This window comes from Sesamum indicum, linkage group LG8, assembly GCF_026168435.1.
Source record: "Sesamum indicum cultivar Baizhima isolate 11 linkage group LG8, ASM2616843v1, whole genome shotgun sequence".
Classification (NCBI taxonomy): domain Eukaryota; kingdom Viridiplantae; phylum Streptophyta; class Magnoliopsida; order Lamiales; family Pedaliaceae; genus Sesamum; species Sesamum indicum.
The window spans coordinates 3,104,370-3,242,318 of NC_142664.1; the positions used below are offsets into that span (position 1 = coordinate 3,104,370).

The 137,949-nt window shown below is 35.2% G+C and overlaps 17 protein-coding genes, 4 non-coding genes and 1 pseudogene across 28 annotated transcripts; 11 read left to right on the plus strand and 11 right to left on the minus strand.

Moving 5' to 3' along the window:
- Window positions 1-1,243: 1,243 nt before the first annotated feature.
- AUG5 (HAUS augmin-like complex subunit) lies at window positions 1,244-11,438 on the minus strand. Its single transcript, XM_088883875.1, has 10 exons — window positions 10,663-11,438; window positions 9,561-10,100; window positions 8,192-8,330; window positions 7,696-7,872; window positions 6,422-6,631; window positions 5,632-5,817; window positions 4,261-4,420; window positions 2,730-2,925; window positions 2,138-2,270; window positions 1,244-1,922 (listed from the first exon to the last, which is right to left on the minus strand). Exons 1-10 carry the CDS (start codon window positions 11,136-11,138, stop codon window positions 1,803-1,805), a joined length of 2,337 nt encoding a protein of 778 aa, XP_088740001.1. The 5' UTR covers window positions 11,139-11,438; the 3' UTR covers window positions 1,244-1,802.
- Window positions 11,439-15,252: 3,814 nt separating this feature from the next.
- Window positions 15,253-18,844, plus strand: LOC105167519 (E3 ubiquitin-protein ligase At3g02290). Of its 2 annotated transcripts, none has more exons than XM_011087286.3 (5): window positions 15,253-15,408; window positions 15,902-16,276; window positions 16,894-17,323; window positions 17,795-17,904; window positions 18,554-18,844. In XM_011087286.3, the coding sequence occupies exons 2-5, from the start codon at window positions 16,160-16,162 to the stop codon at window positions 18,578-18,580; spliced, it is 684 nt and encodes a 227-aa protein (XP_011085588.1). In that variant the 5' UTR covers window positions 15,253-15,408; window positions 15,902-16,159; the 3' UTR covers window positions 18,581-18,844. The 2 variants fall into 2 exon arrangements, with proteins under 2 accessions (XP_011085588.1, XP_088739917.1); XM_088883791.1 differs by lacking the exon at window positions 15,253-15,408 and adding an exon at window positions 15,429-15,592.
- An 802-nt stretch (window positions 18,845-19,646) lies between these two features.
- Window positions 19,647-22,431, minus strand: LOC105167521 (Thioredoxin superfamily protein). Of its 3 annotated transcripts, none has more exons than XM_011087288.3 (8): window positions 22,272-22,431; window positions 21,502-21,652; window positions 21,299-21,418; window positions 20,895-20,938; window positions 20,595-20,720; window positions 20,314-20,398; window positions 20,053-20,109; window positions 19,647-19,974 (listed from the first exon to the last, which is right to left on the minus strand). In XM_011087288.3, exons 1-8 carry the CDS (start codon window positions 22,316-22,318, stop codon window positions 19,894-19,896), a joined length of 711 nt encoding a protein of 236 aa, XP_011085590.2. In that variant the 5' UTR covers window positions 22,319-22,431; the 3' UTR covers window positions 19,647-19,893. The 3 variants fall into 3 exon arrangements, with proteins under 3 accessions (XP_011085590.2, XP_088739916.1, XP_088739915.1); XM_088883790.1 differs by having other exon boundaries at window positions 21,502-21,688; window positions 22,272-22,393; XM_088883789.1 differs by having other exon boundaries at window positions 21,502-21,664; window positions 22,272-22,392.
- A 1,472-nt stretch (window positions 22,432-23,903) lies between these two features.
- On the minus strand, window positions 23,904-34,497 carry LOC105167522 (agamous-like MADS-box protein FUL-L). Its single transcript, XM_011087289.3, has 8 exons — window positions 34,004-34,497; window positions 31,851-31,926; window positions 29,072-29,139; window positions 28,743-28,842; window positions 28,537-28,578; window positions 25,522-25,563; window positions 25,256-25,383; window positions 23,904-24,260 (listed from the first exon to the last, which is right to left on the minus strand). The coding sequence occupies exons 1-8, from the start codon at window positions 34,186-34,188 to the stop codon at window positions 24,161-24,163; spliced, it is 741 nt and encodes a 246-aa protein (XP_011085591.2). The 5' UTR covers window positions 34,189-34,497; the 3' UTR covers window positions 23,904-24,160.
- A 5,112-nt stretch (window positions 34,498-39,609) lies between these two features.
- LOC105167523 (chaperone) lies at window positions 39,610-40,276 on the minus strand. The gene is made up of 2 exons (XM_011087290.3): window positions 40,116-40,276; window positions 39,610-40,038 (listed from the first exon to the last, which is right to left on the minus strand). Exons 1-2 carry the CDS (start codon window positions 40,265-40,267, stop codon window positions 39,807-39,809), a joined length of 384 nt encoding a protein of 127 aa, XP_011085592.2. The 5' UTR covers window positions 40,268-40,276; the 3' UTR covers window positions 39,610-39,806.
- A 79-nt stretch (window positions 40,277-40,355) lies between these two features.
- On the plus strand, window positions 40,356-40,429 carry TRNAI-AAU (transfer RNA isoleucine (anticodon AAU)). Its single transcript has one exon. It is a non-coding gene; the product is annotated as a tRNA-Ile (tRNA).
- Window positions 40,430-40,507: 78 nt separating this feature from the next.
- Window positions 40,508-40,581, plus strand: TRNAI-AAU (transfer RNA isoleucine (anticodon AAU)). Its single transcript has one exon. It is a non-coding gene; the product is annotated as a tRNA-Ile (tRNA).
- A 1,925-nt stretch (window positions 40,582-42,506) lies between these two features.
- On the plus strand, window positions 42,507-42,580 carry TRNAI-AAU (transfer RNA isoleucine (anticodon AAU)). The gene has a single exon. It is a non-coding gene; the product is annotated as a tRNA-Ile (tRNA).
- Window positions 42,581-51,855: 9,275 nt separating this feature from the next.
- On the minus strand, window positions 51,856-53,298 carry LOC105167524 (transcription factor MYB62). Its single transcript, XM_011087292.3, has 3 exons — window positions 53,031-53,298; window positions 52,653-52,782; window positions 51,856-52,388 (listed from the first exon to the last, which is right to left on the minus strand). Exons 1-3 carry the CDS (start codon window positions 53,167-53,169, stop codon window positions 51,947-51,949), a joined length of 711 nt encoding a protein of 236 aa, XP_011085594.1. The 5' UTR covers window positions 53,170-53,298; the 3' UTR covers window positions 51,856-51,946.
- Window positions 53,299-59,117: 5,819 nt separating this feature from the next.
- LOC105167525 (tRNA (guanine(26)-N(2))-dimethyltransferase 2) lies at window positions 59,118-64,585 on the plus strand. 2 transcript variants are annotated; one of them, XM_088883252.1, is made up of 13 exons: window positions 59,118-59,359; window positions 59,467-59,738; window positions 60,072-60,356; window positions 60,469-60,556; window positions 60,805-60,926; window positions 61,143-61,282; window positions 61,399-61,471; window positions 62,040-62,128; window positions 62,264-62,369; window positions 63,159-63,371; window positions 63,650-63,844; window positions 64,002-64,073; window positions 64,206-64,585. In XM_088883252.1, the coding sequence occupies exons 2-13, from the start codon at window positions 59,580-59,582 to the stop codon at window positions 64,452-64,454; spliced, it is 1,791 nt and encodes a 596-aa protein (XP_088739378.1). In that variant the 5' UTR covers window positions 59,118-59,359; window positions 59,467-59,579; the 3' UTR covers window positions 64,455-64,585. The 2 variants fall into 2 exon arrangements, with proteins under 2 accessions (XP_088739378.1, XP_011085596.1); XM_011087294.3 differs by lacking the exon at window positions 64,002-64,073 and having other exon boundaries at window positions 64,212-64,585.
- Window positions 64,586-68,461: 3,876 nt separating this feature from the next.
- On the plus strand, window positions 68,462-68,533 carry TRNAD-GUC (transfer RNA aspartic acid (anticodon GUC)). Its single transcript has one exon. It is a non-coding gene; the product is annotated as a tRNA-Asp (tRNA).
- A 120-nt stretch (window positions 68,534-68,653) lies between these two features.
- Window positions 68,654-70,284, minus strand: LOC105167526 (putative UDP-arabinopyranose mutase 1). The gene is made up of 4 exons (XM_011087295.3): window positions 69,939-70,284; window positions 69,614-69,864; window positions 69,308-69,476; window positions 68,654-69,205 (listed from the first exon to the last, which is right to left on the minus strand). The coding sequence occupies exons 1-4, from the start codon at window positions 70,248-70,250 to the stop codon at window positions 68,864-68,866; spliced, it is 1,074 nt and encodes a 357-aa protein (XP_011085597.1). The 5' UTR covers window positions 70,251-70,284; the 3' UTR covers window positions 68,654-68,863.
- A 2,300-nt stretch (window positions 70,285-72,584) lies between these two features.
- On the plus strand, window positions 72,585-74,989 carry LOC105167527 (COBRA-like protein 4). The gene is made up of 6 exons (XM_011087296.3): window positions 72,585-72,802; window positions 72,887-72,966; window positions 73,338-73,794; window positions 73,936-74,083; window positions 74,156-74,433; window positions 74,622-74,989. The coding sequence occupies exons 1-6, from the start codon at window positions 72,751-72,753 to the stop codon at window positions 74,900-74,902; spliced, it is 1,296 nt and encodes a 431-aa protein (XP_011085598.1). The 5' UTR covers window positions 72,585-72,750; the 3' UTR covers window positions 74,903-74,989.
- A 449-nt stretch (window positions 74,990-75,438) lies between these two features.
- LOC105167528 (protein COBRA) lies at window positions 75,439-78,552 on the minus strand. The gene is made up of 6 exons (XM_011087297.3): window positions 78,293-78,552; window positions 77,700-77,779; window positions 77,046-77,502; window positions 76,586-76,745; window positions 76,217-76,497; window positions 75,439-76,087 (listed from the first exon to the last, which is right to left on the minus strand). Exons 1-6 carry the CDS (start codon window positions 78,381-78,383, stop codon window positions 75,795-75,797), a joined length of 1,362 nt encoding a protein of 453 aa, XP_011085599.1. The 5' UTR covers window positions 78,384-78,552; the 3' UTR covers window positions 75,439-75,794.
- Window positions 78,553-81,157: 2,605 nt separating this feature from the next.
- On the plus strand, window positions 81,158-85,101 carry LOC105167530 (uncharacterized). Its single transcript, XM_011087300.3, has 6 exons — window positions 81,158-81,520; window positions 82,039-82,420; window positions 82,769-82,965; window positions 83,824-83,956; window positions 84,213-84,366; window positions 84,730-85,101. The coding sequence occupies exons 1-6, from the start codon at window positions 81,462-81,464 to the stop codon at window positions 84,753-84,755; spliced, it is 951 nt and encodes a 316-aa protein (XP_011085602.1). The 5' UTR covers window positions 81,158-81,461; the 3' UTR covers window positions 84,756-85,101.
- Window positions 85,102-85,407: 306 nt separating this feature from the next.
- On the minus strand, window positions 85,408-87,394 carry LOC105167529 (small acidic-like protein). Of its 2 annotated transcripts, XM_011087298.3 has the most exons (7): window positions 87,212-87,385; window positions 86,942-87,063; window positions 86,802-86,854; window positions 86,592-86,655; window positions 86,339-86,381; window positions 86,143-86,190; window positions 85,408-85,790 (listed from the first exon to the last, which is right to left on the minus strand). In XM_011087298.3, the coding sequence occupies exons 1-7, from the start codon at window positions 87,302-87,304 to the stop codon at window positions 85,632-85,634; spliced, it is 582 nt and encodes a 193-aa protein (XP_011085600.1). In that variant the 5' UTR covers window positions 87,305-87,385; the 3' UTR covers window positions 85,408-85,631. The 2 variants fall into 2 exon arrangements, with proteins under 2 accessions (XP_011085600.1, XP_088740201.1); XM_088884075.1 differs by lacking the exon at window positions 86,143-86,190 and having other exon boundaries at window positions 87,212-87,394.
- Window positions 87,395-95,940: 8,546 nt separating this feature from the next.
- LOC105167599 (uncharacterized) lies at window positions 95,941-98,256 on the minus strand (annotated as a pseudogene). The gene is made up of 4 exons (XR_016066692.1): window positions 97,810-98,256; window positions 97,629-97,718; window positions 96,840-96,913; window positions 95,941-96,739 (listed from the first exon to the last, which is right to left on the minus strand). The product of XR_016066692.1 is annotated as an uncharacterized LOC105167599 (transcript).
- A 2,608-nt stretch (window positions 98,257-100,864) lies between these two features.
- Window positions 100,865-115,404, plus strand: LOC105167531 (uncharacterized). Its single transcript, XM_088883211.1, has 36 exons — window positions 100,865-101,467; window positions 101,559-101,649; window positions 101,894-101,972; window positions 102,646-102,717; window positions 102,800-102,860; window positions 102,933-103,004; window positions 104,007-104,097; window positions 104,342-104,420; window positions 105,094-105,165; window positions 105,249-105,309; window positions 105,382-105,453; window positions 105,526-105,597; window positions 106,384-106,509; window positions 106,601-106,691; window positions 106,936-107,014; window positions 107,689-107,760; window positions 107,844-107,904; window positions 107,977-108,048; window positions 108,121-108,192; window positions 108,979-109,104; window positions 109,196-109,286; window positions 109,531-109,609; window positions 110,283-110,354; window positions 110,427-110,498; window positions 110,571-110,642; window positions 110,715-110,786; window positions 111,573-111,698; window positions 111,790-111,880; window positions 112,125-112,203; window positions 112,877-112,948; window positions 113,021-113,092; window positions 113,165-113,236; window positions 114,023-114,148; window positions 114,240-114,330; window positions 114,575-114,653; window positions 115,327-115,404. The coding sequence occupies exons 1-24, from the start codon at window positions 101,096-101,098 to the stop codon at window positions 110,494-110,496; spliced, it is 2,205 nt and encodes a 734-aa protein (XP_088739337.1). The 5' UTR covers window positions 100,865-101,095; the 3' UTR covers window positions 110,497-110,498; window positions 110,571-110,642; window positions 110,715-110,786; window positions 111,573-111,698; window positions 111,790-111,880; window positions 112,125-112,203; window positions 112,877-112,948; window positions 113,021-113,092; window positions 113,165-113,236; window positions 114,023-114,148; window positions 114,240-114,330; window positions 114,575-114,653; window positions 115,327-115,404.
- Window positions 115,405-115,471: 67 nt separating this feature from the next.
- On the plus strand, window positions 115,472-123,061 carry LOC148787107 (uncharacterized). Of its 2 annotated transcripts, none has more exons than XM_088883213.1 (16): window positions 115,472-115,542; window positions 115,759-116,740; window positions 116,832-116,922; window positions 117,167-117,245; window positions 117,918-117,989; window positions 118,062-118,133; window positions 118,206-118,277; window positions 118,350-119,333; window positions 119,425-119,515; window positions 119,760-119,838; window positions 120,512-120,583; window positions 120,656-120,727; window positions 120,800-120,871; window positions 120,944-121,015; window positions 121,088-121,159; window positions 122,556-123,061. In XM_088883213.1, the coding sequence occupies exons 2-6, from the start codon at window positions 116,588-116,590 to the stop codon at window positions 118,129-118,131; spliced, it is 465 nt and encodes a 154-aa protein (XP_088739339.1). In that variant the 5' UTR covers window positions 115,472-115,542; window positions 115,759-116,587; the 3' UTR covers window positions 118,132-118,133; window positions 118,206-118,277; window positions 118,350-119,333; window positions 119,425-119,515; window positions 119,760-119,838; window positions 120,512-120,583; window positions 120,656-120,727; window positions 120,800-120,871; window positions 120,944-121,015; window positions 121,088-121,159; window positions 122,556-123,061. The 2 variants fall into 2 exon arrangements, with proteins under 2 accessions (XP_088739339.1, XP_088739338.1); XM_088883212.1 differs by lacking the exon at window positions 115,472-115,542 and adding an exon at window positions 115,615-115,686.
- A 7,033-nt stretch (window positions 123,062-130,094) lies between these two features.
- Window positions 130,095-133,347, minus strand: LOC105167603 (uncharacterized). The gene is made up of 10 exons (XM_011087375.3): window positions 133,140-133,347; window positions 132,730-132,859; window positions 132,270-132,408; window positions 131,969-132,181; window positions 131,695-131,833; window positions 131,111-131,261; window positions 130,893-131,002; window positions 130,716-130,813; window positions 130,564-130,633; window positions 130,095-130,437 (listed from the first exon to the last, which is right to left on the minus strand). Exons 1-10 carry the CDS (start codon window positions 133,230-133,232, stop codon window positions 130,348-130,350), a joined length of 1,233 nt encoding a protein of 410 aa, XP_011085677.1. The 5' UTR covers window positions 133,233-133,347; the 3' UTR covers window positions 130,095-130,347.
- A 145-nt stretch (window positions 133,348-133,492) lies between these two features.
- LOC110012450 (large ribosomal subunit protein eL39x) lies at window positions 133,493-134,074 on the plus strand. Its single transcript, XM_088883688.1, has 2 exons — window positions 133,493-133,628; window positions 133,728-134,074. Exons 1-2 carry the CDS (start codon window positions 133,626-133,628, stop codon window positions 133,878-133,880), a joined length of 156 nt encoding a protein of 51 aa, XP_088739814.1. The 5' UTR covers window positions 133,493-133,625; the 3' UTR covers window positions 133,881-134,074.
- A 724-nt stretch (window positions 134,075-134,798) lies between these two features.
- LOC105167604 (protein SPIRAL1-like 2) lies at window positions 134,799-136,672 on the minus strand. Its single transcript, XM_011087376.3, has 3 exons — window positions 136,558-136,672; window positions 135,642-135,908; window positions 134,799-135,099 (listed from the first exon to the last, which is right to left on the minus strand). The coding sequence occupies exons 1-3, from the start codon at window positions 136,648-136,650 to the stop codon at window positions 135,019-135,021; spliced, it is 441 nt and encodes a 146-aa protein (XP_011085678.2). The 5' UTR covers window positions 136,651-136,672; the 3' UTR covers window positions 134,799-135,018.
- Between the last annotated feature and the right edge of the window lie 1,277 nt (window positions 136,673-137,949).

A 137,949-nucleotide genomic window follows, 5' to 3' on the forward strand; every position in this document is an offset into this window, starting at 1 on the left:
TCAATCTGGGACTGGCAACAGAATAAGGGGGACTCTCTACTCCTTCAACGGCTTGCCAAAATCCGCAACAGGGTGGTCGCTGGTTTTAGGTCTCCGGAGGCAGCGATCAAACAGATGACAAGATGGTCTACCCCAAAGGGTCTCCAAACGTCGGTAGCTTATGAGTACTTCAGGCTGAAACTTGCGAGGAAGCCTTGGAAAGCAGCTATATGGAAGGTTTTTATCCCACCGAAGTACTCATTTATCTTGTGGCTTGGCTTGCGCGGTAGACTAGCTACAAGGGACAGATTTGGGTTCCTCCAAGAGGAGGATCTGTGCTCACTATGCATCAAAACCAAGGAATCGGCCAAGCACCTTTTCTTTGAGTGCCCGTTCAGCAACTTCGTTTGGTCATGCATTCGACACTGACTTAGTATTAACCGGACTATGTCAACCCTTCAAAGTGCGGTCAAATGGCTTAAGAAAGAGAAAACAGGTTCCTCCGTGCAGAACAAAATGCGTCACCTCGCTTTGGCATACACGGTCTACACACTTTGGAGGCATCGCAATGAAGTCATCTTTGAGGGCTCAACGCCCTGTCCCAAGGGGCGAATTAGTTTAGTCAATGTTACATTGCATAGGGTCCTTTGGACACTTTTCCTACACGGTTTGATTGTGTCTTAATCTTTAGTGTGGGCTTTGTATCTCTTCTGATATGCCCGGAATACATTGTAAATATTTTTAGATGAATGAAACTTACATTTCACCCAAAAAAAAAAAAAAAAAGACAAGGAGAATCATTATCGCCTACAACCACAACCGTGGCATCCTATGCTTTGCTTGCCTCATACTGACAAGGACAATAGACTAATGTAGGGACAGACTATAGACATCACATCTACGAATGATAATTGGGGGGTTGTCCAAAAAAAAAAAAAAAGACAAGGAGAATCATTATCGCCTACAACCACAACCGTGGCATCCTATGCTTTGCTTGCCTCATACTGACAAGGACAATAGACTAATGTAGGGACAGACTATAGACATCACATCTACGAATGATAATTGGGGGGTTGTTGAGAAATAAATCCAAGTCCTCAAACCTCCTCCGAATAACTCCTGCCTGCACATACATATATACCATAACAAAAATGGTTGGAACAGTCCCTGCTTCACAAACAGGTTTAGGACCTGCTATATATTTCCCTTAAGCAAACTAGAGACCCATGCAACCATGTAATATATGCATATGAAATACCCATAATTATTACAATTACTTCCGCCTCATCGATGATGTGGAAAATTATCATTTTCACATACCGCGACAAACTATGGTACCGAAGAATAGGATGATAATACGCACATCTAAAACTAGACACCAGATCAAGCCTCAAACAATTAACTGGGGGAAGGGGCATAGCAGAGATCCTTCCAGATACCGAGCTGGGAGGAACCATCTATACAAGAAAGAGATGTAAAGCTAATCAGCATGATTACATGGAAACTAGTACAAACAGCACAGCTCTACATGCTCCATATGCATTTCTCCCTCCATAAAATTTGCAATATGGTGGTCCATGGTATTTGCAGGTCTCACAGACGAAACTGACAGCAATATAAGCATACCCCCTTTCAGTTAGCCCAAAACTAGCAATAGCTTTAACCAGGATTCCAACTTGACTGGGATCAACACCACCAAGTTTTACAACCTAGCTTCGAATTTGATTCGGTCCAATACAAGAAATTGGCAAGCACACATTTGGGCAATACAAAAACCTCCCAGAAGCTACCTTTTACTGCCAAACATTTGTTCAGTGTACCATTTATTTATCATAAAATGCCAGAAGCTGTTTCACATGATTTTGCCACGCAGCAACATTTTCTCCATCAACGGCAACCCAATCAACGACAGTAGAGGCTGGTTGTTCCCACCATTCATCAAGCTACAGAAAAACACCAATCAGAAAAGTTTCCCAAGGGTTGGAAAATCTTTAGCGAGAACACTATGAATTAGCAACAAGGCATAAAATCCAGATGTTTAAATCGACAGCATGCTGAAGTTAGAAAATCTATGGAACATTAACATGGAACCGTTAAGTTGTAAACTATTTGCATATGTACAAGAAGAATATTATTTGAAGTCCTGCAGAGTACTCACCAAACCTCCAACGTATTTGCAGTCTTCCAGACATTTTTGTGCATTTAGAACTGCATTGCTTAGTTCAGGTAACCATTTTTCTGTAACAGTCTTCTGTTGTTCAGCTGCTACATTCAGACAGTAATTTGTTGTCCTGCAAAACAGAGAGTTGACAGAATAATAATGGAACCAATATAAAGCCATCTTAATCATAGAAACAACAAAATCAGAGTATCATGATTCCTCATCTCATGCTTCCTCAAGGAAACACAATGTAGGTAGTTACTCAGCACATGAGAAGAACCATATCATGCTTAAAAGGAAAACATTGTAAAAGGCAAATAATGTCTAAACTAGGCCCCAACTATCAGGTTCAGTGTTTTCAGACCCTAAACTTTTGCGCCCCAGGTACATGTCTATAATATAATTACACATCAAAAAGGAGATTCAGAGGTTTTGTATAAGATATTAGGCTTCAGTTTTTCCAAACCGGAAACTTTTGTGTCCCAGATAGATGTCTATAATATGATTGAGATAGTTTTGTATAAAGTATTGGAAATCTCAAAAGTAGGAATGCAAAATTACAACAGAAAAAGAAAATGATTTGGTGTACCTATCATACTCTTGCTGTGCACGATGAGCATGATTTAGCAAAGCATGACCACTCTCAACAAGATCCCTTCGTATATGAACCAAATTAATTGCCTTCGCCAAGTCTTCCAATACACAAGCCTCAGAACCACGTAGCTTTAAACAGAACTCCATGGACTCTAGGACTGATGCTAAACCGGCATCCAAACCATCTAAACCTGCCTTGCGTTGAATTAGTTCAAATGCATAACAGGGTCAGGTATATATATCAGTTGGGAATCTTGCATCCAAAAAAAACATCTCACACTAAGCAATCTGAATCCATTTCAAATATGCTCAAGAAGATTGTAGAATAACACCTAATGGAATAACACAAAAAAAAATATGATAACGCCTAATGGACTAACGGCAAATCATTTTAGTAAAAATCAAAGAACCTTTTGATTGCAAGTATCTTATGAACTTCATGACTATTATTACCATGAAAGGAATGGACTTTGAAATTAATCAAGCTTTATGTTCCTGCATTTCGAAACGTAAGACGAGGTGGTACGTAGCAATAATAACCTCTTAATATCTCTATTGTCCACATCATGCATGACATCAACAATGGCAGTAAGGACAAAAGGATATCCCCTTAGACATGGCTTTCAAAAATATGCAAACGAGGTTATACTCAGTTGCCAGTTATTAATTGTGAGTGAACTCCTTTCGTCTAATACTGGATAAGAGGTCCCTTAAAGGACACCAAAATGGTTTGGGGCTCAACATTTCATTGTGGAGATGTTGGGTTCAAAACCCATTGGGAGCATGTGTGAGTGGGTGCATTACTATGGATCACTTTCACCTATTCAAGATGCCGGGTGAAATCAACATTCATAAAAAAGGATGGCTACCTAGCATGTGATAACAAAAATACTAGGATCTAGGAACAAGTGGCTTTACCAGGGCAAAAAGAAAAAGCAAAAACAAAAAAACATAGCATTCTTAAACAAGTTTACTCTGTTTATGATTCTCAAGATGATGAACAGAAATCTGCTCAACTGATTTAACACAAGAGAAAGTTCATGGTTCGCGGGGAGGAATTCATTACTAGTATTTCAGGTTAGATCTAAATGAAAAAATTTTCCTCCCAGACTTTGTTCCTTAAAGAATTTTTTGGACTAGACCCACCAACTCTTGAGAATATTCACTGGTCCAGATAAATAGCTGAATTATATATCCAGCCCCAAGTATAATAATGATGTTGTATCAACCAAGAGCTCAGAGTATTAATCAAGCACTTGTTGGTGCATCTAGTTTCGCTTGTTCTTCAGCAATCCAGTCGTTCAATTTATCAAAGTATAAAGCATGCATGGAGGCACTGAGGAATTGTGATGAGCTTTCACTGAGAGAGTCGAAGAATGGTGATGGAGAAGCATGTGAACAAGTTATAGAGGATGCAGCTGATTCATTAGGCAGAGATAGTTGGAGAAAATGCCACAGGAAAATGATTCATGTAAACATACTATCAAGAAAATTTCCAGAGGAACTCCAGAAATAGAAAAGCTCACCAGCGGGATACTGTAGGGCAGCAGAGATGCGACATATAGAAGGAACTGCAGAAGGATCTCTTGCCCCAGCTCTAGCAGTCAGCATTGCCGCATTCCTCTCAGCAGTAGCGACTGCTTCGGGTCCTGTGGATCCATTTGCACCCATTGACTCCAGGAGTGCCTGAACAAAAGAAAGATGACGGATAAGAGAAGTGGATAGTGCAACAAGTTTATGTGTGAACCAGACTCCTGCTGCACTCTGATCAGGTATTTGTATTCATTTTAGCATGAGAGATCAATGAACAGAAACCAAAAAGGCGCTAACATAAAGATTTAAAGAAAGATGACATGGCTCGAGTAAAAAACTACTTGTGAGATAAAAAAGTCCAGTAAGCCCCAATCTAAGCGCGTGTTAATAGCACATATTGAAGTATCAAAGCAAACTCCATTTGTGGTTTAGTTGGTTACTATTATTAAATAACACATGGAGCTCATCAAATCTCCAGGTGTCTTGCTGAAAATAAGAAAAGTCAAAATTAGATTTACCACGCTCAAGACAAGAGCCTTGTGTCAAAGAATGTCCATTTAGAAAGAGTCATCAGAGCAACCAGTGCCAGCTTCAAATTTAAGCGTGGTGTTAGAATATGTGTAAGAAACTAGATCAGTATAGACGCAAAATTCAATTTATTTTCCTCAAGATCATCCAGCACATTGACATTGTAATAAACACATATTAGCCTTGGATGATCTCTTGTACAAGCACCAACTCAATTAGAATCTCACATCCACTTGCTCATTCTAATTTCTGACATTATTGACAAAGCCAACAAGTCTTAACTATTTTGGTCGGGAACGATGCTTATTGCTGTTGAAAGAATAACTTATTATCAAGGTATAATATATGCACCTATCCACCCTAAGCATGACACATACCACGGTACTGATTTGATGCTAAAGGATTTTGAAAAAACACATTATCAATATATGACAAACCGAAGTATCAAGACCCAAGTGTACAATTCAGAAATATATGGTTCGACTTTCAGAACGTACGACAAGAAATTCAAGTTCCTCGCCCAAATCCGAGATCTATAAGATAAGAAGTAGGGTAAGTTTTTGGAAGGGATTTCTGAACTCTAGTTAATGGAGATCTGACTGAGTAAGACCTCTTCCATGTCCCTGTGGTCAAGTTTTAGTAGAAAGAGAAACAACATAACTTGAAAGTCAAGGCCATTGTGTGCAGTTAAAATGGAGAAAGCAAGCGTCAAAAAAGTCAAACCAAAAAAAGTAACAAGTTTACTACTCACATCAGACAGAATATCTAAATTACAAGAATGCGACCTTGAGACAACCAATATAGCAGGAAATATGTTTTCTTATAGTGGCACAAACCTGAGGGGTTGATGGAAGCATGTAAAGGCTATTATCTGGAGTTCGATAGAAAGCTGAAACTTCCTGATCAATGAGATCTTGTGCATTGTTTGATAAGTCCACAACAACACTGCAAGCAGGAATGATTGTGCTTGATGCATACTCCCTTGCAGCTAATGGCTGCTGACTCCAGAAAGAAGCAGCATCCTACAATTATAAGGGAAAAATACAAAAATAATAGTTTACGACACAACGTACGCAGAAGCATATATGTGCAAGATTTTTCCTTTCTCCTAACTTCATATGCAAATTACTTAAAAGAGGCCAGAAACTAAATCTTAGAACTCCAAAGGATGGAACCACATTCGTAGATGCCATTATGCTGCTCTAGAAAATAATGCCTCAATAACTGAACAAAGTTATTGTGAATTCCTGAATTTGGTTTATAATCATACTATACTCGTTTATTAGATATATATATTTTTATCATTCCTGTTCTTTCAGGCAAACTTTTAATGTGGTTTTTACTGGAGAATTTTACCATATATGCATATAAAAAATGTTATACTTTTGCAGTCCTGATCTTAGTAAACAGTGACATGATACATAGTTGAATGATATGCATGGATTCCGTGCACTAAAATCCAAGTAGGCCCGTTGACAAAGCGCCAGCTTCAGATAGCCATAATAATGTCTTTTAAAATTGTTTATACTATATTTAGCTAAGGCAAGGGCTGAAAACAGATAGGTCCTTGCAAGGGTAGGATGGATGTGTGTGCCTGCGAGTGAGTGAATGAATAAGTGATCTTACCATGTTTGCCTTAAGTAACGATTTGTAGATTGCTTCCAACTCAGATCTGCGAGTATCGAACTCTTCAATCTTCTTCCACTTCTTTCTTAAAGAATTTTCAGCTTCCTTCCTCTCAGCACATAATTTGTCCAAGCGATGTACTTCTGACATCAATGTATTCAAACTAGCACGCAATCCAGCAGCCTCTCTTTCCTTAGCCCAAACCTCTAACTACCAGCATCAGAAAAATCGCGTGCCAAGAAAGGTTTTGATGTCAAATGGAGAAAAGTTATCAGTCACAATTACACAGGTCAAAATTAGCATGCAGGAAACAAGACCAATTGAAGGCCTACCCAAACAAGGATATAGATATAAACCGAACTAAATCAAAACAGACAGAGCTTTTCCCACTTATCAAGCAACATCTTAAGTTACCAGAGCAGCAACGTAATATGTTCAAGGTCTGACCAAACCCTTGCTCCTTGCTGTCCCACCCCCAACATACAACCTCAAAACTAAAAAAGACATCCCTCATGCAATCAAAATAACCAACAGAATTGCTTAGAACACAAAGAAACACAAAACTATTACATAAAATCTTATCAGTGCTAATATGGCAAGACTATCCACCTCCTAACAAGGATCCATTCAACATTAGTTTTCTTTTCTCTTTTCATTATTCTTTTCAAGATTATCAGTGACCTTAGAACCTAGTTTATTTGCCCATGTCAGCATAGGAAAGATTAAAAAGAGTTTATTGTCAATACAGACTTGGTAAGAAAGGATGGTGCACTGAACATCATGAGAAATCCCCTCAGGAATAACACTGCTCTTTTTGCTACTTTTTTCTCTTTCTATAACAATGCCACCTCTGTTATATAACCTTTTTCCTCAGGCAGTCAAGGTATACGGAGAAATTATCCTTAACCACCCATTCATTACATCTCAAAATAGGAAAATTCCAAATGATCTTTCTCTAGTATCTAAGTTTGGCAAGGGCTTAAAGTAGCAACTACAGAGCACTCTTAGGCTCTGAAATATGTTAAGCAAACAGAAAAATCAAAAAGATGAAATCGAAAAAGAGGAAAAAGGTCAGGTAACAATAATTAAATGATCCTCAAAATCAAGAAATACAACATGCTCTAAACAAAGACAAAGTATATAGTAGACGTAAAAATGAAACTATATCATCACACAGAAAAACATGAAAGCATCATTTACGTTAGTCCATATTACATATAATTTTGATTTCAAACCAACATAACATAAATTAGAATAAGCATATGAAATATTACCTCAAGTTGCCTTAGGCTGCTCATATTCTGTGATGTTCCAGCAGCAACAAGTGAGTGTGAGGAAACTGCATCACCACTCCCATGGAGACGTTTCAATAGTAGTTGACTCATGTTTCTAGATTCCGCAGCCTTGTTGAGTGCATCTTCGGTGGCCAAAAATTGTTGCACATGTGCTTTCTGTAGAAAGTGTATGATAATGTATAAAAAATGAAAATAGAAACCCGAATTTTTTTGAAGATTTTTAGGGATGTATGTAGCTACCCAGGATATAAAGTTACACTAGAGAGAGAAAACATTAGGAGAGAGATCATATCTGCAAAAGTACAAGGACAGAAAAAGAGCAGGCTCTAAGAAGGTATATGGCATTGGATCCCTTAGGCTGCAAAACTCAGCAAGACAATAGGGGCTAGGACAGAAAGAAAAAGTATATAAAACAAAAGTGCAAGGATGAATGGTGAAATCAACTATATGGTGGTCATTTAATACACAGATATACCTGTCTCTCCAGAAGTTGATTTTCAGTCCCTCTTGAAGGAACATCGCCCCCAAGTTTCCCATTACCATAAAGATGATATTGTAATGGTGAGCTTATGTCAGTAGAAGCCTCAGTTATTGTATCGTTTTCATACTTGTACCTTCATAATATAAAATCAAACATAAAAAACTTGGCATGGCAACAACTGGCACCAACTTAGGTGTGTGCAAACAAATGAAACTTAGATGCAGAAATCAGATATCCTGGTGAATATATTAAGTAATCTTCATAAAACAAGTAGGAAGAAGAGTTTGCGAAATATATGTTAGGTAAAGAGAGAGTGGATGCATTTGCGGAAAAAGAACAGTCAGTTAAAGCCCATGGGAATGAACAACCAATCACCATAGAGTTTCGAGAGAAGAAAAAGCTCATGTACAACCACAAGAAAATATCCCAAATTGAACAAATAACAACAGCTGGATAGTACAAGACAAGCCTATAGTCATACAGGTAATAAGTTATCCAAATTGACACTATGCAAATGAAACACAGCCATTACTTAATGCACGCAGCACACCCATGAGATTGCTGACACGTGAAGCAGTCCAAATGAGCCAACACGACCCATTACCATAAGTTTGTAAACACAAACCACAAAAGTCGAACAGAAGGGATTTCGCAAAGATAATGCAAACGCCGATATCATGTAAGACAGAACAACTTTGGAGTGTAATCTCATACAAAATGATATTAAGAAGATGACAGAATTGTCAACCGGACAATGCTCTTACTTCGACTGAGATCCATCAGATCATGAATCACTTAAAGTGCACACATGAAACCAACTTTGAAAAGTTAGTTCTTAAAAGTGCACACAACACAATGTAAAAGAAACAAATAATATATAAGGAGCAGTAATGAGCTAAATTAATAGCGAAAACATTTAAGTAATCAATTCTTAAGATCATATCAAAGTCAAGTAAGGTGAAAGAGGATCTTATTGAATCACTTAATCGATCAGATTCACGAGTAAAATGTCATTCTCCAAGTTGTGGCTTGTTTCTACATTATACGACAGCTTTTTTTTTTGCAGCAGCAGCAGCCAGAGAGAAAACAACTGAGGAGATGAGCTTCATTACAATAAGGCTCAACAGAGTGCCATCTGACATCCAAAAACTAAGGCACCAGCATAGTTCATAACTGGTAAGCATGCTACTTTTGCCAGTACTATATAGACGCAAAGCATATATGTTCTGACTAATAAAACATTATTCAAAAGGCGTTCAAGAAAAAATATATTAGAATTTCTAATTTGGTTTCAACAAATACAGCATCAAAATTTTAATACCATGAAAACACAGGATAAAGGGTCCTTTGTTCACGAGAATACCTTAATGCTTCTGCATCAGCTCTAACATCAATTCTTTCTATTTCTCGATTGATCAGAGTTTTCAGCCTTTGGGTGTATGAAGTGATCGCTTGCAGTAACTGAGGGGGACTTTTTAGACAATCTGCCATCACATCTTTAATATCAGTAGGTAAATCACCATCAACATCAATGCCTAATTTTGCAGCTTCCAAATGAGAATTCACATGGATTCCACTTCCTTCATAAGCTGGAAAAGAGCTGCGAATTTTTTCAGACATCTGCATGGCAAGAGATTCACACACTTTACGGATATTTCTTTCCCTAGCTGTCTCAATAAGAATGACATCTTCTGCAGTTTTGCTGCCTTTGACAGTTGAATAGAGTTCCTTCCCGTTATTTGCATGGAAGCTGGTCACCATTTCAATAGAGGAGTCAGCACTGGATCTCTGAGCATCCCTAGCTTGATTTACATAGGACCGGAGTCGTTTATGGTACTCAGCAAATATTTTTGCTGCTTCATCACATTGTTGATCATAAGCCTCCAACATCACCTGCTTGTGCCTACAAATAGAGAATCGGTCTATTAAGTACGTTGCTCAACAAGGATTTCGAAAAAAAAAACTAGTCATTTCCATTGTAACTTCTGCATTATTAAGCATCTGTTATATATAAACTCCAAGATTATTCTTCTATCAATAGACGGTCGGATTAGCAGATCAAATCACTATGTGAAGAGGACTCAATTACCACTCCACATTCTAACAGCAATCATCCGCACATAAAATATACAGAAAACACAACTACCAACCAAAGGGATTTGACCATGTAATTGCTGAGATCTCACCTTCAACTTCAAACATACTTCTTTCATTACAAAATAACCTGTCTTTCTACTATGTTTTGGGCACTTGCACTCTGCTGACAGTCTGAGACCAATTGTAGCACTATTAGAACGCCCATTCAACTACTTATTAAGCATAAATAACCCTAGGCCCAGTTAAAAACGCCGACAAGAAAATTTTATCCACAGTACAGCATTACATAACTTCCTCTACAACCAATCAGAAAATTAACCATTACCAAAAAGTTAATATAGTTAGCGTTTTGCAAACAAATAATGAACCTGTAATTTGACCGCTCATCGAGCATTCGCTTGCGCTCAGCCTCCTCTCTCGAGACCTCAATCATCTTAGCCTTCAACTCCTTGCGCTGCCGCCTCACAATCTGCCTCAACCTATCCACTTCCTTCTCCGCCAACTCTCTCTCCTGCAATGCTATCTCCCTACTACTACTGCCGCCACTCGTCTCCTTCCCCATTCCCAATTTCTCCTTCCTCCTCCCTTTATCAACATCATCCGCACCATGTACAAGAATGTTCCTCCGGATATTCTCCACCGTCTTCTCCGACTTCACCCTCTTTATCAAAAAGTTCCATACTGGGATCATATTCCCTCGGCAAATCTTGCGAAGCGATTCTGCGGTGGGTGCTGAGGCCTTAGCGGAAGATGCATATTGTCCGAGAGGTCTGTAGCCCATTTCCTTCTGAAGCCATTCCAAGATTGCCTCGGGCTGGGCCACCGTGCCCGATGAGCTCTGCATTGCGGAAGTGAATAGCCCTAGGGTTTTGTGAGTGGACTGTAGTGGATCTTGAATCTTTATAGCGACCAAACTTTCGCCGGAACAGTCAAAAATTGATTCAATTAAATAATCAACAGATCTAACATTGCCGGCGAAGATGAAATCAAGTATAAATTTGAGCAGAACTGTGTACGCTCACTTGATAAGATACTCTATTCATACACGTATTCGTGACAGCGTGTTAAAGTACACCGAAATGTACCACGATTGGAAGTGGACAAATTGATGAGAGAGAGAGTTTGAAGTTAAGAAGCCCGCCCGAATGCCCAATAGAGTCATGCGCATTCCGATTCCACCACCAACTATTGGATCGGATCTTGATCCATATCACATGTTCGACGGGTCCCAGTCGACCCGTTCAGAATTGTCAGTTTGATTTAAACGAGTACGAGTATTAAACATTGTCAATTCTTATAATTTTCCATCAAAAACAAGGATGTAATGTCATTTATTTATTTATTTTGAAGGCAATACGACTATTTTAAATTTATGTATCATTATTTAGATTGATATATTTGAATTTTAAAAAATAATTTTAAGTAACTTCGTATTAAAATAATTTGAAATTCATCATTATTTAATAAATATAGTTCAAATTTAGTGTAAGAGATTTGAAATGCTTTAAATTTAAAACTTCCCGAAAAACTCCAAACAACTTGTGACTAAAAATTTGAAATACGTCAATTCAGATATAGTCTTGGCTAATTAAGTAGGAATTAATTGCCAATAAAATCTAACTCAGTGAAATTATGGTCCGTAACTTTAAGGTTATAGGTTTAAACCCTACCAACATATAGAATGTTATTTTATTTTTATAGTAGTTGTTGATTAAATATAGTTATTTAATACTCATTATTAATATATAATTGTTATGTTGTCAGTTGTTGTTATATTTGATATTGATGATTCATTACTTTCACCTAAAAAAATAAATTAGAATTTGAGCTAATAAATTTAACCTTTTTTTTTTAAGGAACACAATTTATGAATCCACATGATTAAATTGAATTTATAAGAAGTGTATGTTGATAAATTAATTAATGTAGGAAACCACATGATTGTTGAGTAAAATTGAAGATTAATCATGTCTGCCAACTTGATGTTTTCTAGTATCATCTACACTGTATTTTCAAATATATCAATGAGAGATGAGGTGTTAGTGTTTGACATACAACTATTGCTATATTATTTCATAAATAAAATTTTGTGGGCTCGTATAGTTCGTGTGATAGTATTAAATAGGATGAAAAATTGAATAATTATTAATTATATTTTGCATGATGTTTGATTTGAGATATTGCACGTGGGATATCTCATTTGATAATATAATATGGTGTTTGGTTGAAATAATTATAACGTATGATTAAATGGAAAAAGACTATAAAGGATATCTATTTTTAAGGTATTTATATTTTTATATTGTAGCTTGTGAATGATTTAAAAAATAATTAAAAAAAACTACTAAATTATTTATTGAAATACAATTTGCTTAAAATAAAATTAATTTGTGAAATACTTCTCTTTTTTTGTCTATTTGTATATAAAGTCGAAGTTGAAAATACATATTCAATTAATGATAAAAATGCAAATATATTTTAAATGTCCAAAATAGAAAGAAGTAATATTTTTACTATATTTTATTATTAAATTATTATTATTTTTCAAATTATTATTTTATTCAAACAAAAATGGAAGAACAATGATTTGACTGGTAAAATTATATTATGGGCCTAAACAGATTGTAAATTAAGGAGCATTGAATTGCTAGTTTGATTTAAAATTGGGATCTTGTTATTATTGTGAATGTCATTTAAAATTATATTAATAATTACAAATATGGAGAATTATCGTACGTGTATCTTTCATGGTTGTATATACGTATAAAAATGATCTTTTGTTACGAAGAATTTGAGTGAAATACTTTTTAAAATTGTTAATTGATATGAAAGAAAATGAAAATGATATATTGATATCTATATAGATTGAATGGACCTACGGGAACTAAGTACTAGAACGTAATTATTATCTTGATCATTGAGGATTTTTGGTAGTCATTGTGGAATAATATTGGGATTAACTTTTAGAATCCATATGAATATCCAATATGTCCCATTTTATCTTAATATTATTGTTGTCGTAATATTAAGCATGCATGTGATCTTTAAATGGTTTATTTTCTATGTATAGTTCTTGCTAAGCAGTCAATGGGCCTCATAGGTCGGACAGTTTGTAGAGCACATTAGGATAGTATTGGGACGCTGGTAAAGCCTTATTCGTTCAGTTCTCACTTAGATGTCCTTTTACGGATAGATTAGAGGTTGTGATCTGCACCATTTATATACTTAGACATGAGTAATTCTATGTGATTGTGGGGTCGTTCTCCATTGAGGATAAGGTAATAAATGGTATTTTGAGATACATTAGATGATGATCATGTGATTCAATCATCGTCCGATATGACATTCACATGCTTGATTGATATTGTTATCCGTCAGTATGATGTTTTTAACTATTTTGATCGAATTTTCTATTATGACTATTTTCTATCATGAGCACTGACATAATTCTATTTAATTAGTTTTATTGGATAATGCTCGAAAAAAATAACACACCCACACATTAAAGAAAAGGAAAGTGTCATTTTTGACTGTATTGTTTAATTTTGATGTCAATATATAATCATTGATAATTATTAATTACGAGTCCTTGGAATTAATAAAAATACACATCTAGAATCTCTGGGTCATTTTAAATTAGACCTTATTGACGTGTAGAATCCTTTCTAATATTCTCTACAGTTGGTTCTCATACGGTGAGAACTTGACTGCGAACATTAAAGATAATCTGACGGCTTAACTGGTGACATAATCGAACTTTACACAAACCAATGTTCTGCAATAGTACAATAAGTTGTCGGCAAGTTGGTATGGCATCACATTTTTATTATATTTTATTTAAATTAATAATTAATATACTCCACCAAAAAATATTTATTTTGTATTATTATTATTTACTTAAAAATTTCAGAATAGATATTGGCTATTTTACATTTATTGTAACTAAAAACAAGAAAAAATATCGAATAGCATTGTACTCGTATTAAGCGAAATAAATATCAATATATTATAAAATAATAATAAAAATTTTATTTCAAATATTATTTAGATTATTAATTATATAATAAAGTATAATTCTTTATTATGATTTAATGTACAGAGTGTTAGCAGCTGTTGAAAATAAGTTCAAAATATTACTTTTTGTTTTACGACATATGCTTTTGATATGTTTGATTTAAATTAAAAGTTATAAGTAGTTCTCTATCAATTTTTATAATTTATTAATAATATTATAAATATTAATTTATTTTTTCGAACACTATTTTCACTTATAACTTTTGTTTTCAAGTTATAAGTATTTGTTTATATATTTTACTCTTATTATAATATATTTTAAAGCGTGAAAGATTTATTATACGCACGTAGAAACGACGTGTCACAATGACTGATATTATTTAAATGAAGGACAAGATTTGTAAGTGGATTTATGTAATCATGCTAGTTGGACTATTGACTAGTTATCTAAATTTTAAATAAAAAATAATAAATAAGAGTATCTTTACATAGTCATCTGTTGATATTATTATTAATATTTTGTTTTAGGTATATAATAACCTTGTCGGAATACTAGGAAAACGGGGATCCGTGAATAAACATTATACCTAATATAACAATAAAAATAAAAAGGTTTATGCATAATTTTATAATAATAACACCCTTTTTTTAATTTTGATTTTTTTAAAAGATATAATCTAGAAATAGAAATAGATGAGCGATAATATTTGAAATAAATTAATTATAAGTGTGATATACTTGTTATGTAATTGATTATTTTTTTAATTATATAATAAGTATATTATAATTATTATATAATTAATTTAAATTTAATTAAATCGATTTAGATTATAATTTTTTTAGTACAAATGAATAGAATATCCTATTTCAACCACCGCAGTACGGGAAAGCGTGTGGGCTGAATTCCGCGCTTTCAATTACCTATTATTTCCTTTTTTTTTTTGTTTCCACATCAAGAAAGTCCAAGAATTTCGTCCTTTCTTATATATGCACCAGGGGAGAGAGAAAAATAAGTGTAAAAAATATGTACTATTTCTGCAACATCTGACCTCGGATTTCCCGGCTTCTGTTCCTCCAGAATCATCTAACTCCGTGGATTGGTAGTCTTGTTTTATCTTGTGATTGATTTTCTCTTCTCTTTTTATTTTTTGTGCAGGTTTCTGTTTCTTTTTTTCTCTTTTTCTAAAAAATTAGCTTTTTTGTTTGATTTCTGCGTTCGGATTATCTGGAGCTGTGTAATCTGTAATGGGTTTTCTCCATTTGAGGAATCAATTGAAAATTTTGGTGGGTTTTAATAATTCGTGTTGTTTTGATGTGTTTGGCGATCGTTCCTTGCTTGAATTTAAAGAAATTCAGGAGTTTATGACTGTTCATGACTGGCTATGTACTTTCTGAAATTTATTGTTTTGTTTTTGCTTTTTTTTCTTTTTGATTGATGATACATTGATGCCCTTACTGCAACTAAAAGACATGTTTTTTTGCCGTCAAACTCTTTTTGCAAGATGGTTATATGTTAGGGGCAGTTACCTCTACAATTGTAGTTATGTTTCTTGCAATTTTGCTGATGTTGTGAGTTTCTTTTCAATCTTGCAGGGGGAATTTTCATTGTTTCTGTTGTCTGAGTTGCAGGATATAACAAGGCATTTGGGGGTTTGCCTCTTGCGGAGAGGGGCTGCTGGTTCGCGAAGTCAGTTCAGCTTCTGCGAGCTTGAGAACCTCTCTGTTTATAGTTATGTTATCTAGTGGGCACGGGGTTTGATCTTTTGATGTTTCTGTGATTGCATTCATTCTGGTTTGGTGCAAGATACTGAGTGGGATAAAGGGGTTTGTGAGGGATTGACAGAGTTAATCATGGGTGCTGCTTGTTGCTGTTTGAGAGATGACTGGGAAGAGTTTGCTAATCCTAACAGCTCGATTTATAGGAACTGTATATGCATTCATTGCTTCATCCAGAACTTCGTACATGTGGTATGCTGTGATTTTCCTGCCTTTTGAATTTATTCGTAGTGGGATTTGTTTCGCTCTAAGTCTTTCCTGTGACAATTTTGCTCTGTAATTTGGGGTGGCATAGCTGCTCGTAGAAATATTGTTATATTTGATGTGTCTTTGAATTGGAAACTCTATTGTTTCTTGTGGTAGGTGAAGTTCTGTCAAATGTGATTAGTTGTCACTAACCGCTTTGATTGTTTAATGAATTGTTGTTAGACTAATAATGCTATCCTGCATTTTATATGTGAGTCAGTATTATGAAAGTTGCTTCTGTATCAAATGTCTAGACCCAATGATCTTCGGAGGCCCCTATGGAGAAACGGAAATAGGAGAGATGTATTATCATAATGCAGCATTGATCTTTCTCTGAATATTGATTTTCGTTTGAGTTACTTGACCTTGTGAATAGGCTTGATATCCCCTTTATACTGCAGGGAAAGTTCAAGTCAGGACTGTCTGATTCTGACTAACAGAATTATTTACTAAATTAGGCACTAAAAATCTACTATTCGTCACGGAACATATTATGTAAGATTAAATATTTGTAAACTGTAACGCCCATTTGGTTGTTGAAACTCTGATATTGCGTTGTGCAGTATGCATCACTGTTTCATAGAGGAGAAGAACGTGCCTTACCTTCGTCCACTCAAGGGACGGCATCGTTAAGTTCTACGGCATCACTTGATAACTCTTTAGCCGATATGTATCGTTCTCCTCCAAGACCTCTGCCTTATGATGCAGATCCAAGATATTTCCGATTGCAGCGTGATGGACTGGTCTCTAGACGGGAGAAAGGATCAAGCCATTCGCATGAGGAAACTGAACCACTAAGGACAGCTGAAGTTGAAGAAGAATCTGAATCTGTGAGCAGCAAGAACAAATGGAACAAGTTTACTTGCGAAGAAGAATCCAAAGAATTTAATTCAAGATCATCACTGAAGCTCTCAACAGCCAAACCAACAACAGGATTTGCTCATATTTATACTTCTTCAGAAGATGAAGATGTCTGCCCCACATGTCTTGAAGGTAGCAATAGCAACATTTCTTCCTGCCATTTCTTTTTAGCAATTGTTGCAACACTATGTTTAAATTTTAATGTGGCATTATCACTCAGGAGGAATACTGAAATACAATTTCACATCTGATAGAACTTTGAAGACACCACCTTTTGCTTCTCAGTTCTGATGCTTCGCTGTGATATTCCTAAGTTTTTCTGGTTAAATGTCACAATAACATTGTTCTTGCATATTTGACACCAAATTTCGCACCTCATTCTCTGTGTCCAAATGTGCAAGCCCAACTACTTGTTTTGATAGGCCATGCCAACATCGGCAAGCGAGCCAGTTGTGTTTTGAATCGGGAACTCCTCATGGTGCTAGAATTTTCTCTTCTCGTTGACTGAGTCCACTGATGATGCTACAAAATTGGCGCATAGATTGTGATATGAATGTCATAAGTTTTAGTTTTTCACACCTCTGACGTGTCTCTTTCATGCAGAATATACTGAAGAAAACCCCAAAATAGTTACAAAGTGTTCTCACCATTTCCATCTTGGTTGTATATACGAGTGGATGGAAAGAAGTGACAACTGCCCAGTTTGCGGCAAGGTACCATCTAATCCTTCAGATTATATCTTTGGCAGCTGCTATTTAGTATTGACATTATTCATTTGCATGATTATTTAGATATTGCCATTATATTTTCCGTATGTAACACAAAATTTTCAGTTGAAAATGATCTGCTTCTTGTTCTCGCACCTTGATTAAAATTCTGTTTGTCAACCTCTGTGTTGGAAAGTAGTCTGAGGTGGTCTCTTTGCAATCTGTTTCAAATGTTCACTTAATCTTCATCTTTCCCAGTTTATCGGTGATTGCTTAAGTACCACAAGATTAAGCTTATTGTTTCCGAATCTAAAGCTAGCATCAATGGTTTTTTGCCTTAATTTCATTTCATTGTCCTGTTAAAGCATGTAGATAACAAGAGTATACTTATAATCAGCAGACTAAGACAAAAATTTGAGTTCCTAATCAACATTCTGAATGCTTGGCTTGATTCCAGTGATCTATGTTCAGTCTGAGGAAAAAACTAAGTAACGAGAAACGATTTCATGTGCTCTGCTGTCATTTCTGAACGCTTTAACCTTTGACTAGTTGTATAAACCTCTGAATCTTCACCTTAAAAAGTGTAAGGAAACATTCAAAGCAGTCAGGACATTGCTTGTCCGTATCTAATATCTTTGCTTATTTGGATTTGTAGGTGATGGCATTCGATGAGACGGCTTGATGCATCCCCACCGGAGCTCTGGTCGTGGACGAAACCAACCACCAAAGCAGAGAATAACACAATCAGAATCAGAAAGTGTAAAGTCTGTATATAACGTTTGTTAAGAATGTTTGTCTTCTTTATATATATGTGCTCAACTGCTGCTGATATGATTCAGCACAACAATTCACCAGCACATTTATTTTTCTTCCAGGCACTTTCATGTCGTGTATTTTTCACATTTGACATTTTCATGTGAAGCGAACCGGAGTGTTCAACTGGGAAGATTGCCCCCGAGACCGTCGTACAGTCTCTGTAATCGTGGACTAAAGTTTCGTTTCTAAGTATGTGTTTTGACTCCCTAAATATTAAAAAAAAAAAAATGAAAATAATTCGAGAATACTATAGAAAAATTGTAAAATTAATGAAGCATGCAAGATAAATGTGGGAAAGAAAAAAGTTGGATTAAAATATACACATCAATGATCTGATCTTGCACTTGCTTCACCAAAATAATTAAATTTTTTGAGTATTATAGTTTTATAAATTGGTAAATTACAAAGACATATAAAATTTGTCCTGATTGTATTTATTTGATTAAAAATTAGATTTACCCCGCCATAAAATTTGTAAAACTTTATCATCTCAACTGAGAAGTGCTCAAATACAAAAATATTTTTGAATTTTCTGGCGAAAAAAGAAAGGTATATATTTTTGAGAAGACAAATATTTAGTAAAATTTCAAGAATTGATGCCAAACATAAATAATCAGAGCAAACAAATTCTCATCTCATTTCTCCTTTCTCTCGTGAGTTTACCCTTGTTCAAGCTGTCATAGGTTGTCGACCCTGAGTTTTCCTCTCTCTCATCAGTTTATTCTCATTCAAACTATCATTTGCCGTCGACCGTGATGTCATTTCTAGTTCGAACTGCTATTCTAGTGATATTCTTTTTAGTTCACTTTTGTCTCTTTCTCTTACTATAAGTTTAATCTTGCCAGACATTGCATCGAGAACATGACCGATTATCAACAAAAACCCTGTTGGCCGAAGATATAAGACATAATAAACCTCATATGGAATTAATATGACAGAAAAATATTTATAATGAGGACAAATCTCAGATCCAATTCAAATATCAAACATCGCAATCTGTATATATTGGTGCACTTTATCTGTTGACAAGAAATCTCAAACCACTCTCTTACAAAGTAATAAAAAGACTTCCATTGTTTTTTTGACAATAATAGTAGTAATGAGACTTGAGACAGTACAAGAGAGAGACAACATAATTTTTCTGGAAGAAACTCCCATCTCTTCGGCAGAGAAACTTAGTCATTTGCTAGCAGCTGCTTGGAAAGCTCTTAGGAAGACTTCAGGTGGTTGTCCTCCACTCAACTCGTACTTCCCATTTATCTGTTCATAGATATATGCTAATTTAACATTTATCCAAAGCATAGTATCTTACATTCAAAGTCGATCGCATTTGCTTACCACATAATGTGGGACTCCACTAATGAGCGATGAATATTTGTTGATCTCCTCAGTAACCTTTCAGGAAAAGAAAAACGAAGAACACACTCTTTTTATTACCGATGAAAGCAAAGAGAAAGACAAGGCGGGCAAAGAGGATCTACTCAGACGTATCAGAATACAATGAAGTTTAGAATGAAAAATGATCATAGGATTTAAATCCTGGACAGACAACAGGATTCGTTCTCAGACATCGGAATATCTTTTCTGAAACTATTTTACCTCCTTCAGCCCGTTGTTTGGATCTTCAAGAAACTCAGCTGCTCCTTCGACTCCAACTTTATTAGCAGCTTCCACCAGAAATTCCCTTGAAACACAAAGACATAATGGTAGTTTTAACCTTCAAGGATATGATACACTAACAGCTAGCCTGTTGTCTGAATTTACACAATGATTATCTCTGAAAATGCTCAGTATAAGATTGGTTCCTTGTAAAGCTAGAAGACGTGGTTTCTAGTGAATGCCATTGGAATTGGACAAGAAGTCTAGTTGCTCTTACTGACCTGTCACCTATGTACTTGCCCTGAGTGAAATAGCCGATGCCCAGCTCTTCGACGAGGTTATGCTGCTTGTCAAGGCCTTGCTTTCCGGCAAAGTAGATTAACCTGTGGCTGTCCAGAGTACTTCCCCTGCATATCAAGACAGAATTAGAGTATTTAGGAATAGAAGAGACCTCAAACTAAAGCTTAAACTTTGGTCTGAGAAAAGACATGAATGAGATTTAGTGGTTTTTGGCTGAAACTTACAACAAAGTCATAATTTGACAAATATAATTTCAAGAAACTTTAATGTAATTAACTTACGTAAGCCCGGCAGTGTCGTAATCCATTCCAAGCCCCTTAAAAACCTGCAAAATTGCAGTTATTATTGGAAAGTGGAGTCTGACTCAACTTATACTAAGCCATCTATTGCTGATGTAACTATAATTTCTCGAGATACACGTCATTGCCGAGGGTGGATATGTAATTTGTGAGAGGCAGTCTACTGTAATTATACCAAACAAGTAATGGAATTTCAGCAACCATGAACACACGAAGCATCCTCTGAACTCTGTAAAAGTTTATGTTTCTTGTATTTGATTTTTCCTTATTAATTCTTACGCAAGTTGCACAATCTACGTTACATTTTCCAAACATTTATGTTGAACTTGTAAGCCATCATGAACAATCACAAAAGAACAGGTAAAGACCAAGCGGCAAAAACAAACCTCTGCCATTCGAGCCTCGATTTGTACAGCTCGAGGCCCAAACTTTTCAAGGAGCACTTCCTTCTTAAGAACACCTTGCTTGGGAGCGGAAGGTAATAGCATAAAGGGATGCCATCTGATCTGCATTATTGTACTAACTCAGACCAATATGAATTGAAACTCGATAAATGTATATTAAGACAAAAGAAATACTATGTTTGAACCTCAAATGCATATTTATCATTGGACGATGCTATAGCTTTGTCCAGATTCTTCTTCCCAACAAAGCACCATGGGCATACAGTGTCAGAAGTGATATCAATTTGAATAAATTTCTTTCCATTGCTGCTACTCACAGACGCCATGGCGATGGATCTGAAACAGTCCCTAGAGGTAATCAAGAAACCTTACCTAGTACGGTAACAGCAAATTTTTCGAGCAACACGTTCAAAACACACAAATTAGACTTTACTAGCAGACAGTATCTAGAGCACCATGAGTTTTAGTCTTTGATCTCATTAATAATTGGAAGCCGAAAATAAATATATAAATCAATCTTTTTCAACAGATAAATTTGAGTGCATTCGACTCTGATCAGTATTCACAAATTCACCACCAACACAGAACTCATGCAGCAAGATTCCATCACACAAATTTCTTACAGGAAATAGTCCTCCGTCTTTACCAAACCAACTCACCCAACGTTGACATATTTATGTAAACACACACACACACACACTAGCTATTGTGCTTTTCAGACTCTGAGACAGAGACAAGACTACACCAGATTGCATTCTTTGTCTGAAATTTAAGCTACTAAAACATCAATTCTGAGATGGGTTCTGTCTCTTCCATTGATTAAGTAATAAAAACAAATAAAACATCTGCAATAAAGGGATCAAGAATAGATCGAGATCATACAACTCCCTCTGCCAACAGATTTCCGACAAAAGAATATCGAATTCATGTTCAGTTTAAGAGGAAAAAAACAAACCTGGAAATCCGAGGAATCTGGAAATTCTGAAGACAGTTCAAACGCATAAGAAGGTGTAGTCAATCACTGGTTTCCTTGTCTCTGCTTATGATCATATATATATATAATAACGGGCATATGCCGCCCTGATATTCCCATTGACTTTACTTCAATGACAAAAGACATTACACACCAAAACACGTTTTTGGTTTCCAGAATGTGATAGATGTTCACAACGACCAACCACCGTCCAGGGGCATTACGGTCTGCTTAAATGATACTTCCCATTTTTGTTTTTGTTTTTATTTGGAGTGACAAAAGTCAGAGGAACAGGAAGAAAAAGTCAGATGAGCGGGCAGTTATTGGCGGACAGGGGGCATCCAGCCCCATTTCTTTTTCCCCTCAAATTAAATTAATTATATTGTAAGCACATATACACTGTAAATATATTATATTTGTCGTATAATTAATTTAAATTCACCTAAATCAGTTTAAGCTAAAATTTTCTTATTCTTCCTCCCAAGATCGTCGGAGCTCCGACATCACAATTTTCCTTGAAAACTAACCTTATTTCCTCCGAAGCTTAAATGTAGAGTTTCCTTTGAACAGCAAACAACACAACATATCTCATCCCGTTTGCCAAATCTTAATATTTGGTTATTATGGTAATAAAGTATTGATTGTTGACTATAGAAACGAAGATTGACGAAAGATTTGGGAATCAAAATGGGAAATTTTCCGGGAAAGACAGCGACGCAGTGTGCATGTGTGCATCCTGATGACTGTTCAAATCATTGTATGTTTGATTATAGCCTCACGATTTATGGTTAGAAAAGAAAACTAATAAGAGAGAGATGATCTTAGTACTTGCGGATATGTAACCCACGATTTCGTTAGTAAAAAAGAAAAAGAAAGATCGCAATAGAGAAAGAGGTTTTAGAACCCATGAACTAGACAAGTACTAACATAATTAAGACAGAAGTCGACATACTTAGAATAGGAGTTATAAGCCTTGCAAGTCTGCCAATCTGGGGTGGATTCAGCATCATTAGTTCGAGAATAGGGATGCTAATCAGAAGGACAGAGACGGGGTGGATCTAAATTATCAAGTTCATGTGTATGCGAGATTTTATTTTGTGAACTTGGTCAGGAGTGAGTTTGCAAAATTGTGTTTGGTTTCATTTTTGCATTTTTGGCCCATTTTTGAGACGAGTCGAAACTGTTGGCACGTTTGGCCCACAATTATTAATAAGTATAAAAAAGTCATGAACAATGAATTTTATCTTCCAAACATATTTCATCCAAATATATATATAATTATAATTTCAGATAAAAGAAATATGATTTAACAATAAATAATAAATTTTGTCTCACAAGATGCAAAAACAAACATACAACACCTATTTTAAACCATCTTAAGTTATCTCCAATAATAAATCTAAATATACATATTATTTCTAACACATACTTATTGATCTTTATTTTTGTATCTCTATCTTCACGAAACATTCAAAAACAATATAAAAAAAACCTAACATGATGTTGGGTTTTGTCCAGAACTTTTCCTAGAACAATATCAAATGCTACTTATAAATATGTTTAAATTTGAAAATGTAGTTGACAGGTGTTCTCTTACATAAGTACTAACATTAATTCTTACATACTGATGAAATCTCTCTTCCCATTTCATGTCATCATTTCCATAAACAACAATTGCTAATACACTTTAGGCACCAACTTAGGTATACATAGTCACAAACAAAAGGTACAAAAATCAGACAATCACTTATGTTTTCTTTTTATACAGATAAATGCTGGGGGGGGAGGGGGATTTATTCAACTTAGTAGTAATAATTCAATCATACTAACTTAGGGTGGCCGGAATCTGGTCATGTTTCTTCTTATCGGCTCTATCGGCGGAGGAGCCACGGTGGAATATGGTCGTTGGAATCTCTAGGAGGAGCTCGGTTGCCATCCTCTTCAGCTCCGGTCGTCGGCTCTTGATCACCACTGCAAAATCCAAAATAATTCAACTGATTTCAAATGTCTAGTTTAGTTGGAAAATTACATTTTATTGCAATTCAAAAGAAAATGACATAATATAACTACTGGAAGAAATTATCTTAATTCTACCCCCTAAATTATGGTTAAATTACATAAACAATTCAGAATATTTGAACCATCAGATCGATCGATATATATTATCTTTTGTTGTTGAAATTTTCGTATTACACGAACTGCTAGTTTTATTAATACTTTCACTATACTGATACACGTCAACATAATGGAAATATTATAGTTCATGTGGATGATCATATATAATTTATTCAAACAGCGAGAGTAGTATCTGCAATTTTGACGATAATTAAGAGCTAACGATATAATTATCCCTAACTATTACAGCATACGTCGATAATAGGGTTACAAAGTATTCAAACCGCAGATTGATAATACCATCAAGTAGTCAAAAAACAATGGCAGAAAGGCTCATCTCAATGAAAAAACTGGGTTGACAAACAGCATCATGCACAGATCCAAATCAAAGGGATTTGAAACAACCATGCGCATAGTAGTCACCTCATCAACATATGATAAATTAAGAGGGTGCATGATTGTCTAAATTTATTTAAGAGTTAATTTCAGTTTGTCATTCGAATTATTATCATTTTTACATTTTGGTATTTAAATTTTTTTTTTTAATCAACTTACCATCTCGATTTCACGAAATTTTGCACTTTGTCATTTGTAACTATTCTTTCACCAAGTTTTTTGTCAAAAAAACATTACATGCAATGCACATGTGATATTAAAGGATTGTGTGATGAGATATTTTTCACATATACATAGCACGCGATATTTTTTCAACAGAAAAATCATAAAAAAATGATCATATATAGTAAACTGCAAATTTCGCAAGATACAAAAAAAAGTTTAGATGCCAAATTGTAAAAACGGGCATATACACAAATCCAATCCATCTTTGACAATGTGAGAGAAAGAAGTACCATATAGTTAGGGAAGATGTCCCATGGAGAAGTTGTGGAGGAAGTGAGAATGTGAATGAAGTTGGAGGTAATAAGGCCTCTTGCTCTTGTTCTTGTTCTTGCTCTTGCTCTTTCTCCTTTTCCTTTACCTGTTCCCAATTTACATATATATATATATATATAACTGTTTAAACTGAAATCACACATTCTCACACAAACTAAACATAAATGTTACCAATGAGAATTATGAATATATATGAAACAAACACTATTAAATATTTCATCACCTTCTTTGCTAGTAAGTTGTTTTGCTCCTGCAGCAATCTCCCCTGCCACGGATGCCAGACGACGTGCATAATGAAATTTCCGTGCATTATGTTTTCAAAAATATTATAGTGACAAAATATATACTAAGAAAATATTGTCTATATTAGTTTTTGTCTTTATAAATTCAGTTGCTTTTTTTATTTTTTTGCTTATTCTACCTTCATGATATATGTCATTGTAAAAGAGAATTAAATTACAAGTTAAAACAGTGACTATTAAAAAATATTTTTTTTAAGAATAAATCCAGTTCAATAATATTAGTAATTTTTATACAAATTTTTGTTCATAAAAGATAGAGTACTTAAATTTACTTTTCATCCCTAAAGTATGTTTATAGTCGCAATTATAATTTTTAGGATGAATATGTCTTTATCATTCACACTCATAAAATATGTTTATTACAATTATTTTCGAGAAAACTTATTTGAATTGTTATAAATTTTTATTAAAAATAAATATTATTTCAAATTTTATGATTCATATAATTAGTATAGAAATCTTACAAACTTTATAAACTTATGATCCTCAAATTTTTTATATAACTATTAAAAGAAGCACATAATTTGTGCTTTATTTTGTTATATGTATTGAACTTTTTTCTAATAACAAATATTATCAGAATACAATTTTAAAATATTATATTGAACATATATTACAAAAAATGCAAATCTAGATATAATTAATCATTAATATTGTGAGTATTGATATGATGGCTTAAAGGCATTTTTTGTCCTGTAATTTAGGTTATTTGGCGCTTCTATTTTCTAACTTTTTAGAGTAGTATTTTTGTCCTATATCTTTTTAATTTTAATTATTTTGGTCCTTGTTTCTCCAAAGTTCTCCGTTCTCACAACAAAACAATGCACGTCTCTTAGTTGATATTTTAAAATTGGGAGTTTCCTTTTAATTGGTTATTTCTGCCAATATTATTCATTATGTTTGGTTTTGTTTTTAACTTGTTTTTGGGTATTTTGTGGAGATAGAGAGAGAAAAACAAAGATAAATAAAAATAAGTTAGAGATAGTGTGTATGTTTGGATTTGTTTTTGGAGATAATATAAAATAAGTATGTTATGTTTGATGTTGGGTAGTGGGGAGACAAAAAATACTGTTCATTGTCAAATCATGTCTCTTTTATATATATATATATGTATAAAAATATATATAATTTATTTAGTTTTGAGTGGATTAAAATAAATATTATTTTCTAATTATATATGTATGGAAATGAAAAAAAATAATTTATGTAAAATACACTTTTAAAAATAATTAAATGCACTCTAATAATGGATTAACAATATTTTTTGTTAGTTGTTCTATTCGAGGTGATAAATTTAAATACATTATTCAAATAATGTAATATATGAATTAACCGCGTAGAATAATTATATTATTTTATATTTTTTAAAATTTTTAATTATTCCAATAATGTAGAAAATATTACGTATAAAATATTAAGTGGTTAAAAGAAAATATATTTGTATTTTTAAAAATCAAATACTTAGAAACAAGATAAAATACTTAGAAACAAGACAAAAACATGGCAAAATAAGCAATGGCAAACATTGCTTCTGTTTCAGAGATGGCCCAAAACTGAAACCAAACATAAGGATTGTTTTTTGACTTGCTACAGTAGCATTTTGATCATTCATCTTTTTAATTTTTGAATTTTAATTCTTTTTTTGTCGGAGTTCATCCTTTTCGATGGTGGAGATGAACTCCGTTGAGGAAAAGGACTTAAGTCACAAAAATTAAAAAGATGCAATACCAAAATACTAGCTTAGTAAGTTAAAGAACAAAAATACCAAATAATCTAAGTTACGAGACCAATAGCTCATTTAGTCCTAATATCATCCATATATTTTAAATATTTAACATGCAAATGAATAGAAAATATATAATTGAATATAGCATAATATTTTATTTTTATAAAGTTATAGGTTTATTGAGCTTGTAAATATTATTCTATTATATAATTTACAAAAATTATAAATTTTCAACATTATTTTTTAAATAAAAATTTGAGTAAAATTTCAAAAAACAAAATTTATTTTTGAGGAAGATTTTGTGATAAAACATACTTGAGGCCGTGAAATGAAAAACCCAAGGGAGTAAGTGAGAAAGATTTTTTTTTTTTTATTCTATCAATGTCAAATTATTTTGTTATAGGACCTTTTTGTTACCTTTCATACTTTTAAAATCCTTATTATTGAACTTCATTTATTGTGATTTTTTGTAAATTAATTTGGGATTTTTAAATGATAATTAAATTCAAACATCATAAGTTGACAATGAAAATAACAATGATAAATTAATATTTCTGTCAAAATTAATCTCTAAGAAGTGTGAAAGAAAGTTCCTACAGACTTCCACTAGAGCAAATTTACAAATTGCCACAAATCAATATTCTAATTTTCTTAAGATTTATGTGATATTAATGCCCTCCAACTTTATAAAGATACTAATTGAAAATTTACAAAATGACTGTTCACTGTTATTTAGTTTATATAATCTTTTAATAGTTGTATATATATAAAATAAACTAAAGTTATACATATAGTATTGATTGTTTAGTATTTTATAGGTCATTGATTGATTTTTAAATATTAAATATATTTTGGCATAATAATAACTCTCCCTAGTTGATCATCATTTATTAATATTAGTTTTAATAAATCTAATGAGTGCATAATTAAATTAATAACTTTTTCTTCACAACAGGACATACATTTGTAGATTTTCTAACTTTTTATGCATTAATTGCATAAATAACGCGTGAAGAAAAAAAATTGTTGCTTGACATTACTGTTTAATATTTCATACACGAAACAAATTTAAAAGCTTATATATAATCCTCTCAAGTTTGGTTATTCTTTTGATTACAATTATGTTTTATCATGTTTGGTAATATAGAAATTCTAGGATTTCACTAATTTAAGGTAACAAGGAATAACTAAGTGCATGCAGGGGTCTTACCTTTTTCTGAAGCACAGAAATGGACTCCTGCATAAGTTGGTTCTGCATGTTGCATGTTTGAGTTAAACAGACAATTAAATGGATTTTAGTATATTATTAAATCTGTTATATATATATATATATATATGCTGTACTAATTTAAGCAATATTATTGAAATTCCTGTTGTAATAATTGGAGGAGCTTAATTAATTTTAACTACACGTACCTTCCTTGTCCGAATTCGTTTCAAAGCACTGTCAAGCTGTTGCTGCAGACTCTGGAGCTCTCTCAAGCTGAGAGGGTCTAGATCTTCTCCCTCATAGTTCCTACAATTATTTCGGGGAACATTAATTAATTTTTAAGACATATTTTACTTTCCAGAACAAGACATTCCAAGTACAATCAGGATAATAATAGAGCATCGAAGACATAATAATATTATGTCATATATACGGAATTTCAAGAACTTGATGCACTAAATTGTTGATGAAAAAACAAAAAACTGCAAATGAAGAAGTTTCAATTTCAAGTATGGAACTAGTAGTACGCACGTACCTCATGTTTCTTTGTAAAACTTCTAACCGAGCCATCAGTTTTGGGTGCTCAATACACAAATTATTTTCCTACATATTCAATTAACCAAATAAATGTGACAATCAAGATATATAGATATATTTATATGAACACAGATCTAACAATATAGAGACAGAACATCACATAATTAAGCTTCGATATAGTAAATTGCTGTCCAAATTCCTAATCAGAAGGCAATAACAAAAGAAATAATAAGTTTTTTGCTATTTTAATTAGATGAAGAAAACATATTTAAAATTTTAACAAGTATATTGGTATAAGTAATACATTGAGCACTAGATTTAAGATATTGTATATATTTATATATATGTGAGTATTTCATATTCTGTTAATAATATATACTCCCTAAAACTTAGCCTAAGAACATGTCATATGAACACATTTCAGAATATAAGATCTTGTTAAAATTACAAAGGAAGGGTTGATACCGAATATTTCTTTTAGAACAATAAGAATTGCAAATGCACAAGAACTTGGATCATGCATTAATTTCTCGACAAGATTAATTTTTTGGTCCCATGGGTACGGGAATTTGAAAAGATAGTGCCACGAATTATGAAATTTTATTTTGGATACCAACTTAAAAAAGAACATTCATAACGTTAGTTCCAAGACTAAATTTTCGTTAATTTTTTACAGCAACTGGCTTGTATTTCACATGTTACTGGTAAAATTGCAATTTTACTCCCATTTAGTTGAGGGTATCTTCATATGTAGTTCCAAACTTTATGGACTTAACATATTCATTCCACAAAATTCAAAAGAGTATATATTTTTGGCTTTCAATTATGTTAAAAAGTAACCAAAGATATATGTATATATAAATAAATGCATTACATGATATAAATGTATATTAATTATTAATGAAATCATGACTACTATATATATTAATTGTTGATTATAAGTTATATAAATTAATAATTAGAAGTTAATTGAATAAAATCAAAATCTTCAATGATTTTCTGTTCTCGGACCAAAAAACCCAAAATGGAACTATTTTTCAGAATTATAAACTCTATCGAGGTATTTCATTTTTATTTTTTTTTTCAGTTTTTGCTTTGCAAAGCTTTTGCCCTAGTTTTGCCAAAAAAATAAAGAGCAAAATTACATCAAGTGTTTCATATGTATGCATATTTTTCCTATATTGTTGTGAACTAACAGAGATGTGCCACGCATATTCTTCTTTCGTACTCTTTTGATGAAATATTTTATAGAGTACAAAAAATACGTAACTTTTCAAATGTTGGGACGAAAAGGGTGTTTGGCGAAGTTTAATTATAAGCTTCTCAAAACATCACCTTTATAAGATGTTTGAAGCTTACAAGCTCAAAAAAAGTATTTCACAATTTTTCTTTTTTAAAAACTTATAAGATCTCAAAATTAAGATGTTTGAGATCTTATAAGTTTTTTAAAAAAAAGTTAATTTCTCTAACTTTTTTCAAAACATCTTATAAACTCTATAAGATTAATATGTCATTAGAGAATAATATCCTTATTCACACACAAACAGTACATAGTCTCTCTCACACTCACTCTCTCTCTCTCTCTCTTTAGGATATTAAAGAATTTTATTGCTTTTTTTTTGCATTTGAAAAAAAAAATACTTAATTATATAAATTATTATAGTTAACATAAAAAAATTGCTATTGACATTATATTTTTGAAAAAATATAAATTCAAAGTACTATAAATTATACTACTAGAAATAGTTCTTGATAAAGAAAATATCAATGATATATCTAGGTTAATATTTGACTAGCAAAAATTTAGGTAATAATTTTTTTTTAATTTTTGTAAAAAAAAATTATGTATGAAATTCTTATTTAGAGTTAAACTAATGTGAACTATGAACGAAAGTATTTTAAAAATATTTAAATATAACATATGTCAATAAAATAACAACTTATTTATAATTCTAATGGTATCATGTCATTTTTAATTATTTTACTAATAAAAGACCTTACTATGCCTAACGCCCTAAGATTTATAAGATATTTTCACATCTTATAAGCTTTAACATCTTATTTTATCCAAACAATTTAAGAGCTTACTTTTGAAATAAGATCAAATATCTTAGAAGCTGTTAAAATATCTTACAAGATGTTTTAGGAGCTTATAAAATATCTTAAAAAATATTAGCCAAACATCCTCTAAATATGTTGAGTCTAAAATTTTGGAACTAGCTATACCATACAGATCCCTTAACAAAAGACTAAAAGTATAGTTTTTGTCCAATTAAATTAATGATCATGTGTTAAATTTTCACAGTATGCATATGTAGTTAAGAATGAATATGAAATTGGAGAAAAGATTGGTCCAGTTTATCTTATCAAATTGAACTGTTCCATTGCAAATATTTCATATACTATTTACTTATAATATATACGAAAAGTAAGAATTGTTTAGAAGAAAATGCTATACATATGTTATTTTAAATAGACTAGATCGATATTATTGTTGTAAAATTACTGTATGGTTTTTAAATGTAAAGCAAAAAAATAAATAGTTAGATGGTCCAATTGCATCTGATAAATTTATTTCTTTTATGATGAATTCATGCTTATTTATTGTATTAGATATATATAATGCATAATGATGAAATTAATAGTCACTAACACATGTACATGTCTTGCTAATATATAGTTCCAATTAGATATTTGTGAAAAGATAAATTATATACATGAGAACATAAATTAAGATATATAGAACTATATCAAGAAATGAAGTGTTTGCGCCATACCTTGGGTTGGGAATTCGTTGTAAGATTTTTCTCTGCATATGAATGTCTTTCATATTTTTCGATAATTCTTTCCATGCTAAAACATAAACCGCAAATTATTTAGCAAACAATAACATAAATAAGTTATGTATATAATGCAAGAATAAATAAGTATATGTTATTTCGATTATGATTGTTCTAGTTTGTAAGTTATTGGCTAAATAACACCTATAGAATCATGTAATCAATGGGCGAGTACAAGGAGAAAAGCACTCATACAGTGTCAATATTTCTACACCTCACATATTAATACGTAGTATGTATACACGATGAATATCCATAATCCACGAGAACTATGTATATTAGTAGTGTGATCCTCAGTTATATTTCCAAATATGTGACATGTTGGAGGTTGTTGACAAGAAAAAAATATATAATTAATTTCAAGAGTAAATTACAAGAGGCTCCTTTGCGATTTGCAACGAGGTTGAAAAATTCAAATACTCTCCTGAAATTATAAATATTCTAATAAGTTAGATTATTTATAATTTTAGGAGGGTATTTGGGTATTTATAATTATGACAAAATCTCGTAGGAGTACATTGTAATTTGCCCCTAATTTTATTTCAAGGAAAAAGCAAACTAGCGTAATGGACTTACATAACTTTCCAATTATGATATCAAAAATCTTGTTTTAGCTCAAGATGATGGACTACCAATTCCTTCATGATTATGCATTTACATGAGCTTTGAGTTGGCTAAATCTAGAAAGCAAGAAAATCCCTTACGATGGAAGTGGATCTCAATCACAATATTGACTTGAGGATTCATTACTGATCATATATAACTAATGGGATGGAACTCTTAAGTTAACTATGATTCTTATGGTTCACTGATCTAGACAATCTTAATTCGCGTGCTCTAGTTATATGACAAATAAAATACAGTTGTCATGTAATTAATGTACAGTTTAAAAATAATAATCAATTATATGACAAGTGTTGTAATTCTTATCATGTTATTGATTGAACTTGACGAAACCTAATACACACAAGATTTTTGTGTATACTAAGCGCATTACTCTCGATCGAGCAAGGTATATAGTTATTTCAGTACAACAGAAGCACTACACTACATGAATGTATGTGACTGTGAGCCGGCTACATGCGGATATATGCTGAGGGAAGAACAAGGGTCTAGGGACAGGTAATAAGGTTGGTGTTCTTCTGGGCTCCCATGATTGGACCAGGTAAACTACAGGTGTTCTTGTAGGCTCCCAGGAACGGACCAGGTAACTAGGTGTTCTTTCCGACAGGGGGGTTCATTCAATTGTCACACCCAACATCTTTAGGATTCATACAAATAACATAAAATATCTGACATTCTGCTGATCAAATGGCACCATCCTTTGCTATATATAATGCAGTTTCTTGATCTTTAATTATTTCAAACTGATATGTATCTAATTATATGGAATTATGTGTATGAATTATAATCTGCAGTAAAGTATATGTAATAACGGAGATCATGAAGAGAAGATGTGAAGAGAAATTATAAAAGAAAAAGGTTGAAACTGATCAAATTGTTCTTACAAATTATAAGAGACATCAAATTTTAGCAAGTGATTGATATATATAGATATAGATATATATATTAAGAGCGAGATACATGTACCTCGGGAGTTGGAGGAAAGAAAGTATACTGACTTCTCAGGCATAAAATCAAGCTTCCCAAATCAAACAATGACGCACAAACACAAAAGGGGTAGTGATCAAACTAAATCTTATAAAACTAAAATGAAATATACACATGTAGAATTAACATCATCATCAAAATGTACGTATAGATGTAATTATGTGTTTTCATGAAAGAAAAAAGAAAAAAAGAAAGGCCCTAAAAAAAGTTTCCACTTTGATGAAACGCTGAGAAAGGCTTTACAAAAGTGAAAGAAGAACAACTCACTCCAGCAACAAATAACATTAACAACCAAGATTCTTACATTGATTTCTTTTCCTTGATCATAAATATATATATATATGAAAACATATATATAATTCTTGAAAAATGAAGGGTTTGAAGATAATAAAGGTCTTTTCTTGAAAATGAAGGGTTTGAAGATAGTAAAAGTCTTTTCTTGAAAATGAAGGGATTAATGAATTAACAAGGGAAGGTACCTGGTATCAGTAGAGTACTCAAAGAGCTTTCCTTTGGCAGAAAAAACAATCAAAGCAACCTCAGCATCGCACAAGACAGAGATCTCATTGGCCTTTTTGAGCAGCCCTGACCTCCTCTTGGAGAAGGTCACTTGCCTGTTAATCTTGTTCTCGATCCGCTTCAACTCAACCTTCCCTCTCCCCATATCTGATATTTGTTATGCTACTCAATATATCAAGATTAATATGTACAACCAACAACAACGACAGCAGCTGCTCACATAAACCCTAAATTCTTGCTTCTCATTTACTGCACATCACACAAACACCCTATCCATCAAATATTGACACAAGGAAGAAGATTGTTTAATCTGCTGGGTTTTTATATATCATATAGAAAGAAAGAATTGTTCAAAGAAAAATAATCAGTCTGTTGTTCCTTAAAGCAAAGGCTCTTCCTTTCCTTCTGGTTGTGTGTGTGTGTGTGTGTCTGGATATATCAATAAATTATATTCACTCACACACAGGACAGATACATACATAATTATACAGTAACATCGTGGGTGGGATGGGGTGGGTGTGTTGTCGATTGGGGAATGGGCGAGTGGCGTAGTCGCGAGACTGTTGGGGTTTGAGCCAAAACAATTCGTACAACGTAATACAAACAAAGTAGGGCCATCATTAAACCCCTATCTATTCCATCCATCACTACTTTATATTGGTGTCTGTAATCGAGTGGCAACGCCGCTTCCTACTTCCTTCCAAAAATTCCAATTTCAGTCCCTTCACTTAACCCTAATCTTATCTTCATCCTATTAATTTTTGGGATAATTCGCCTCTTCTCATCTGAAATTTGATGTAATTATAACACACTTAAGGTTTGTTTTCGTCTAACAATTAAGTCTATTCATTAGTCAAAATTTATCGAATTTGCTGATATTAATAAAAAAATGGTAAAAATCTATATTTACATCCGATTGACTTGTTATTGATTTATTGTAGGTCAAATAATTTTTTATGATCAAGTTACCCTAATGCATCTTCACTTGTTAATGCATGTGAGGAGGTATAGTTTATGAGAAAAAAATTATTTGACACATAATAAATCAGTAATAAGTCAATCGAAAATAAATATCATTTTAATTTAATTTTTTTTTGTTAATATCCACAAATTTAGTAAATTTCACTAACGAATGGACCTATTTGTCTGGAAAGTAAATTTCAGAGATACTATATGTAATTTTTCAAACTACAAAGGGTTTACATATAATTATATCAAAACTCAGAAGAAATGAGCCTGATTATCCCTTAACTTATTCTTTTTTTAATGGATGATTACACTCTCCTCCTTTGGCGTTTGATGTAACTACATGTAAATTCCTTGTCGTTTAAAAAATTACATCCAGCACCCATAATATTTGTTTCTATCTAATAAATAAGTCCCTTAGTTAAAATTTATTGAATTTGCTTATATGAACAACAAAAAAAATTATATTTAATTTTAATCACTTAAAACTGACTTATTGCAGGTCAAACAATTTTTTTCAACCGAAACTACCGTTATAACGGTGAAGATATACCTCATCACATGTATATTGCATGAAGACATATGAGGGTAATTTGATCATGAAAAGATTTATTTGATTCGATTTGAATCAATAATAAGTCAATTGAGGGTAAACATAAACTCTTGTTCTATTTTTTTGTTAATATCAATAAATTCGATGAATTTGATTAATGAAGGGACTTATTTGTTAGTTGAAAGCAAATCTTAAAGATGTTAAATATAATTTCTCAAACTATAGAGGGCTTATGTGTAATTATACCAAAATTCAAGAGTATACTTATCCCTTTCTTTAATTTAATATCAAAATATAACATTTTTTTTCATCCAATCTCAAAATTGAGATTAGAAATGGTGTTGTATGGCATAATCAGTATATATAAAACGTGTTTATAGTTTTTGAAAATATTTAACTAACGATTGATGTTGTTATTTTGGGGAAAAAAAAGGCTAAAGATGTCATTTTAAAAATGGCAGTGGGTCTAGGTAAACTCTAATAATTTTAAAAAATCATAAGATGAGCCTATGACAAGTTATACATATAATATATAAATTAATCGCATATATATAAATGTATATTACATATATATAATTTAAATTCAAACTGTATATTTATTTAAATCTAAATCGATAATTCAAATAGAATAAAATATACACCGTTGATCTACTAATTAATTTGGATATTAGATTGAAATAAAAACCAAACTGTATATTTATTGTTGATAGAAATATTGCATGGGTCGTCGCTTTGCTTCCTATGAAAAGAAGCACAGAACTATTTCAATTCGTACGTACAACTTGAGCTGTTAAACCTACCCAAATTCTTGTTTTCCAAGGTGGTCCAAATCATGCTTGAACCACGTGATGCTTTCACACACAATTCATTACCAAAAAAAAAAACCAAATGTTAGGATTATGTGGACCATGCTACATTACTAGACATAATAAAAAAGCACCAAGTTTGAGTTAATTTAGGTAGTACTAAAATGGATGGTGGTTTAAATTGTGTTGATTATTTAGGTTTGCGTCCCGTTAAAGCTTGCTTTAAATTGGGACCATAGTGAAAATCGAAATAAACGAGACGAAGAAAGAAGGCAATAACGACTTTTATTTGTTTAATTTATTTTAGTATTGAATATCGTGCACCGTGCGATACTGTGATTTATAAAGTGTGTATGCATATTTTACAAGTTATATTTTTCTATTGTACGTGTTCTAGGAATAATTGAGAGTGGTCTGCACGGATATTACAAGATCCCACCTTATCTTGCTACCTAGGAAACCAAATTCATGTAATTAAACGATGTGGGAATTTTCTTTACTTTTATAATCTTTTAATTTTGAAAATCAATTCATTTAAGTCAGCAATATATAATAATATTAATAACATATGTAGTTAAATAATAGTTATTTGTTATAGATTTTTATTGATTATTAAAAGTCGATTGATAATTTTCTATTCTTGATGTAATAATTGTAGCTTAAATTATATTGACGTGTTCTAATGTTTGATATAATTACAAATGCCCTCTTCTCGTTTGAAAATTAGCGATACCTCCTGCTGTTTGATATAATTATGTAATTTTTGGATAGTGAGGTGGAATTATCAACTTTACCTTAGAAGTTTTTTAAGTTTTATTTTCTCAATTTTTGAAGAAAAATGTTAAAATTTTGGTGTTGTCCAATGTCCCATTTAGCCCTCTATGTTTATACCATGTATATTTTTAAAACCGCATTTTAGTCCATAAAAAATATTTTAAGAATATGAAAAATTTATACTTCAGAATTTGAAAGGTTATTTTGGACAATTCAATGCAAAATCTTATGTAACCCTAATGGAAGCTAATGACATGGATTCATTCTTGGACTGATCTTAGCTTCAAAATGGTATTAATAATTTTTCAAATAATTGAAATAATTTGTAATTATATCAAAATTTTGAGCTCGATATAATTTATCCATAATTATATAATTAATTTGTTCACAAATGAATAACATAATACTCTCACCATTCTAATTTCGCGTGGCCTAGGTTGTTTTTTAAGGAAACACTAGACCACTTATCAATACTAAACTCAAATCATTAAATTCAATATTTACATTATTTATAAAACGTTAAATACTAATTTAAAAAACTACCATATAAATGAATTAATACCCAATTAACAAAGTTTAAACTTAAAATCTTTTAATTACACGAGCTCAGTCATTTTTTCTTATTTTATAAATTAAAAGTTAGATTTCAACAAATGCATTGTGGCTGCTCCAATTTGATGCAGGTCGCAAGATTGGGGGTCGGGTTGCCTGATCTGGATACCTTGAGCTCGGGTCGCAGAACCCTTTTCGAGCTTTCTGACAATAGATCCTGAGAACAAAAAACATGTTAGGCTTGTTGGGTGGCCCCCAACTAAGGCCCTCCAATGCTTAAGTTAGAAGGAGCGGGGTCGAATTCGTCTGGGGAGAGCTAATAAAGTTGAAATGTAATAAATGTTGTTACTATAAATGTTCATATCTGCTAGTATTTATAGTGTACGGTACCATATAGGATGGTGTCACGTGGCGTCATTTTGGCATTCAGGTGTCAGATGATCCTACGACTATCAAATCGGGTCTGTCTCTTGGATCGGTCAGGTAGGTCGAGTCAGGTGACCAGACCCGTGGGTTTGCACGCGGATCTTGTCCATTTCAGTTAATTTCTGTAAGATTGGAGGGCAATTTTGTTCCTTTTTCTTTGTCTGAGGTAATTACCCTCATCACAATTAAAAGCACTCAACAGTCACAAAATGCTCCTTTCGCCAAAGCGTGCTGAAAATTTCTCAGCTTAATCACTATAACTCGACCAACACACTAGTAAATCAATCCCAACTGCAATCCAATAAGTCATCAGCATAAAAATGGTAAGTTCTATATTTCTAAGTGAAATTCAAACTAATGACATTAAGTTCGGTATTCGATTTTTTTCCCTTCCAAAAATTGATAAACGACGAAATCAACTGAATTTTAATTTTTTATTTAAAAATAAATAAGTAATAGAAAACCTCAAGTTGCTAAAAGTACATAAAAACATTTGAGCAAATGGTGGGGGCATATATTCTCTGATTATTACATTATAGTATGAGGAAACTCATGAGATGGGAGAAAAAGTAAGTAATTGAGATATCAAGTTGCATGTATAGAATTATGAGTAAAGGTATATGTTTTGTCCACACACACTTTCACCAATTGTTGTTGATTGGCTAATTTTGGCATCAACATTGTAATTGGATGTCTGCTCTCCTTACACAAACTATTGCTCCTTTTTTTGTTTTTTATGGCAAGCATGTGTATATATATGCACTGTCATTGTCATATGGTGGACACAGACTATACATAGGCCAATCAAGCTAAATAATGATTATTACTTTGAGCACACACACATATATATATATACACTACATATTTGTATGCATACATAGATACATATACGATATAATACAAAGACAATATTCGTGCAGTGTATTTGAATTTCTTTGTTTTGCACGTGGAAACGAGTATAATTACATTTATTATGTGATTGATTATGATATTTTTAGATGATTTTATTTTATTATGTAATTAGTTCTGATTGAATTCGACAACTCAGTCGGGCATAAACCCAATTTGAGCTCAAATTGTTTTATCGTTCCAATTCGGAGTTATATCTCAATTTTTCATAAATATTTTTTTTCCCCGTCTATTCTTAGTCACATACTCACATGTATATTATATGGTGTCATACTTTCAAATTATAATATAATTTATTTATGTTTTTTAAATTTGAGAAAAAACATATATCAATATCAACCAATTATTATTTTAATATCAACACATAATACGCAAGTTGGATTAAAGATCTGCATCAATCAAGACTGTAATTACCAACACGAAAGTGTGATAGAAAATATAAATATCCAACATAAAAAAGGGGCTTCTTTGTCTTTCCAGGCCGAATTTCTGAAAAACACCCATGGAACACACACTTTCAATGGCAAGCCCACAAAACATGTTCACAGCCCACTAAATTATATTAAAAATACAATATAAATTATAATAAAAAATCCAATCCAGTAAATTATAATGTAGTAATAATATTTAAAAAAACAATAATCTGCCTATGATATTACAAAAACAACACAAGCTTGTCCGTATAACCTCATTCAACCTTAAAAGATAATATAACTTGAACAAAATGGAACATGTATGTATGGTATGTAAACATTATAGGAAAAGATGAGCTGAAAATCAAGAGTGAAGCTTGGAGCAGCGACAGTCGGGGCAGGAAAAATGGCCTCTTGCCCGACAATTGGGGCAAGAAGCCTGCTTCTTAGTTTTCACACCGAAACTCCGGGGGTTCCCATCAACCACAGGAATCAAACTGAAGGGCGGCCCTCCTTCTTTAATCAGTCCGGAGCCCCTGCATCTGGAGCAAGCGATCAACTTCAGGTCACCGCATCTCTTGCACATCCCCAGAGAGCTGTCGGTCGGAGTAAAAGGGTGTGAGAATTGGAGAAGAGAGGAGGGGGGTAGGGTTTGTAGAAGAAAAATGATTACCTGCGCTGAGAGGAAGAAATGAAGGAGTCGATCTTGGAGGCTGAAATGGTGGCGGAGAGGAGGAGAGTGCCCACTGCGTACCCTGCTATCTCGCTTGCTGTTATGTGTTCCAACATTTTTCTTTCCTCTCTCTTTCCATCTTCGTCTCTCATATTTGTACCGCACCTGAGGCCCAGGGCATTACCTTATCCATATTAAAATTTTATTAATATAGCATATAGTGTTAAATGACTCACAAGCGGCCTATTAGCTCAGTTGGTTAGAGCGTCGTGCTAATAACGCGAAGGTCGCAAGTTCGAGACCTGTATGGGCCATTTTTCGCTTTTCAAATTTTTCTATTGAAGTCGTTTTTAGGAGTAAATATATATTAGCTTCAGTTAGTTAAACGCATTGGCCTATTAGCTCAGTTGGTTAGAGCGTCGTGCTAATAACGCGAAGGTCGCAGGTTCGAGACCTGCATGGGCCATGTTTTCTTTTAGCACGTTTTTATTAGGGTTTTTGTATATTATAAATTTAAAAGGAGTTGTCATAAATTGTTAAAATAAAATAGTTGAAGATACGATTTTGATTTAAAAATTAGATATTTTATGAATTTCTATAATTTTTGTCTTTTCAAATTCCATATCCCAATTTCTTCTCATTCTTTTTCAATAATTTCTCCTAACTCTTTTTATATTTTGTTAGTAGAATAAATTATATTTTGTCATTTCAACTACGCCGTTTTTACAATTTGCTATCGAAACTTTTTTTTTTGTCAACTTACCATCTCAACTTTGCGAAATTTACACTTTGCATACATGATCTTCTTTTTGTTAATGTTGTAAAGTTGAGATTGTAAGTTGACACGAAAAAAAATTTAGATGCTAAAGTATAAAAGCGGCCATAGTTCGAATGGCAAAACATAATTAACCCTTTTTAATATTTCAATTTATCTAACTAATGTATATATTTTAAAACACTAAATTACTTTTTTTTCTTTTAATTTGAAGAAAGGATTTGAAAAAATAATTTCAAATTACTCCATTCGAAAGGAATTGAAAAAATTCGTTCATATTTATTTAAATTTATTCAAAATTAAAATAAAAAATTTAAAAAAATTTAAAATTAGAATTATCCAACCTTTTAAAAGATTTGTTATTAAGGACTTGAATCCCGCGTGATTTCAAATTTTTTAATCCAAATAAATTTAAAAGTAATTCATTTTGGTTGTCGTAATATTGATTGACTTAAATGCCCTTCAATATATTTATTATCTTTTTGATTAATTTGTTCCGTCAATTATTTTCTATTCGCATACATTTGAAATTAATATATTTTATTACTTTCAATCAATTATTCATTTACTTATAAATATAATTTAAATTATACATACAAATCAAGTGTGATTCATTAAGCGATATTCAAATATTTATGCTACTAATTAGCACTTTATGATTCGATTTGCATTTATTCTTTTTCATTTTTTTGGGAAAAATATAAATGGAAAGTTGTAAGTAAATTGAACTATAAAAACATAAAAATATATATAAAAAAGAATTGATCAATAATTAAAATTAATGTATTTAGATTAAACCATCATGGAATATGGAATATGGAATATGGAACTCTATATTTCGTAAATCAATAAATTAAATAATAAAAATTAGAAAATTAATGAAACTATCCAAATTTGTGTATATTTGGTGCCTAATTGAATTGTTACAATACTATATTTATATTTATATAAATAAATAATAGATATCATTTTTTGTGTTGGAAAAAAAATCTAATATCATGAGATTTTACTAAACTGAGAATGTATAAATAAATAAATTTTAAAAATTAAAGTACCCGATAAAAATGTATTGAGTGAAGAAATTGAATACAATCAGTTATTGATTAACTTATTCAAATAAATATGGAACTTTTTTCCAGATAAATATGAATAACAATTTCAATTTGAAATATGTAATTTCTTATATGAACAATTTTAATCTAAATGGGCTATCTTAGTGTATGAATATACAACTACTTAGGTCGATAATCCCATTGATTATATATATATATTTATAATTATACCCTTAATTAGATAATTATAAAATTAATTATAATTTCTTTTTATATATATAAATAACTTCATGTTATTTTAATACAACTATACCAATGTTTCTAGTGTCCATAATACTATAAATTAATTTATTTTAAATTTAATTTGTTGGTTTATATATTTTATTTTTATTTATAATATATTTTAAAATTTTAAAAATTATTTATTATATACACATAGGCATGATGTACTACACCAGCTAATTATGTATAAATTTATTGTTTTAGGCTTTGGCTTAGGCTTATTTTACTTCAGGGATCTTTCTATCAACAGAAATCATATATTCTGTTGGTTGCCACATCAACGGCCTATTAGCTCAGTTGGTTAGAGCGTCGTGCTAATAACGCGAAGGTCGCAGGTTCGAGACCTGCATGGGCCATTTTTTATTTACGGTGCTACCATTTGTTGTTGCTCGTCCCTAAAGTGCTGAATGGGTCTTTATCTGATTCTTGTGCAGATTCTTTGTAAGCTTTGTGTCCACGACGGTAGCTCTATCTGATTTAGTCTCTCAGGAATCCATATTCCGATTTTAATCAATTATGTGATTCCCTTTCAGTAACAGAAGAAGAGGATCCGGAATTGGTTTGGCATGCAGATCCAGTCTTACAGGGATTCCTTGTAGTTGGACATCTTCTTTCGACTAGATCTTTTCATTTAGAGGCACTTCAGTCTACACTAACTGCTGCTTTTAATCCTGTTCGAGGAATGGAGCTCCAAATAATAGAGAGAGACCGTTTTCTACTAAGATTTTTCCATATTCTTGATCAGCAAAAGGTCTTAGCGAGTTGTCCATGGGCCTATGAAAAGAATTTCGTTATCTTGGCTGCAGTTGAATCGTCTGAAAATCCGACCATCGTTGATCTAAATTGGTGCGAGTTTCACACCCATATTCACTGGCTTTCCCATTGAAAAAAAATGACAAAAGAAGTGGCATCACTGATTGGTAACAAACTGATTGATGTTTATATGGACACAAATGGTACTTCTTAGGGATCATCTATCAGAATTCGCATTGCTCTCGATGTTACAAAGCCCCTTAAAAGAGCTTTGAAGATACGAATGATTATCTGTTAACTTTCACGTACGAAAGAATACCAAATTTTTGTTACTTTTGTGGATGCCTTGGATACATCTCTAGTTCATGTGAATCCTAGTTTAATGATGAGTTTGTCGATCCCAGTGAGAATACCCCTTTCGGAGCATGGCTTCGAGCACCACCCCGATCAACATTGCGGTGCCGGAACTCAAATTTCTCTCCACAAAACAATTATTCTAACCCCAAGCGCCTATATTTTCACTCCACGAATCCTAGCCATAACACATCATATAACCCCAACAGAAAAGGCCAAGCCTTTCTCGGTGAATTTGTTCCATTCCCAAATATCAATCCCACCACTACAGACACAAACACTATCCATCCACCCCACTGCCTAACTAGCTGCATGACACCATAACCCGACCACCCATATCCGACCTCAATCTGATACCGCACTTGCATGAACCTAACCCTCTATCATTTACAGTAGATACCAACTCTTTTACTACTCACCATGCCCCCATATCAAACAACTTAAACATACCCACATCCTCCACTCTCCTTATCTTCGTTTTCCCTCAATTAGCTATCGACCAACCTCTACCTGATAACTTTGATAGCATCACACAAATCCCTCTCACAAATAAACTTTCCAAGCATATTACTCGTAAACCAACTACCACCTATAAATCCCAATCCGAACCAAAATTACTCTTACCTCAGAAGCGGAGACTGCGGAGCAGTCTAGCCAATCCTCATGAGTTTGTTAGTTTGGAACTGCCAACCCCTCCTTGGTTTTTTTTGGCAAAAACCAAGCCTTCTTCTTGCCAAATTGAAAATTTGAAACGACGTTTTGATCTTCATGGCTTTTGTGTTGACTCAGTTTGAAGGAGTGGTGGATTAGTAATGCTTTGGGACAGGGAGATTGAAGTTCAATTGCAAACTTACTCTAGAAATCATATTAATGTCTCGATTAGACTAATGAAAACCATGAATGGTGGCGGTTCACGGGCTTCTACGGCGAACCCGATACTAGTAATCGGGAAAGTTCTTGGAGATTGCTAGTTGCATTACATGCGCAATCAGGACGTCCTTGGTTGTGTGCGGGCGACTTCAATGAAATCATTAGCCAAAAAAAAAATCGAGAGGACCCCCTCGACCTAACTGGCAACTCAGAAACTTTCAAAGGGCTTTGGAAATCGGTGAACTATCAGACATTGGTTTCTCGGGAGAACCGTTTACATGGTCCAATCACCAACAGCGTCTTCACACCGTTTGGGAACACTTAGATAGAGCTTGTGCTAACTCTCACTAGACTGGAGTCTTTCCGAATGCGGAGGTTGTGCACTTAGTGGTTTCTTACTTAGATCATGTCCCTTTACTTGTTAGACTCTTTCAGCAGCCATCTTTCAGGTGTAAGGGAACTCGGCCATTTAGATTTGAAGTCTTGTGGCTTCAATCATAATACTGTAGGTCTGTTGTTCGTGGATAGCTAGGAAGGAGAGTTAACGACTGATGGGCCTAGAAGGGTTTTCAAAAAGATGGAGGTCTGCAGGCGAAATTTAGGTGTTTGGAGTAAGAGATTGTAGGCAGGCTAAGGAAACAATAGAGAAATTGGAGAAGAGATTCCTGGCTATCCAGTCCGGCGCTATTGCTTGTGAAAGAACGAATGAAGTAGCAAAAATTAGGCGTGAATTGGAAAAGGTGGCAACTCATGAAGAAACTTCTTGGAAGCAACAAAGCAAAGCACTATAGCTAAAAGAGGGGGACCGAAACACAAGCTACTTTCATCAACAAGTCAGTCATCAATTTTGCCCAAATCTTATCTCAAAAATCAGAAACCGAATGAGAGCATGGGTTAAAAAAGAAGAATTCAATAATGCATTATTTCTCACTTCCAAGAGGTTTTCACTTCTAGTCGATCGAGTTTGGATGATATTGCCTGAAGGACGACTCACTTGAGATGAGCTGTGAGATGAGCTGTGGATATGAATATGGCGGAGGATCTAGTGCAACCATACTCGAAAACTGATGTTACTAGAGCCCTATTCCAAATGGCTCCCTTGAAATCATCCAGACCAGACGGTATGTCCCCAGTTTTATTCCGAAAACACTGGCACATAGTTAAAAATAATGTTGTGCTTGTGTACTTCGTTTGCTTAACTCTCATGACATGCTTCCCTACCTTAATGAAACTCATACTGTTCTTATTCTTAAGTGCCAAAACCCAAAAATGCTAACAAATTTTCGTCCAATCAGCTTATCCAATGTTATATATAAGATTACATCAAAAGCTGTCGTGAATCCTCTGAAAATTATACTTGATCTTATTATCTCACAAGCCCAATCCACGTTTGTCCCAGGGCGATTTATCACGGATAACATTCTCTTAGCCGTCAAACTAAATCATTTCATGAATACTACGACTACAGATAAACAGGGATACATGGCAATGAAGCTTGATGTAAGCAAAGCTTATGATAAAGTTGATCTTGGAGCATGTATTATCTAAACTTGGCTTCCTTCCCAATTTCATTCGTCATGTCATGCTCTTTGTTTTTTCAGTCTCTTACTCATTCATGTTAGGTGGGAAAGAATTTGGGTCTCTTGTTCCTCTAAGGGGGCTTCATCAAGGAGACCCTCTATCACTTTATTTATTCATTCTTTATACAAAATCGTTTAGTTCTTTGTTGCAACAAGCAACAAGCCGAATCGCCTAACCAGATTAGAGGGATTTCTATCTGTCGAGGTGTTCTGGGTATTTCCCATCTTCTATTCGCAGATGATACACTGATATCCGCACAAGCTTTAGGTGAGGATGGTCGATCCATCAAGGAAATTTTGGAGATCTACAGACGTGCATCAGGACAAGAGATCAATTTTCAAAATTCGTTAGTGGCCTTCAGCAAAAATACTCAAATGGATGGTCGTGCAACAGTTATCCAGGAAGTGCACATCGGGATGGAGAACAAGATGGAGTTGTACATTGCCCTCCCTTCAAGAACTGCACGCTCAAAAAGAGAATTATTCTCTTCCATTCGCGAGAGAATCTGGAACAAAATCAATGGTTGGAATGAGAAACTCTTATCATAAATGGGGAAGGAGGTCTTAATTAGATCAGTGTTGCAGGTCATCCCTTCTTACGCCATGGGATTTTTCAAACTACCGATAACTTTCTTGCGAGAAATCCACGGCATGATCTCAAACTTTTAGTGGAATACAAGAGCCGAACAAAATTTATTGGCTTTCTTGGCAACAATTATGCCATAGTAAGCTACAGGAAGGTATTAGATTTCGACAAGTTCACTTTTTTAATCTCGCTATGCTAGCAAAACAACTTTGGAGAATCCTTAGTCATTCGATTAATTTGCTTACTCGAGTCCTCCGTGCAAGATATTTTCCGAATAGTAATATTCTCTCAGCAACAATAGGTTGGCGTCCTTTTTCACATGGAGGAGTCTCTTGGCGACATAACCGATTCCACGAGCAGGGTGTAGATGGAGAGTGGGCTCTGGCGACTCTATCAGAGTGTGGGTGGACCCTTGGTTACCACGACCAGCCAACTTTTCAGCCTATCACATTCCCTCCTGTTGGCAATAATGATTTTCGAGTGTCTGCATTGATTGATGTTAATTTACATGAGTGGAATTCCAGCTTGATGTACATTGATAAAAAATATTACCTTGTAAGGGTAAAAAAGTATTAACGTATATGAGGCACACATTAAACAAATGCAGCCCACCACACCATACATTTGATGTTCATTGATTTGACTATTTTTTGCTCCCTCGAAAGTCGCACTTCACCTGGTGTGTATTTGTGCCGTAGGTAAAATTTTCAATTTTTATCCCTTAGTAAAAACCTCGACCACATCATTGACGCTGTCTGTGGGAATATTTACCTCGACACTGAGTATGCAAACCAATTCTCGAGCCTTGGCGGAACAAGACCCGCCTCGCAAACAGTCACCACCCCAGGAGGTAACCCCCCTGACGCATGAGCAAGTACCCCTTAATGGGAAGATTCCTCCACCACATCGACAATCTCCACCCGCGCCTCCCGGAAGAGCGTTCCCCCCAGAAGCTCCACCCCAAGAACCGATGATCCAACTGACGTAAGAAGCTTTGCTCGCCCTGATATGCGACGCATCTACTCGAGCGGCGGCCCAAGCCGTACCTACGAACCCACCCCCTCCTTCCCCTCGCAAAAGTCGAGAATTATCCTCGGCTCTCGAGGAGGAGGACCAGAGGCGGGAGGAAGTGAACAACAAGATCTCTAGGCCTGAAGTTGCACAGACTCAAGGTCATAATCTCCGCAATCGAGAATCTTTCGCTCCCCCACTACCTAAGGGAGTCGAGGCTTCCTACTTGTCATTGGTTGTAGCTCCTCCAAGACGTAGCCCTTTTGCCTCGAACATTCTAGCTGAAGCGCTCCCAGCAGGCCTCAAGGTCTCGAATTTATTGGAATATGATGGGACAGGATACCCACAAGAACACTTAGACAAATTTTACGCCAAGATTGATTGGTACGATCTGAGTGATGCCGCTTACTGCAAGGTCTTCGCACTACGCTCTCGAAACGTGCATTAGCTTGGTTCAACCAACTGCCCGTTGGAACTATTTCTAGCCTCGAGCAGTTGGTTCAACGTTTCTTGCATCACTTTTCCATGAATAAAAAAGTTCCAAAAATGACTACATCTTTATTTACCATTTGCCAAAAGGAGGGCGAAACTTTGAGACACTACATCCAAAGATTTGTGGACGCAGTGCATGAAGTTTCCCATGTTAATCATGAGTTGTTAGCTAGTATTATCCAACAGAACCTGCTATCGGGAAGATTCAAGGAGTCCATAGCCAGCAAGCCCCCTAGCACTATGGAAGATTTACTCGTGCGCTCCTAGAAAAATACATCCGGATTGAGAAGTCTAATACTTTGGATCATTCCCTTAGCGGCAAAAGGAAGGGTCGGGAAGAGGAAAAGGAGCCGAAAAAGAAAAAGGAACGCAAGCATGTACCTCCGGCGGGGTTCGCTCACTATACCCCCTTGAACGCTCCCAGGGGGGAGATATTAATGATGGCGGAACAACAAGGGAAAATCAGTCAATGGCCGGCAAAGATGAAAGATAACCCCAAGAGACTCAAATCCGATAAGTATTATCGTTTTCACCGGGACAGGGGACACACGATGGAGGATGCCATCACCTGAAGAATGAGATAGAAAAATTGATCCAGTGGGGACACTTAAAGGAATATGTCAACCACTCTCCATAACGACGCCAATTTGACCTTGGGACGAATGTGCCAACTCCTCGTGACGATAACTATCCCACCGCAGGAGTCATCCCATAACCTCAAAATGATTAACAAGCCACGAAGGAATAACTCAAAGTTCACGTAGCGGAAAAAATTATTTTTTGGCTATTCACTTGTAATAGGAGAAAACTCAAGTAGTAGCTCAACATATCCTTCTCCTCTTCTGATTTTCCCTAAAACTTTGTATTCCGAATTTTAAGTAATGAAGTTAGTTTTCCTGTTGTAGTCCCAACAAATGAAACAAATTTAAACATAGAGATCCTTGAAATTTCACGAGGACCCTAGAGGCAAAAATCGTCATTGTCATATAAGCAAAATTCGCTATTGCCCGGGACCCCTTAAAAGGAACTTTCATTGAGATCCTCATCAATAATGCCACCCCGAAAACTTTACATCCCTTTGAAGTTGGTAAAAGACCGACTCCGGGACATGAAGTATCCTTTGAGGCAACATCCCATTATCAAATTCTTGAGGCAATGTCCCCTCATAAAATTATTGGACTCGAAAAATGTTGCCCCCCCTTCCGAAGTTGGTAAAAACGTAATTCTGGGGCTTGAGCAAAAACTTCCCTTGAGGCAACATCTGATGAATACAAATCATAAGAGAACAAAACAAACACTTAGTAAATGTAGTGACTACATTTATGAATATGGAGTACTATCGAGTTACCTACCAAAATTTTCAACCTAATGGATGGTGAAAAAATCACCCCAAGAGGCAACGTTCTTAAAAAAATTGCATCGCTTCACCTTCTCCAAGGTCTTTGGGGGCTCCATAAGAATTGTTTATGGGGAATCTCATCTCTTGAAGATGACGTCAAATTCTTCAAAACAAATGAAAGAATTCGGCACAAAAGATAAATAAACTTTGAATAACCTCTACTAATAGAGAATGGGAACAAATATTATTAAGAGATATTTGATAGTATAGTGGTTGGAGTTCTTATTTTCCACTTTTTTGACCTGAGTTCAAAACCTATGAGGAACGCAACAATAAGCACCTTCTCCCAACACTTGAGGACTCGAGCCAAAGGCTCGAGGTGGGTGCGAGGGGGCGCCTCGAGCCGCAACACTAGGCGCTAGCTCGAGGCGGTTCCTCGCACAACCGAGCTCGAGGCAACCTGCCTCGAGCCCAGCACCCCCCAGCTTGAGACAGGTGCACCCCCAGCACACCAGCTCGAGGCACTGGTGCACCCCAACGCACCAGCTCGAGGCAGTGCCTTGAGCCGGGCTCGCGGTGCACCACCACCTGGCACAGCCGCCACCGAGATTCTTCTAACTGAGCCCTTGGTGCACCCCGCTCCACCTCAAGCACCCTTGCACCGAGGGCTCGAGGTGTAGCACCACTAGGCGCTCAACTCGAGCCCTGGACTCGAGGTGGCTTGAGTAGCACCGCCAGGCGCAGCTCGAGCCACCAGACACTGTTGGCCAAGCGTATTCGCACACCCCCAATTAATTGAAAATAATAAACGACTACCCACCCATCCACTCCCATGTGTTAACTCAATTCAGAAACGTGTTTACTCTCAGACAAAATATTACATTGGGTGTGCATATTCCATCCGAGAGTGGGTGCTGTATGATGTACATTGGTAAAAAAGTAATTTAACATATATGAGGCACGCATTAAACAAATGCAGCCCATCACACCATATAATTTACAACACTACTATAAATACCAAAAATATTAATTTTTTAAGCCAACCACTATTCATTGATTTGACTATTTTTTGCTCCCTCGAAAATCGCATTTCACCTGGTGTGTATTTGTGTCGTAGGTAAAATTTTCAATTTTTATCTCTTAGTAAAAACCTCAACCACATCACAGCTAGATCGGTGCCTTGTTTTGGCCTATTGATTGTGACCTTATCCTCAGCATACCGCTTAGTCGGCTAGGCATGGATGACTGTCTTGATTGGTACTGTACACAGAATAATCTTCAGTGTTCGGAGCACTTACCATGTGGCCTGCTCGCTTGAAAACAAACCGTGTTCGAGCCTTGTTAGACAAGACAAACAGGCATGGTGGAAGCTACTTTGGCAGACAAAAATTCCAAGCAAAATTAAGGTTTTTATTTGGCGCCTCTGCTCAAATGCCCTTCCAACATCGGCCAATTTGAACAAGCGTATCCATTCTTCATCTTTCTCATGTCCGTTCTCTTTCGAAAGCCAGGAAGATATTCCCCACGTTTTGATTCATTGCCCATTTGCCCGTCAAGTGTGGAGTCTCTCAAATATCAGGTGGAATATTGTGTGTAGAAATTCAACTGATGCACTTCAATGGTTGATTGGAATTAGCACCGAAGTTGGTGTATTTGGTGGAGTCGAAATCGCAAACTCATGCAGAGTCGGTTTCTCTTACCAGATCAAGTTATTTGTTTTGCTAACAAATATCTTGATTCCTTCCTTCACCAAAATTTGGTCTGCAACACTGAATTCTCAGCGTTGGCAATGTCCTCCTTCTTGCACTATCAAAATCAATTGTGACAGAACTATCTTCGGCGGCGAAAAGGAAATGGGTCTTGGTTTTCATCGCTCGTGATGTCAAAGGAAACTGTATTGCGTGGTCATCAAAGCCAGTACATCGGTGTGCTGATGGTGAATTGGTTGAGGCAATGGCAGCACGAGACAAGCAATGGAACTGACTGCTCGCTTTGGTTGGAATTCTATCATTCTATTCGTAAATTAGCTGATTCTTTTCAGTCTTGTGTCTTTAGTTCTATTAAGCGTAATTGTAGTTCGGTGGCCCATGAACTTTGCCATATCTGTTGTTGGCTGCTTGGAAGGATCTTTCAATTTTCCAACTAATGGCAGCTGCTCTGCCTCTGCCAAACATTGTTCATCATCAATAACAACTCACTTGTTTCCTCTCAAAAAAAAAAGAAGAAAAAATTGATTAGCATCGCTTTCCTCTATTAGATCTATTTTATTTATTTTTTTAACTCCCACCTTTTTCCTTACAAGTTTTATTTTGTTTTAAAATTTTTTTGGGGGTATTATTCTGTTATTTTTTAATTATTTACCTTATTTTTTCACTAACTCCCACTTCTCTTTATATTTTTGCTCTAAAATCTAACTTTATCGTTTATTTATTTCAGTATATGACGACATGTATTAAAATAAATTTTTAATGTTAGAATACTTAAAAATCGACCTTTATAATTAAATTTATTTTGCACTCATATTTTGAGTGCGCCACACACACTGCATGACTTCATTAGAAATTCAAAAACAGACTGTCCTAAAAATTCGTCTTATTGACTACTACTTATCCAATAACCAAACACTTACGACTTTTAATACCCCCCCCCCCCCCACCCAAAAGAAATTAAAACTACACTAGTTCGAATTATTCTTTGGCAAATAAAAGGCCGACCAGGATGATCAGCTTAGCAATCCTTATGACATATACCCTCCCCTCTGCACGTAATCGATTGTATCTCCTTCACAACAACCACCACCAGTACCGCCACGATTTTGAACTATCACATCATCCAGACCCCACAATTCGTCCCAGAAGTAGCTATCCGCGGTGATAAAATCGAACCAGAATTCAGTATCTTGATACATCATAGGCAAGAACTGATTGTTCTCCACGATCGGGTACCCCATATCCGTCTCTTTCTTGATGTTTATCTCATCACATGCTTGAGGGGATTCGTGGATGTTGTTGCTGTAATTAGTTTGCTCTTGTTCACGGTGCACCAGTTTCTGCCTAAGGATTCGTCTCTTTTCTTTCTTAGTTTCACAATTAGGCTTTCTCTTCTTGAAATGAGTCCTCCAGTAGTTCTTTATCTCGTTGTCTGTTCTTCCCGGCAAGTATCGTGCTATGGCCGACCATCTACACCATCGTATATGTACGTGTGATGGGAAATCGATTGACAGATTGTGAAAATTTATAAAGAAAGTACGAAAAAAGTTAAATACTATAGTCGATATATATCGGAGAATTTTCCTATTTCTTTAGAACTGGTTGCTTATAAATTACTATAAAATTATATATTTATCCTTAACAGAAAAATGTATGTAAAAAAATAATATACAATACAGATAAAAGAATTTATTCAAATAGAGTAATTAATTAATTGGAGGAAACAATTCTTACTTGTTTCCCAAAACGGCATGGAGTTGTATGATGATTCCTTCCTCCTGAGGTGTTAAGTGGCTTTTTTTCAGGCCAGGCCTCAGGTAATTCACCCACCTCAGCCTGCAGCTCTTCCCGCTTCTGTTCAACCCTGATCATCAAAATTCTCAAAACAAATGTCAAAACATGCAGCAAATGTTCCGTTGCTTTTTGCTAACAGTTCCGTCTCTAAACCAAAGGGTTCCGTCACAAATGGGCTAATAATCTTATAGTCGTACAAACTACACATTTATAATTGATGTAAGACGTTTTGGCTGCATCGTTAATTAAGTAATCTTACATAGTATTAGAATGTCAGAATTTATGTGAATGGAAAGAGTGTGTAAATGTCTAATATACCTGTCGAGATAGAGACGGAACTCCATCTTCCCTCACCATTGCTGCCGACATACTCAATAAGCAGCTTATCTTCTTGGGGAGTCCAAGGCCCTTTTTTCCACCCTTTCTCCTCATCACAAACTGCTCCCCACCTCTCCATTAATCCACCACCAAACCTTAATTCAACACTAATTACACTCTTAATTTCCTTTCTTCTCGATCTGCACTTGCAATCTCTTCCTACGTACCATCACCCGACACCTATGCATATATATATGTACATATGTGCGTGTACGAGTGTAATTGTGTGTTGTTGTTCTTGTCATGACCTTCACTCATCTCTCCTTTTTCAAATTATTAATTGATTAATTAGCTGATGTAATTAGTGACTAATTATACCTAAACAACACACTAAATCTTTGCCTACAATAGTCAGTGCTAATTAATTAATTCCTGATAGAATCTGCCAGGTGTCGCTGCGTTGGATTCTCGACCAATGAGGTGGTGACACCGATTCTTTGGCATCGCACGATGAAACATGGACAACGGAATGAATGATGTTTCCTGGATTACGCAGTGAATTGCTTTATTTAGGAGTAGCCGAGTAGATTTAAATAATGGATAATTACGTTCTCCCATCTTAAAATTGGTATAATTACATGTAAATTTCTTATAATTTGAAAAATTATATCTAATACTTCTGAAATTTGCTTTTATCTAACAAATAAATCTCAATATTACTTAAAATTTGTTAAATTTACTGATATTAACAAAAAAACTGAATGAAAATATAGGCCAAATTTTTTTTCTTGAACTAAATTATCCTTACAACAATAAAAATACACCTCATCACATACATTACCGTGTGAAGACATATGAGAGTAAGCTAGTCATAGAAAAAAATTATTTGACTTGATATAAGTCGATAATAAGTTAATCGGGGGTAAACATAGATCTTTTTATTTTTATTTTTTTATTAATATCAGCAAATTCGGTGAATTTGACTAACGGAGGAATTTATTTGTTAAGCGAAAGCGAATATCAGGATGCTAAAATGTAATTTTCCATACTATAGGAATATATATGTAATCACATCAAATTTTATGAAAGATGAGTGTAGTTATCTCTTTAAGTAATTACGGACGAGTAATAATTAATTAATTTATGGCTTTACGACCCCATAATTAGCAACCAATATCCGACAAATGCTGGTTAACTAATAACATTGGTAATCATGTCTTTTAAAAAATTATTTCTTTATGCAGATATTTTTAAGTATAACTAATTATGCCACATCATCATTTATTGTAAGAAAACTTTTGTACATGACATGTCTTAATTTGAATTTTTAATAGTAGAATGGCATTGCTATTTATGTTGACAACGCTTCTTGACTCGGTTGGTAAGATTGATTAATTTTAAATTAAATAATTGTGGGTTCGATTTACAATAAAAAATTCGAATTGTATAAATAACTCTCGATATAAATAATATTTTTTGCAAGTTTTTTTTCATCTTTTTTTAAGTGTTAGGAGGCCTTTTCTTACCAAAATAATTAATGATGGTGGAATAAAATATCCGTGCTAAAAACAAATAATTGTATTTATATTATTGATTTATAAAATAAATTTTGATTTTTTTGGGGATGTATGTGTAATTTTTTAATAAAATAGAGAAATGGACGCGTGGAGGAGTGGAGTGGCATTTTTGGGAAAGTGAAGGGCATTATTTTATTGGTTAAATGTGATTAATAAATTGAGATAATGGTATATATAGGTAGTGAGGTGTCATGACGACTTCAATTAAATAGGTGGAAAGAATCCTCCAAAAAGAAAAGGATAAATTGCATAAAAGAAATTATATTTTAATATTTTAGTTAAAAATTCTCCAGTGTTAAAAAAATTAGCAAGAAAAAATCAAGGTATGATTTTTTTAATTTTTAATAAATTAAGAAAAATAATTTAATATTTCAAAATTTAAAGTAATAAAAAGAATGTATTAAAATTTTATTTTAAATAACATAATAATAATTTTAATTTAAATATTAGTTAAAATATGTAATTTGATTTAAAAAAGTTACATATTCTTTTTTGTATTTTCTATTTAATTAATATTTTTATAAATCATAAATTTAATTCACGTCGCCGTCCTTATGGAATAAATCTAAATTTAATTTATAAAAAATTATAAAATTCGTCAATATTTAACTAAACATAGTGTAAATTAAAATAGAATAATTTAAAATTAGCCTAACAAGTATAGCTAAAAGATTTATTTCAAAAAATTGAAACTCATAATTTCAAATTATTAATTCAAGCTATGTGCTTTAGATGTTGTACTTTAATATTTTGTTAATAAATAGTCGATGTACGTGTAATTATAATTACAAATCTAAGATATGCATTTATAATTTTACAAAAATACAGAGTATTTGTATTATTAAACTTTTTTTTATTGTTACAGGATTTGTGCTATTAAACTTACTCTCATTAAATATTGATGTAATTTATTGCATTTAATATTTACTAATTTGCACCCAATTTATATATAAAATTTGTAGTCAATTTAATTGATAAAATAAGTGTAAAAATATGGAAGGTACTAATTTTAATTTTTTAATATTTAGTGGGTGTACGAATGGCCCTTGGTATAAAAAGTACCCCAAAGAGCCACCTTAAAAGATTGCAAGTACATAGAAACATCCTAATGGAATCAAATAATATGTAGAAAAAGGAAAAAGGCTTCCACACTAATCTTGTTGCATAAACACCACAATTACCATAAAATTATACCCTAATTGATTCTTCATTACATCACTAATACAGAACCTTGCCACAATCAAACCAAACTATAACTAAATTCTTGTCCTTGTACAAATTTTCTATTTACTTTTGGAGAGTATAAAAATTCGTAAGACATGATATTTTTCTCATCCTAAATATTATTGTTCAATAATTTTATCATTCTTGTCGCATCTTGAACACTAGTGATGTTCAATTACTCGAGATCTATATATGATTTGTATCTCATGTTATTTCAACTTATTATCGAGGTGGTAGGTTGTGAGATTTAGAATGTTGATACGAATTTGTATCTTATTAAAGTATTTAGAGTGAACTTAGAAGATTGATATCCACAATGAGCAAAATACGCCTTAAGTCTATTAACTGCTAAAGTTTTCGAAACAAATTATTGTTAGAATTTCAGGATTATGTAATAAAATAATGTTATTTAGGATAAAAACAACATCACCTTAATGAAGGTTAAAAGTTAATACTAAAAAGATGGAGAAAAAATTCAAGTACCCCCTGTGATATTGAGAATATTAAAAAAAAAACTCTGAAAAAAATAAAATATTAATTACATCTCTTGTGATATGAAAAAAGATTCGAACCCCTCTGAGACCAAGAGGCTTTGCGAGCCATTATTCATAACATAAAGGGTGAGTGATTATAACTTTACTTTTATGTAGAAATGAAGGTAAATAAGTAAATTGCAAGTAAATTTGGCATGGGATGATTCCCAGGAAAACGATTAAACCAAGTAAACTCTATAGACTTAATACGATTATTTTATTATTGATTTAATAATAATAATTAATTTTATTATATAAATAACTCATATCATAAACCGCCAAGAAACTCTACAGAAATCCAAACTATAGTTGTTGGATTCAGATCATATAACACTTGAACTGAATTGGGCCTAGCGGCTTGACAGCAATGAAAACGCCCAATACTAATTGGGCTTCTGAAGCCCATTTCCCTCTTAGATAAATATGGGCCTTAAGCTTTGCTTAATCCCGCCACTATAAATTGGGCTTAGGGAGAATCAACCCTAGCGATTATCGATAAACCCTGCATTGCCCCAGCTCCGATTAAATCAGCGGCGGCGATGTCGAGAGGGTAGGTGGAAAAGGGAGAGAGGAGTAATCGGAATCGTTCGGTTGGGAGTGATAGGCAAGGCTTCCTTGAATTAGTGATTATGCCTTACCTATTCCTCCCATACCGAAGGCCTCCGATCTGTCCTCCCTTTTACTTCCCTCTCTTTCTCGCGCGATCGGCCGGCGGTCTAATTCTTCTTGATTCTTTCATAATCTGCTTAATCCGTCGGTTATGGTTTTGGATTTGTTCGCGTTTACTACAAAAGTTTGTTTTTCTTTTTCTGTATTATATCTTTATATATTTTTCTCTTTCACTTCATTTTGGTTTTGCTTTGGATCTATTCTTGTATTAAGTTTTCTTTTTATCTTTTTATCGCTTTATGAGTCTAATTTATCAATTGGGATATGAGCAAAGAATTGCTACTTCCCTCGGGCAAGAAAAATGGCTGAAGCAGTATAATGTGAAACGAGTCGGGTTGCTTGATTGTACATTTATAGAATACTGATTGTTACCAAGTTTGGTGTTCGATTACCATATCTGAAAGGTTCTTGATATACAGATAATCGAAACGCTGGATTTTTCATGATTACCATCATTTTTTATTAAGCGATTGTCGGATGGTAATTGTTCGTATCCTTATACTGAGCTCTCTTGCTCCTTTTGTGGCTAGATTAGGTGTTGGATATTGGTCATACAGATGAGAAAGAGATAGAACAAGAAAACACTGAATCCATTTTATGTGTTTATGATTTGCTATGCTGAATAATTAGCAGATTCTCTTTTTGATCTTCAGGTCTTCTTGCATCCTTCTTCAACATGTAATTATTAGTGCTGTCAAAGCCTTCTGCCAGACAACTGTTAGATCAAGGCTCTGCTGTTTGATGATGGATGGTGGATTCAAGCACTGAGCAAACTTGATGTTGTCTCTGCTAGAAAAATCATCATTTTTTATTTGATGGTTTCATTCTATATTGAATTTGATATATATACTCTTTAAAAAGAAAGTGATAAGTAATATATTGCAAATAAAATATCAATTTAATTAGAAGTTGGAAGCATTTCAAAAAGAGCTCAGATTTTTCATCGGATCAAATGGTTATAAAATGAAATCCTACCCTAACCATGTAATGCCACGTTTATTTTGTAACTAGCAATACAAGTACCTCAAAACGTTAATATTTTTTATATTTTTATTATATTATTCAATCTGATTTAGTAAAATATATTATATAAATAATAAAAAAATGATGAAATGAATTAAACTCTTAAATATGCATGAATAAAGAACAATTTAATAGCCTCCTATTCGATTAGGTGACAAGAAAATAGCAGGCCCATTTGTATTTTCAAAGACTCATTACAGTTCTTCAGACAGAAATGATTTTTTTGGGGCTTGAATTTCAGCTGTTTGCTTAGCAAATGGTAGTCTGCATTTGGGTTGGTAGGAGTATTAGGAGAACTTGATTAGTAGAAGTCTTGAATGAATGAGAAAGAGAAAAATAGAGGCATTGTTAGAAAAAGTTATGAACGCGCAAATGAGGGAAATGGTCAAAGCAGTTAGATTTGATGCAGAATGTATTAAAAATGAACAAAAGACCTTCATATTCAGATGCCACATTTTTTTGGGATATTAAGTTTGTTTTCACTTTCAAATTATTTTCGAGACGAGTCAAAATATACTCAATATTTGCCATAATTCAGAAACACCTTATTTAGGTGTTTTTAACTGTTTTAACATAAATACATATATATATATATACACACATATATATAAATATATAAAAAATACATGATTTGACAATGAATAGTAATTTTTGTCTCCCAAAACACGACATTAAACATATAATACTTATTTTAAATTATCTTCAAAAACAAATTCAGACATACATATTATCTCTAATACACACTTATTTATCTTTGTTTTTCTTTCTCTATCTCCATAAAACACAACAAAACATTTAGAAAACGAAAACGAATTCAAACATGATGTATAATTTTACAATAATGCAAAATGCAAATGATCCGTTATAAAATTACACATGAATAGAATTAATACGCATGTTCTGAAGCAATATGATATACGTGGATATCTCAACCCCCTCTCCGGTGTTTTCCAAAGTTCCAAACTGAATGACAATTTGTAACAATTGAATACTAACCGTAATATATATTTTCTTCTCTTTTATTTTTATTTTTATTTTGTTTGCTTATTTCTGTTATTCGTGGATAAGAGCCACGATGCCCAATTCCCTCAAAAATTGGCAAAAAAGGTGCAAAACCGATGTACGTTGTTCACAAATCAAGTATCAAGATTGAAAGAAACTACTCTCTTTATTGTTTCCTCGTCACCTTCGAACTGTCCCTTTCATATCCAACACTGAATCTGCTGCTGATCAAGAAATACAAAAGCACACAAAATTCCATTCCGCCACTCAGATCCTGTTACTCCACAAACTACACACACTGGTAAGTGTCTTTTTTTCCACTTTCCCTCCCAATTTCACGCACTTATAGCCACAAGTTAATACAACTCTACAAGGTTTTGTGCTTAATGTTTTCCCTCCTCTTTGTAGCTCTAACAGGAAGCAGGGCCCTTCTCAAGTCTCACCCCTTTTGTCCCCTCCGCCGCCACTGCCACCGCCTCTGCCCCCGGGAAGAGCCCAGAAAGCTGTCCTCTGTTGAAAACATGGGCCGTGCCAATGAGAAGATTGGGGAGGAAGAGAAGCACCGGAAGGCCGACCCTGTAGCGCCGCCGTCTGATGTCAGTGGTTTCACCATCACCACAGAAGGGGAAGCTGAGATTTTAATGCACCCCGGGAATGAAGTCTTTTATAACAAAAGCCAGGTTAATAAGAATCTTTTTCTTGTTGTTTTATGCTTGATTGTTTGGTTTTTACTTTTGAGAGTAAGGAGTGTGATTTTCCTAGTTTTTGTGTATTGAGGTTGCTGGTGAGCTAGTTTTTTGCTACATTGAATTTATGGATGGTTCATGTTTTTTGCTGTTTTGTTTACTTCGTTAATACTTTCTGTTTGTGTGGGATTTTTCCTCTTCCATTTTGAAATTCCAAGCCCGGGTTCCTTGAATGATACTCTGAGCTTTTTTGAAATTTTAGGGTTCTATCAATCCATAGACATGTCATATTTTCTATTTTATGCTTTGGAAATGAATTGATGGCAGGTTAATAACAGAGACATGTCTATTGCTGTTTTGAGGACATTTATATCGAAGCGCAAACAGGAGCATGAAGCAATGCTGTCCAGGAAAAAAACAAATGGACCCCAGGTTGCAGATGAGCCTGCTGTTAAGCAACAAGCTGATGTAGATTCAGCAAGGCCTAATGGAAAATTGAATGGGGAATGTGAAGATTCTGATGAGATATTTCAAGATGAACCCTGCAGCATCTCTGATGACAAACAAGAAGGGAAAGGCCCAGGAGAACTGAAGCCACCACGAGTTCTTGAGGTAATTAATGAGTACATTTATAAATGCTCTGCTTATTTCTCACCAATAACTACCCTTATCAGCATGCATATCGGTGACTGCCTCAGACAAGTGCTCTATGTGTGGCTGACAGGCATTGTCGGCTTCCGGACTTAGATCCATAAGATATGCACGCGAAGTAGATGGAATTGGTCAAGTTGTGGCCCTGGACAATAATAAAGGTACTTCTATGTTCTCATTATACTATTTGTGCTAGGCAATGCTAGAAGACTCTTTTTCCTCTGGCCCCTCAAATTTGCAAAAGAATATATTCTTCATATGAGGCTCTTGTTTCCATTTTGGTAGTTCCATATGATTGTACTATCATGTATGCTTATAGGAAATATGGAAGAGATCAAAATTTAATTTTATTGCTTGTGAAAATCACAATCAATAAGTCAGAAATGCTTATGGTACTGTCCTTCTGTAGCCTGCGTCGAAGCTTGCAGGAGAAACATTAAATTTAATGGTTCAATGGCATGTTCAAAGGTGGAGTCTCAACTTGCTGATGCTAGAGTTTACATGCTTACTCACCCAAAAGAATTTGATGTGGTATACTTTCTTATACCTTCTGAATGATTCAGATATTTCTACCACAATAGCTCCACTGTTTATGATCTTTACTTTGTACTAATCTCTCCATGCATGGAAAGTTGCTAATACAAGTTCTAGTACTTCTCATCCTTAAAATCACGGGCTATCTTTCTTTACATTTTACTGCATGAATAATATTGATCTGTGCCTTCATCCTCTGAATCATTGTTGCAGGTTGATCTTGACCCGTACGGTACACCATCTACTTTCCTGGACTCTGCTGTTCAGTCAGTTGTTGATGGGGGCATATTGATGTGCACAGCAACTGATATGGCAGTGCTCTGTGGGGCTAATGGTGAGGTCTGCTATTCCAAGTAAGATTTCTTTAAATAAGTTAACTGCCTAAATGGGTTTACTATTAATAAGTCGACTTGATATGCTTACAACTGTAAAAAGTATATGCATTTTGATGCTTTGCTTGTTGAACCAGATATGGGGCTTATCCATTGAGAGGCAAATATTGTCACGAGATGGCTTTGAGAATCGTTCTTGCATGTATTGAGGTATATCTTAATGAAGAAACTTTTTGCCTTGTAATTTAATATATCAGCCCTCTAGTTAATTTTGCTTGGAAAAAGATGAAAGATGAACCTGAGTTATATTTGGTACCTCCACTCTTTCTCTCATTTTGTTGTTTCTTCTTACACTAAAAGATACACATACTTATGTCTGTCTGAGTATGTGCCTAGAGAGAGAGAAAGAGAGAGGTTGACGTCCTTCAAGTGAAATAGTAACATGTAACTCTGACAAATGATTAAAGAATTGCATTCTGATTCATCTGTTTTTGCAGCTTAGTAGGATCAAATGGCATTGTTAAAAATCATATACTAGCAAAAGTCTGCTCCCAGAAAGAATTTGTTCAATGGGGTTGATATACGAAGCATTCATTACTGGATTAGAAATTTTAATTGATCCTTTATGAATATCTTTTTCCAAGGGAAGGTTACTCCAGAAAGGGAAACTTTTTCGTGTAGCATTGCAATGCCAAGAGTATTCTTATCTGCGTATTTTTTCATCTCATACTCCATTGGGTTTATTGCCTTCTTACAAATTATTTATTTTGAAATGAAGAGCCATGCAAATCGATACAGGCGATACATTGTCCCGGTGCTCTCTGTTCAGATGGATTTCTATGTACGAGTTTTTGTCCGAATATACACGTGAGTGTTTCTCCTCCCATGTTTCTAAGTTTGACTTTGACAGGCATCTTGACTGGCATGATGAGGTCATAAATCACACTTTTTCATCATTCTTTTAGCTTTCAATTTCTGATTTACGGTATAAATTGTTCTCAGTTCTGCTAGTGCAATGAAGAACACTCCTTTAAAGCTCTCGTACGTTTATCAGTGCACTGGTTGTGATTCTTTTCATCTTCAGCCACTTGGAAGGACCGTGTCCAAGGTACAAATCTTCATGTCTTAAGAGTTACCTATACTTTCATGATGCATAAATTTGTTATAGCATGAAATAGAAGAAACCTAACCACACTTTGGTCTAAAACGTTAGCAGCTGTAGTTAAGTGTTCCACGATTTACAAAGTGCACAGTCTTTGACTTCTGTTGTTGAATGTGTACAAATTTGCGTTTCTGAAGGTGTAGTTGTGCTATTTGGTGAGCACTTAGTTATAAGTTTATGTTGGTGGGCATGTCTTTGCCGGAAACCTCTCTGATTTTATTCCACCGCTATGGTTGGCTTGCACCTTAGAAATATAATGGAAGGGTTTCTAATTTGTTTATGATGGATTCCCGAAATGAAATAATGATCGAATATAGGCCCGTGTTCTCTGATCAGAAACTTTTTCCTGGATCCTTGTTTTTATCGAAAACACCATATATTTCTAACTGATCAGATTGAAGTTCTTATCAGAGTATAATCTAGCATTAAAATGAGTCATGAATGTTTCCCACAAACTCAACTCTAACACAGAGTGAGCTGTAGAGTTCGGTGTTTAGTATGTCGCCCTCACTGGGCTTATCAAGAGCAAACATTTGCTTGGGCCTGTTTGTATGTTTCCCACCGAAATATCGAGTGATGGTGCTTTTGTTAGTCAGCAAGGAAGTTCTCAAGTTGGAATAAGAGTTATTGTCTATTACTATAATGCAACATCATATGCTAGTAATCTCTTCTAAGCCATAACTCATGTGATATGGATTTTTCTTCTAAGTCCTTTTTCCCGCCATTACCCTGCAGAACAAAAGTATAAGATACCTTCCTGGATTTGGTCCTGTTGTTGCCCAAGAATGCAGCTACTGTGGAAAGAAATACAACATGGGGGGGCCCATATGGTCCGCCCCAATCCATGACATGGATTGGGTGACTTCCATTCTTGAAGATGTCAAGTCTATGAGGGATCGGTATCCTGCTTTCAGTCGGATCTTTGCTGTACTGACTACAATTTCGGAGGTAAGGCACCTTTATTGGCAAACATTTTATTTAACTAATTTTGTTCCCAAAAAAGAAAAGAACCTGATGCTCAGCAGCATGGTTTCGTTCTTAAGTCTCTAAAATTACCCAACGAAGAAGCAATTTATGTTTTTGTATTATCTGCAAGATAAATACGGATGAGAAAATGGGTGCGATCTATTATTGTAGTTACTAACTGGAAAGTAATCATAAAAGAATCTGCGGAATTATTACATCATGTTTTCATTTCTGATCTTTGCTTTGTGTGCATTTTGCAGGAATTACCTGATGTTCCTCTATTTTTGAGTTTGCACAATCTCTGTGCAACACTAAAATGCACATCCCCATCTGCTGTGATATTCCGTTCTGCTGTGATTAATGCGGGGTATCGCATATCAGGAACACACATTAACCCTCTGGGCTTGAAAACCGATGCTCCTATGGATGTGATTTGGGATATCATGCGCTGTTGGGTAAGAGCAGTTTATTTCCCTAGTCTTGAAACTTTTACATAAAAAACAGTGCATCAAATCATACTGGCTCTGGAAAGCTAATTGAGTGCCAAACCGTCAAAATAGTTTCACTTTTTGCATTATGTTTTGTTATAGTTGATGGTATTCTGACTTCCAGGTCAAAAACCATCCCGTGAAAGCTCAGCCACCTGATCAGGCCGGAAGTGTCATCCTTGCCAAGGAGCCCATTCTACAGGCATCGAGCCTATTTTCTACTATCTTCCATTGTTCCAGCGATATATTGGTTTTGTTCATGGTTTAGGAGTATTAATATTACTTTTTTTTATGAAAGAGCCGTCAAAGTTTGTTTGCCTTTTTCTACCTGCAGGCTAATTTTGCACGAGCTGTTGCTTCCCTTAGCAAGGCACAGGCCAAAAAGGTTGCAAGATATCTTCCAAATCCCGAGAGACACTGGGGGCCTAAGGTGAGGGCAGGTCGTCGAATTACCAGCAAGCACGCCTCACTTGTTGGCCCAGAGGCAGTTAAAGTAGTGAAGGACCATGAAGAAGGCGATGAGCCCCCAAGCAAGCGTAGCAAGACAGAGGAAGGAGATCCTTCTGCTTGTATATGAATAGGAGTTTTTTTGAAGTAGCAACATCAGTTGTATGGACAGTTTTTTGCTTTTCTACCTGTTTTTCGTTTGTTCTAGACAACCTTTGAACAGCAAGATAACTTAAATCTAAAATTTCCCGCTCTTAATTATTTGCTGGAGTATCCTGCCTACACATTACTCATCACCTGTGCATATTTTGTCATTGGACTAGGGATTGAAACATATTCGACTTGTGTGCAAAGCAGAGTGAAGGATCACTATTTTTTGTTTGAAGTAATAATGGAAATTACAAAGATAAAAGTTATATTTTGAACTCTGGTGTGTATCTGATGTGGTTGAGGTTTTTTACTAAGGGAATCGGGAATTTTACCTCGGCACAATTGCGCATCAGGTGAATTGTAATTTCCGCAAAAGGGTGCTTTTCTCAAGAGAAAACGTGTCTAATCAATGAATAGTAACTTGGATTAAAAAATTAGTATTTTGGTATTTATAAGGGTGTTGGAAATTATATGGTGTGGTGAGGTATATATGTTTAAGGTGTGCCCCATACATGTTAAATTATTCTTTTACCCTCACAAGTTAATATTTTTTACCAAAATACATCATACCGCCCCCCACTCTCGAATGGAATATGCACACTCGGTGTAATATTTTGTCCGAGAGTAAACACTTTTCTGAATTTAGTTAACACATGAGAGTGGATGGGTGGGTAGTCGTTCATTATTTTCAATTATTGGGGGTGTGCGAATATGCTTGGCCAACAGTGTTTGGTGGCTCGAGGCGTGGGGGGTCAGGCTGGGCTCGAGGCGCCCCCTCGCACCCACCTCGAGCCTTTGGTTCGAGTTCTCAAGTGTTGGGAGGAGGTGTTTATTTTTGCGTCCCTTGGATTTTGAACCCAGGTCAAAAGAATGATAAGTGGAGACTCCTACCACTACACCATCAATTATTTCTTGATAATATTTGTTCTCCTTCTCTATTAGTAGAGGTTGTTCAGAATTTATTCATCTTTCGCGCCGAATTCTTTCATTTGTTTTGAAAAATTCGACGTCATCTTCAAGAGATGAGATTTCCCGTAAACAATCCTCAGATTTGATGACGGAGTCTCCCAAGACCTTGTAGAAGGTGAAGCGACGCAAATTTTTTTTTCTAAGGACGTTGCCTCTTGGGGTGACTTTTTCACCATCCATTAGGTTGAAAATTTTAGGAGGTGACTCGATAGTATTCTATATTCGTAAATGTAGTCACTATACTTACTAAGTTGTTGTTTTGTTCTCTTACGATTTATATTCATCGGATGTTGCCTCAAGGGATATTTTTGCTCATGTCACGGAGTTAGGTTTTTACCAACTTCGGAAGGGGGGGGCAAAATTTTTCGAGTCCAACATTTTTATATAGGGACATTGCCTCAAGGATTTGATAAGGGGATGTTGCCTCAAAGGATACTTCATGTCCCGGAGTCGGTCTTTTGCCAACTTCAAAGGGATGTAAAGTTTCCGGGGCAACATTATTGACGAGGATCTCAATGAAAGTTCCGTTTAGGGGGTCCCGGGGCAATAGCAACTTTTATCTATATGACAATGATGATTTTTGCCTCTAGGGTCCTCGTGAAACTTCAAGGATCTCTACGTCTAAATTCATCTCGTTTGTTGGGACTACGATAAAAAAACTAACTCCATTACTTAAAATACGAAGTACAATATTTTTGGAGAAATCAAAAGAGGAGAAAGATATATTGAGCTACTACTCGAGTTTTCTCCTATTACAAGTGAATGGCCAAAAAATAATTTTTTCGCTACGTGAACTCTGAGTTACTCCTTCGTGGCTTGTTGATCTTTTTTAGGTCACGGGATAACTCCTGCGGTGCGATAGTTATCATCACGAGGAGTTGGCGCATTTGGCCCACGGTCAAACTGGTGTCCTTGTAGATAGTGGTTGATATATTCTTTTAAGTGTCCCCGCTGGATCAATTTTTCTATCTCATTCTTCAGGTGATGGCATTCCTCCGTCGTGTGTCCCCTGTCCCGGTGAAAACGACAATACTTATCGAATTTGAGTCTCTTGGGGTTATCTTTCATCTTTGCCGGCCATTGACTGATTAGCCCTTGTTGTTCCGCCACTATTAATATCTCCCCCCTAGGAGCGTTCAAGGGGGTGTAGTGAGCAAACCCCGCCGGAGGTACATGCTTGCGTTCCTCTTTCTTTTTCGGCTCCTTTTCCTCTTCTCGACCTTTCCTTTTGCCGCTAAGGGAAGGATCTAAAGCATTAGACTCCTCAATCCGAATGTATTTCTAGGACTGCACGAGCAAATCTTCCATAGTGCTAGGGGGCTTGCCGGCTATGGACTCCTTGAATCTTTCCGGTAGTAGGTTCTGTTGGATGATACTAGCCAACAACTCATGATTAACATGGGAAACTTCATGCACTACATCCACGAATCTGTGGATGTAGTCTCTCAAAGTTTCGCCCTCCCTTTGGCAATTGGTGAATAGAGATGCGGCCGTTTTTGGAACTTTTTTGTTCATGGAGAAGTGATGCAAGAAACGTTGAACCAATTGCACGAGGCTAGAAATAGTTCCAGCGGGCAGTTGGTTGAACCAGGCTAATGCGCGTTTTGACAGCGTAGTGCGGAAGACCTTGTAGTAAGTGGCGTCACTTAGATTGTACCAATCAATCTTGGCGTAAAATTTGTCTAAGTGTTCTTGTGGGTCTCCCGTTCCATCATACTCCGACAGATTCGACACCTTGAGACCAGTTGGGAGCGCCTCGGCTAGAATGTTGGAGGCAAATGGGGTTCGTCTTGGAGGTGCCACACCCAACGGCAAGTGAGAATCCTCGACTCCCCGAGTTGGTGGGGGGCGGAATATTCTCGATTATGGAGATTTCGATTTTGAGTTTGTGCAACTTTAGGTCTGGAAATTCGACTGTTTACTTCTTCTCGCCTCTGCTCCTCCTCCTCGGGAGCCGAGGATAGTTCTCGACTTCTGTGAGGGGAAGGAGGGGGCGGGTTCACTGTTTGTTGCGCCACAAATTGGGCCACGGCTTGAGCCGCAGCTCGAGTAGACGCGTCTCGTATCAAGGCTAGCAAGGCCTCCTGTGTCAGCTGAATCATCGGTTCTTGGGGTGGAGCATCCGAGGGGAGTACTTCGGTTGGGGGCACGACCGAAGATTGTTGATGTGACGAGGGGACTCCCCCATTTAGGGGTGTCTGCTCATACATCAGGGGGGTTACCTCCTGAGAAACTGATTGTTCACGAAGCGGGTCTTGTTCCGCCAAGGCTCGGGACCTGGTTTGCATACTCAGTGTCGAGATAAATAACTCCCACAGACGACGCCAATGATGTGGTTGAGGTTTTTTACTAAGGGAATCGGGAATTTTACCTCGGCACAATTGCGCACCAGGTGAATTGCAATTTCCGCAAAAGGGGTGCTTTTTTCAAGAGAAAATATGTCTAATCAATGAATAGTAACTTAGATTAAAAAATTAGTATTTTGGTATTTATAGGAGTGCTGGAAATTATATGGTGTGGTGAGGTATATATGTTTAAGGTGTGCCCCATACATATTAAATTACTCTTTTACCCTCACAAGTTAATACTTTTTACCAATGTACATCAGTATCCAAATAAATTTTCACTAAATTTATAAATAAAGAGTTGAATATATAACTTTAGGTCAACACATTTGGCGTAAAGTGGAGTTGATGCATGCATATTGTAGTTTCTTTTCCATCCCCTTAGTGCATATTGAAATTTCTTTTCCTTCCCCTTAGATGTTCTTCTTTGTATATTATTCTAATAAAACTAGCACTTAGTATTTTTATTTCAGTTAAAGATAATTAGATTGAAAATTATTCAGTTTAATTTTGATGTTCTTTTGTTTTATGCTAATGCTCAGATTTCTGTACTTGAACGAGTTATAAGCTTTCATACGTTGCGATATTAACAAAATTATGCATACGGATATTGAATGGCACAGTGATTAGTGTAAGTTTAAGTACTAATTTAATTTATCACAGTGCTAACAAAGTCGTTGTAGTATAGTGGTGAGTATTCCCGCCTGTCACGCGGGCGACCCGGGTTCGATCCCCGGCAACGGCGGTTCCTCCTTTTTGGCCTTCAATCTTTTATCTTTTTTTTTTTTTGGAACTCAGATGTCGCATGTTCCCTGCTCTTTTGACAGATCTATCACTCTTGACAGTGACAAAGAACACTCAACCATCATAAAAACATTAGCTGCAATCAGAGAATTAACTCAAAACGAAATCACAAACTACGTATGGTACTCCAAAAAGGAAAGAAGCTACCGAGATCTCCTAAAACCAAGAACATTAATGATCACAAACTGATCACCGAAAAACAGCAACCTGAAAACCCCTAACAAGTTGAGAAAAGTAGTCATGTCCTAATAATATCATCAAGTCTTCTTCTTCACTTGGACTTGGACTTGGACTTGGAGTTGGAGTTGGAGTTGGGGGGATTAAGCGCATCCCATGCCTGAATCCACGTCTCCATTGCGTCTGCAAGCTTCACAAAATAAGGGTCCACTTTCCCCAGCTTGTCTTCAACCTGTTTGGAGAGTTCCAGGTAGCACTTCTGGACAGTTGTGGCTTCTTTGGACAGTGTGACGGCCTGGAAGAAAGGGATGATCTCTTCTTGCCAGAATATGCCTTTGTATTCTTTCCTCAGGTTCACGAACGGGTTGCTTGCCTTGCTGTGCCAAATGTATGGCAGCCCAGTTTTCACTCCCAGTCCCAAGTGGTCGCAGATCACCTGTTTCGTCACTCAATCAAAAATGTAATTATGATTGTGATTTTTAAAGTATGAATAATCTGTCGAAGAATATAATTATAACTATGTTTAAAGTATACGTACCTTGGTGCACCAGCCAGCCCACATATCGTCGTATCGGCCGATGGGCTGACCGTCTCCCATCAGGCCGAAGTACATGGCGGGGCCGATGAGATCGCGGTCGAACGCGAGGTTCATGCCACACATGGGGAAGAGGGTGCCCTTTGGAATACTTATCACTGCATCAACATACCTAGCAACATGATGAACACAATATATTAACACATACAATTGCCCCCTCAATTCTAAGAAATCAACAAACACCCTCATGCATGCAGCTATATTTAGAGCAAAAGAATCATGCATGTGTGGATGTAGTTATATATGTACTTGGTGTTTCTCTCACGAGGCTTGACAAGCTGTGTAGGGGCATCATAGTCAGGTATGTTCAACCAGAGGCCATGAGAGACGGCGGTCGGGACGCCTTCCCGGAGGCTGAAAGGGTACCCACGCACGAAATCTGAGCCGTCCCGAAATGGATCATAGAGGGTGTTGAAGAAAAGTGGGGTTGATGGAGAGAGCAAATTCTTGATGTGTTGCTCCAGAGCATTTATCTGTTTGCCGGAGGGGTCTTTTGCAACCTGTTCATCGATCATCCATCATCAGAACATATTTACATGAGAGAGGGACAGAGTAATTAAGACAAGGTTCTTACAAAGCAGTCATCATCAATAGTGAAAATGTACTTCTTCTTGGAGATCATATAGCCAAAGCATCTGCAAGCGGAGTCCTTGAAAGAGATGCAGGAAGCCTTAGGACCGAGGATCTTGTTGATATCATTGCGATTATACAGCTCGTAGTCGAAGCCATCAGGGACCTTGATCGTCTTCGTGGGATCGCCGTCTTGGACTATGATCAGGTGGTACGGCTGGAAGAACGGCCTCCACATCTCCAGGAAGTCCAGGTTCCGGATCGTCGGAATCACAATGTCTAGCTCATCTTTCAGCGGAGGAGGAGCGGCGGCCATGGCTGAATGTAGGTGTGGCGGAGGTTGTGCAAGAAGTAAGTGTGTCTGTGTGTTTGAAGGTGCATCAATATTGTGAATTTATATGGAATACGAGGTACGTGGTGGCGCGGGCGTGTTCGGCGGGAGCGTTGGGGTTAATTTTACTACGGTTGGTGAGTTTCTCGAAAGTGGTGGTGACCCAATGTTCTTGGGAGCTCTCACTCCTCTCTTTCCAAAGTGGATGCTGCTTGCTCGGACAAGAATTTTTTGATTGACTTTTTTTTAAAAAAATTTCAATATGGGTAAATTACATTTTTATTTCCTATACTTACCCACTTATTTAATTTTGATTTCTAATAATTTTTATGCATGATTCTTATCCCTATTAATTTTAAGAACCAAAATCGAATTAGTAATCAGGACCAAAAGTATACTTTATCTTTTAAACATTATTATTTTTATTATTTTGTTTTTAATTTTTTTGTCAATTTCATACCTTAAACCAAATACCACTTTAATTCTTAAAAATATATAAAATGAAACAAAATCTTTACCAACCTCATAAGATCTCGTGAATAAGTTTGAAATTATACGTTCAAATACCGGCTTATCATATTTGTCTCATAATTTTTTATTTATTTATTTATTTTTTTGTTATATTAATGTAAATCAATATTATTTTAATGCAATTTATATGATTATTACAATTTAAAAGAAATTAAATAGAGCTGGGGATTCTATGGTCAGATCTGTACTCAGAACTTATCTCTAACTCATATTCCTGCCAAGAACATGTGGAGATGAAACATAGATCTTCCTTCTTTCCACATGGGGTAATTCTTGAACATGTTAGGTACATCATTCATTTTGAAGAAATCAACACTCTTTTAAATTAAATCCCCCCCAATATGTCACTACCCATTTTCTATCCTAGAATAATATTATATTTCATATGTATATTTAAAAATATACTTTTATATATTTAATATGTATATATTAAATAAAACGATAAATTACATTAACACACGCTGCTAAGATTAGATCCAAATATACAAACACCCCATGTTTTTAACAAAATTACAAATTACAAGATACTTTTGAGGTTGTAGGTGAAATTACAACTATACCCTTTATTCGGAGGCAAAAACTTACATAGATACCCTAAAAAATATTATACTAACCTCCAACAAGAAGCGTATCTATAATTTTGCAGAAGACATAATTACGTGTTAATATAATCTTCTTTTCCTAGTTATTCCTTAGTTTTTATGCATTTTTTTTTTCTGGCAAGTTAAAATATGAAATTAGAAAATGACACTGTACCAAACAAGTAATTTCATTTTCTTTATTATTATATATATATATATATATATATTTTGCAAATCAACACCCATTACAGAATTATAATTCTGCTAATATTTGGTCTAACTCTTAAAAAAAAATTACAATAATAAAATATTGATTATATCAATAAGGTCTTGCTTTGGTTCAGAGTCAAAGATATCAATATTGTTAAAAGATTGTAATTACGAGTTAATAAGTTTGGATTAGTTAATGAAATTGTGTTTTATGTCGAATTATTGTGTTATATCAATATGTTTTTAATGAGATTACATAGAAACAAACATATTTTCAGTTCAAATTACTGTTTTTCAAAAAGTGAAAATTAGAAATGAAAACACAAACAAACAGTCATGGTATGCTATTGCTGCGTGTGTATAATAAATAATTTTTCATGTTTTAAAATATGTTATAAATAAGAATAAAATATATAAATCAACAAATTGTATTTTTTTAACAAAGGAAAAAAAACAACTTAAATTAGTATCGACACAACAAAAAACATTAAAGTAGTGATGTTAAAAAAACGTGGAGTCACTTTCATAAAAAAAGTAATTACAATTAATTTTTAAAATAATCTAATTAGAATATAATTGTTATATTTAAAAATTAATGCCGTTTGTAAGCATAGACGATTTTTCTTTTTTATTTTAGTGTAGATAACAAGAAATGCAAGTGAACAACCACTAAGAATTAAATTGCAAAATATTGTCGAAGTCCAAAGGTAATTCTCAAGTATTGCAAAAAATAACTTAAAAATTTTATACAACACATACACGTCAAAAATTTTTCCTTTTATGTAATTTTTATATACATGACGCGTATATTGTTATATTAAATAGAAAATATTCGAAATAGAAAATTCAATGTGCATGTACTACTCTTTCTTTTCACATTAAAATCGTTGCTTGAAGAAACAGGGAATTCCAATACATGAAATGAAAAAGGGACTGAACAACATATGACTAGCTAGTATCCAACTGCCAGTGGGTGGAACCATATCATCTCAAATACTCTTACAAAACCTTTTCACTTCACACATACTTCTTTCTTACATTTAAACCACATCAACTTCTGCAGGCGCCCTGCCTGTTACATAACAGTATTGTCCTGGAAGCATCTAAATCACAAGAAACTGACAAACTAGATCATATGTTTTGACACCACGGGGAGTAGAAACATGGGATTTCTTGTTGCTGTTTTCTTCGTTTGCGTGCTGTTTTCTTCTGTAGGTAAGACTTCTGTCTCTTTAGAAGTAGTTTTAGTCCATTGGTCTCGATTCTTGATCTTGATTGTTGGTTTTTGTTCTTCGGTAGATGCATATGATCCGTTGGATCCGAATGGGAACATTACGATCAAATGGGATATCATGTCTTGGACGCCTGATGGCTACGTGGTGAGTTCTTGTCCTAAGCAAATTAATCTTGTTTCCAATGGCGTTTTAGTGCGTTATGGCAACATGTGGAATTAGCTAAACGTCCTATGGACGGTTTTTACATGAGGTGTTGTCTGTTATGATCGGGTAATTACAGTTTTGGTCTTAAAAACGAACAATACCTCGTGATTGAATGTATAAGTTTCTTAATGTTATACTCCGCCAAGTCAGTCCCTGGTTTTCATCTGATATGGGAGATAATAGCCATGTACATACTCAGCTCTGTTACAAGGGGCTTAGGGAAATAACACATGGCCGAACGATTTGAAACCACTGTAATATAGATCACGCAATATAACTTCACCTCTCATCCGACGTCTTGTTTGTCCTAGGCCGTCGTGACTATGAACAACTTCCAAATGTACCGGCACATCATGAGCCCCGGTTGGACGGTTGGTTGGACATGGGCTAAGAAGGAAGTGATATGGTCCATGGTTGGCGCACAAACCACAGAACAAGGGGACTGCTCCAAGTTCAAAGGCAACATCCCACATTGCTGCAAGAAGGATCCGACAGTAGTAGACTTGCTCCCTGGGGCTCCTTACAACCAGCAATTCAGCAACTGCTGCAAAGGCGGGGTCCTGGCAGCCTGGGCCCAAGACCCGCAGGCTTCTGTCTCCGCATTCCAGGTCAGTGTCGGCCAAGCAGGGACTACGAACAAGACAGTAAAGCTTCCTAAGAACTTCACTCTTCTTGGCCCCGGACCAGGGTACACTTGTGGCCCTGCAAAAGTTGTCCCTCCAACGAACTTCCTCACCCCTGATCGCCGCAGGAAAACTCAGGCGCTTAGTAAGTAATCATGACCTTACGTCAAAAAAGGGAAAAATATCAAACATTTGATTGCTCAGCTAAGATCTGCACCTATTAGAACGTTCAATCTGACCCAATGTTACTTTCTTCTTTTTTTTTTCTCAATTCTGTCGTGGACAGTGACATGGAACGTAACATGCACATATTCCCAGTTTATAGCACAAAAACACCCCAGCTGCTGCGTCTCATTCTCATCTTTCTACAACGAGACTATCATACCTTGCCCTTCTTGTGCCTGCGGCTGTGAAAACAAAGACAAATGCATCAAGTAAGTTGCCATTTCGTCGTTTCATGTGGAGTAAACATAAGAATTGCACTTATAATCTTCGTCTCTGATTAGGAGAGACTCCAAACTTTTGAGTGTGGTGGGGGTAAATACTCCGAGAAAAGACAACACGCCTCTGTTACAATGCACGCACCACATGTGCCCTGTCCGAGTGCATTGGCATGTAAAGGTGAATTACAAGGACTACTGGAGGGTGAAGATCGCCATCACTAATTTCAACTACAGGATGAACTACACGCAGTGGACTCTCGTCGTTCAGCACCCGAATCTCAACAATGTGACTCAAGTGTTTAGCTTTGATTACAAGCCTCTTGTTCCCTATGGCTCCATCAGTAAGTCTCTTCAATAAATGAATGATATGACTGACTTTGAAAAACCTATACTAGATAACATTTGCAGTGCATGCAATGCGCGTGGATCTTACTAGTACAAATTTCCTAAAAATTGATGGACCTTTTTGTAATATATCTAAGTATCAGGAGGCGATTTCTAATAAAGGTAGTGTGTGCACTCAATGCAGATGACACAGGGATGTTTTATGGCATGAAATTCTACAATGAGTTGTTCATGGAAGCAGGACCATTCGGCAATTTGCAGTCAGAAGTACTTCTTCAGAAGGATATCAACACTTTTACTCTGAAACAGGGATGGGCTTTTCCCAGGAAAGTCTACTTCAATGGGGATGAGTGCATGCTGCCCCCACCTGATTCCTACCCTTTTCTCCCAAATTCTGCTCATCCAACTCAACCTTTTACCTCTCTCTTGTTCTTCTTTTCTGTAATTATATTCTTGCTGTTGTAATGTGGTGATACTTCCAAGTTTTGACAGTACTGCAAGTTTTGAAGCTTAAGCAGATTATTTCAGACCAGAGGTAAATTTTTTTTATCATTATTATTCCAGTGATATATTAAAGGGATAACATCTAGTACCCCGGATGTTTGTTTCCATCCAACAATTAGTGAAAATTCACAGGATTTGTTTAGAGCGAGAACCTATATTTACCGCTGATTAACATATTTTTTCTGAATAAACTACCCTTATGCATCTTCACATACTAATGCATGTGAGGAAATACATCTCACCTTATAAGGATAGTTTAATAAGAAAAAATTTGTTTGACCTACAATAAGTTTGTAAGTCAATTTGGTATAAAAATACGATTTTTCTTTCAATCTTTTTGTTGATTTCAGCATACTCCATGAGTTTTACTAAAACACGGATGTAAAGGTTATTAGGTGTAATTTTTCAAACTATAGAGTTCATGTGTAATTACACCAAACTTGAGGTGATGGCAATGTAATTATCTCATATTGAATGATCATGGTCAAAAAGAGGAATTGAAAGATGGAAAGAATAATTATAGATGCATTACAATCAATTGTATCTATCAAGATGTTCTTATTCTCATTACAGTGATATAAAATACTAGTATCTCAAAAACATATGAACAATATTATAGGATGTTCTAGTAACAAAACATGTTATACAACTACCAAAGTAAAAGAATAGCAGTGAATTCACCAACAATTACTGTAACTAGGAACTGTTTCATGTTCCTCTCAAGTTTGTGAACCTGAATCCATATGGATATGCAAAAGAGACATTGCTTGGCTGTACTATTTCTTCACTTTGCTGTCAAGTTCCGATCTGCAATGGCATCTATAAGAGTGCAGTGTTTAGCGACGAAAGATTCTTAAACACATATGAATTGGATTGCAACGGATGTCAACAGAGTGATCAGTAGCACAAGCAATGAGACATTTTGCCGTAGACTGGCATTTGGTAGATAAGGATATGCATCAGGAGGCGGCATGACGCAATTATCACCGTTGAAATAGATTCTTCTTGGGAAACCCCAACCCTTCTCGAAAGTGAACGTCGATTTATCCTTCTGGAATAGAAGCTCCGACTGCACGTTTCCTAGAGGGCCAGCTTGCATGAGCAAGTCGTTGTAGAACTGGACACCCCATAACATTGCAGTGTCATCTATCAAACAGAAAATGCCATTACACTCGTCATTAGTATTTTTGCCTCCAAGAAAATAAGTGAAAAGATTTCGAGCAACGTCTTGTAATTACACCGTCGCTATTTGCATTTCTATACAGCATGACTTACTTATATTCTCGTATGGATTTAGTGGCTTGTAATTGAAGCTGAATAGCTGAGTCAGATTGTCGAAGTTCGGATGCTGCACGACTAAGTTCCACTGCGTATAGTTCATCCTGTAGTTGAAGTTTGTTATAGTGACCTTGACCCGCCAATAGTCCTTGTAGTTTACTTTGACATGCCAGTGGACTCGAATGGGGCACATATGACTTGTGCACTGGACTAGAGGCGCATAGCTGTTGCGCTTCTCTTGTTCTGCAACGACTGAAGCAAGGTAGGGTGAATCTGGGCTGCAAAGGGTAAATGGCAAAGGACAACCAAGTTAGTAGAAAAGTTTATAGTCATGGGAGAGAGAGAAGATGAAATGGGAAGACTTACTTGACACATGATCCTGGCTGAGTAAGGTTATTTTGGCATCCGCAGGTACAGGTCGGGCAAGGAACAATGGTATCATTGTAGAACGATGAGAGTGAGACGCAGCAAGTAGGAGTTTTTTGAGCCAGAAACTGTGAGTATGTGCATGTAACGTTCCATGTCACTGCAATAAGAGAAACATAAGCAACAATTCAAGAATACAAACCTACAAAACTGACAACCTATTTTACATGGCCAAGCTTTTGAAATCAGCTTATCTAAATGCAGTTCTACGCAGACAGACTCCAAGACGGCGCTAGCAAAATGATGTATCCTCCATGCTATTAGATGCATGCTTCCATTTATTCACAACTCCACAAAGTCCTTGATAGCAATTTTTTTCATACATACGATAGTTTCATATATAGTTGAAAAACATGTGAGGATTTTGTGAATGAAAATATAAACAGACTGAGCAACTTACTCATTGCTTGTGTCACTCTCCTTCCGTCTTTAGTAACATATTTAGTAGGTTTAACGATTTTTGCCGGTCCACAAGTATAGCCAGGACCAGGTGCCTTCAAAGTGAAGTTCTTGGGCACCTTAACCGTTTTGTTAGTGGTTCCGGCAGCACCTACGCTAACTTGGAATGAGCTTGCTGCATTTGCCGGATCTTGACCCCATGAGCTAATCACCCCTCCTTTACAACAATTAGCAATCTGTTGGTTGTAAGGAGTTCCAGGCAACAAGTCGACGACGGTTGGATCTTTCTTGCAGCAATGCGGGATGTTCCCTTTAAACCTCGAACAATCTCCTTGCTCTGTAGTCTGACCTCCCATCATGTTCCATATCACCTCTTTCTTCGCCCAAGTCCACCCCAAAGTCCAACCTGGTGCTTGAATATGACGATATTGTTGGAAGTTGAATATCGTCACAACAGCCTGTCCATTTTTCAGTATAAATTAGATTAGACAACCATAGAAGGAACAAAGCGACGAACACTATCCCATCTGCCGGAGACAAGACACTACAAAACGAGTCTAGAGTTTCAAATTTGAAACTAGGATGTATGGTTCAGGTGCACTTATATCAAACACGTTAATAGGCAAATTGACATTATTATTAGTAGAATTCTTACCACATAGCCGTCTGGCGTCCAACTGATAACGTCCCATTTTATTGTGATATTTCCATTGGGATCAAGTGCATCATATGCTTCTGGAAGAAAAAGGAAAGAAAACAAGCTCTGTCAAAAACTTGAAGATATCAAGCACAAAAACTCAAACATAATCAATTTTCAGCTAACATGAACTTAATCTTGTAGTCTAAGTGAATGATGAGTTTTAGATCCTAAAGTCCCCCACAAAAAAGTCAAATCTGCAGATGAGCAATTTTTAACAGGCATTGATCCAGAACTACAGAGCGGATAAAAGTTAAGTGGATGGATCACTCAAATATAGGACTTCAATTTCAAATTTCCTCATTCAAAATCAGGATTAATTTAGTTTAATGCAACTGGCCAAGATCAAATCCCATCTCAAGAAACAACACCATTAATAGCCTAAATATCAGATTGAGTACTAAACTAGCCAATGATGCATTTAATCACCCAAAGATGCAAGCTTTTTGACACCCATTTCCTCATTTCTCTTGCTAAAACCTCCAAACACTAAAAAAATGCAAAGATAAATCTTTGGAGGTAATCAAAACCCAGCAAACCAGAGAGATTACCTGTTGAGGTGAAGGTGGAGCAAGAGAGCAAGAAGAGCAGCAGAATGGTGGGAGTGGTGAATCTCATGAGAGATCTGGAGCAGACTTCCATGCCCTTCTAACTGCAGACGTTTCCTGCTCTCAAGATCTGCAGAAGTTGAGAGAGAGAGAGAGAGCGAGCGAGCTCGGCGGTGGCAAAGCTTGTTTAAGACGAGCTTAACTGCACTTTAATAAAGTCTTCTACCACACAGTAACGCCACTCACACTCCATAAAGATTCTTCATTTTTTTACTGTCTTCTCTCTCTCTCTCACACACATGTGTGACACACACACTCATAGGCATTAATTTGTTACATATATTGATGAAAATGACAGCCCAACCAAGAAAAACAGATAGGAAAATGGACATCTATTGAGCATTCACTCATGTTCAACTCATTCAAATTGATTTTTCACAAGGAAAATTGAAACCATCAATATGATATCATGTGTAGCCATTCACTCAAGATTCAGACATATTAAAAAAGAAAAAAAAAATCCATCTAATAACAATGCTAATTTAATTAATAAGATTAAATTTCACCAAATGAAAATTATTATTCTAGTTTAATAATATTTCTTGATTAATTATCATAATAACCCGTGATTGAAATCACAATATAATTATAATTAACTTATAAAAAAGATGATGAAAAATTAAATTAAAAACAAAAGCTGGGCCGACAAGGTAAATGGAACAATACAACTGACATATGATGTAGAACAGCTGATGATGTGTTTAATAATATAAATTGTTGAACTACTGTCGGTGCAGCGGAATTTCAAAATTTCCATGAGAAAGAAGCGAACAACTAGCAAGTGTATGGTCGTGGGGCCTCCTTTTGTGTCGGCTGCTTACACATCTACAGTTCAATTGTTGCAACTCATTTGTTCGGCGGGACTAGTCTAGGAGGATTGTCGGATCCGGCTTATAATTCACACTAATCAGATTCATTTTGATTCAATTTAAATTAATAAATTATAATAATAGTTATATGATTGATATATAATTTAAAAAATAAATAATTATACGATAAATATATTATATTAATTATGCAGTTAATTCGATAACATAAAATTTCTTTTAAATATTGTTTCTCAAGCTTACAGTAAGCGCAATGGATCATGTAATTTTTTTTTTATGATTGGAAATTTAAGTTAAAAAAGACAACGCAACAATCTTGTTTTTTTTTTTTTTTAATGTGATCAATTAAGATCTTAATTAATATAATAACCTTTTCATTTATTGTATAAAAATATCTTATTTGAGACATAATTGATCTTCAAAATGATGGATTCGGTACTATTGTTATTATCAATTTATGATATTTGACAGCTTATAAATAGTGTTTAGTAGTTTTTTTTTTTTTTTTGCAAAGAGCTTATAAATTTTAAAAATAAAATATCAGAAGTTTATAAGCTCTTTAAATAAAAAATTAGGAATTACTAACTTATTTATAAGGTCTTAACAAATTTATTCAAATTAATTATGAACATTTTATATTTCGTAATTTTATTTAAATAATTTATGAATTTATTTTAAAAATAAATTGTAATATTTTATAAGCTTTAAAACCATTTTATAAGATGTAAGAATTTATAAAATTTTCAAGAAATATATTTTTCATGTCTCCTCCAAAAATATTTATGACGCAATGGCGATCTAGCATGCATGGGCCTCATCTATTGCCCTATCGGCCCAAAATGATCAACGGTAGCCTTCCTGGGTTTCTGTTACTTGCAGCCCAATCCATGTCCTAGCCTCTCCGTTATTCGGCCCAATAGTTGCTTATTGGTTTCAGGATTTCGGCCCAATATTTAGAACTGCTCTTTGCTTCTTTTTTAAAGAAAAATAAAATAAAAAAATAGATAATTACTAAGCCTCCCCTGATGATTGGTGTAATTATATATAGACATCTTCTAATTTATTAAATTTATATCGAGTATCCCACAATATTTATTTCTGTCTAACAAATAGATATCTCCTTTATGTAAAGTTCATCGTACTTGCTTATATTAACAAACAAATTGAATGAAAATCTCGATTTACCCCCTATTGACTTATTGCAGGTGAATTATATTTTTTTTTACCAAATTGTCCTTATACAGCTCATATACTAATGCATGTGAAGAAATATATCTTCGTCCTTAAAAGAGTAATTTGTCCAGAATTTGTTTGGTCTATAATAAGTTAATAGTGGTGAATTGGGGTTAAATTTGATTAAATATTTTCTTGTTAATATCAGTGAATTCGGTGATTTTGGACTAATTGAGGAATCCATTTGTCAGACGAAATGGAGTATTATATGTAATCTTTGAAACTACGGAGTGTCTATTTATAATTATATCAAACTTTGACGGAGGAGCGGTGTACTTATCCCTTAAAAGAAATTGCACACACCCACCCAAATTTGAACTCAAGATACACGATGTAGGGGTACTTGTTAGATGATTGCTAATTTTAGAATGTATTTGTAGTTATGTTAAATTTTATGAAAAATTGTTATATTTATCTTATTAATTAAGAAACGCACATTGAATTTTCATATCAAACTTTATCAAATTAACGATTATAATTATCTTAAAATCCCTAATTTTGAATATTGTAAAAATATAAAAAAATGTTTTTTTTATTACTTTAGAGAATATGTAGATATGAAAATAAAATATTAATTAAAAAACAAATATAGATTTTTATATTAATATTATTATTAATTTAAGACAAGAAGCAAGGTTGGAAATGTTTAATAACTAGCAATTGGTGGAAATGGATTATTCTTTACCCAACTCACCATATCAATTGGCCCAAACTTTTGATTCGCTCCGATTTCTACGGTACAACATTGCACAGCGGGGATTGCCGTATCCGCGTAGCAGAGAATCCCGGCCGCCAATGAAGACCCGACTTCTTCCGTTCAACGGCTTTTCGAGCGGAATTTCCAAATTAGAATATATTTAGATATTTAATTGCACTTTCTTCTCAACTACGCACAACCAACAACGAATCTCTTCAGAGCAACTACTTGACATTTCTTTTTCGAAAATTTTCAGCTCACCGGAATTTGATGAGCTTCTCTGTATCAGGAAATGATGATCTTCTGTAAGTGTTAGGGATTTTTGGGATTTTTTTTTGGTTTGGTTTGGTGTTCGATGGATACAGCGGGAACTCATAGGCAATCGTTCGGTCAGACGGAGATTAATTGGGACAAGTAAGTTTGATTAATTTGATTTCTGTTGTTGAGTTGTTTGTCGTTTTAATGTGGTGATTTGGGGAAGGTTTTGAAGTTTAGTTCTTCAGATTCAGTTGGTTGATGATTGCGGAAATTGGATCTATAGAACGTGGTTAGATTGAATTTTCTTTTGAACTTAGCTTGCTGTCTCTGTTGTGTTTCAAGTTTGAAATCAGGCAGGCTTTGGTTGTTTCGGGTGGATTTCTACAGGGGAGAAGAAGAAATGTATTTTCCATTTCTTGCATTTTGTTTTTCCATGGTATATTAGAGTCTTCTAGTGTTGCAATTGAGTAAGGGGCGTGAGCTCAAAGTACGTGCAATTAAACAAGGGGATTTGACGGTGCATGAGGAACCTTCTATGTTGCCACATTAGTTGATGCTTGATCATTGAGTTGCCTTTATTATTGTTGCAGGGTGGTAACAAGCATTTGATTTTTTTGTTATTATGTCATTTTGGATTCGTTTTGGTTTAATCGTATTGTCATCCTCCCCTACAGGCTTGACAAAACTAAGTTCTACCTTGTTGGAGCTGGAATTTTTTCTGGAGTTACAGTGGCACTTTATCCCATTTCAGTTGTGAAGACCAGGCTGCAAGTTGCTTCACATGAGTCCATAGAAAGAAGTGCTGTTTCTGTCATCAAAGGCCTACTAAAAACGGATGGGATTCCTGGTCTATATAAAGGTTTTGGCACTGTCGTGACAGGAGCAATACCTACCAGAGTTATATTTCTTACCGCATTAGAGACAACCAAAGCTGCTGCTTTCAAGATGGTGGAACCATTCAAATTGTCAGAGCCAACACAGGCAGCTATAGCAAATGGGGTTGCTGGCATGATGGCATCTCTTTGTTCACAAGCTGTATTTGTTCCAGTTGATGTGGTATGTTGCACATACTTTCATCCAGGTGTTTTGAATTTTTATTTAATTTTTATAAGTAGGTAAAATTTTTAGGATGGAAAGGAATTCTGAGAAATAGGTTCCATTCATAAACTAAGATATGCTGATAATGAAAATAAATTACCATGCAAGTATAGAACACATCAAATATCTACTTTATCTATTGGCTTCCCTTTGCTCTATTTATTATTATTCTAGAGTCTCATACGATCTTAAATATGGAAATAGGTCATAATTTACCCTCTTGTTTTTTTATCTAGCTTTTTCTTCCCATAATACATTTTTCAATTTATTTGAAACACTAAAACTGTATTACTAATTTTCTGAAAGGTTAGTCAAAGATTAATGGTGCAAGGGTATTCTGGCCATGCGACCTATAACGGGGGCTTGGATGTTGTGCGCCAAATTATAAAGGCTGATGGGGTTCGTGGATTTTATAGAGGCTTTGGTCTCTCTGTTATCACTTATTCTCCAACCAGTGCTGTCTGGTGGGCTAGTTATGGTGCAAGCCAACGCTTCATCTGGAGGTCTTGCATTAAACCTCAGTCTCATTCATGTTTGCAGGAAATATATCGTTAACCAGCTTCTTATTTTTGTTTTTTCAAATGGTGCTCCATTTGTAGATTCTAGGTGGTACCGATATACATTTTTTGTGGATACCATTCTCCCACATAAACATCTTAATTCAATATGGTCTCATTCCAATTTCCAAGTCCTTATGTGTTTCAGAGTCATGTAAATTTTATTTGATTTCGTCAATGTTTCCTTGTAAAAGTCCAATTGCTAGTTGGGATAGTAGGTTTACATCCAAATCTTTAAGATTTCAATATGGAATGGACGTAAAATTACTGAATTTCCCATATTATATTACAAACATTTTCTTTTGATTGCCCAATGCAACTAACCTTGGGTGTAGTGCCCACAGGAATTTGGATATTCCTGAATTTTCTTTTCTCTTGATTTTTACTTTTAACTTTTGTGCAAATACTGTTTAGTAGCTGAAAGCCTATGCACTTGTTCAATATCTTCGAGTCTACTCTCTTAAACCCTTCCCTATCATTCTCAATAACAGCTAACATTCTAACACTAGGATCAAGCCTTTAAATCATTATTTCCTTCAATATCTGAATTTGTGCTGCATTGCATGCTCTCAGGATCATGGAGTGGGCAGTACAAGAGGATTGAATTTTCTAAAATTTATATAAATTTATCTGATTCAATGCAGAAGAATTGAAAGGTGCAATTAAATGGTATATGGTCAATCTAACTGCTGTTTGCTGTTCTTCTCCCTGTAGTGTGGGTCACTCAATTATATGATGAAACTCTTACTCCTGAATTTAATTTTTATCATTCGTTCTTTTTGTTTCTTTTAATGTTACTGGCAGACTCTTGGATGATAGCATTTCAGCTCCAAGCGAAGAGAAGATCATGGCGGTTCAAGCTGCTGGGGGGATTTTTGCTGCTGCAACTGCATCATGCATAACAACCCCAATGGACACCATTAAAACCCGCCTTCAGGTGGGCTCTATCTATTTATTTTCTATCTTATATTGTTTATAAAACTTTTCTAGTGGGTGGTAGATCATTTCTCTGATGCAAAGGTGCATTTGCTTGTTGTAATCACTTGTTTAACTATATTTCTTTTTTCTTTCCCACATGAGTGGGGAGGGTGGATGATACAATGGCCAATTACTGAGTGGTAGACTCCATCATCCGAACCGGTATCCTAACTTTTCTCGTCTTTTCTCTTGTTTGATGTGTTCTCTATGCTCAGGTGATGGGCCATGCAAAAAGACTCAGCACAAGGCAAGTAGTTAAAAGTTTGATTGCTGATGATGGATGGACTGGATTTTATAGAGGACTGGGCCCAAGATTTTTCAGCATGTCTGCTTGGGGAACCTCAATGATTCTGGCCTATGAATATCTAAGTAATCTTCTTAATCTTCACTTGTCATTATGGTCATTGTTACTCATGGTCCGTTTATGAATGGGGGAGGGTTGGAAGCACTTGGTTAATCCCTCATTCTTAAGGTACCTTCTTGCTAATTGGTTCATGCAGCGAGCCGCATGCTGCTGCTTGTTCATACTTCTTGCCACTTTGATGAAACCCTTGATGCTTTCAAGTCTGTGTGAAAGAATTTTGTTTGGTCATTACTTCAAGTTGTGTGTTTAAATTAAAATGTTTTAATGTTCTGTTTCATCCTCTGGCGATGTTGAAATTAGCTTGAAGAATTTCATATCAGCTGATTCGAGCCCAAACTAATGAGTCTATTGTGTTTTCCATTATGCAGAACGCATGTGTGCAAAAGATGAATAGACTCATCAACCCTGTCCCGTTAAGTTACTTTTCCTCAGTAGGTGACACAGATTTCTTTCACACTGTCCATAGAGAGACACGCTGCTGAAGATATAGTAGATATGTTAAACTTTTGCAGATAAACAAGACAGCTTGGCTATAGAATCTGATCATTCTGCCAAACTACTGAAAACGTTGATGCCATAATTCTTTTCTGGAGGATTACACATTATAATTATTACATTGAAGCAACCTCAGAGTGTAATATTGTATTCTTGATCCATTCTTGACCGAAGAAGGGAACTTAATGTAACTGTACCTAATGTAATTGTACTTCTGAGTCCAAATTATTTGTGTTGCTGCTCAACCTTCATTTGTCAGGAACATACTGTCTCGGTCATAGTTTCAGCTTGCAATGGTAGAGAGGTCTCTGTTAGTAATCACAAATGCAGTTCCCCTCAAAAGATTCAGATCGATTTTGAAATCTAATTTGGTCGCAACTTTGATGTAAAATTTGCAGAAAAGTATTCCCTTCTTAATTTTTGGCTAGGCATCCTCATGTATCATGTGTCGACTCAAAGGTAGATGATCACTGGTAGTGATTTCAAGATCACTGTAGTGGACTTTCTTAATAAATGTTAGCATGAGAAAACTGCCCAAAGAAACAGAAGGGTTGAATAACTTCGTGGCCTATTTGAAACACGATGGGAACATGGGAAGTCTACATTTGATTCTTCCAATGAACCATATGCTATAATATGGCTTTATCAAAGTTACAAATCTCAGTGTCTCCACTACAAACAGCAAAAACGACTTCTAAAGCTTAAATAATCACGAAAAGGGAAAAAAAGGGGACTTGTAAAGCTCAAGTAACAAAAACTGTCCCCGAAATCTGCCTTAACCAACAACTTGGGGCTCATCTTCTTCACTATTGTCATCCTCATCGTCCCTGCTGAATTCCGCATACTCTTCAAGGGATGATGCAGTGAACAAATCGCCAGCCTTGCTATCATCATTGCTTTGAGTTACTGCTGAGCTAGAGTTTCCTTTATTCATCTGTATATAGACATACAAAAGCATTCAACCTCAGAATAAAATGATCACCAGAATTATGTAATTGAACAGCTGAGACAGTTGCAAGACCAGAAGTAACCACCAAGTGATAACCAACATGAACTGAACAAAACTTAATCTTTACATATTTGCCTCTACTTCTGTGAAAATGCCAATCTGCATATATCATTGCAAATTTAGAAAATATGCTCAAGGTGATGCTTGGTTTCTGTCTCAGCCACCACCACCTACCCACTGCCCAACTGCCACCCCGAAACGAAACAGAACAGAAATATACAGCAATTTTTTCTTTAAAGAAATACATCTGGAAACAAAAGATCAAGAACAAACTTACAGCTCTAAGCAGCGTTCTCCTGTCTCTCTCCCGAGCATTTTTTATTGCCTAAAGCGCCAAAACTTTGATAAGGTTCTAACTCGATAAACAACACTAATCACCATGATCTCAAAAGCATAATAACGGTTGCAAAAATTAGAAGGATAACAAGAAAAACAAATGAAGCGAGTGTTGCTAATGATAATAAAATGAACACCTCTTCCAGCGCCTTCTGCTCGGCTTCTACTTCCGAAACGTCTCTGCAAGGAAAGCAATAGAAACACCCATGTATAAACCTCTTAAAACATGCATACAAATTGAGCTCATCCGCTTAAAAATCAATCACCCTAAAACAAAAATTTCCACTTAATTTTCTTTTTATTTCAATAAATTCCAATTAACCTATATGAATTACAATCAGTAATCGCATTTCCAGGAAAATAACTGAAATTAATGGGAGAAAATTATACCTTCCGATTATGTTGTCAACACGACATGAACATTTTGCACATACTTTATGCTCCTTAGCGCAACCTACACATATTATTCTTCAAAATCAAGTCAAAAAATAACAGAAAATGAAACTTTCCTCACCTAATAAATAGATTTCTAAATACTAACTACGTCACACTTGAAAAGCAAAAGAAGTACTAAAGAAAATGAACACTTCGAATTCTAACCAGCGCATAGATTGTGATAAGCCTGTCGAACATTCCTCTTGGAACACCGCTGGCTACAATCGATTTTGCAAACATCAACAAAATAAGTAAAGACATTCAACAAAATCAAGCGAAAAAAAATAAAGGTAAATAAAAATAACCATTTGGCAGGTTCGGCAAGAGGCTTATATTTTCCGTATCTCCGTTTCCACTCAATCTGGTCTTTACATCGAGAACAAACTCCGGTCACTTCCGAATACGGCCTCAATCTTCCCCCTACTTCCTGGCGTCATCAAATCATCGCCATAGACGTACAGAAGTAGGTATACATATACAGGGGGAAAAAGAAAAGAAAATACAAAACGATCTAAGTAGAAACATTTATTCAAGGCGAGGTTTTCTGGGGATCCGAAATGGAAGATGATACATACGGTGGGATTGATCGTGTGGCCGGAGTTAGGTTTCCAGGCGAATTTGTTCTGGTGCTTCGGCGGACCCCTACGGTTGCTGCCGCCGCTGCTCATCTTCAGCTTATACACCCTTCAAATTTTTCCGCGACCTTAACCCCAGTTACTTATAATCATAGTATAAGAAAAAAATTGCACCTTGGAAAATTTTGCACTAATAGTAGAAATCGTTACTCGGAAAACTAATATATATACATATTGTAAAATCTTGCTCAGAGTAACGACTTTACAAAAATTATATATATATATATATGTAATTATATTCTGTGAAGTTAGAAGTCCAAGTCACAACTTCACAAAATATATATATTTTTTATATTTTTGTGAAGTCGTTGATCTGAGTAAAACTTTTGTACAATTTATTTTATTATTATAATTATAAATAGCTCACCTTAATCTAAAAATCTACCGTTATTAATTACTTGTACACTTGGCATACTAAATATGTGTATTTTGAAATTTTAAAAAGTAATTATCATTTAAATTTTAAAAAGAATTCTAAAACTGTGAGAATACTGTTACAAACGAAATGATCCAAATCCAAGTTGGTAGGGGAACTCACATATCGCTATGGAAAGAGTTGTGGCACCCCTTTGGGATGTTGCAACGATACCCTTGCAGACCTCTTGTTGGAGGTCATAGATAATGGGAGTTGGAGATGGCTGTTGTCATTGTTGGAGATGCTGCTGAAAATTCAAGATATGCTACCATCTATTCATGGCGGGGGAGGACAGGGTTCGTCAAGAATTGGACATCTTATTAATCCAACTAACCTTTCTATGTTAGCATCACTCGTCTACCATATGTGGTAGGAGAAGAGCATGAGGACATTTGGACATACTGCCAAGGATCCAAAAACTATAGCTACACTAGTCATAGAACAAGTTCATTTGAAATTAATAGCTTATTAGATACCTTTACAGTTTGTTTGAACTATAAAGGTTGTGGCATCCTTTAGAATTTGAAAGATAGCGCAGTAGAGTGAAGAGGATTGAGCCTTTTGCCTAGCTGTACAATTTATTCTTTTATTAATTAAATTTCCTTTCACCAAACAAAAAAGATTTACTTATTTATAAAACACACTTCTATCTTATTGACTAATTCATTTAATTAATACAAGAAATTCTACTCAACATAATAACACGTAGTAAATTATAAAATGTTATATAATACTTGAAGTCTTTGTTCACCAATTGGATATTCGTACTAATCTAACCTAATATCTCATTTATAAATTTTTATGGCTGCTTGGTTATAATATTTAGGGCCCGGTATCAAGCTCTATTGTGCCAAGATTTGAATCCAACCAACATTCGTTTCATTCTTGTCTTGCTAAAAGTCAGTCTCTTTATGTATTTTCATATTTTTCGTCCAATTTTGTCCGTCAATTGTCTAATTATCCTTGATTTTTTCCAAACTTCATCCAAAATGATCTACTGCATTAAATCTCTTTGACAACTTGTCTCCAAATGGCCCACTAACAAATTTGTCAAAAAGCCACTTTAAATCCTCATAGCAAAGATGTTAGTAAACACACTATCAATTTGATTTTCTAAGTGACAGATTCAACTTATCCGAAATTGCATACATAACTGTTGTTTTTTAGTCTGATTTGAGTCGAATACACGACCTGCTCGACATGAGATCTCGAGCTTGCTATATTGGTCCTAGATATAGAAGTAATCTCTGAGAAGAAAGAAGCATGTTAGGCTAACATGGATTTGTCCCTGTTAAGACCCTCCAATACTCAAGTCAGTTCGAGTTTGAGATGGAAAGCAAGTGATCTCAAGCAATGAATGAGGTATAAATGTGTCTTACCATAAATACTCTGGGAGGAGGGTATTTATATGTCTAAATGTACTTTACCAAATGGTCCACATGGTTTCATCTTAAGGTCTCTACTGTAAAAAATCATGTAGTAAGGCGACGCACACGTCAGGCGGGTTTGGATGACGGGCTGGTGAAGCAAACCCAACCTGACTTTATCTGTGTGAATCGTATAGTATTTTGGTGTTTTTCTCTCATGAGACAGAGGCTGCCAAGGACTTTCTCACCTATACACCGAAGATGTCCTCGTATTTTTTAACCCCAAGGAGAGTGGCCTTGGAAAAGTTATGGAGTTCTTACACAATTTCAAGACGGCATTGGGCCAAAGTATTAACAATGCTAAGAGCTCTTTTATGCTCTTCCCCATATTACGCATTTAAGGATTAAATGGCAGATTAAACGAATGATGGGTTTTGTGCTAAAGCCCTTCCATTTTACATACCTTGGGGCGTCAATCATCATTGGCCGGTGTAAGGTGGAATATTTTGATAGATTGATTGAGTAGATGGCTTCAAAAATTGGTGGGTTCAAGGATTGGAGTTTGCCAGGGAGGCGGGTGGCTGCAATGTGTTGGTGGAGTCTCGCGGTCTTGCATAGCATTCACAAGAACGATAGGGAATTGAGGTTGCATGCGTTGCTCACACAGCTTCGTAAGATTAAGTGGCAGCTGAACATCTCATTCACGTATATACGTTTATCGGGAGCCGGCGGACCTGTCAGCACACTATGCATGCCGGACAAAGACAACGGAGATCATAGCTAGGAGTCCAGCTTAGCAAAAAATTTAGGTATTCGAGCTCGAACTTATGGTTTTGAGCTCTAGCTCGAGCATGTTCAAAATTTTTTTATTATTAATAAAAATAATAAATATTTTACACATAAAAAAAGGGTGGAATTTGGCATGGGCAAGACAAACATTCCAAAATCCGTTCCATATTGGAGCGGGCTTTGGAACACCTGAGGAATGAATATTGATAGATGACGTCATGATCCAATATTTTTTTAAATTATAATTTTGAAACGGCCAAACAGTTCTAATATGTGTTCCAAAATAACCGTTACAAAATCCGTTTCAAAGACCGCTCCAAAATAGCAACAGTTTATTTTTTAGAACTCTGTTTGGAACACATTATTAGAATTAGGAACGATCTTGTATGACCGTTCTTATATGTGTGACAAATGATAACCAAAAGATGACAGTTAGAATTCCAAAATGAGGTACAATTAGAACGATTTTAGTACACACTTAATCAATTATGCCAAAAATCAATTAAAATTATGAGTTTTACTTAAGAAGTAAAAAACTTAATCAATTATGCCGAAAACCGCTCAAAATTATGAGTTTTACTTAAGAAGTAACGTTAAAAAATCGTTCCAAAACCCATCACAAATTGGAATGATTTTTGGAGCGAATTTTGTGGATAATTTGCAAAATAATGTTCCCACATAAATAAAATTATTTTTAAAAACAATTTTTTTTCTTGTTTAGGAACAGTTACCAACAAATCGTTCCAAACACGGTTCCAACTTTGAACAGACTTTAAAAAAAAATCGTTCCTAAATACATTAGAATATCCTAAATAAAAAGGGGGAAAATCAAAATTTAGGAAATGTCAATTTATTCTGATTGTTCCAAAATCAATTCAAAAATTTTATTTTACGCCAAATAAAAAGTAAAGGAAAAATCAAACTTACGAACGATTTTTAAATATTTGATCGTTCCTAAATGTATAAACTATCCGTTCCTAAAATTGATTGACAAAAAATCGTTCCTAAATGAGTTCCAACACCATTCCTAAATATGTCCACAAATTCATCGTTCACTTCCCAGTTACGATATCTTAGCATTCGGACCTTGATTATTCCAAATTTAAACGCATAACAATGCTTTCCATACGTGAACATATCTAACGGTCTGATCTAAAATCACATGGTCTGATGGACAGTTGCATCATTTTTAACCTTATTAATTGTGTATTAGATACGATATCTCAGTATCCGTATAACAAAAATGTCCAACACTTCAGCGAAACGGTCTGATTAGGTAATCTAATACAACAGTATAAGATGCTACTTATATCTATATAAGACTAACAATCTTATATATATAAATATACTTGATCTTCTGAACATGTATCAATTTAATTAATGCATTATATGTTTCTAATGACCTTACTTAATTTATGATCTATTTTTTTTATAATTAACATGATTGGGACGATTTATCCTATATTTTTTTTTATTTTTTTGAAAAAATAGTTTTGGCACACAATTAGAAACGGTATACTTTTTTTTAAAAAAAAATAGGAACGTTTTTGTTAAAATGCTCCAAAACGACATCGTTTTTGGATTAAATAACATCGTTCTTATTTTTAGGAACGGTGTATTTAAAAATATTCATCAACTGAAATGACGTCGTCTTTGTTATTTGAAACAGTTTTTCAAATGTCCGTTCTAAAATCAATATATATACAACACTTAGCATAATTATTTTCTTTCCTGCTCCCTTTCTCTCCTCACTCTCACTGGCGGCGGCTCCTCTCCTCATCTCCCTCCTACCCGCTGTTCGTACGCTGCAGTTTTTTTACCGTCCGCTGCCGTCAATGAGCACTAGAGATCCCCCAATTTTTCTTCTTTTTTGGTCCCCCATTTTTCTTCCCTCCCGCCCCCCCCCCAACTTTTCTTCATTTTTGCCCCATTTCATAAAAACATTTCCCCCATTTTCTGAAATTTTTTGAACGGAATTTTTGAAATATTTTTCTAAAATTTCAAGGTAATTTTTGAAATATTTTTCTAATATTTTTTTAAAAATTTTTATACGTTTCTGAAATTTAAAAAGAAAATCATATTTTTTTGTAATTTTTGAAAATTTTCTGTAAATTTTTGGTAATTTTAAATTTTTTCTGTAATTTTTTTTATTTTTAAAACTTTTATGTAAATTTTTTGTGATTTGTAAAAAAATTCTGTAAAATAATTTATTTTATGTAATTTCTGCAATTATAGAAATATATAGTTGTGTAAGAATTTCTGCAATTATAAAAATTTATTGTATGTAATTTCTGCAATTATAGAAATTTGTATAATTTCTCAAAATTAATTATATAGTTGTGTAATTTATGAAATTATTGTGTAATTTAGTAATTGTATAGTGTAATTATTTATGCAATTTACTATATAATTCTATAATTTATGCAATTCTTGAGTGTATTGCATCATATTGCTTAAATTTTTTGTGAAATTTATTGTATAATTAGGCTAATTGATGTAATATTATTTTTACAGACATTAGCCCAATATTCTCAATAAAATAATTTTTACATCATAATGTATAACACAAAAATTAGATCAATACATAATCCCAATAATAGTACTTTTTCATAATAATATAAATAATCACAAAAATTAGGCCAATATTTCCAATAATAATATTTTTACATAATAATGTCAATAATCGCAAAAATTAGCCTAATATTTTCAATAATAACATTATTTACATAATAATGTCAATAGTTACAAAAATTAGGCTAATATTCTCAATAATAACATTATTTACATAACAATATCAATAATCACAAAATTAAAAAATATTCCCAATAATAATATTTTTACATAATAATGTCAATAATCACAAAATTAGATCAATTATTATGATAATAATATTATTTACAAAATAATGTCAACAATAACAATGTTAAGGTAATATTTCAAATTAAAATACAATTACATAATCATTAGAAATAGAAAATAAATTGAGGACAATATTTTCAATAATTAATAATTATTTAAAAATGTATAGTTCCTTTGTAACTACATACAAACAGATCATGCATGTCTTTAAACTTGTTTAGCCCATCAAGTGAATTTTGTCAGTAGAACTAGTTAGGTTTATCCATTTTCATCTATCAACAAAAGATAATAAATAATTGTTTGTTTCTTTTACAAGAGGTAGAGTTCGGTTGGCCGCCCAAGTAGATGGAGTTATTTGAAAAATACTATAAGAAAAAGGAGGATGGTGGGTGAAGTGGGCCGAGGCGGCTAAGGTGGCGATAAGTAGGTTATTTATATTTTTTTTTTTTTAGAAAAAAATAATTCTTGATTAAAAATACTAATAATTTTATTTGTTATGCAGGAGACGTTCCAAAATCGCCTCTGACAGACCCTCCGACCTTGAAGTAGGACGATATGGATATCGCTGACGAGGAGGGAACTACGTTTTAATTTTTTTTTTTTTTTGTAATTAGATAATTTTTCATATTAATATAATATTTTTCCTTAATTATTCATGTTTCATAATGTTTATTACATTTCATTATTTTATATTTATTTAATTATTTAAATCCATAAATATAATTAAATTATATATTAAAATTTATTAAAATATATAAATTTATTTATTTGTTATAATTTATTAAATATATGAATAAATTATAAATAATTATAGAATTAAAAAATTAGTACGAATTTACTAATGGTAAAAAAGTTACAAATATAAATAAATGCCCTTTTCAAATATCATTACTAAAACAGTTCCAAATGCGTATTCCTAAACTGCATTAACCGTTTCAAATACCAGTACTAAAACTATTTCAAAATAGTGGCTGACCGTTCCTAATACCATTGCTATTTCAGTTTTAAGTACGTGTTCCAAACTTAAAAAGACCATTCGTAATACCATTACTAAAACAGTTTTATACAGATGTTCCTAAATAAGTCTAAACATTCCTATAACCGTTCCAATTAAAAATAATTTTTTTTTTGACAAATTCGATATCAGGAACAATTTTCATAGAATGTTACAATTCCCATCCCAAATAGAAACGATCTTGCCTGAACCATTTCTAAAATTTTGTAACGCTATTTGTAAGAATGGATTTCCAGCCGTTCCAAAATCGTTCTAAAAACTGCTCCAAATAAGTCTGACATCCTACAAATAGTTCCAAACACAAAAAAAAAAAAATCATTCCTAAACCCGCTCCAAATCTCACATTTTTTTTGTAGTGAATTAGAATATTTATTAATTATGTTAGATGGACAAGCACAAATTATTTTTAATCTAATAAAAATATATTTCTAATTTTCTTCAACTATTAGAAAATTTAAAAAATCAATGATTAATATAAGATAAAAATATATATAATAATGACTATAATAATAATAATAATTATAAAATTACAAAGCATGTTTTTCATTAAATTAATATAATGTTAGGAGTATTCCACTTTATATTTTTGTTATACGTCTAATATTAAATTAGTGGTAACATAATTAGTGAACATATAATCTTGGTATAAATATATATATACTCCCTAATAAATATATAAAATATTTTGAATTGTTAGAAAATTACAAATTGATATTAATGTATGACAATAAAATTCAAATGCATTATATACATTAATTTTACACAACAATAATTAAAAAAATACTAAATTATTGAATATGCTTATTTTTAGATAGATATTGAAATACTATACTTCTATGATGATATACAATTAAAATATGAGATATTGCTTGAAAATAATTTTAATATATTATAGGTATTTTTTTTATGAACTTGATATATTGTTATATGTGCAGTTAAATATATAAAAATAAAAAACAATAGAAAATCGGCTCATGAGCTTTCGAACAAAAATATGTTGGCTCGACCTCAAAAATGTTTGAGCTCGAGCTGAGCTCAGTTAAGCCAGCTTACGAACCGACTTAACTCATCTATCACCTCTAATTATAGCACAGTCTTTAACTTTTAAGGAGCTTTGGGAAGGCTGATTAGACTGAATAATCTTTTCCCTTGTTTCCAGTTCCATTGAGTAGATATTTTTGTTAATTGTACATGGGCGATTCTTTATTTCTAATGAACGAGGAGGGGTTCACGTCAAACCCCCTGCTTAAGAGCATGCAACGTTCTATATGAATATTAACTAATATTCTAGCAAATTATCAAACGGAAAGTAGAGAGGTTATTCATAATAAATTCCCACCTAACATTAACTTAGATCCAAATTCAATCTTAGGCCCGACAACCTTATAGCTGAGTTTGGATTTGGTTTCGATCCATTCCCAAAATGGGCCAAAACCAATGCGTGTTTGGATTTCATTTTTGGACACCTTATATGGTTTTTGCTTTTCTTTCTTTCTTTTGCTTTTTTTTGTGTTTCGGCCTTCACAAGGGGTAGCCCAAAAAATGATAATTTAAGTTATATGTATATATATAAAAAAATTTAAAAAAATATAAAAATAGAAAAATCAAAATAAATCGTCGATGGACGGAAGGGTGGGGTATCATAATGCTCATCATCAAACGGGCTTTCCAGGGGTGCTAGATTCCCGTAGAGAGGTGGTCGGACGATTGAAAATAAAACCGATAGAAGATGGGGGCGCGGTTAAGGTTTCTTGAGCAAAAAAATAAATATAACTGGCCAATGGATTGGAGATTTTTGGTGGGTGAGGTATCACAAAGTCTCATCTTTTGCAATTTCAAGGTCTGCTGATGTTTCGCCAACAGCACCAAAATATTTAGCTAGTTGTTAAACTAGACTGTCCATGCAGAAATATCATCACACATGCAGCTGCAAACACAATCTCAGCACCTCTGACGTGATATATTGTACAATTCATAATCGGTCTCCCAAAAGTTATAGGAACTAAAAACCAGCAAATTCACGTTAGAAACATTAGGCCTCTGTGAGCGCATAATGAACTCAGAGACATGCCATAGGGAGATATTGTTTCCATTATTACGAGCAAAAACAAAACTTGGTATTATTCAGTAAAAGATATATTTCAAAATTCTTAAGCAATCTTCAACCATGTCATTAGTTATCAGATAGTAGGAAGACCAACATATTTCTCCACTGCGAAATATCTAGCAATAGGAAAATCCTATGTCTATGATCAGCTCATGGAATTACCTCATAAAACCATCACGATACATCAGAGGGCTACAGATAAAGGCATGTTTACAATATCACCAATCAGGTTTCTCTGTTATCATATACTATCAGTTGTATGCTAAGCCAATTCAGAAAATTTATCCAAGAACCACATGCTGCGAACCAGAAAAGCAAGTTTAAATTATCATAGCAACCCCTGAAAGAGAAGATTACTAGTACAGGATAAAAAGAATATTAAACACCAATAAGACAGCACATTCTCAGAGGTCTGCGAAGGATCTGATTCTTTTTTCAATGTTTCACCCCTTCCACGAGTGCCAGTATTCTGGCCTTTCCTGTCGGATGCTGCTGCATCTGTCCTACATGGGCACAACAAGGGTGACGCTGACCCAAATTTGGATTTTAAGAGTTCAATTTCCTTCAAAAGTCTCAAGATTTCCTCACTCTTTTTTACTGATTCAGATTCCATCTTGCCGAAGTCAATTCTTAAACTTTCATTTATGATCTGTAATTCCTCTGCTCTGTTTACAAGTGCCTGAAACCTTTCATTTGCATGCTCAACTTCATCACTTTTCTTCCTTAATTGTTTACTGTAGTCGCTCTCCATCATTTTGAACTGGTTCCAAACGAAATTCTTTTCTCTCAAGAGAGCAGAAATCTCAGAGTTCTCTGATTTACATTTCTCAATTTCATTTTTTAGCTTCCTCACCTCATTTTGAAGTGCCTTGTTTCGCGAGCCTTCCCCTTTATTACTAAAATCATCTGATGTATCCTGGAAATTATATTGACTACTTTTTTAGAAGAAAGATACATACAAATAAATGAAAAATCAATTGGACAACCATAAAACATAAAATAAATAAAGAGCATACTTTTGGATCAGAACATTTCTGAGAGAGATAGTCAGACCATTCTCTAAAGTCAGCCAACTCATTGTCCGCATTCTCTATATTCCACAGAAAACAAGATATAAAGATAAGAATAATAAAAAAGAAACAAAACCATAAATTTCCCCATCTAAATTTGATGTTAGAGGAAAAACTGCCAAAACTAAGAGGTAACAATGGAGATGGTCAGCATGAGCATGCTGAGTAGCTAAGACTTCCTTATGGATCTCAGTGTATTGAGCCTCTAACTAGACCACTTTCAGACCTTTGAATAAGCAGTTTGCACTATTAAAGCAAGGCAACATTATGCTCAGAGAATTAGTGGCAAAAAGAATATAGACATGCAAAAGCTGTAAGTATATTCCAGCAAGTTATCCAATATTCCAATTGTATGCTGGTATTCTACTCGGTTCTAAATGCATGCTATGCCCATAGTTAATTGAACCCTTCTATTAACAGAATTCTCAACATTACTTAGAATTGACAAATGAAAAGTCTTCCACTACACTTCTAAAAATCCAACAGAGAATGAATATTATAAAAAAATCACCAATCACAAACAGAAAAATAAAGAAACTAATGCTACATTTGGATCTTGGATTTTGGCGACTGAAGTACTGAGAGAACATATTTTTTCGCTTCAAATGTTGTAATTTGTACTTTATGTTTTAGACACTGTCTCCTAATTTACCTTTTTCTCACTAAAATCAATGGGTAAACATAGTCTCAACGTTTTTCAGGTGAAAGCAAATAGAAAGAGAAAGAAAAACTAACCATATCTATGCTTGTAAATGAAAGCCTCCCTGTCCTTCAAACCCAAATAAGTTCCGCTTTCGCAGACTCAACTTTCTGCTCCATTTTCATCTGCACCAAAAATTCCCAATTATTCATAATTTTTCAACCCTAATTCAACTCCCACACAAAAAATTAGACTTCACACAACCAAGGAAATTACCTTATAAATAACTTGGTGCAAAGATTTTATTCTTTCTTCAAGAAATTGCCTATCTTTCTGCAGATTCTGGGATAACGTCACTAATGCGTTGAAAACTTTATCCCATTTTTTCTCTCGGCCGGCGGCCTTGTCGCTCGATTTGCGTTTCCCCATTCCAGATAAGATGAAATGTAATAAAACAGAGTAAGCAACAAACAGGAGAATAATGTAGTAGGAATTTGGGATATCACAGAGAAGAAGAAGAAGAAATCGCAGAGAGAGAGACAAAGTGAACGTTGGATCGAAATGAAGCCCAACGCCAACGGTCGGAATTAGGAATTTGGGATATTGCAGAGAAGAAGAAGAAGAAATCGCAGAGAGAGAGAGAGACAAAGTGAACGTTGGATCGAAATGAAGCCCAACGCCAACGGTCGGAATTTTGAAGAGGCAGCTTCCCCCCGCCCTCCTCACGAGGAATGGGCTGTAAACAACTTTAGGGGAACCAATATGTATAAAAATAAATAAAATTTATGTATAATTCAATAAAATTATAAAATTTTGCAACCAATATGTAAAAACATAAAATTTATTTAGTTTTTAAAATAATAAATTATAAGAGACTCCCTTAAAGTTTGTTATTATTACAAATACCCATTTATTGTTCGAAAAATTATAAACAACTCTTTAAAATTAATGAATGTCCAACAAATACCCCTTATTGACAGCCGTTAATTTTATGTGAGCATTTGTTAGATGATCATTAATTCTAATATGATGTTTGAAAATTTTAAATCATTAAAAAGATATTTATAATTAGACAAATTTTATGAGAACTATTTATACTTTCACTTTTTTTTAAATATGAATAATATAATTAAAATTAATAAATATGAATAAAACATAATTTGGTATAAATCTATTTCTGTTTCTACAATAATTGAAATATAAATTCATGACACCACCCCATTTTTATTTCAGAACAAATCTATTGATTCTTTGGCTTGAGCTAGAAGGGGTCCTAAATAAGAGTCTCCCTCTAGAAGCTAAAAGGGGCTATCATAAGCACATTGTAATTCTTTACGCATTCGATTGTCGAGGCATATCAATATTTGTCAAGAAAGATATAGGAAATGTTATGTTGTATTGCAATTGATTTCTCTTTAATGACAGTCTTGGAGTAACTAGTGACACCGTTTGGGGTGTGGAAAATAAGAAGATTCTGTCAATTCTGAAAAATTATTGTAGAACAGAAATCTTCCATAAGGGGATAAAGCGCGAGGAGCGTAAAAGCTTCGCTAGAGTGGGTGATCCGGCTCGAATTCAGCGATCCCGAGACACGATTTCATCACAGATAGCTAACTCCTCCAAGATCAGATTTTGAGTTCCCTGAGAATAAGACAAGAACTGTGAGCTCGTCGGGCACGTCCCCGACAATGACCCTCCGACGCTCAAGTTAGGTTGATCGAGAGAAAAGTGTGCGATCACAAGGTTCGATCTCAATAAATGCAGAACAGTTACCTTTAATGACGGCATTTCGGATCTATATATATGGCTCAACAGGGTAGCGCTGACCGGCGCTGACCAGACACGTGGTCTCATCCTACTGGCCGGCGTCCATGATCAGACGACTATAATTGTCCGGGTCTTCGAGGGCAGACGGATTCGGGTCGGGTCCTTGCGACTCGACTGATGGAAGAGGCGCGGATCCTTGCTTAAATGACTATAATGCTCTTAATGAAGGGCATTCTTAGCATTTTTCTTGTATCTCCTCTTAATCACACATCAGTGGGTAAGGGATCCTTCTTTGAGAGATTTCACTACATATGAGATTTTCTTGAAAATGAATTGATGTTAGGGTTTTGATTGCAGATGCCTTTATATTCATCCCACGTTGCGGATGACCATTGCCTTTAACACAATTGTATGTGTTTTTTTTATTCTTTAACATACAATTTAAAATTTCATAAATCAACAAAAGTGTAAAAAATTGTGGGTACTTAATAAAAAAAATAGTTGTATGTAAAACATGTGCATAAATTTTTTTAAAATATAAATAATTATATATCATTTACTAAAAATTTTTATTGTATGAAAAATGACAATCTAAAATTATTATAATTTAAAAAAATAAAAGATAATACTTAGAGTATGAGAAAGAGAAAAAAAATAATAATTTAAAAAAAATAATCTTTGCCATTTATATATAGCGGAAGAAATTTGAACATTAGTGGGTGAAGAAAAAATAAATAAATTCCAAACTATGAAAAAAGAATACGTCAAAAGAGTTGTTCTCCCTTAATTTATACTTTATTATAATGAAAAATTTTATTTATTGTCTCGAATTTTTCTTGATATGCTAATTTTTTTAATTTTAGAATTATTTATATTTTTTTCTCAACCTCCAAGTCTCTCTCTTCCCCACTATTTTTCTCAATAACTTCTCACAATTTTTATTATTTTATTATTTTTGTTTAATATTTAACTAACATATATATTTTTAAAAAGTAATATTTTAATATTTAAGTTTTAAAATTAATTGTACATACATAAAGTGCGGCATAAATTATTATAAAATAAAAAAATAAAAAATATGGGGGGAGGGAACACAATGCCCTAACATATAAAAACAACTAGTAACAAACTTTTTCCATATAATGAATTTTATTCATATTTATTAATTTTAATTATATTATTCATATTTTAAAAAAGAAGTTAGTTCTCATAAAATTTGTCTAATTACAAATATTTTTTATTATTTAAAAATTTTCAAACATTTTATTAGAATTAATGATCATCTAATAAATGCTCATATAGAATTAACGACTGTCAAGAAGGGGTATTTGTTGAACACTTATTAATTTCAAGGAGGTGCTTATAATTTTTCGAACAATGAATAGGTATTAATAATCATAACAAATTTTAAAAGAGTCTCTTGTAATTTATTATTTTAAAAATTATATAAATGTTATTTTTTTACATATTGGTTCCAAAAATTTGTAATTTTATTGAATTAATAAATTTTATTTATTTTTATATACTGGTAACTCTAAAGCTGTTTACAGCCCAACACCACACACAGTCGAGGGGCTCAAGTGACTTCCTCGTGAGGAGAGAGGTCGGGGGAAGCTGCCTCTTACCGCTTATAATTGAAAATTCCGACCGTTGGAGGTGTTTACAGCCCATTACCACAGTCGACTCAAGTGACTTCCTCGTGAGGAGGGGGTGGGGGGGAAGGAGGGGGGGTGGGGAGGGTGGGAGGTGCCGCTTGTAATTGAAAATTCCGACCGTTGGAGGTGTCTACAGCCGAATGCCACAGTCGAGGGACTCAAGTGACTTCCTCGCGAGGAGGGAGGGGGGGGGGGGGCAGCTGGCGCTTATAATTCAAAATTCCGACCGTTGGAGGATCAAACGTTCACTTTATCTACCACTCCGATTTCTTCTTCTTCTCTGTGATATCCCAAAGTCATACTACATTATTCTCCTGTTTGTTGCTTACTCTGTTTTATCACATTTCATCTTATCTGGAATGGGGAAACGCAAATCCCCCGACAAGGCCGCCGGCCGCGAGAAAGAATGGGATAGAGTTTTCAACGCTTTAGTGACGTTATCCCAGAATCTGCAGAAAGATAGGCGGTTTCTTGAAGAAAGACGAAAATCTTTGCACCAAGTTATTTATAAGGTAATTTCCTTGGTTGTGTGAAGTCTAATTTTTTGTGTGGCAGTTGAATTAGGGTTGAAAAATTATGAATAATTGGGAATTTTTGGTGCAGATGAAAAAGGAGCAGAAAGTTGAGTCTGCAAAAGCGGAACTTATGTTGGGTTTGAAGGACAGGGAGGCTTTCACTTACAAGCAAAGATATGGTTAGTTTTTCCTTCTCTTTCTATTTGCTTTCACCTGAAAAACGATGAGACTATGTTTACCCATTGATTTTAGTGAGGAAAAGGTAAATTCGAAGACAGTGTCTAAAACATAAAGTACAAGTTACAATGTTTGAAGCGAAAAAATATGTTCGGTTCAGTACTTCAGTCCCCAAAATCCAAGATCCAAACGTAGCATTAGTTTCTTTATCTTCCTGTTCGTGATTGGTGATTTTCTGTTCGACAGGAAAGGCAAGAATACTGTCACTCGTGGAAGGGGTGAAACATCAAAAAAAGAATCAGATCCTTTGCAGACCTCTAAGAAGGTGACTGTCTTATTGGTGTTTAATATCCTTTTTATGCTGTACTGGTAATCTTCTCTTTCAGGGGTTGCTATGATAATTTAAACTTGCTTTTCTGGTTCGCAGCATGTGGTTCTTGGATAAATTTTCTGAATTGGCATAGCATACAACTGATAGTATATGATAACAGAGGAAACCTGATTGGTGATATTGTAAACATGCTTTTATCTATAGCCCTCTGATGTATCGTGATGGTTTTATGAGATAATTCCATGGGCTGATCGTAGACATAGGATTTTCCTATTGCTAGATATTTCACAGTGGAGAAATATGTTGGGCTGATCGTAGACATAGGTTAAACTTATTTTTTTCCTGCTTGAATTATTTGCTTCAGTTGGGTAAAAGTATTTCTCTGCTTGAAAAGTATGTTATTAGGTTTTCTCTGCTTGAATTATTTGCTTCAGTTGGGTAGAAATATGTCAAAGTTTACAAGTCAGTGTTGACACAGAAAAGAATTATTGCTTGTAAAAGGAGTTGTTCGTTTTGTCCTTGTTTAAATCTTCCCCTGTGATTATGCAAAACTTTCTGAAACTATTTAATCATTTTGACTTGTGAATTGTACTTCACTTAAGTAGTTTAAGGTTTTCTTGTAGCATGGAGTAATGAGGTGTTTAATCTGCCTTTTGCAAATCTGCAGATGGCTCATAGAAAGCGAAGTGCTCGTAAGTCAACTGAAGGAAAGGCCCCTTGGCAGCAATTCAATAGAAAGGTATCTCCGCATTCCTTATTCTGTTATGCTTAGATGTGCTTGCATGCAAATGATATGTTGCAAATGTGCAGATGGCTCATAGAAAGCGAAGTGCTCGTAAGTCAAGTGAAGGAAAGGCCCCTAGGCAGCAATTCAATCTACAGGTATCTCCGCGTTCCTTATTCTGTTATGCTTAGATATGCATGCATGCAAAATGATATGTTGCAAATCTGCAGATGGCTCATAGAAAGCGAAGTGCTCGTAAGTCAAGTGAAGGAAAGGCCCGTAGGCTGCAATTCAATCTAAAGGTATCTCCGCATTCCTTATTTTGTTATGCTCAGATATGCATGCATGCAAAATGATATGTTGCACCCTTTGGAAATACTGGGCTAACACCCAATTCCTGCGAAATATATTTTTGTTGCACCTTTGCCCTTTTCTGAATATGATGTTTCCATGGAGGAAAAGTAGTATAGTTGTGGTATTGAGCTCACCTTGAATACTTTTTTAACAAACAAGAACCTAGCTAGGGAAGAGGCTTTACATCTGCCTAAAATATAGGATACTTATTTTCAGTTTTACTTAGTTAATTTTTTGGCTCAACATTTTCCAATCTGTTATTAATTGGATTTTGTATCAAAAGTCCATGATATATATTGTCGTTTGGTCAAAGCAAAATCCAAACATATGCATTATGTTGAGCAAAAAATTTAGTCAAGGCAAAACCCTCTTCCATGGTTCTTTATTTGTCGAAAAGTTTCTAGGATACCACACTTAGAATGCTTTTCCTCCACCAGAACACCATTAATCAGAGATTCTGGGCTTATATTAGAAGAGCTCGAATCAGTAGTTTGGACTATGACAACTTGACCTTATCTACCATCTTTTTCATTGTTTTGCCCGCTTATGATTGAAAATTCCGACCATTGGAGGCTTCATTTCGATCCAACGTTCACTTTGCCTCCCTCTGCGATTTCTTCTTCTTCTCTGTGATATCCCAAAGTCCTACTACATTATTCTCCCGTTTGTTGCTTACTCTGTTTTATCACATTTCATCTTATCTGGAATGGGGAAACGCAAATCCCCCGACAAGGCCGCCGGCCGCGAGAAAGAATGGGATGGAGTTTTCAACGCTTTAGTGACGTTATCCCAAAATCTGCAGAAAGATAGGCGGTTTCTTGAAGAAAGACGAAAATCTTTGCCCTAAGTTATTTATAAAGTAATTTCCTTGGTTGTGTGAAGTCTAATTTTTTGTGTGGGAGTTGAATTGGGGTTGAAAAACTATGAATAATTGGGAATTTTTGGTGCAGATGAAAAAGGAGCAGAAAGTTGAGTCTGCAAAAGCGGAACTTATGTTGGGTTTGAAGGACAGGGAGGCTTTCACTTACAAGCAAAGATATGGTTAGTTTTTCCTTCTCTTTCTATTTGTTTTCACCTGAAAAACGTTGGGACTATGTTTACCCATTGATTTTAGTGAGGAAAAGGTAAATTCGAAGACAGTGTATAAAACATAAAGTACAAGTTACAATGTTTGAAGTGTAGAAATATGTTCGGTTCAGTACTTCAGTCGCCAAAATCCAAGATCCAAACGTAGCGTTAGTTTCTTTATCTTTCTGTTCGTGATTGGTGATTTTCTGTCCGACAGGAAAGGCAAGAATACTGTCACACGTGGAAGGGGTGAAACATCGAAAAAAGAATCAGATCCTTTGCAGACCTCTGAGAAGGTGACTGTCTTATTGGTGTTTAATATCCTTTTTATGCGGTACTGGTAATCTTCTCTTTCAGGGGTTGCTATGATAATTTGAACTCGCTTTTCTGGTTCGCAGCATGTGGTTCTTGGATAAATTTTCTGAATTTGCATAGCATACAACTGATAGTATATGATAACCGAGAAACGTGATTGGTGGTATTGTAAACATGCTTTTATCTATAGCCCTCTGATGTATCGTGATGGTTTTATGAGGTAATTCCATGGGCTGATCGTAGACATAGGATTTTCCTATTGCTAGATATTTCGCAGTGGAGAAATATGTTGGGCTGATCGTAGACATAGGTTAAACTTATTTTTTTCCTGCTTGAATTATTTGCTTCAGTTGGGTAAAAATATTTCTCTGCTTGAAAAGTATGTTATTAGGTATTTCTCTGCTTGAATTATTTGCTTCAGTTGGGTAGAAATATGTGAAAGTTTACAAGTCAGTGTTGACGGAGAAAAGAATTAATGCTTGTAAAAGGAGTTGTTCGTTTTGTCCTTGTTTAAATTTTCCCCTGTGATTCTGCAAAACTTTGTGAAACTATTTAATCATTTTGAGTTGTGAATTGTACTTCACTTAAGTAGTTTAAGGTTTTCTTGTAGCATGGAGTAATGAGGTGTTTAATCTGGCTTTTGCAAATCTGCAGATGGCTCATAGAAAGCGAAGTGCTCGTAAGTCAACTGAAGGAAAGGCCCCTAGGCAGCAATTCAATAGAAAGGTATCTCCGCGTTCCTTATTCTGTTATGCTTAGATGTGCGTGCATGCAAAATGATATGCTGCAAATCTGCAGATGGCTCATAGAAAGCGAAGTGCTCGTAAGTCAAGTGAAGGAAAGGCCCCTAGGCAGCAATTCAATCTAAAGGTATCCCCGCGTTCCTTATTCTGTTATGCTTAGATATGCATGCATGCAAAATGATATGTTGCAAATCTGCAGATGGCTCATAGAAAGCGAAGTGCTCGTAAGTCAAGTGAAGGAAAGGCCCTTAGGCAGCAATTCAATCTAAAGGTATCTCCGCGTTCCTTATTCGGTTATGCTTAGATATGCGTGCATGCAAAGTGATATGATGCAAATCTGCAGATGGCTCATGGAAAGCGAAGTGCTCGTAAGTCAAGTGAAGGAAAGGCCCGTAGGCTGCAATTCAATCTAAAGGTATCTCCGCATTCCTTATTCTGTTATGCTTGGATATGCATGCATGCAAAACGATATGTTGCACCCTTTGGAAATACTTGACTAACACCCAATTCCTGCAAAATATATTCTCGTTGCACCTTTGCCCTTCTCTGAATATGATGTTTCCATGGAGGAAAAGTAGTATAGTTGTGGTATTGAGCTCACCTTGAATACTTTTTTAACAAACAAGAACCTAGCTAGGGAAGAGGCTTTACATCTGCCTAAAATATAGGATACTTATTTTTCAGTTTTACTTAGTTAATTTTTTGGCTCAACATTTTCCAATCTGTTATTAATTGGATTTTCTCTCAAAAGTCCATGAAATAGATTGTCGTTTGGTCAAAGCAAAATCCAAACATATGCATTATGTTGAGCAAAAAATTGAGTCAAGGCAAAACCCTCTTCCATGGTTCTTTATTTGACGAAAAGTTTCTAGGATACCACACTTAGAATGCTTTTCCTCCACTAGAACACCATTAATCAGAGATTCCGGGCTTATATTAGAAGAGCTCGAATCAGTAGTTTGGACTATGACAACTTGACCTTATCTACCATCTTTTTCATTGTTTTGCCCGCTTATGATTGAAAATTCCGACCATTGGAGGCTTCATTTCGATCCAACGTTCACTTTGCCTCCCTCTGCGATTTCTTCTTCTTCTCTGTGATATCCCAAAGTCCTACGACATTATTCTCCCGTTTGTTGCTTACTCTGTTTTATCACATTTCATCTTATCTGGAATGGGGAAACGCAAATCCCCCGACAAGGCCGCCGGCCGCGAGAAAGAATGGGATAGAGTTTTCAACGCTTTAGTGACGTTATCCCAGAATCTGCAGAAAGATAGGCGGTTTCTTGAAGAAAGACGAAAATCTTTGCACCAAGTTATTTATAAGGTAATTTCCTTGGTTGTTTGAAGTCTAATTTTTTGTGTGGGAGTTGAATTAGGGTTGAAAAATTATGAATAATTGGGAATTTTTGGTGCAGATGAAAATGGAGCAGAAAGTTGAGTCTGCAAAAGCGGAACTTATGTTGGGTTTGAAGGACAGGGAGGCTTTCACTTACAAGCATAGATCTGGTTAGTTTTTCCTTCTCTTTCTATTTGCTTCCACCTGAAAAACGTTGGGACTATGTTTACCCATTGATTTTAGTGAGGAAAAGGTAAATTCGAAGACAGTGTATAAAACATAAAGTACAAGTTACAATGTTTGAAGTGTAGAAATATGTTCGGTTCAGTACTTCAGTCGCCAAAATCCAAGATCCAAACGTAGCGTTAGTTTCTTTATCTTTCTGTTCGTGATTGGTGATTTTCTGTCCGACAGGAAAGGCAAGAATACTGTCACACGTGGAAGGGGTGAAACATCGAAAAAAGAATCAGATCCTTTGCAGACCTCTGAGAAGGTGACTGTCTTATTGGTGTTTAATATCCTTTTTATGCGGTACTGGTAATCTTCTCTTTCAGGGGTTGCTATGATAATTTGAACTCGCTTTTCTGGTTCGCAGCATGTGGTTCTTGGATAAATTTTCTGAATTTGCATAGCATACAACTGGATAGTATATGATAACCGAGAAACGTGATTGGTGGTATTGTAAACATGCTTTTATCTATAGCCCTCTGATGTATCGTGATGGTTTTATGAGGTAATTCCATGGGCTGATCGTAGACATAGGATTTTCCTATTGCTAGATATTTCGCAGTGGAGAAATATGTTGGGCTGATCGTAGACATAGGTTAAACTTATTTTTTTCCTGCTTGAATTATTTGCTTCAGTTGGGTAAAAATATTTCTCTGCTTGAAAAGTATGTTATTAGGTATTTCTCTGCTTGAATTATTTGCTTCAGTTGGGTAGAAATATGTGAAAGTTTACAAGTCAGTGTTGACGGAGAAAAGAATTATTGCTTGTAAAAGGAGTTGTTCGTTTTGTCCTTGTTTAAATTTTCCCCTGTGATTCTGCAAAACTTTGTGAAACAATTTAATCATTTTGAGTTGTGAATTGTACTTCACTTAAGTAGTTTAAGGTTTTCTTGTAGCATGGAGTAATGAGGTGTTTAATCTGGCTTTTGCAAATCTGCAGATGGCTCATAGAAAGCGAAGTGCTCGTAAGTCAACTGAAGGAAAGGCCCCTAGGCAGCAATTCAATAGAAAGGTATCTCCGCGTTCCTTATTCTGTTATGCTTAGATGTGCGTGCATGCAAAATGATATGCTGCAAATCTGCAGATGGCTCATAGAAAGCGAAGTGCTCGTAAGTCAAGTGAAGGAAAGGCCCCTAGGCAGCAATTCAATCTAAAGGTATCCCCGCGTTCCTTATTCTGTTATGCTTAGATATGCATGCATGCAAAATGATATGTTGCAAATCTGCAGATGGCTCATAGAAAGCGAAGTGCTCGTAAGTCAAGTGAAGGAAAGGCCCTTAGGCAGCAATTCAATCTAAAGGTATCTCCGCGTTCCTTATTCGGTTATGCTTAGATATGCGTGCATGCAAAGTGATATGATGCAAATCTGCAGATGGCTCATGGAAAGCGAAGTGCTCGTAAGTCAAGTGAAGGAAAGGCCCGTAGGCTGCAATTCAAACTAAAGGTATCTCCGCATTCCTTATTCTGTTATGCTTGGATATGCATGCATGCAAAACGATATGTTGCACCCTTTGGAAATACTGGACTAACACCCAATTCCTGCAAAATATATTCTCATTGCACCTTTGCCCTTCTCTGAATATGATGTTTCCATGGAGGAAAAGTAGTATAGTTGTGGTATTGAGCTCACCTTGAATACTTTTTTAACAAACAAGAACCTAGCTAGGGAAGAGGCTTTACATCTGCCTAAAATATAGGATACTTATTTTTCAGTTTTACTTAGTTAATTTTTTGGCTCAACATTTTCCAATCTGTTATTAATTGGATTTTCTCTCAAAAGTCCATGAAATAGATTGTCGTTTGGTCAAAGCAAAATCCAAACATATGCATTATGTTGAGCAAAAAATTGAGTCAAGGCAAAACCCTCTTCCATGGTTCTTTATTTGACGAAAAGTTTCTAGGATACCACACTTAGAATGCTTTTCCTCCACTAGAACACCATTAATCAGAGATTCCGGGCTTATATTAGAAGAGCTCGAATCAGTAGTTTGGACTATGACAACTTGACCTTATCTACCATCTTTTTCATTGTTTTGCCCGCTTATGATTGAAAATTCCGACCATTGGAGGCTTCATTTCGATCCAACGTTCACTTTGCCTCCCTCTGCGATTTCTTCTTCTTCTCTGTGATATCCCAAAGTCCTACTACATTATTCTCCCGTTTGTTGCTTACTCTGTTTTATCACATTTCATCTTATCTGGAATGGGGAAACGCAAATCCCCCGACAAGGCCGCCGGCCGCGAGAAAGAATGGGATAGAGTTTTCAACGCTTTAGTGACGTTATCCCAGAATCTGCAGAAAGATAGGCGGTTTCTTGAAGAAAGACGAAAATCTTTGCCCCAAGTTATTTATAAGGTAATTTCCTTGGTTGTGTGAAGTCTAATTTTTTGTGTGGGAGTTGAATTAGGGTTGAAAAATTATGAATAATTGGGAATTTTTGGTGCAGATGAAAATGGAGCAGAAAGTTGAGTCTGCAAAAGCGGAACTTATGTTGGGTTTGAAGGACAGGGAGGCTTTCACTTACAAGCATAGATCTGGTTAGTTTTTCCTTCTCTTTCTATTTGCTTCCACCTGAAAAACGTTGGGACTATGTTTACCCATTGATTTTAGTGAGGAAAAGGTAAATTCGAAGACAGTGTATAAAACATAAAGTACAAGTTACAATGTTTGAAGTGTAGAAATATGTTCGGTTCAGTACTTCAGTCGCCAAAATCCAAGATCCAAACGTAGCGTTAGTTTCTTTATCTTTCTGTTCGTGATTGGTGATTTTCTGTCCGACAGGAAAGGCAAGAATACTGTCACACGTGGAAGGGGTGAAACATCGAAAAAAGAATCAGATCCTTTGCAGACCTCTGAGAAGGTGACTGTCTTATTGGTGTTTAATATCCTTTTTATGCGGTACTGGTAATCTTCTCTTTCAGGGGTTGCTATGATAATTTGAACTCGCTTTTCTGGTTCGCAGCATGTGGTTCTTGGATAAATTTTCTGAATTTGCATAGCATACAACTGATAGTATATGATAACCGAGAAACGTGATTGGTGGTATTGTAAACATGCTTTTATCTATAGCCCTCTGATGTATCGTGATGGTTTTATGAGGTAATTCCATGGGCTGATCGTAGACATAGGATTTTCCTATTGCTAGATATTTCGCAGTGGAGAAATATGTTGGGCTGATCGTAGACATAGGTTAAACTTATTTTTTTCCTGCTTGAATTATTTGCTTCAGTTGGGTAAAAATATTTCTCTGCTTGAAAAGTATGTTATTAGGTATTTCTCTGCTTGAATTATTTGCTTAAGTTGGGTAGAAATATGTGAAAGTTTACAAGTCAGTGTTGACGGAGAAAAGAATTATTGCTTGTAAAAGGAGTTGTTCGTTTTGTCCTTGTTTAAATTTTCCCCTGTGATTCTGCAAAACTTTGTGAAACAATTTAATCATTTTGAGTTGTGAATTGTACTTCACTTAAGTAGTTTAAGGTTTTCTTGTAGCATGGAGTAATGAGGTGTTTAATCTGGCTTTTGCAAATCTGCAGATGGCTCATAGAAAGCGAAGTGCTCGTAAATCAACTGAAGGAAAGGCCCCTAGGCAGCAATTCAATAGAAAGGTATCTCCGCGTTCCTTATTCTGTTATGCTTAGATGTGCGTGCATGCAAAATGATATGCTGCAAATCTGCAGATGGCTCATAGAAAGCGAAGTGCTCGTAAGTCAAGTGAAGGAAAGGCCCCTAGGCAGCAATTCAATCTAAAGGTATCCCCGCGTTCCTTATTCTGTTATGCTTAGATATGCATGCATGCAAAATGATATGTTGCAAATCTGCAGATGGCTCATAGAAAGCGAAGTGCTCGTAAGTCAAGTGAAGGAAAGGCCCTTAGGCAGCAATTCAATCTAAAGGTATCTCCGCGTTCCTTATTCGGTTATGCTTAGATATGCGTGCATGCAAAGTGATATGATGCAAATCTGCAGATGGCTCATGGAAAGCGAAGTGCTCGTAAGTCAAGTGAAGGAAAGGCCCGTAGGCTGCAATTCAAACTAAAGGTATCTCCGCATTCCTTATTCTGTTATGCTTGGATATACATGCATGCAAAACGATATGTTGCACCCTTTGGAAATACTGGACTAACACCCAATTCCTGCAAAATATATTCTCGTTGCACCTTTGCCCTTCTCTGAATATGATGTTTCCATGGAGGAAAAGTAGTATAGTTGTGGTATTGAGCTCACCTTGAATACATTTTTAACAAACAAGAAACTAGCTAGGGAAGAGGCTTTACATCTGCCTAAAATATAGGATACTTATTTTTCAGTTTTACTTAGTTAATTTTTTGGCTCAACATTTTCCAATCTGTTATTAATTGGATTTTCTCTCAAAAGTCCATGAAATAGATTGTCGTTTGGTCAAAGCAAAATCCAAACATATGCATTATGTTGAGCAAAAAATTGAGTCAAGGCAAAACCCTCTTCCATGGTTCTTTATTTGACGAAAAGTTTCTAGGATACCACACTTAGAATGCTTTTCCTCCACCAGAACACCATTAATCAGAGATTCTGGGCTTATATTAGAAGAGCTCGAATCAGTAGTTTGGACTATGACAACTTGACCTTATCTACCATCTTTTTCATTGTTTTGCCCGCTTATGATTGAAAATTCCGACCATTGGAGGCTTCATTTCGATCCAACGTTCACTTTGCCTCCCTCTGCGATTTCTTCTTCTTCTCTGTGATATCCCAAAGTCCTACTACATTATTCTCCCGTTTGTTGCTTACTCTGTTTTATCACATTTCATCTTATCTGGAATGGGGAAACGCAAATCCCCCGACAAGGCCGCCGGCCGCGAGAAAGAATGGGATGGAGTTTTCAACGCTTTAGTGACGTTATCCCAAAATCTGCAGAAAGATAGGCGGTTTCTTGAAGAAAGACGAAAATCTTTGCCCTAAGTTATTTATAAGGTAATTTCCTTGGTTGTGTGAAGTCTAATTTTTTGTGTGGGAGTTGAATTGGGGTTGAAAAACTATGAATAATTGGGAATTTTTGGTGCAGATGAAAAAGGAGCAGAAAGTTGAGTCTGCAAAAGCGGAACTTATGTTGGGTTTGAAGGACAGGGAGGCTTTCACTTACAAGCAAAGATATGGTTAGTTTTTCCTTCTCTTTCTATTTGTTTTCACCTGAAAAACGTTGGGACTATGTTTACCCATTGATTTTAGTGAGGAAAAGGTAAATTCGAAGACAGTGTATAAAACATAAAGTACAAGTTACAATGTTTGAAGTGTAGAAATATGTTCGGTTCAGTACTTCAGTCGCCAAAATCCAAGATCCAAACGTAGCGTTAGTTTCTTTATCTTTCTGTTCGTGATTGGTGATTTTCTGTCCGACAGGAAAGGCAAGAATACTGTCACACGTGGAAGGGGTGAAACATCGAAAAAAGAATCAGATCCTTTGCAGACCTCTGAGAAGGTGACTGTCTTATTGGTGTTTAATATCCTTTTTATGCGGTACTGGTAATCTTCTCTTTCAGGGGTTGCTATGATAATTTGAACTCGCTTTTCTGGTTCGCAGCATGTGGTTCTTGGATAAATTTTCTGAATTTGCATAGCATACAACTGATAGTATATGATAACCGAGAAACGTGATTGGTGGTATTGTAAACATGCTTTTATCTATAGCCCTCTGATGTATCGTGATGGTTTTATGAGGTAATTCCATGGGCTGATCGTAGACATAGGATTTTCCTATTGCTAGATATTTCGCAGTGGAGAAATATGTTGGGCTGATCGTAGACATAGGTTAAACTTATTTTTTTCCTGCTTGAATTATTTGCTTCAGTTGGGTAAAAATATTTCTCTGCTTGAAAAGTATGTTATTAGGTATTTCTCTGCTTGAATTATTTGCTTCAGTTGGGTAGAAATATGTGAAAGTTTACAAGTCAGTGTTGACGGAAAAAAGGATTATTGCTTGTAAAAGGAGTTGTTCGTTTTGTCCTTGTTTAAATTTTACCCTGTGATTCTGCAAAACTTTGTGAAACTATTTAATCATTTTGAGTTGTGAATTGTACTTCACTTAAGTAGTTTAAGGTTTTCTTGTAGCATGGAGTAATGAGGTGTTTAATCTGGCTTTTGCAAATCTGCAGATGGCTCATAGAAAGCGAAGTGCTCGTAAGTCAACTGAAGGAAAGGCCCCTAGGCAGCAATTCAATAGAAAGGTATCTCCGCGTTCCTTATTCTGTTATGCTTAGATGTGCGTGCATGCAAAATGATATGCTGCAAATCTGCAGATGGCTCATAGAAAGCGAAGTGCTCGTAAGTCAAGTGAAGGAAAGGCCCCTAGGCAGCAATTCAATCTAAATGTATCCCCGCGTTCCTTATTCTGTTATGCTTAGATATGCTTGCATGCAAAATGATATGTTGCAAATCTGCAGATGGCTCATGGAAAGCGAAGTGCTCGTATGTCAAGTGAAGGAAAGGCCCGTAGGCTGCAATTCAATCTAAAGGTATCTCCGCATTCCTTATTCTGTTATGCTTGGATATGCATGCATGCAAAACGATATGTTGCACCCTTTGGAAATACTGGACTAACACCCAATTCCTGCAAAATATATTCTCGTTGCACCTTTGCCCTTCTCTGAATATGATGTTTCCATGGAGGAAAAGTAGTATAGTTGTGGTATTGAGCTCACCTTGAATACTTTTTTAACAAACAAGAACCTAGCTAGGGAAGAGGCTTTACATCTGCCTAAAATATAGGATACTTATTTTTCAGTTTTACTTAGTTAATTTTTTGGCTCAACATTTTCCAATCTGTTATTAATTGGATTTTCTCTCAAAAGTCCATGAAATAGATTGTCGTTTGGTCAAAGCAAAATCCAAACATATGCATTATGTTGAGCAAAAAATTGAGTCAAGGCAAAACCCTCTTCCATGGTTCTTTATTTGTCGAAAAGTTTCTAGGATACCACAATTAGAATGCTTTTCCTCCACTAGAACACCATTAATCAGAGATTCCGGGCTTATATTAGAAGAGCTCGAATCAGTAGTTTGGACTATGACAACTTGACCTTATCTACCATCTTTTTCATTGTTTTGCCCGCTTATGATTGAAAATTCCGACCATTGGAGGCTTCATTTCGATCCAACGTTCACTTTGCCTCCCTCTGCGATTTCTTCTGCTTCTCTGTGATATCCCAAAGTCCTACGACATTATTCTCCCGTTTGTTGCTTACTCTGTTTTATCACATTTCATCTTATCTGGAATGGGGAAACGCAAATCCCCCGACAAGGCCGCCGGCCGCGAGAAAGAATGGGATAGAGTTTTCAACGCTTTAATGACGTTATCCCAGAATCTGCAGAAAGATAGGCGGTTTCTTGAAGAAAGACGAAAATCTTTGCACCAAGTTATTTATAAGGTAATTTCCTTGGTTGTGTGAAGTCTAATTTTTTGTGTGGGAGTTGAATTAGGGTTGAAAAATTATGAATAATTGGGAATTTTTGGTGCAGATGAAAATGGAGTAGAAAGTCGAGTCTGCAAAAGCGAAACTTATGTTGGGTTTGAAGGACAGGGAGGCTTTCACTTACAAGCATAGATCTGGTTAGTTTTTCCTTCTCTTTCTATTTGCTTCCACCTGAAAAACGTTGGGACTATGTTTACCCATTGATTTTAGTGAGGAAAAGGTAAATTCGAAGACAGTGTATAAAACATAAAGTACAAGTTACAATGTTTGAAGTGAAAAAATATGTTCGGTTCAGTACTTCAGTCGCCAAAATCCAAGATCCAAACGTAGCGTTAGTTTCTTTATCTTTCTGTTCGTGATTGGTGATTTTCTGTCCGACAGGAAAGGCAAGAATACTGTCACACGTGGAAGGGGTGAAACATCGAAAAAAGAATCAGATCCTTTGCAGACCTCTGAGAAGGTGACTGTCTTATTGGTGTTTAATATCCTTTTTATGCGGTACTGGTAATCTTCTCTTTCAGGGGTTGCTATGATAATTTGAACTCGCTTTTCTGGTTCGCAGCATGTGGTTCTTGGATAAATTTTCTGAATTTGCATAGCATACAACTGATAGTATATGATAACCGAGAAACGTGATTGGTGGTATTGTAAACATGCTTTTATCTATAGCCCTCTGATGTATCGTGATGGTTTTATGAGGTAATTCCATGGGCTGATCGTAGACATAGGATTTTCCTATTACTAGATATTTCGCAGTGGAGAAATATGTTGGGCTGATCGTAGACATAGGTTAATCTTATTTTTTTCCTGCTTGAATTATTTGCTTCAGTTGGGTAAAAATATTTCTCTGCTTGAAAAGTATGTTATTAGGTATTTCTCTGCTCGAATTATTTGCTTCAGTTGGGTAGAAATATGTGAAAGTTTACAAGTCAGTGTTGACGGAAAAAAGAATTATTGCTTGTAAAAGGAGTTGTTCGTTTTGTCCTTGTTTAAATTTTCCCCTGTGATTCTGCAAAACTTTGTGAAACAATTTAATCATTTTGAGTTGTGAATTGTACTTCACTTAAGTAGTTTAAGGTTTTCTTGTAGCATGGAGTAATGAGGTGTTTAATCTGGCTTTTGCAAATCTGCAGATGCCTCATAGAAAGCGAAGTGCTCGTAAGTGAACTGAAGGAAAGGCCCCTAGGCAGCAATTCAATAGAAAGGTATCTCCGCGTTCCTTATTCTGTTACGCTTAGATGTGCGTGCGTGCAAAATGATATGCTGCAAATCTGCAGATGGCTCATAGAAAGCGAAGTGCTCGTAAGTCAAGTGAAGGAAAGGCCCCTAGGCAGCAATTCAATCTAAATGTATCCCCGCGTTCCTTATTCTGTTATGCTTAGATATGCATGCATGCAAAATGATATGTTGCAAATCTGCAGATGGCTCATAGAAAGCGAAGTGCTCGTAAGTCAAGTGAAGGAAAGGCCCTTAGGCAGCAATTCAATCTAAAGGTATCTCCGCGTTCCTTATTCTGTTATGCTTAGATATGCGTGCATGCAAAGTGATATGTTGCAAATCTGCAGATGGCTCATGGAAAGCGAAGTGCTCGTATGTCAAGTGAAGGAAAGGCCCGTAGGCTGCAATTCAATCTAAAGGTATCTCCGCATTCCTTATTCTGTTATGCTTGGATATGCATGCATGCAAAACGATATGTTGCACCCTTTGGAAATACTGGACTAACACCCAATTCCTGCAAAATATATTCTCGTTGCACCTTTGCCCTTCTCTGAATATGATGTTTCCATGGAGGAAAAGTAGTATAGTTGTGGTATTGAGCTCACCTTGAATACTTTTTAACAAACAAGAACCTAGCTAGGGAAGAGGCTTTACATCTGCCTAAAATATAGGATACTTATTTTTCAGTTTTACTTAGTTAATTTTTTGGCTCAACATTTTCCAATCTGTTATTAATTGGATTTTCTTCAAAAGTCCATGAAATAGATTGTCGTTTGGTCAAAGCAAAATCCAAACATATGCATTATGTTGAGCAAAAAATTGAGTCAAGGCAAAACCCTCTTCCATGGTTCTTTATTTGTCGAAAAGTTTCTAGGATACCACACTTAGAATGCTTTTCCTCCACTAGAACACCATTAATCAGAGATTCCGGGCTTATATTAGAAGAGCTCGAATCAGTAGTTTGGACTATGACAACTTGACCTTATCTACCATCTTTTTCATTGTTTTGCCCGCTTATGATTGAAAATTCCGACCATTGGAGGCTTCATTTCGATCCAACGTTCACTTTGCCTCCCTCTGCGATTTCTTCTTCTTCTCTGTGATATCCCAAAGTCCTACGACATTATTCTCCCGTTTGTTGCTTACTCTGTTTTATCACATTTCATCTTATCTGGAATGGGGAAACGCAAATCCCCCAACAAGGCCGCCGGCCGCGAGAAAGAATGGGATAGAGTTTTCAACACTTTAGTGACGTTATCCCAGAATCTGCAGAAAGATAGGCGGTTTCTTGAAGAAAGACGAAAATCTTTGCACCAAGTTATTTATAAGGTAATTTCCTTGGTTGTGTGAAGTCTAATTTTTTGTGTGGGAGTTGAATTAGGGTTGAAAAATTATGAATAATTGGGAATTTTTGGTGCAGATGAAAATGGAGCAGAAAGTTGAGTCTGCAAAAGCGGAACTTATGTTGGGTTTGAAGGACAGGGAGGCTTTCACTTACAAGTATAGATCTGGTTAGTTTTTCCTTCTCTTTCTATTTGCTTCCACCTGAAAAACGTTGGGACTATGTTTACCCATTGATTTTAGTGAGGAAAAGGTAAATTCGAAGACAGTGTATAAAACATAAAGTACAAGTTACAATGTTTGAAGCGAAAAAATATGTTCGGTTCAGTACTTCAGTCGCCAAAATCCAAGATCCAAACGTAGCATTAGTTTCTTTATCTTTCTGTTCGTGATTGGTGATTTTCTGTCCGACAGGAAAGGCAAGAATACTGTCACACGTGGAAGGGGTGAAACATCGAAAAAAGAATCAGATCCTTTGCAGACCTCTGAGAAGGTGACTGTCTTATTGGTGTTTAATATCCTTTTTATGCGGTACTGGTAATCTTCTCTTTCAGGGGTTGCTATGATAATTTGAACTCGCTTTTCTGGTTCGCAGCATGTGGTTCTTGGATAAATTTTCTGAATTTGCATAGCATACAACTGATAGTATATGATAACCGAGAAACGTGATTGGTGGTATTGTAAACATGCTTTTATCTATAGCCCTCTGATGTATCGTGATGGTTTTATGAGGTAATTCCATGGGCTGATCGTAGACATAGGATTTTCCTATTGCTAGATATTTCGCAGTGGAGAAATATGTTGGGCTGATCGTAGACATAGGTTAAACTTATTTTTTTCCTGCTTGAATTATTTGCTTCAGTTGGGTAAAAATATTTCTCTGCTTGAAAAGTATGTTATTAGGTATTTCTTGCTTGAATTATTTGCTTCAGTTGGGTAGAAATATGTGAAAGTTTACAAGTCAGTGTTGACGGAAAAAAGAATTATTGCTTGTAAAAGGAGTTGTTCGTTTTGTCCTTGTTTAAATTTTCCCCTGTGATTCTGCAAAACTTTGTGAAACAATTTAATCATTTTGAGTTGTGAATTGTACTTCACTTAAGTAGTTTAAGGTTTTCTTGTAGCATGGAGTAATGAGGTGTTTAATCTGGCTTTTGCAAATCTGCAGATGCCTCATAGAAAGCGAAGTGCTCGTAAGTGAACTGAAGGAAAGGCCCCTAGGCAGCAATTCAATAGAAAGGTATCTCCGCGTTCCTTATTCTGTTATGCTTAGATGTGCGTGCATGCAAAATGATATGCTGCAAATCTGCAGATGGCTCATAGAAAGCGAAGTGCTCGTAAGTCAAGTGAAGGAAAGGCCCCTAGGCAGCAATTCAATCTAAATGTATCCCCGCGTTCCTTATTCTGTTATGCTTAGATATGCATGCATGCAAAATGATATGTTGCAAATCTACAGATGGCTCATAGAAAGCGAAGTGCTCGTAAGTCAAGTGAAGGAAAGGCCCTTAGGCAGCAATTCAATCTAAAGGTATCTCCGCGTTCCTTATTCTGTTATGCTTAGATATGCGTGCATGCAAAGTGATATGTTGCAAATCTGCAGATGGCTCATGGAAAGCGAAGTGCTCGTATGTCAAGTGAAGGAAAGGCCCGTAGGCTGCAATTCAATCTAAAGGTATCTCCGCATTCCTTATTCTGTTATGCTTGGATATGCATGCATGCAAAACGATATGTTGCACCCTTTGGAAATACTGGACTAACACCCAATTCCTGCAAAATATATTCTCGTTGCACCTTTGCCCTTCTCTGAATATGATGTTTCCATGGAGGAAAAGTAGTATAGTTGTGGTATTGAGCTCACCTTGAATACTTTTTTAACAAACAAGAACCTAGCTAGGGAAGAGGCTTTACATCTGCCTAAAATATAGGATACTTATTTTTCAGTTTTACTTAGTTAATTTTTTGGCTCAACATTTTCCAATCTGTTATTAATTGGATTTTCTCTCAAAAGTCCACGAAATAGATTGTCGTTTGGTCAAAGCAAAATCCAAACATATGCATTATGTTGAGCAAAAAATTGAGTCAAGGCAAAACCCTCTTCCATGGTTCTTTATTTGTCGAAAAGTTTCTAGGATACCACAATTAGAATGCTTTTCCTCCTCTAGAACACCATTAATCAGAGATTCCGGGCTTATATTAGAAGAGCTCGAATCAGTAGTTTGGACTATGACAACTTGACCTTATCTACCATCTTTTTCATTGTTTTGCCCGCTTATGATTGAAAATTCCGACCATTGGAGGCTTCATTTCGATCCAACGTTCACTTTGCCTCCCTCTGCGATTTCTTCTTCTTCTCTGTGATATCCCAAAGTCCTACGACATTATTCTCCCGTTTGTTGCTTACTCTGTTTTATCACATTTCATCTTATCTGGAATGGGGAAACGCAAATCCCCCGACAAGGCCGCCGGCCGCGAGAAAGAATGGGATAGAGTTTTCAACGCTTTAATGACGTTATCCCAGAATCTGCAGAAAGATAGGCGGTTTCTTGAAGAAAGACGAAAATCTTTGCACCAAGTTATTTATAAGGTAATTTCCTTGGTTGTGTGAAGTCTAATTTTTTGTGTGGGAGTTGAATTAGGGTTGAAAAATTATGAATAATTGGGAATTTTTGGTGCAGATGAAAATGGAGTAGAAAGTTGAGTCTGCAAAAGCGGAACTTATGTTGGGTTTGAAGGACAGGGAGGCTTTCACTTACAAGCATAGATCTGGTTAGTTTTTCCTTCTCTTTCTATTTGCTTCCACCTGAAAAACGTTGGGACTATGTTTACCCATTGATTTTAGTGAGGAAAAGGTAAATTCGAAGACAGTGTATAAAACATAAAGTACAAGTTACAATGTTTGAAGTGAAAAAATATGTTCGGTTCAGTACTTCAGTCGCCAAAATCCAAGATCCAAACGTAGCGTTAGTTTCTTTATCTTTCTGTTCGTGATTGGTGATTTTCTGTCCGACAGGAAAGGCAAGAATACTGTCACACGTGGAAGGGGTGAAACATCGAAAAAAGAATCAGATCCTTTGCAGACCTCTGAGAAGGTGACTGTCTTATTGGTGTTTAATATCCTTTTTATGCGGTACTGGTAATCTTCTCTTTCAGGGGTTGCTATGATAATTTGAACTCGCTTTTCTGGTTCGCAGCATGTGGTTCTTGGATAAATTTTCTGAATTTGCATAGCATACAACTGATAGTATATGATAACCGAGAAACGTGATTGGTGGTATTGTAAACATGCTTTTATCTATAGCCCTCTGATGTATCGTGATGGTTTTATGAGGTAATTCCATGGGCTGATCGTAGACATAGGATTTTCCTATTGCTAGATATTTCGCAGTGGAGAAATATGTTGGGCTGATCGTAGACATAGGCTAAACTTATTTTTTTCCTGCTTGAATTATTTGCTTCAGTTGGGTAAAAATATTTCACTGCTTGAAAAGTATGTTATTAGGTATTTCTCTGCTTGAATTATTTGCTTCAGTTGGGTAGAAATATGTGAAAGTTTACAAGTCAGTGTTGACGGAGAAAAGAATTATTGCTTGTAAAAGGAGTTGTTTGTTTTGTCCTTGTTTAAATCTTCCCCTTTGATTCTGCAAAACTTTGTGAAACTATTTAATCATTTTGAGTTGTGAATTGTACTTCACTTAAGTAGTTTAAGGTTTTCTTGTAGCATGGAGTAATGAGGTGTTTAATCTGGCTTTTGCAAATCTGCAGATGGCTCATAGAAAGCGAAGTGCTCGTAAGTCAACTGAAGGAAAGGCCCCTAGGCAGCAATTCAATAGAAAGGTATCTCCGCGTTCCTTATTCTGTTACGCTTAGATGTGCGTGCATGCAAAATGATATGCTGCAAATCTGCAGATGGCTCATAGAAAGTGAAGTGCTCGTAAGTCAAGTGAAGGAAAGGCCCCTAGGCAGCAATTCAATCGAAAGGTATCTCCGCGTTCCTTATTCTGTTACGCTTAGATGTGCGTGCATGCAAAATGATATGCTGCAAATCTGCAGATGGCTCATAGAAAGCGAAGTGCTCGTAAGTCAAGTGAAGGAAAGGCCCCTAGGCAGCAATTCAATAGAAAGGTATCTCCGCGTTCCTTATTCTGTTACGCTTAGATGTGCGTGCGTGCAAAATGATATGCTGCAAATCTGCAGATGGCTCATAGAAAGCGAAGTGCTCGTAAGTCAAGTGAAGGAAAGGCCCCTAGGCAGCAATTCAATCTAAAGGTATCTCCGCGTTCCTTATTCTGTTATGCTTAGATATGCTTGCATGCAAAATGATATGTTGCAAATCTGCAGATGGCTCATGGAAAGCGAAGTGCTCGTAAGTCAAGTGAATGGAAGGCCCGTAGGCTGCAATTCAATCTAAAGGTATCTTCGCATTCCTTATTCTGTTATGCTTAGATATGCATGCATGCAAAACGATATGTTGCACCCTTTGGAAATACTGGACTAACACCCAATTCCGGCGAAATATATTCTCGTTGCACCTTTGCCCTTCTCTGAATATGATGTTTCCATGGAGGAAAAGTTAGTATAGTTGTGGTATTGAGCTCACCTTAGATACCTTTTTAACAAATAAGAACCTAGCTAGGGAAGAGGCTTACATCTGCCTAAAATATAGGATACTTATTTTTCAGTTTTACTTAGTTAATTTTTTGGCTCAACATTTTCCAATTTGTTATTAATTGGATTTTCTCTCAAAGTCCATGATATAGATTGTCGTTTGGTCAAAGCAAAATCCAAACATATGCATTATGTTGAGCAAAAAATTTAGTCAAGGCAAAACCCTCTTCCATGGTTCTGTATTTGTCGAAAAGTTTCTAGGATACCACACTTAGAATGCTTTTCCTCCACTAGAACACCATTAATCAGAGATTCCGGGCTTATATTAGAAGAGCTCGAATCAGTAGTTTGGACTATGACAACTTTACCTCTAATCCTATTTTTTCTTCATGTCTTTCCTTCTACCCCCTCATTGCCCCCCTCCTTTTCATCCTTCTCTATAATTTATATCTCCTCCATCATCATCTCAAAAGAAGGTGTCGAATAGACTGTGCATGCCCTAGCAGCTTCTGAAGAGAAGGACCAGCAATTTTTTTTTTTTTTTTTTTTATGATTTCCTTTTGGTCTTGAGTTTTTCTTTGTTCTAAAATTTTCCTTTGTACAAGACTTTTTTAAATTATCTAAATTACTAAAATTTCTTGAAGCTATTGTTGCCGAGGTGTTTAGCTATTGGTTTTGTCTAACTAAAATTAAAATATCTCTGCTAACATTTTCCAGCCAAATATTATGACGCTCAATTTCCTTTTCTTCTTTCACCCTTCTTGTCGTATCCCTGTAGCAATCTAACTGTAGTGTTCTTGCTAGGTCTAGAAGTGCGGGTATGATATACGCACTCAACTTTATGACGAAGAACTTCTGAAAATACTTGATACATTTACATTTATTGGTATAGTTTTTACTTGTCAGTTTATAATGATAGCTAGGTATGGTCCTTATAATGCATGTCTTAAACTGTTTACATATTTGGTGTGTGCACCTGTAGTTGTTCCGCTGTGCTCTCCTACTAAGGTTAATTTATAATGCAGGTTTTCGGATGTCGATCTCAATGCTGAACAATTAGTGGTTGTTTTCGTATGTTGCATATTAGAACTTAGTTTATTGCTTGCACATTTTCTTGTGATTTTTCTTTTGTCTAGTGTCTTTTCACCGTTACCTGCTTGAGGGTGGTAAACCAGTATTGATTCCTTCTGATAATGAGTAGAGGTTTGTGGAACAACTGTGTGAGCTGTCGCGATCAAGTGCCGCGTTTCTCAGCCAAAATGCGACTCTTAAAGCTGACCGCACAATGGAAGGAGCTAACATGGACCGTTCGATTGAAGTAATCTCTAGAATTGGGGATAAATTGAAATCAACTGAGTCTCACGACATTGTTTCATAGGGGCCAGGGCGCAATCGATTTGGGAAGGAGATTCGGGATTTAGCTCAGACCCATCAAGGCGAGCCAATTGGGCTCCACGTGGACGCTGAGGATGCGCATGTCTGTGAGGAAGTGGAGTTGTTGTCCTTAAAGTCTCTGAAGGAGAAAATGATCCCACCGATCGCCAGCTGAGGGGAAGGACGTCCGACATTCTTCTGAGGAATTTTAATGCATTTCAGCTTTAATTTTCCTTTTTGATTTTGTCATTTTGTTGCAGCTTTGTTGTAAAGGCAAGGGATGTAGTTTTCAGACATTATTATGAAACCCAATTAAGCAATTTTTTCTTCCCATCTTCTATTGTTTTCTTCTCTTTCACATCCCCATTTTTGATTACTTGAATTTCTGCAAATTTATCTCTGTTCATATCATCTAGGTAAGGGCCTGGTGTTGTGTGCAATAGCTATGCTGGCCATTCCTTGGTCTGGAGAGCTCTCGTGGTCCCACTTTGACAGGATCGTTCCGTTGCCAATCCTTTTCTTTTTCTACCCAAATAAAAGCCAAAAAACATGTATCGGGCTTGAGGTTTTTTTAATCACTCTTTTAATCATAATTGTATTAGTGAAGAGGAAATTACCCATTTCATTTCTCCTTGCTAGTAATCTACCATGGACTTCGGTGGCCTATATATTTTTCACCATATTTTCTGGTAGCATCTTCTAAATTTAGTGAATTTTCCACCATTCTTGTTCCTCCTGTGAAAGAGGTTCAGGATCCGGTTTTATGGTCTTCTTTAGAATTCTAGGATGAAATTATTTTTCTATTTTTTCAAGATTTGAAAATACTCTGGGTTGTCACTCGAACCCTCATTCGGTGTTTGGAGATAATCTTCTCCCTTTTCTAGAATTTTCATAAAGAAATTTCATTTTTGATCTTTCAAAATCTAAAATTATTCTCTATTGTAGCTTGAATTTTTGTCCGATTCTATTCTCTTAAAAAGTCTCCTCCGTTAGTGAAAAAAAATATCTAAATCTATATAAATAAATATTATTTCAATAAACATAGGTCTTAATGCCATCCCAACCGAGCATGTGCAAGATTATGCATTAGGATGAAAAATAATTAAAAATAGACTAAAATGCTCATAAAGCTGGGAAAGGATAAAATCGATTGTAATTCTACAAATTTGTACAGAGGACTAAAATTGCGACCCTTTTGGAACTTATAGGACTAAAATTGCTAATCATAAAATTACAGGACGAATAACGCCACCCCCTCAGTTACAGGATTAATTTTATAATTTTTCCTTTTTGTTCTATTGAGTTATTGAAAACATTATTCTTTCTTTTTAAATTTTCCGTTCCGTAAGGCTTCCTTTTCAAAATTATGTGGCATTCTTGTTATAATTTTTTTTTAGCTAAATTTGATAAGACTTTTTGTTCCGTTCTTATTATCTATCAAAGCACTACATAGATTTTGGTTGTGGTACTCATGTTTTTTCAAGCTTGTAATTTTTAAAAAGGTAAAATGGGGACACCTCCCAATATTTGGGGTCATTTGCACTTTATCTTCAACTTTTTGTTTTTTACACTTTCCTACTCAATCTTTTGAGTTTGTTGCACTTTATATTTTTTTGGGATTAATGATGGAATATTCTGTCCACGTGTGTTAACGCGCTTGAGAGCAATTTTAAGTTCAGTATAGTCGTAAGTGTTAAATGCATACATTCTCCAACATATGGGGTCATTTTCATTTTGCCTTCTAACCTTTTTATAGAGCAAAAAACAAAATAAATTATAAAAGTTCAAAAAAATGGAGGAGATTTTCAGGAAATTTAATGTTTGATTTGCAGATCAACCACGTCATATTATAAGTCAAATGTAATTTTGACACCGCTTGAAATAGACACACATGCATGACGTGGGTGCTGAAAAAATACACATGATTTTTCTTTTTTTTTTTTTGGTTTGATTTTGCCTCTTTTAATAGCAGTGTATTTGGTATTGTTTGAAGTTGCAGTTTTTCGTGATTTTTTCATCTAGGTTGTTGAAGTTCAATTTCTTCATCTAGGTCAGTGTTTTCTCGTATTGTTTTTTTCAGTCTTTGTAATGTTTTGCTAATTTTGTGGTTGTGGTGAAATTTTTTGTTTGTAAATTGAAGTTTAAAGTTTTTTTGTTCAAATTATGGGTTTCACATACTTGATTTCGCATAAAGTTCATGGCTTTTTGGTTTGATTTTGACTTGTAATGTAAAGTATTTATCTGCAGATCAGATATTGAATTTTTAAATTTTTTTTTTCACTTATTTTTTCTTTTTTATTTTGATTTTTTTGAAGGTTGGAGGGGGGGGGGGGAGTGCAAATGACCCTCTACGTTGGGGTGTCTGTATTTTACCTGTTTAAAATTGATGAGAATGATTTATCTAAAGATAAATAAGCTCCTCAGTAAGGGCATAATGGACATTCCGGATGGTAAAATCTCTAATATGGTAAGGATCCCCCTAAGTACTTTATTGACGAAAATAATATGACTACAATTAAGGAGTATCAATTACCTATGATCCGGGAGCATGGTCTAAGCAAAATCGCTATTGATGAGCATATACCAAATATATCTTTGGACACTCTATAAATATGTTGAGAGGTACTCATCAAAAGGTAATGTCATTCGGAATCCAAGAAGACTACTAAATATTTATTTACAACAAAGATCTAACTTGGGTCGGAGTGTCTTCGTCGGGGACCTACCCAACTAGCCTAACCTTTTTGTGTTCTCAGAATTATTGGTCTGTTCGAAGAATCCATTACTGTCACAGAGCGAGCTCGTGGCTAAATTTCTGAGACAGATAAAAAATTTACCTCTTTTAGCTCCCCGTGCTTTCTGATTTTCTCTATATGATCTATATGTTTTCAGCTTTTAAGAAAAAGAGTAAATTATAATAGATTATCCTAAAACTTGTCACAATTATAAATATTTTTTTTGTATATGTAATCTTTATTTGTATTATTGCACGAGTCAAAACATTATTTCTTTAGTAATTTCGATAATATTGTCGATAGGAATAGAGCTACCCATTGTTCATTTCAGTTGCAATCTTCCGATGTAGGTGTAATATGTGTTGTCAAAGTCGACCCACACAGACAATTTAGTGGATGGTCCTGTGCGCATAGCGACGTGCATATGGCGATGCCCATGTGAGCCGGTAACATCATCGCAGAGCCTAGTGGTTTGTCGTCACAATAAATTACAACCTTTTAATATTTATCTAATAAATACCCTATTATGATAATCTATTGTAAGGGATAATTATTAAATGACCGTTAATTTTAAAAAATATTTATAATTTTTAAAACAATAAAAATATATTTATAATTTTAATAAATATAAAAAAAGCCTGTTCTAATTTACACTGGTCACCATGGCGTTCATTGTAGGAAGGATCTGATGTTTTGCAGTGTTGATGCCTGATGGTGATATAGATATTGTGGTACAAAACACTGATGTGAGGTTTATATATATGGTGGCGGACTTTCCGACGTCAATGATCAATAATTGCCCTCTTCTTTGTACTTGTTGTTTTTTTTGTATTAGAAGTGATAATTACATGATTATATCAACAAATTTAGTATATAATGTCATCATATCAATAACACAATAAATAAATAATATTATTATATTATTTAAATAAAGTAAGGTTAATATTTACATATTTATGGTAAGACTAAAACACGACTTCGGTCTTAATTATTGTAATAAGACATCATTGTTGTTTTATGATCAATAATTGTACATCGCTTTGATTCTTCTTGCTTTGTGTTTTTTTGTTTTTTTGGTCATATGGATAATGAATGTATAAGAAATATTGCTCAATTTCTCAATTATTTGTGCACTTTATACTCCAAAATATTACCGACACAGCAAATAAATTGGTACAATGGTATCACAAATTTCGTTTGTGAATGAAATTTCCTTTTTTAATATAAAAAACATATTATAAATAAAAATGCAATATATAAGCTAATATCACATCCAAGAAAAAAAAAAGAAACAAAGAAAAAAATAGAAAATCAATTTAAACGCAATACCAATATAATAAAGAATTAATATAATAGTGTCGCTGCTATTTGTGAATAAAAGGTGTAATTTCTTTTTTATATTAATATATATATATATATATGATATTTATACACTAAATAAAATATAAAGTAGAATATAAATTTACATTAATAAAACATCCATTGCAAACGCAGAGCAGCAAGAATTGAGAAATAAAACATTAAACTAGTGAACATTAATAGTGGGTCATTTGTACTGGTCATAAATTAACCAATCGATTGATTTGAAATGAGAGGTTAATTTATCAAAATAAATACATCATATTGCATGAATTAGTTCCCATGCTTTGATTTTCGTGATAATTACTGCATCAATATTAAACGTTATATAACAAACACACACATAATCACACACCGACAAAATTAAACTCTCTTTATTAAGCAGTTGTTGATTCAGTTACCGGGGCGCCCGCAGTCATTGACGGTACAATGCCGCCTATCATCGATTGCCCTGGGTTCCGGAAAGCAATTGCCTACGACTTTTGCGTCGCAAATGGGTGGAGGCTGCAGCGCCCTACCAAAGTAGGTTTTGGGCTCGTTGACAAGTAACCTTCTGCTTGTTTCTGATTCCATCAGGAACTCCTCGTCGTCAGGCAGGCAATCGGTGATCCTGCTGGTGCCATTGCAGCGTCCTTCCGCTGCCGGGGTGGCGGTACTGAGGCATTCGGCTTTCTGCAGGTTTGCGCTGAGGAGCAGTGGGAGGAGGAGGACGAGGGCGGGTGCGAAATAGTGGAGAAATGCGCGTGTGCGGCGGTAGTTGGCGTTGGGTTTCGGTTTCTCCATTGGGGTTTGAGTGTGTGGATTGTGGGGAGGGTGAGAAATTGATAAGATTATGAATTGTGGGGTAATAACTGAGTAGTGGGAGGTCTCAACCTCTTCAATGAGTATAAATAGATGAAACTACCTTTCCTCTAGTCTAGGGAGACGCACGTGACCTCCACTTTGTGAGAGGGAAAGACAGACCAAAAAATAAGCATGGAGATTAACCCAACCTTATATATTATCTTAGAGTTAGAATTTATTTTGACCCCTAGAAAAAATATCACAAAATTTTTTGTGATAATTTTAATATAAAAAATCACTAATATGTTATAAACAAATACTTAAACAACCCCATATTCAATCTGTACCTATTCTTTTAAAAACAATGCCTCTTCATATATATATATAAGGTAATATTTTATATTTATATAGTATATTATATAAATTTCAATTAAAATGTATATAATTTATCTATAATATATAAAATTTAAAATTTTTATATTAAAAAAATTATTTTTTGGTCCATTGGATATGCTCTATATTAATTTTAATCCGACAATTATACCTATTGTTTATACATTAAATTTCAAAAATAATGAAATTTAACCCTTTGGTGGCCCGAAATTTTGATTTTTATCCAAAAAATGACATGACATGTCAGTTAAATATTTTTTGAGGGATTTTTAGTCCTACGTGGCTTAGGTCTAGCCATCATTCCCTGACAAGAACAGAGACGCGCTGCATGAAGTACGGATAAATGAAAGGACGCGCGTAGGCAGGAAAACATAAAAGAGAAAGGATCCATTCCCTAGCTGACAGAAGGGTTCCTTCTAGATCAAATGGAGCAAGGACTCCTACTCTAAGAATGAGTTGAAAGCCCCCCTCCTCTTTAGAATGGAGGAGATTGAATGATGGGTATGGGCCAGCTTGGTCTGCCCTAAAAAATAAGGTGGAAAGCAACACCCCATCCACGTACGTCCAGGACAAATAAAAAGGCCCAAATGACACGGCTCAATTCACCTATCCCAAAAATCCTACAACCAGCCCAATCCTCATGCACACATCAGCCCTCGAAGCACACATGGCACACGCACGGGCCCTCCAGGTAGGCCTATAGGCCCCTCCATAACTGACGAGGAGTATGTGTAGCAGAAGACCTCCCCATAAAACCTGGACTCCAGCACCTAACAAACTCCTAGAGGACTGAGAGTTCTTCTCCATCTTGAACTCTTTCCCTCATCCAAATAACTAATTCTCATAACATAATTTCTAAAGAGGAGGGTCCAATCACATTTTACTTCAACTAACTCTCCTTGTTTTCTCAGGAACAAGAAGCAACATCAACCCCACGACAAGGAGGACTCTCCACGCAGAAACTCTACTACAACTTTGTTGATCAACTATCACTCTCACATACTCATTCTTACTTCTTCAACATTCTATCCTATTTCTTTAATATGCTTTCGTTACTTAAATCATTATTTTTTGAATTCGGTACTAACTTAAGCATTGGAGTGCTAATATTTTGTTTTGCAGGTTTTCTCTTACAAAAACTTTTATTCGATTGGCCCAAATCCATCTCCAAGATCCAAGACTTTAGGTTCCGTGCTAAAATCGCACGCATCACGATCATTGGATGAAAAAGTGAAAACTTATGACTATAGGTCTTATACTAGTGTTTGGATAAGAAATAAAAAGAGAGAATTCTACAATTAACATGGCGGTAAAAATTGTAAAAATTAGAAATGACTTACTTTCTACTAAAGGAGTTACTGGATCCTAACATCTTATTCTGGGAGGTTAAATTCATCTCTTAAATCAGGACATGTTAAAATTTTCAAACAACTAAAACCGCCTCTTAGTGGTGCCACAGCTGATTCTTTCCAATCATAGGAGTTCTGTTTTTCAGTTTGCGCACTTGTGATTTCTCATGCATCAGATGGATATCATACTTGTGTCACGGGCACAATTCATTTAAACACACAATGTTTTTCTTTGGCCGACTTCCTTACCCGTTGCACCCCACAGGATGCTATGGACTCCCTAGTGAGAGGCAGAACTGTACTGGTAATAGCCCATCGGCTTTCAACTGTCAAGAGTACTGATACAGTTGCAGTCATACCTGATGGCCAGATAGCTGATCGTGGCACACACGACGAGCTCCTGTGCAGAAATGGGATCTACACTTCACTTGTGAGGAGGCAATTACAAGCACCCAGAGATGAAGTATTATTTGTCTAGACTTCACTCATCTCACATTGATCATTCCTTAGAAAAGACTGGGAAACTCTTTCATACACACCCCAAAACTACTATGTTAGGATAATCAATAAAACTACAAGTTCTCATTCGATCATTTCTCAATCTTTACTGAACCTGAGAGTAAGCTACTTTATATTGCCATCATTAATTCATTATGCGTGCAGAAGGTTGTCAAGACCCACCAGAGATTATGAAACTCCATTTCTGTGACATGTCAAGGGAACAAGAATGCAGATAAAACTGGAAAATTAAACGGAAATCAAGCCTTCGCATTTGAAAACAAATATTACATTCATATGACATAAACATGGAAGGAAAGGCAATGTAGATCTCAAAACAAAATTGGGTCAGATATGTTGTTCAACTTGCGCTACAAAAGCAATGATCAAAACTACTCTAACACGGGCAACTCTATTGTCAAAGACTCTAAGAATAGCTACAACCTCTGCAGTTGGCTTGCAGCAAGATTGAAGATAACAGCAGTAACGAACTAGAACAATCTCAACGAATCGTCATCCCCTGCACTGCCTGGGTGCCATCATCAGTTATCTTGTTTGCTTGAATGGTACTGATCACATTTGCAATATTCCCCTGGGAGAAATTCACATCAATATGTAATAAATTAAGGCCATCGTAGCGTTGGGGGGGTAGACAACCCTCTCAACAAACAAATATATTCGTGCAATAGATTAGAAATGATGGTTCAAAATTCATTACCCTCCAAGTCACAAGCTTTGAACGAAGGGATTCCCATTCATGGTTCCCAAAGACACGTTCTGTGCAGCGGCTGCACCCAAAAAATATGACCCACAATCACTATGATTTATACCAGAGATAGGATAAGATATTGAACCGGGATAACTACATACCTCACTAAGACTACTTGGTTGATTTGATCAATTCTGCAGTCCATTAACTTAGCTGTAATTGCCTTGACAACCCATGGTTCTACTTCATTCTCTTCAATCTATGAAAACCATGCAAAATGAGGAGAAATAAGATGTAAAACTTTGAAGCTGCTTATAAAGTATGACAATTAGCTTTACCTGGAGTGTGTCCTTAATCAAGGAGTACGGAACTTGACCAGATCCACTGTTGCCAAGATCTACCAGGGATATCAACCTCATCTTAGCAACACAATCTTCATGAACAAGACCTGCATCATTCCATGGGTATAATAACCAGCATACCGCTTTAAGTGCCTACTATTTGAGGCCCAAATGCAATGGCTCAGTGGATAGATGAGGCAAAAATGAAGTCATACCATAGCTCTCCAAGAAATTAGAATTTGATGAATGGAAATCCAAATATGCATCCAGCCTCTGAGTCAAAAAGATTTTTAGAAGTTGGTATACCAGCGCGTATTTGGCGTCTTTCTCCAGTTGTGCTATAGCAGGCATATCTAGTAAGTCACTCTGGTGCAAAAAGATATGAAATTTTCATGTAAGACTTCAGAGAGACCAAATACAATAATCATATAAAAGCAAACTACACTGAGATATAGTAAATGGTGATGCTAATGAGAAATATCATTCAGAACACCATAAAATGACATGTCTGAATGGGGGGATAATGACCAAAGCCTAAGATAAACACAAGCCAGTTGTTCAGATCTCACCTATACCTAGAAAAAGCATTGTTGAGAAATAACTTTGAAAGTCATAATCTCATCTTTTCCTAAAATTTATTAGTTCCAATCTGAATGTTTTAAGCCTGGTCAATACAAACTGCAAAACGTCAACTCCTCAATACATCCACCAAACATAATATACAGTACTAATAAAAATAATCTAACCAACAGAGTGAAGCATCATTCTGTAACCAACTTAAATTAATTCAGGGTATTACCTGAAACATGTCAGGTGCCTTAACAAACTCGATTACAGCGTGAACTGCTTCCTCCTTAGCTTCCGCCACAGTCAATGCATCCCCACCAGAAAAAGTTTCCAGATACTTGACAAGAAAATTAAAAGAGTCTTTCGCAGAGCTGAAAATCCAGATTAGGAAAGAATTATAACTCAACTGATTGGTTGTGTAACCCATTACATATATACATATATTCTACAGATATGTATATATATACACAAAAGAATAATAGGTACAACTCATGCACGGTTCTCACCTCTTGCTATCCTTCAAAATATTAGCAACTGTAAGAAAGAGATCTCTCTGATCTTTGACTCCAAGATTCCACTCCCTCAAAAAGTTGTCCATCTTTCTAAAAGATGGTACAACATATTCAGTGACTTTTCCACTAACTGCCAAGTTGAGGGCCTTCATATACACAAAGAACTGGCTATATGGGTTCTTCAATAGGTTGTAGAGGTTAAACAAGCTAAAGGAAAAGGTTGAAAACAAGTTAGACAGGATTTGAAAACTCAAGTTGCCTCAAAGATCTATTGCTCAATGCCATGTTGTCTTACATCTTTAAGCGCAGCACAGGCTTGTCATTAGGCTGTTGAGTAACCTTCGTAGCTATAAGCTCTGCCATCTCATGCACTTGATCAAGGCTCTCAGGCTTGTTGACAAGGTTGCAAATCACAGTGTAGGCACATTCAAGATCTGAGTTAAAAAGCAACAAATAGTAGACCAGTTAGAAATGCAAAACTAGAAACTTGTCTAGCCAACATATCCGGAGACAGTTCTTGGATAGAGAATGGCAACATCAGAACCCAAGTGCAATTCCAGAAAAAGACAGTTGAAAGCAGGTAAAATTCAATTGCACAGCTCTCAGAAGATATTTAACGTTTCAAAAGACAGCAAAATAAAAGAGGTGAAACATATCTCACCAGCTTCCAGTGAAGAATCCTTCAACTAATCAAATAGAAAAGAATCTCACAGGTTATCTTTCCATCAACTCCAATTGCGAAGAGATATTTTTACCTTTCTCAGAAGCTTTAGAGAAGATGACATCAGCAGAAGTAAGCATCAAAGAAGCCAAATCCAACCACCTGTTCTGTATCATACATTCTTGCGCCTCCAAGCACAACCTATTCACCTGACCCTCTGCTACCTATTCAATATCAAATATTAGAAATTCATCAGTTACAACATTAAAATCGAAAAATCATCACAACTGCGACACCAGACACACCCCCAAAAAGTAAAGAAAACAAAATTTAACAGTTTGCAATATACCGACGTTAGTTATGCATCCATTACAAAGATTAAATTTACCCCAACAACACAATTATAATCACAAAAAGAAATTGACATAATCGGGACTTCTATATAAACCTAGAAAAATTTTCAGCAGCCACTGCATATACAATATACAAGTACATAAGAATCACCTCAGGGCCGGCGTCCGCCCACGACAACTCGGCGGTGAACCGGACAACGGCGAGGGAGGGATCTTCTTCCGATGTGGGGACAACAGTCGTCATATTTTGAGGATTGAGAAGGAAACGCAGAAGTCCCCGCAGATAATGAATTTGGAAGACGAGATTGCTCGGCGGAGAGCTCTGATGGCGGAGAGAGAGAGAGGATGGATGGAATAGAGTGAGAGGAAGAAAAACCCTAATCCAGGGGTAAGAATGTAAATTACTTGTGGAAATTTTTATATTTGTAATATCTTTTTCTTTTTATAACAAATAGTCGGAATTTCCCTTTTTAAATTATTTTATTTTATTTAATTAAAATTCAGTTATCGAAGAGGTCGATATATAAAGAGTGAGCAATTAGGGTTTATATTTCCGCCGCAGCTCAGCAGACCGCAGCATTTTCCCGCAGCCGCAGCACCACTTGGAGGAAGAGCTCTCAGCCGCCGGAGATCAGCCATGGTTCGTGTCTCTCGCCTTCTTTCACTCTGTCAAAGTATTTGTTCTGTTTGATTTGGCTGTTGAAATGGAATTTTGTGTATGGATTTGTTGGATTTGCAGCCGTCGCACAAGACGTTCATGATTAAGAAGAAGCTGGCGAAGAAGCAGAGGCAGAACAGGCCCATCCCGTACTGGATCCGCATGCGTACCGACAACACCATCCGCTACAACGCCAAGCGCCGCCACTGGCGCCGCACCAAGCTCGGTTTCTGAGCTACTATGTCTTCCGTTTTATCAGCTTTTTCTTTTTCAATTCCGTTGTATTTTATTTTGATTCAAGATAGGATCTGATATTTTTGAATGAGATAGCCGGTACTATTGTGTCGATGCTATAAGACATCGGTTGGTTTTTTATTTATGTTATGGAATACCTTAACTGAAATCAAAAGAGAGATAACTTCCTGCAATTTTGGGATATTTTGCTCGCTTTCTTTATATCTATCTCTCTCTCTTGCTTTGGGCTTCTGGTTTTTTCTTCATGTTTGGAGTAAAACTTGATAGTGGCTGAATACAGTGTTTTTGGTAAGTTATGCAAGCACGTAGTTGAGCTTTCGTGCTCCAGTTTGTAGAATATTCAACTTCTCTAATTATTTCTTCTCTGGGGAATCCATCACAGGAAGGTGGAAGAATTTTATGTTAATTGTAGCCTCTGCATTTTCATCTGGCTAATTGCAATATCATCATGACACAGGCTTGTTTCTGTAGAATCAGTCTGTTGTAGCAATTATTCATCGCTGAATTCTGATGGTTTAAGGTAGTAGTAGGCCATGTTTTCTGACAGAAATTTGTTGGCGTTTGCATTATTGGTATTTTGTGCTTTTTGTGCTTCTAATGAACTGGAAAGTGCAAATGCTTGTTTCTTGCTATCTTTAAGACTAATTTGATTTCTTGTCAACTGTAGAGTTAAAATTCTCATTTAATTGTTGAATCAAACACAGACCATAAAGAACTGGTGAGGTTATAAACTTCTTGTTTTGTTCATTTGCTGCATATGACAAGGTTCAAGTTTTAGGGGCCCTAAAAGAATTGGAAAATGGGCAGATAGCAGGAGCAAGAAACAGACACTGTAACATAATGGGTAAGTTTACGAGTCTTGTCAAATTTCCTTATAGCATTTGATCTTTTCAAGCATGACTCAACTTTACCATGTCCACCTCTTATAGAATTATTGATAACGAATAAGAGACGACAGCAGCCCTGTCTTAGCGCTAGACTGAGCTTGTCCTTTTTTGTTCATGCTGCTGAAATTATGATAAAAACATGTAGGTAATATTATTATATGCTAAAATAGTACATTGAAAACAAATAATAGCTATTCAAAGATGAAATGAAGCAGCTTCAAGATGATCCATTATTTGCTGGCATCACCAAATAGGTAATTGAGGGAGGAGCTGCCACCAGGTGCAGAATGAACCTTAGTTGTTGGTCGATCCTGCATCACGACAAATTAAACCATCTGAGAAACGAGATAATGTCCATGGAACGACATTTGGTGTTATAAGAACCTCAGTTCCGTGAAGAATTATCCGAGATGCTTATGTAATATGTATGTAACATAGGTAAAACAATATCCAAAGCAAGCAATGAATTTGGAAACATTAGAGCTGGAAAGGTACTAGGGAGAGAAGAAAAGAAGATATTGTGATTCATTTTAAAGCTAGAAGGTACGAGGAGAAAAAAGGAAAGAAGAAACAACATCGTTTTCTTGAAGTTTATGAATCATTTTCCTTGATATGATGTTGGTAAGCTATTCATCCCTTTTGAGGGTGTTCGGGTAAATTTATTTGAAATTCTTACAAACGGATTATTTCCTCAGCAATTACTACTAATCCAGCTCTAATATGTGAGTTTGCCAGCAAGACCATTCATTATGGGATTGGAATCATCCAGCAAATTGTGATCATAATAAGAGGTTTGGTGTTGAAAGGAAAACAAACAAGCATCGGCAAGAATAGTATTAGTATAGCTATGTACCGTTATAAAGTTGCCACAGTTTTGGCCATCTGTTCTGTAGTAGTTGTTTGTGGAATAACCGGAGTTCACTGATGGAGTCTGAGTCTGAGTCTGCTTACTGTTATCCATCTCTGGGGGAGGTGCAGTGGGTTTGGGGGAAGGCTCGTTGATTGCATCTTTTGGTTGTTGAGGATTCGGGGCCTCTCCATTTCCAAAGAGGTACCCTAGAGAACTCTGCCCACCACCAGCACTCGTTCCGCGCCCCATTTTCTTTGCTGCTTGTTTTTGCTGTGTCATGGATCAGTCGAGTCATTCCGAAAAAGAACAAGATTGTCTTGAAGGTTAGATCATCAGATTTAAATTATCAGAACTGTAGCATACATGCGCTTGATGCATGAAATTATTACAAGTATTTTAGGTTACATTTGATGGAAGGAACATTTTAAATAATTGCATATCGGAAAAATATTAAATTTGAAAGTTTAAACCAAAAGTTGAAGGATTTGAAATAATCTTTGAAGTAAATTGTCAAAGAATGATTTGTTACTAGGATTCAGAATCCCGAACTTCAAATTCAATCAAATGTTAATGACCACATTTGAATATACCGTTCTGGGTTCAAGTTGGATGAAAGACATAAAAAGAATACATGAGAATGAAATAAAACAACAATTTGATTATTTCCATAAGCAACGGGAGCTAGAGAATGCTGTGTATCATAAAACCATCAGATTAGATCAACGTAATTTAAAGATGGAGATGCATATGCCCCAGACCTAGACAAGAAGTGGTGAGAATAACAATGGAAACATCAAATCATGATATGCCTGTGTTAAAACATGTTTGGAATTCAGATTGATGAAATGCACGAGTATAAAGATGGTTTTACTCTAATGTTCCAAAGGAAGGAGGACAGGGAGAAAAATGAATTACATACCACTAATTTGGCGGATGGAATGAATGAATAGGCCCTTGTGATCTCATGTGGTGTATTTAAATAATAAATCAGAGGATGAGTTTGCACCCACATTTCCACCTAACACCTTAACATTCACTTCCTTTTCTGCGGGTTATGTCTAATGTAATGTGGATATCATCCCACCATAAATCCAAATTTACTGTTGTATTATTATTTTCATGCCTTTATGAAATTTTCATAATAAAAGCAATCGTGTGAGTTGGTGCAGATAGCTTATATTTGAAAATTCTCAAAAATATAACTAAATTAAATTGTAATTTAAAAATGTATCTATTTCAGATAAAATATTTTTCACCCTTACAATTGAAACGCGAATTAGCTATTCATTTTAAAAAATAAGTAGTATCTATTTCTGGATAGCCCCCAACTCATTTGCCTTTGCTATTAAGAAGGGTAATTTGGACCTTTTACAGCATAACTCAGATTGATCAACCAATCTAAACATTCCATAAAAATAACTCCAATTCATGTAATCTTGTATTTATAATTAATCTCGATTTTTTTTATCATACAGTCAGTTTCGATTAATTCTATCACCCAATTAACTACCATAGAGTAAATGGGGTCAACACGTTTCGGTTATCCTATTACCCCGTTAGTCCATGTCACAAAATGGGACCTAAAAATTTGTGTTTGCATTTATTTCAGAATGTGTTTGAATGGAATTATTTGAAATCCTTATAACAAATCCTTGACATTTATTCTATATCATAAAGTATTTTAATTATCTTCGATTCCTATTTTGAATTATATTTTGTGAATATTGTTGATTTTAAATTATTTTAATATGAAACCAATTAAAGTCACTTTACCAAATCACTCCATCAAATCTAAATTATTCCGTTCAGATGTAGCTTTATATCTTTACCCCAATTTTTTCCAGTTATGTTATTTTATCTTATTTACATATATATAATTTGTTAGAATTAGACATACCTACCATTATTTGAAAAATTTACGATTACTTTATGATTTTAATGTTGTTCTAATAATGAGCTCATTTCATTAATTTCTATTAATTTATAATAAATTAAATAAAATATCATTTTAGACTATGAATTTAATTTTATATATTTTTTAAGATTTTTAAAAATATTTTTATGAACTAATATGTCCTATTATTTACTTTACCCATCTTCAATTTTTTATATTTTTTAAAATAAAAAAAATAAAACAAAAATAAAGTAGTAATTTTTTATTTGATGGTTCAGAATTTATATAATTATTTTTATTTAAAAACTTTATAATTGTACTAACAATGGGGGAGTTAGCGGTAATTTGTCCGAATTTTAATGCTATTTTGGAACAACGTCTCGACTCACTCTCCTCAATCGCCTGCGGCCTGAGCTA

Excerpts from the sequence above, each read along its gene's own strand:
- LOC105167524 (XM_011087292.3), bottom strand. The coding sequence starts at position 53,169 with ATGGAGAGGTGGGGAGCAGTTTGTGATGAGGAGAAAGGGTGGAAAAAA. Across the intron at positions 52,783-53,030 it reads TTCCGTCTCTATCTCGACAG|GGTTGAACAGAAGCGGGAAG; the intron begins GTATATTAGACA and ends TTTGATGATCAG. Across the intron at positions 52,389-52,652 it reads CATGCCGTTTTGGGAAACAA|ATGGTCGGCCATAGCACGAT; the intron begins GTAAGAATTGTT and ends ACGATGGTGTAG.
- LOC105167529 (XM_011087298.3), bottom strand. The coding sequence starts at position 87,304 with ATGAGCAGCGGCGGCAGCAACCGTAGGGGTCCGCCGAAGCACCAGAAC. Across the intron at positions 87,064-87,211 it reads GCCACACGATCAATCCCACC|GAAGTAGGGGGAAGATTGAG; the intron begins GTATGTATCATC and ends TGATGACGCCAG. Across the intron at positions 86,382-86,591 it reads GTTGACAACATAATCGGAAG|AGACGTTTCGGAAGTAGAAG; the intron begins GTATAATTTTCT and ends CTTTCCTTGCAG.
- LOC105167519 (XM_011087286.3), top strand. The coding sequence starts at position 16,160 with ATGGGTGCTGCTTGTTGCTGTTTGAGAGATGACTGGGAAGAGTTTGCT. Across the intron at positions 16,277-16,893 it reads TCCAGAACTTCGTACATGTG|TATGCATCACTGTTTCATAG; the intron begins GTATGCTGTGAT and ends TGCGTTGTGCAG. Across the intron at positions 17,324-17,794 it reads CTGCCCCACATGTCTTGAAG|AATATACTGAAGAAAACCCC; the intron begins GTAGCAATAGCA and ends TCTTTCATGCAG.
- AUG5 (XM_088883875.1), bottom strand. The coding sequence starts at position 11,138 with ATGCAGAGCTCATCGGGCACGGTGGCCCAGCCCGAGGCAATCTTGGAA. Across the intron at positions 6,632-7,695 it reads GCAGCCTAAGGCAACTTGAG|TTAGAGGTTTGGGCTAAGGA; the intron begins GTAATATTTCAT and ends TGATGCTGGTAG. Across the intron at positions 5,818-6,421 it reads CGTTACTTAAGGCAAACATG|GATGCTGCTTCTTTCTGGAG; the intron begins GTAAGATCACTT and ends TTATAATTGTAG.
- LOC148787107 (XM_088883213.1), top strand. The coding sequence starts at position 116,588 with ATGGGGAAACGCAAATCCCCCAACAAGGCCGCCGGCCGCGAGAAAGAA. Across the intron at positions 116,923-117,166 it reads CACTTACAAGTATAGATCTG|GAAAGGCAAGAATACTGTCA; the intron begins GTTAGTTTTTCC and ends TCTGTCCGACAG. Across the intron at positions 117,990-118,061 it reads GGCAGCAATTCAATAGAAAG|ATGGCTCATAGAAAGCGAAG; the intron begins GTATCTCCGCGT and ends GCAAATCTGCAG.
- LOC105167531 (XM_088883211.1), top strand. The coding sequence starts at position 101,096 with ATGCCACAGTCGAGGGACTCAAGTGACTTCCTCGCGAGGAGGGAGGGG. Across the intron at positions 104,098-104,341 it reads CACTTACAAGCAAAGATATG|GAAAGGCAAGAATACTGTCA; the intron begins GTTAGTTTTTCC and ends TCTGTCCGACAG. Across the intron at positions 107,905-107,976 it reads GGCAGCAATTCAATCTAAAG|ATGGCTCATAGAAAGCGAAG; the intron begins GTATCCCCGCGT and ends GCAAATCTGCAG.
- LOC105167523 (XM_011087290.3), bottom strand. The coding sequence starts at position 40,267 with ATGAGAGACGAAGATGGAAAGAGAGAGGAAAGAAAAATGTTGGAACAC. Across the intron at positions 40,039-40,115 it reads ATTTCTTCCTCTCAGCGCAG|CTCTCTGGGGATGTGCAAGA; the intron begins GTAATCATTTTT and ends TCCGACCGACAG.
- LOC105167521 (XM_088883789.1), bottom strand. The coding sequence starts at position 22,318 with ATGCGTTTGAACTGTCTTCAGAATTTCCAGATTCCTCGGATTTCCAG. Across the intron at positions 20,721-20,894 it reads TACGACACTGCCGGGCTTAC|GGGAAGTACTCTGGACAGCC; the intron begins GTAAGTTAATTA and ends CTTGATATGCAG. Across the intron at positions 19,975-20,052 it reads GTGGAGTCCCACATTATGTG|ATAAATGGGAAGTACGAGTT; the intron begins GTAAGCAAATGC and ends ATCTATGAACAG.
- LOC105167603 (XM_011087375.3), bottom strand. The coding sequence starts at position 133,232 with ATGACGACTGTTGTCCCCACATCGGAAGAAGATCCCTCCCTCGCCGTT. Across the intron at positions 132,409-132,729 it reads CTCTAAAGCTTCTGAGAAAG|ATCTTGAATGTGCCTACACT; the intron begins GTAAAAATATCT and ends TTTTTAACTCAG. Across the intron at positions 131,834-131,968 it reads ATTTTGAAGGATAGCAAGAG|CTCTGCGAAAGACTCTTTTA; the intron begins GTGAGAACCGTG and ends CTGGATTTTCAG.
- LOC105167528 (XM_011087297.3), bottom strand. The coding sequence starts at position 78,383 with ATGGAAGTCTGCTCCAGATCTCTCATGAGATTCACCACTCCCACCATT. Across the intron at positions 77,780-78,292 it reads CTCCACCTTCACCTCAACAG|AAGCATATGATGCACTTGAT; the intron begins GTAATCTCTCTG and ends TTTTTCTTCCAG. Across the intron at positions 76,498-76,585 it reads CAGCCAGGATCATGTGTCAA|CCCAGATTCACCCTACCTTG; the intron begins GTAAGTCTTCCC and ends TACCCTTTGCAG.
- LOC105167522 (XM_011087289.3), bottom strand. The coding sequence starts at position 34,188 with ATGGGGAGAGGGAAGGTTGAGTTGAAGCGGATCGAGAACAAGATTAAC. Across the intron at positions 28,579-28,742 it reads AACGAATTCGGACAAGGAAG|AACCAACTTATGCAGGAGTC; the intron begins GTACGTGTAGTT and ends TGCAACATGCAG. Across the intron at positions 25,564-28,536 it reads TTTCTGTGCTTCAGAAAAAG|GGGAGATTGCTGCAGGAGCA; the intron begins GTAAGACCCCTG and ends CATCCGTGGCAG.
- LOC105167526 (XM_011087295.3), bottom strand. The coding sequence starts at position 70,250 with ATGGCCGCCGCTCCTCCTCCGCTGAAAGATGAGCTAGACATTGTGATT. Across the intron at positions 69,865-69,938 it reads CTATTGATGATGACTGCTTT|GTTGCAAAAGACCCCTCCGG; the intron begins GTAAGAACCTTG and ends ATCGATGAACAG. Across the intron at positions 69,477-69,613 it reads CCTCGTGAGAGAAACACCAA|GTATGTTGATGCAGTGATAA; the intron begins GTACATATATAA and ends TCATGTTGCTAG.
- LOC105167527 (XM_011087296.3), top strand. The coding sequence starts at position 72,751 with ATGGGATTTCTTGTTGCTGTTTTCTTCGTTTGCGTGCTGTTTTCTTCT. Across the intron at positions 72,967-73,337 it reads GGACGCCTGATGGCTACGTG|GCCGTCGTGACTATGAACAA; the intron begins GTGAGTTCTTGT and ends TGTTTGTCCTAG. Across the intron at positions 73,795-73,935 it reads CAGGAAAACTCAGGCGCTTA|TGACATGGAACGTAACATGC; the intron begins GTAAGTAATCAT and ends TGTCGTGGACAG.
- LOC105167530 (XM_011087300.3), top strand. The coding sequence starts at position 81,462 with ATGGATACAGCGGGAACTCATAGGCAATCGTTCGGTCAGACGGAGATT. Across the intron at positions 82,966-83,823 it reads AGCCAACGCTTCATCTGGAG|ACTCTTGGATGATAGCATTT; the intron begins GTCTTGCATTAA and ends TGTTACTGGCAG. Across the intron at positions 83,957-84,212 it reads CCATTAAAACCCGCCTTCAG|GTGATGGGCCATGCAAAAAG; the intron begins GTGGGCTCTATC and ends CTCTATGCTCAG.
- LOC105167604 (XM_011087376.3), bottom strand. The coding sequence starts at position 136,650 with ATGTGGGTGCAAACTCATCCTCTGATTTATTATTTAAATACACCACAT. Across the intron at positions 135,909-136,557 it reads TTCCATCCGCCAAATTAGTG|CAAAAACAAGCAGCAAAGAA; the intron begins GTATGTAATTCA and ends TCCATGACACAG. Across the intron at positions 135,100-135,641 it reads ACTGTGGCAACTTTATAACG|GATCGACCAACAACTAAGGT; the intron begins GTACATAGCTAT and ends GTCGTGATGCAG.
- LOC105167525 (XM_088883252.1), top strand. The coding sequence starts at position 59,580 with ATGGGCCGTGCCAATGAGAAGATTGGGGAGGAAGAGAAGCACCGGAAG. Across the intron at positions 60,557-60,804 it reads GGCCCTGGACAATAATAAAG|CCTGCGTCGAAGCTTGCAGG; the intron begins GTACTTCTATGT and ends GTCCTTCTGTAG. Across the intron at positions 62,370-63,158 it reads TTGGAAGGACCGTGTCCAAG|AACAAAAGTATAAGATACCT; the intron begins GTACAAATCTTC and ends ATTACCCTGCAG.